The 144,179-nt window shown below is 43.5% G+C and overlaps 3 protein-coding genes across 7 annotated transcripts; all 3 read right to left on the reverse strand.

Moving 5' to 3' along the window:
• Positions 1-16,852: 16,852 nt before the first annotated feature.
• Positions 16,853-49,244, reverse strand: FKBP1A (FKBP prolyl isomerase 1A). 2 transcript variants are annotated; one of them, XM_036245520.1, is made up of 5 exons: positions 49,093-49,244; positions 48,965-49,012; positions 23,640-23,752; positions 20,152-20,316; positions 16,853-17,936 (listed from the first exon to the last, which is right to left on the reverse strand). In XM_036245520.1, exons 1-4 carry the CDS (start codon positions 49,127-49,129, stop codon positions 20,188-20,190), a joined length of 327 nt encoding a protein of 108 aa, XP_036101413.1. In that variant the 5' UTR covers positions 49,130-49,244; the 3' UTR covers positions 16,853-17,936; positions 20,152-20,187. The 2 variants fall into 2 exon arrangements, with proteins under 2 accessions (XP_036101413.1, XP_036101414.1); XM_036245521.1 differs by lacking the exons at positions 48,965-49,012; positions 49,093-49,244 and adding an exon at positions 45,557-45,580 and having other exon boundaries at positions 16,866-17,936.
• Positions 49,245-58,003: 8,759 nt separating this feature from the next.
• Positions 58,004-83,229, reverse strand: NSFL1C (NSFL1 cofactor). Of its 4 annotated transcripts, none has more exons than XM_036245329.1 (10): positions 80,355-80,454; positions 75,760-75,884; positions 73,519-73,593; positions 70,821-70,826; positions 70,054-70,219; positions 69,095-69,187; positions 67,676-67,785; positions 67,138-67,275; positions 61,437-61,601; positions 58,004-59,779 (listed from the first exon to the last, which is right to left on the reverse strand). In XM_036245329.1, exons 2-10 carry the CDS (start codon positions 75,762-75,764, stop codon positions 59,617-59,619), a joined length of 921 nt encoding a protein of 306 aa, XP_036101222.1. In that variant the 5' UTR covers positions 75,765-75,884; positions 80,355-80,454; the 3' UTR covers positions 58,004-59,616. The 4 variants fall into 4 exon arrangements, with proteins under 4 accessions (XP_036101222.1, XP_036101223.1, XP_036101220.1 ...); XM_036245327.1 differs by lacking the exon at positions 75,760-75,884 and adding an exon at positions 83,058-83,180 and having other exon boundaries at positions 59,364-59,779; positions 80,355-80,452; XM_036245330.1 differs by lacking the exon at positions 70,821-70,826.
• A 10,766-nt stretch (positions 83,230-93,995) lies between these two features.
• Positions 93,996-103,235, reverse strand: SIRPB2 (signal regulatory protein beta 2). The gene is made up of 5 exons (XM_036244904.1): positions 103,051-103,235; positions 97,991-98,356; positions 96,357-96,698; positions 95,746-95,811; positions 93,996-94,538 (listed from the first exon to the last, which is right to left on the reverse strand). The coding sequence occupies exons 1-5, from the start codon at positions 103,226-103,228 to the stop codon at positions 94,408-94,410; spliced, it is 1,083 nt and encodes a 360-aa protein (XP_036100797.1). The 5' UTR covers positions 103,229-103,235; the 3' UTR covers positions 93,996-94,407.
• Between the last annotated feature and the right edge of the window lie 40,944 nt (positions 103,236-144,179).

The following is a 144,179-nucleotide window of genomic DNA, read 5'->3' on the forward strand; positions in this document are numbered from 1 at the left end:
AGAGGACCCAGAGTCTTAGGCTGGGCCCAAAATAACATCTTCCAATCCTGTCACCCAGCCCTCTCCTTTCTGCGGGACTGTGCCGCAGCTGAGGCTGGTTAAAAGACGTCTCCATTCCCTGCCTGGAACCTCTGCGCTCTCCTGCAGGACTGTGGGGACGCCAGATTGCCAGATGCAAACAGTGTCGCACTGATTTAGCCAGTGCTACAGGGCTAGCCTTGCGTGGTGGCCACAGGGCTGGAGCAGAGGCAGCAGGCCGTGGCCCCACCTCCTTTCCCCCAGGTTCCCCCTGGGACCTCACAGGTGCTACTTCTCCAAGTAGGTGCCCCTTTCACAGCAGAGAAGAAGGCCAAGTTAGTGCTATGCCACAAAGTCTTTTACTCATTTACTTTAAAATTGAGATATAATTGGCATATATTAATTTCCAGTACTCAGCCTAATGATTCGATATTTGAATATAATGCAAAATAATCACCACAAGATCTAGTAACATCTATCACAATACATACTTACCAAATTTTTTCCTTGTGGTGAGAACTTCTAAGATCTACTCTTAGTAACTTTCAAATATACAATGTGGTATTATAAACTATATTGCTGTACATTAGAGTCCCAGGACTTAATTTATAGCTGGAAGTTTGTGATTTTTAACCTCCTTCACACTTTGCATGCCTCCTCTCCACTTGTGGCAACCTCCAATCTGTTCTCTGTACCCATGAGCGTGGTTTTTATTTAGATTCCACATATAAGTGAGATTACGTATTTGTCCTCCTCTGTCTAGGAGGTAACCCACATGTCTTATTTCACTTAGCATAATGTCCTCAATGTCCATCTACTATGTTGTCACAAATGGAAAGATTTCACTCTTTTTTATGGGTGAATAATATTTCATTGTGTGTGTGACATTTTCTTTATCCATTCATCTATTGATGGACACTCAGGTTGCTGCCATAGCTTGGTTATTGTAAATAATGCTGCAACAAACAGGAGGGTGCATATATTTTTTTGAGTTAGTATTTTTTTTTTCCCTTCAGATAAATACCCAAAAGTGGAACTGCTGGATCATATGATAAATCTATTTTTAATTTTTTGAGGAACCTCCATCCCATTCTCCATAGCGACTACACCAATTTACATTCCCACGAACAATGCACAAGAGTTTCCTTTTCTCTGAATCCTCTTTGAACACCTGTTATTTGTCTTTTTGATACTAGCCATTCGAAGAGGTGTGAGGTATATCATATTATGGTTTTGATTTGCATTTCCCTGATGATTAATGATGTTGAGTACCTTTTCATGTCCCCGTCGGCCATCTGTATGTCTCCTTTGGAAAAATGTCTCTTCAGACCCTCTGCCCACTTTTTAATCAGATAGTTTGGTTATTTTGTTATTGAACTGTATGAGTTCTTTATAAATTTCAGATATTAATTCCTTATCAGATAAATGATTAGAAAATATTTTCTCCCATTCTGGAGATTGCATTTTCATTTTGTTAATGGTTTCCTTTGCTGTACAGAAACTTTTCAGTTTGATCTAGTACCACTTGTTAATTTTTGCTTTTGCTTTTGTTATCAAATTTTTTAAAATCATCATTAAGATCAATGTTTTCATCTAGGAATTTTATGGTTTCAGGTCTTATGTTCAAATCTTTAATCCATTTTGAGTTAATTTTTGTGTGTGGTGTAAGAGAGTGGTCCAGTTTTCCCAACACTATTTATTGAATAGACTGTCCTTCCCCACTGTATACCATGGCTCCTCTGTCTTCTTTTCTTATATATCTGTTTAATGCTACACATTTCTCTCTAAGCACTGGGTTTGTCATCTCCAGCAAATTTTGATAAATTGTATTTTCATTTTCATTTAGCTAAAAATATTTTAAAATTTCTTTTGAGACTTCTTTGACTCATGTAATTTAGAAATGTGTTGTTTAATCTCCAAATATGTTGATATTTTTCCAACTATCTTTCTTTTATTGATTTCTAGTTTAACTCCATTGTGTTCTAAAAGCAAACTTTGTATGATTTTCATTCTTTCACATTTGTTCAGGTGAGTTTTATGGCCTATCTTGGTGAATGTCCCACATTCCTCTTTATCTTTGATGATTTTCCTAATTCTGAAGTTTGTTTAGTCTGAAACCAATAAAGCCACTCCAGATTTACTATAAAATGAAGATATATTCCTTTACATTTTTATCTGTATTTAGAATTAAAGTGGGTTTCTTGCAGATAACATACCGTTGGGCCTTTTTTAAAATCCACTCTGACAACGAATTTTTGTTGTTGTTAATCTTCATCTGAGGATTTTTAAAAAAACTTTTCTTTATTGATTTGAGAGAGAGAGAGAGAGAGAGAGAGAGAGAGAGACATCAATGAGAGAGAACATCAATTGGCTGCCCCCTACACGCCCCACACTGGAAATAAGGCCCACAACCTGGGCATGTGCCCTGACTGGGACTCGAACCGGCGACCTCTTGGTGCATGGGTCGATGCTTAACCAGTGAGCTACACCGGCTGGGCATCTGAGGATATTTTTTCCATTGATAGTTTTTAGAGAGAGTGGAAGGGAGAGAGGAAGGAGGAGAGAGGGAGAGAGAAACATCAATACAAGAGAGACACATCAATTGGTTGCCTTCCACACGCGCCCTGACTGGGGCTGGAGATTGAACCCGTGACCCTTCTGTCCTCAGGCCAATGCTCTAACCACTGAATGAAACTGGCCATGGCTGACAATGAATTTTAATTGGTCTTTTAATTGTTGTATTTAGACCATTCACATTTAAAGTAATTATTCATATAATTGGATTAATGCCATGTTTGGAGCTGTTTTGTATTATTCCACTTTTTCTTTTTACTTTTTTATTCTCACCCAAGGATATTTTTCCATTTTTGTTCAGATAGAGTGGGAGGGAGAGAGAGAGAAACATCGACGTAAAAGGGAAACATCGAGTGTCTGCCTTCCGGACAACCCCTTGTAACCGAGGTACATGCACTTGACTGGAATCGAACCTACGACTCATTGGTCCGTGGGCCAATGCTCCAATTGCTGAGCCAAACTGGCCAGGACTGTTTTGTTTTTTATTTTATTTTATCTCCCCCCGTTTTCTTACTTCTCTGGTTTTAATTTTAAATGATTTCATTTTCTCTCCTCTCAGCATATTATTTACTCCTTTTTAAGAAAACAGCTACTGGTTTCCCTAGTGTACAATGTATGTTTGCAATTAATCTAAGTCCACTATCAAATAACACTATTCCACTTCATGGGTAGTGCAGGTACATTATAAGAGTATTACCAATTCCTCCCTTCTAGCCCTTATAATATTGCTGCCATTTATTTCACTTATCATATGCTATAATCATCCAGTTCATGTTTGCTATTGTTACTTTAAATATAGAGCACAGAGTTATCTATATGATTAGGTAGCTTTACAAACAACAGAGATATTGTTTTACGTTCATTTCTTCCTTCTCTGATACTCTTGCTTTCTTTATATACATCTGAGTTTCCAACCTATTTCATTTTCCTTCTTTCTAAAGAACTTTTAACATTTCTTGAAAGGCAGGTCTGCTGGCCACAAACTCCTTCAGTTTTTGTTTGACAGAAAAATACTTTATTTCTCCTTCATTTTTAAATAGGACTTTTACTGGATATAAAATTCAAGGTTGGTGGGTTTTTTTCTTTCAATATTTTACATATTTCACTCCACTCTCTTTTTGTTGCATGATTTCTGATGTGAAGTCCAGTGTAATTTTCACCCTTGTTCCTCTGCAGGTGTTGTTCCCTCCTCTTTGGTTTCTTTCAAGATTTACTTTTGTCTGGTTTCCTGTGGTTTGAATGTGATATGCTGAAGTGTAGATTTCTTGGTATTTATCCTGCTTGGTATTTTCAGAGCTTCCTGGATTTGTGGTCTGGTGTCCATCACACATTTTGGAAAATTGTCAGCCACTACTATTTCAAATATTTCTTCTGCTTCTTTCTCTTTCTTTTTTCCTTCTAGTTTTCTCTTCATGTATATGATACATCTTCTGTAAATGTTCCACAATTGCTAGGCATTCTGTTCCAGTTTTGTTCTTTTTTTTCACTTTGCATTTTTTCCCCAGCTTTATTGAGATGTAACTGACAGATAACATTGTGTTTAAGTAGTTTAAACACACTATCGGCATTTTACACATGGAGAAACTAAGTCTCAGAGGTAAGGGGCCTGCCTGGAGTCACAGAGCCTCTACATGGCAGACCCAGCCGCATTCAGACCCCGGTCTGACTGCCTGACTCCACAGTCTGTCCTGCTGCGAGGCTTCTCCTGCTGGGTCACCAGTTAAGGGGACAGGTTTGGCAGGGCATTCATTTAGGGAATATCCATTTTTCTCGTGGCAATTATATAAGATTTTTAATTTTATTTTATTTTTAAATATTTAAGTATAAGGTAGACAATGTGATTTGGTATCAATTGCAAAATAATTACCATAATAGGGTTAGTTAACACCTCCATTACTTTTACCACTTCTTTTTTTTTGTGGTAAGAACATTTAAGATTTATTTTCTTGCCCTGGCTGATATGGCTCAGTTGGTTGGGTGTTGTCCTGTGCACTGAAGGGTTGCTGGTTCGATTCCTAGTCAGAGTGCAAGTCCAGGTTGCAGGCTTGATTTCCGATAGGGGGCATGTTTCACTCTCACATTAATGTTTCTCTCTCCCCCTCCCTCTCTGTTTAAAGATCAATAAAACTATTTTTAAATTTACTTTTTTAGTAACTTTCCCATATAGTACTGTTACCTATAGTCATGCTGTCTATTAGATCCTCAAAGCTTATTCATCTTATAACGGGAAATTTGTACCCTGTGACTACTCTTCCCCAGTTTCCTCCACCCAGCCCCTGAAAACCACCATTCTACTTTCTGTTTCATGAGTTTGTCTTTTAGTGCATACTATTTTAGGATTTTAATGTCCTCCTGGTTTGGGGTTCACTCAGTTTCTTAAATATGTAGGTTTGTCTTTTGCTAAACATGCGTTAAGTTTTCAGCTATTATTTTTTAAATATATTTTTGCACTCCACTCTTTCTCCTCTCCTTCTGGGACTCCAGTGACATTATTTTGGTTCTTTCCCACAGACTCTGAAGTTCTGTTCATTTGTATAAATCCTTTACCTGTTCAAGTTGTATAAATTTTGTTGGTCTATCTTCAAATTCCCTGCTCCTTTCCTCTGGCATCTCCATTCTGCCACTGTGCCCATCTAGTAAGGTTGTTATTTGTTATTGTATTTTTTAGTTCTACAACTTCCATATTTTCTTTATATCTTCTATTTCTTTGCTGAAACTTTCTATTCTGTGTTAAGAATATTTATAGCCCAGCCAGTGTGGCTCAGTTGTTGAGCACTGACCCATGCCACCAAGAGGTCACCAGTTCGATTCCTGGTCAGGGCACATGCCCAGGTTGTGGGCCAAATCCCCAGTGGGGGGCGTGCAGAAGGCGGCCAATTGATGTTCTCTCTCATTGATGTTGCTATCTCTCTTTCCCTCTCTCTTCCTCTCTAAAATCAATAAAGAAATAAAAGGGTATTTATAGTGGCTTGTTGAAGCTTTTAAAATTTTATTTTTATTTTTATTATGATAGCTGCTTTAAAATCCTTGTCAGATAATCTCAACATCTGTGTCATCTTGATGTTGGCATCCAATGATGGTCCTGTCTTATTTCAGTTGAGACTTTCTGGTTTTTGGTATGACAAATAATAGTTCATTTTTATTCTGGACTTTTTGGGTATTATGTGAATCTGGTTCCTTTTTAAATTCATTTTAGCAGATTTAAGTTCAGAATGCACACATCATGGATCACTTCTGTGCTCTATAAGTTTCAATGATACTTTCGTTTCAAATTCAGTGCTATTTTGGTCCACCCTGCTTGTGTGAATCCAGAGGCTGATCTGAAACCACACAGTATTCCACATCATAGTTCATTCTCAAAGCTTTTGCTATGTTAATTCTGGGGGTTTCATACTTAGGTCACTTGCGGTTGTGCCCTCGTCTCCATATACAAATTGAAAGAATCTCCTTCTGCAGCTCTCTCTTCTCTGTAACCCTCCCCACACCCTCCAGCCGTGAGGGGATGGGTGCTGCCTCTTTGTTACCTTTGCTTGGTGCAGGTGAGGACAGTGGCAGGACTCCACTCTTCAGTCTCCACAGCACTCTGTGGGGAGGCGAGGGGAGGAGTGTCCCCTCTGATCACATCAGTGCAAAGTGGAGCTGATGGAGCTCAGTCATCTCTGGCCGGAGGGGACAGCTGCCACACATTGGTGCACAGCGGGGATGGCCGACCAGCTTCACACCCTGGTCTCTGCAGAGCCTCCCGGGAGAGGGAGGCCATGGCTTCTTTCATGGTGTTTGCCTGGAGAGGGGCGAGTATTGGAAAAAGTCTGTCCTTAATTGTTGCCTTCTTCCCAGTCCTCTGATGCAAGAAGGGAGGCTTTCCTTGGGACGTTGTGCCTGGTGGTGGTTTGGGGTCATGGCTTTCTCTAGTGCCCAGGACGGGATACAGGAAGAAGTAATGCTCCCGAAGACTCCTGGCTAGGTCATCCCTTGAGACCCGTGTTGCCTCTACAGTCCACCTCCTTTTTTTCACTATCAGAGTATCCTGATAGTTGCTTTATATATTCTATCAAATTTTTAGTTGTAATAAGTAGAAGGGATAGGGTAAAGCCCATTTACTCCATCTTGTCTGAAAATGGAAACCACATATATATATATATTTAAATTAACTTTTTAAGGTACAACTTATGCAATAAACGTATTCACAGTTAGAGTTTCGACAAATATATACACCCATGTAACCACAGCCAAGATAAAGAACATTTCCATCACCCCAAAGGCCCCCTTGTGCCCCTTCCCAGCCAATTGTCCCACCACAGGCTTCACAAGCACTGATCTGATTTCTATCACTGTGGATTGGACTCGTCTTTTCTAGACTTTCAGATAAAGAAAACCACACAGAATGTACCCTTTGAAAAGTCTGCCTTCCTTTATTCAGTATATTTGTGAGATTCATCGGTATCGTTGATGTACTGGCAGCTTATTCCTTTATGTTGCTGAGTAGTCTTCCATTATATTTCCGTCTGTGCTTTCCTTTGGATCGTCACTATCCTCTGCTCTCGCTCGACAGACACCAAGAACCAATGGCCCACAGCTGCTCCTGCCATGACCCTTGCTATGGTTCTGCTCTCAAAGCTCCTGTTCTTTGATCCAAGGGAGGAAAATTGTGATCCGTTACTTAGTACTTATTTCAAGGCATGGTAGGACAAGATTTTGGAGTAAAAGGATGGTTTCTGTTGGACTTCTGAATCGATATGTTCCATCATATACTTATTAATCACTTGCTCAGACCAAAGTACACAAAAATGGTCATTCTCCTGCCAGAAAATTTTAGGAGTCTGTAACCTTAGTCTTACATTGCTGCCTATGTTCTATGAGTTAGTAACAGGAATATCAACAGCTTCCTTCATCATATGCAACTATCACCAACCTTTCATGCTGAATACCTGGTGGCTTGTGATGAGTTGAGTACCTCACTGAACAGCCTTATCCACATTCTCTGGGTCTCTAAGACATGTCTTCTGTCCACACCACACACTCAAATCCCTGATGGAAGAAGGTTGTTACTCTGGGCAGCTGATTCACTTTGTGATGGCAGACCAGCTAGGGGGTTATCTGGCCTTGTCGATTCTCTTGGCCAGTTATATTTACCTAGTGGATCCGTGATTTCCCTGACAACTCTCTTCACAAAATTGTTCATTCAGACTTCCAAATGAAGTGCTAAGTAGTGTTTATACAGGGAGACAACATCAGTTTTATTTTCTACCAATACAAGGTTGGATATATTCTTAAAAGATGCCTGAATATTTCCCATTTAGCCAAGCCCTAAGATAAATAGGTGGTTGCCAGGTTTCTAGTTATACTGGTTTCTGTACTATCTGTTCAGACACAAGCTCCTTTTCAAATGTGCCTCCTGGAACTTCTTCATATACTTCAACCAAACCAACACACTGCAGCAGATGAATCCAGAAGTAGATGAGAATCATCTTCTATTAAGCCAAGCATTAAAGAGATTTGCAACAATGTAAAATGACACCACTCTTCTAATATAGTTTATGAGAAAATATGTTTATGAAAAACACAGCTATCAAATAAATAACATAACAAAAAATTCCAAACTAAAGGACACGTTTCCAGATAAAAATGACTTTCCAAAGGCCCAGCAGAGTAAATGGAAAACAGAAGGAAACGGAAGAGCCAGAGGAAAAGGAAAAGAGACCCACACAAGGCCGTAGTATGAAATGTCATCAAACATTAAATAAGCAGATCCTGACAGATTCCTGAGAGGAATAAAAGAGATCACATATAAAGAAATAGAAATAAAAATGGCATCACCCTTCTCAACGCTGGAAACTACAAAACAATGCAGCAATGACTTTAGGAAAATAATAACCTATCTAGAATAACAGTCCCAGCCAAACTATCAACCGTTTGTGAGGGTGGAAGCCAGTTTTAGACATTGTGTGCCGGGGTGTTATAATGTCCCCAAGGGTCCCTCCCTGTAGCCATGTCACCTTGTGATGTAACTTTCTTGGTCCTTCCAGTGAGAGAGGTCATTTATTTTTTCACTCCCTTGAATCTGGGCTGGCCCTGTCATTTGCTTTGACCAACAGAATATGGCAGAAGTGACAGTGTGAGTTCTGCAGCCAAGGCTTTAATTTTTTTTTCTTTTCTTTTAGAGAGAGAGGCATGCAGGAGGCGGCCAATCAGTGTTCTCCCTCATTGATGTTTCTCTCTCTCTCTCCCTGTCCCTTCCTTTCTCTCTAAAATCAATAAATAAAATATTTAAAAACAAACAAACAGAAAACAGTTCTCTCTACAGAGTGGCCTGGAATGAGGAGGGCCAGGCAAGGAAGCGCTGCTTTTCTATCATGACTCTTCCCTTCCGTCCAGCCTGAAAGTTACATTCGTACAGTGTGTCCTGGGTCTGACCACTCACTACCCTCACTCTACCGTCCGGTCAAAGCCTTCATCATTTCTTGCCTCACTGACCCCAGTGGCCAGCTCACTGGTGTCCTGCTTTGTCCCCTACCTGTTTCAGTTATCCACTGCTATGAAATAAACCACTTCAAAACCAAGTTATTAAATCTCAATTCATGTAATACTGCTGGGGCTGTGGACATCTGTGGGCTCAGCTGGGCAGAATGTCCAGGTGGCTCACTCAACCTGGCTGGCAGCTGGTGCTGGGAGTTGGCTGGGTCCTTGGCTGGGGCTGTGGGCCGTGGGTCCCAATTCTCCTCTGTGCAGCTTGGGCTCAAGAGCGAGTGTCCCAAGAGGAAGGAAGCAGAAGCTGGCAGTCCTCTGAAGACCTGGGCTCGGAGGTTCCAGAGCATCCCTTCCACTGCCCGCTAATGGTCGAGGCAGGCACGAGGCCAGCCAGGACTCAAGGGGAGTGCAGGAATCATTGGGGCCATCTTTGGAAACTATCATGAGCCCCCCCTTCAGGCAATTTTCCAGTTTCCAGACATCTTTTAAAAACAAATAGAGCCCTGGCCAGTGTCCGCCCACAGACGGAAGAGTTGCAGGTTTGATTCCCAGTCAAGGGCATGTACCTGGGTTGCAGGTTCGACCCCCAGCCCTGGTCAGAGTTGTGCAGGAGGCAACCAATTGATGTTGTCTCTCAATCAATGTTTCTCTCTCCCGCCCTCCTTTCTATGCTATCTAAAAATCAATGGAACAATATCCTCAGCTGAGGATTAACAAAAAATAAAAAAATTAAAACAAATAGACATCACTCCCCTGATGACATCCACCAATAGCATCATTATGCTCACCATATCTGTAAGATAAAGCCCTGCCTTATCTGGCCCCTGCCCAAGTCTGTCCTTCACACCTCTGCTCTCCCCGTACTGGTCTTGGTGTTTCCCAGCACCCCTACCTCACCACCCCTCAAAGTGGGTTGGAAAACCTCTGCACCTGCTGTTCCATAGCCCAGAACAGTTTCCCTCCAAGCCCTCACTTGCTGCTCCACTCACCTCGCGGCTTTCACACTCTGGATGTCTGACATTATTTATTTCCTCATATTTTGGGTTTCCACCAGAATGCAAGGTCCTTGCAGGCAGCACCCCTGTCTGTCCTATGCTGGATTTACTCCTAGCGCCGACAACAGTATTGATCACAGGGATGGCATCTCATAAATATATTCTACAGTTAACTGAATTTATTTCCCTAAGTCTTGGGCATGCACTGCATTGAGAAATAGATGAACTAATTCTCAAATAGGAAAAACTACAGTGGTAATCAGCAGACATCCAATAATACACCAGTCCTGCAGACCCGCTGGCAAGTATTTCTACCTCCCTAATAAAAGCTGCAGCTGCTTTCCTGCGTGCCCTCTGGGGCAGCTGCTGCAGCAAGCCCAGCCTCCGCCGGGCCCTAGCTCGTCTGCCCCGTGCACGCATGGAACTCGGGGAACTTGGAGGAACGCACAGGCACACTCTGGGCAGAAGCCAGGGGAGTGCTGCCCTTGACATTTTAATTTTAATCCATTTTTGGTGTCAGCTGTCCCTCATTAACTCACAGGACGTAATTAGAGGTCTGAGCGAGAATCCCTAAACTATGATTTCTCCATGGTTCCTGAGAAGCCAGTGCAGCCGAGGTTGTCAACCAAACCCACATTTATCCAGGAAGCAGGTGCATGTTAAGGGCAGAATTCTCAGATGCACATCCCACATGTATCAGATAAATCTAAGCCCAAGACAAAATTAATGCAGCCTGTCCATACACCTGACACAAGAACACCCTTCTGCCATCACCTTGGTTTCAGCAAGGGGTTCAAAGGTGTTAGGGAGTATGTTTTACTAAGTAAAAAGAAAAGACTGACACAGTGTCTCAGTAGGAAAAGTCCTATTAGGGAAGGATTTGTGGAGTAAGGAAGAGAGCAGGTGGTATTCAAGTACATTTGGCCATCACAGCTGCAAGGGGCAACATAGCAGTTTGGGGACATTTCAAAAAAGGAAGGTGTGGTGGGTTTTCTGTGGCCAGCCATTTCCGGGAACAAGAGGGGGTCCATGGGATGCCTTTTTGTAGTCAAACTGTCATCACGGTTACACTGGGGGGAGGATATATGTGGCTGTCATTGCAGAGTTTCTCACGCCATTACAATTTTAGAGTTGGAAATTATCTTAAGTTCATCTGGTCACTCTGACCCACCATTCACGCCTCTGCCCCTACCCCAAGTCCATTCAACAAATGGAAAAACTCAGAAACGGGAATTTGGTGTCTAAGCCTCAGCAGAAGTCAGAAGCAAAATTAGAACGTTTTCCTGAATCCTAGGACTGACTGTAACCATCATGCTTCTCAGAAATAAAAACACAGGAAAAAAGAAAGTCAGTAGCAACATAAGCTAGTTCTAGCCTGGCTCACTGATGCCTCCGCTTTACTAGTAACAGAATCCTGTTCGGGGGCCCATGGCTTCGGGGAGCCTGAGCCCTTCCTCATCGCTAGTGTATGTGGGGGTCCTCAGTTGGTCCAGAACAGTCAGATCTTCAGACTTAATTGTGGCCAATGAACAAGAGGAAAAAGTGGGTGTCAAGAAACACTGAGACTTTGAAGTAGGTTCTGCACCTACCCGATTACTGGGTGTTCCATTTAGCCCAACTTGAATGTCTCCACCTGTCCCGCTCTTTAGGTTACTTTATTTAAAATTTTTTTTTCTTCCCTTTATTGATTTTAGAGAGAGAGGAAGTGAGAGGGGGAGATAGAAACATCTATGAGAGAACATCAATTGGCCGCCTCCTGCATGCCCCCCACTGGGGATCGGGCCTACAACCTGGGCATGTGCCCTGACGGTAATTGAACTGGCAACCTCTTGGTGCATGGGTTGACGCTCAACCACTGAACCACACCAGCTGGACTCTTTAAGTTAGTTTAATGTAAATAGAGGGAAACTGATAATGCAGGTAACTCTTGTCCACAGAAATGTGTCTAGTGGAACTTTAGCAATGAATGCTCTGTTGATATTGGCTACTTCTACCAGGTTAATATCTATCAAGCAAATTCATTTTAGTGTTCCTACTAGGCTTATTATATAGCAGGTCCTCAAAAACATTGTTTCGTTATAAGGTTGATAAAAAGACCAATCCAACTGGGGCCACCGTCTGTGTGGAGTGAGCACATTCTTCCCATGTCTGTGTGTGTGTCTGTGTGTGTGTGTGTGTGTGTATCTTCTCTGGGGATTCTGATTTTATTATTATTATTGGAGAATTTCATGGATTGCCCTTCTCCATTGCTAATGAGAGTGGGGTTCTTGGGCTGCCACTGGAATAAGCATTTCCAAGAGACCCGCCCCGGGAGGATGAGATGTGGTGAACAGCTTTATTTCCATGGAGTTATATTCCTATTTGCAAAGTCCCATTTCCCTTAAATCAGTCCTGGAAGATATGCAGCTGGGGAGCCAGTAGAGCTAACAGCAAAGCCAGTGTCCAAAGTTTCCATTCCATGGTCAAGTTCAGTCCGATGTAGCATTAGGATAGTCACAGTCCATTAGTCCACTGTGTGTGGGGGTCCACATGGCTGTGGGCCATGTGGGCCAGTGCAGAGCATGAGAGTCCCACAAGCCAGGAGTCAGGTGTGAGTAGCAAGAGAGAGAACCAAGAGGGCCAAGAGAACCAGGAGGGTGGAACTCCTTTGTTCAAGAGCTTAAATATCAAATCTCCTTGGGCTTGCAGTGGCCACGCCCATTCCGGCCAATGATTGTTTTCAGGTGTGACTGATAGGCAAGCATCTTCCCACCTCTCCATGCCTTACTGGGCATGCATCTAAACTGCCTCTGTCCAGTCCCTTCCCCTATGGATCTGTGGGGAGCAGACCTGGAGAGTGTCAAACTGCAGCTTCCCAGCAAGGCTGTGCAAATGGCATGCCTGTATTATCTGGCCTTCCCTTGCTCTTTTCCTGTTCATTAATAACCAGGTTATTACAATGGCTATTACCATTACAATGGTACCACTTTCGTATCCCAAAGATGTGCATGCTAGGGTGAACTGGTGTCTAAACTGCCCCAGTCTGAGTGTGGATGTATGTGTGAGTGTGCCCTGCTATGGAAGGGTGTCCTGTCCAAGGTGGGAACCCACCTTGTGCCCTGAGCTGCCAGGAGAGAGAGGCTCTAGCTACACTCGACCCTGAACTGGAATAAGCGAGTTGCAAAATAATTATTTTACTTTTTCTTAAATGTAAGTATAGCTCACATTTATTTCAATGTTTAATATTAGAAGTGTTTTGGGTCTTTATTTAGAAGTTTGATGATGATTTTGAGACCAAAAATATGCCGTAGGAACTTAACTCCTATTTACATCAACAAGCCTAGGATAAAATTAGTTTCATAATACATCATTTTGTGTCAAGTCACTTTCCCAGAATCAACAGACAACGTGAAATGAGGTCTTTCTGTAATAGTGGAACCTCGGTTCTCAAACTTAATTCATTCTGGAAGGCTGTTCAAAAACTGAATTATTTTTTTCCCATTAGAAATAATGTAAATTGAATTCATCTGTCCCAGACACCCAAATGATCCTGTTTTAACCTTTCTTATATACAGTACATGTTTAACGTACCATTTAATCTATAAAAACTTTAAAAACAAAAAGGACATGAAGTATAAATATTTAATGAAAAGAATAGGTACAGTAAAAAATGAAAACTTAGCCCTGGCCGGTTTGACTCAGCGGTTAGAGCGTCGGCCTGCGGTCCAGAGACCCAGGTTCGGTTCCCGCGAAGGGTGCGTACCTCGGTTGCAGTTTGTCCCCAGCCCTGGTTAGTCGTGCGGGTGGCAACCACTCGATGTGTCCCTTTCACGTTGATGTTTCTCTCTCTCTCTCTCTCTTTCTCTCTCTCCCTCCCACTCTACCTGAACAAAAAACGGAAGAACGTCCTCAGGTGAGGATAAAAAAAGAAAAGAAAAAAGAAAAAGAAAACTTAGCCCAGCCAGTGTGGCTCAGTGGATGTCGCCTCATGGACTGAGAGGTCCCGGTTCGATTCCCAGTGGGGGCATGCAGGAGGCAGCCAATTGGTGTTTCTCACTCACATGTTTCTATGTCTCTCTCCCTTCCTCTCTTTCTAAATAATAAGCAGTAAAAGCCCTGGCAGGTTTGGCTCACTGAATAGAGTACTGGCCCACAGACCGAAGGGTCACAGGTTCCATTTCCAGTCAAGGGCATGTACCTGGGTGGCAGGTTCAATCCCTGGCCCCAGTTGGAATGGTGCAGAAGGCAACCAATCTATGTGTCTCTCTCATATCAATGTTTCTCTTTCTTTCTCCCTCCTTCCCCCTTCCAGTCTTTCTAAAAATCAATGAAAAAAATATCTTCAGGTGAGGATTAACAACAAAATAAGCAGCAAAAAACACAAAAGCACTCACAGCACAATTTCCTGAGCTGTTAACATAAGGTTTAGCAGTAAACTGACTCACACTCGCGCATTCTCTCCCTTGTTTGACTAATCATACAGATATCAGCATGAAAGGGTTGTTGGGTTAAGCGAATTGTTTAAGATGAGAGACGTTTGAGAATCAAGGTATACCTGTATTTCTCTGCTCTTTGAATTCTCCTTTGAACCAAATAAAACATCTTGCTGCTTCTCTCATTAACAAATTAAATAAGATCTTTAATATGTTCATTTTGTATTTGAATCATTTTACTTTCTAAAAAATTTTATCCTTTAACATTTGATGGTAAAATAAATTTAGTATGGTAATTTGATTTTAATTACAGTCCTCTTAGTTATAAAGATCATACAGGAACCTGGACAAATACTTTTTAAGAAAAAATAATTTTTTACTAATTTATTTTTGTTACAGATGTTTCTCCTTTTTTTTCCCCATTGACACCCTCCTCCCCACCCCCACCCCCACCCCATTCCCGGCTTTGTTGTCCGTGTCCATCGGTAATGCGTACATGTATATAAGTTCTGTGGTTTACCTCTTCCCTTCCCCCACCACCCCCTCTTCTGAGGGTTGTCAGTCTGTACCCTACGACCATGTCTCTGGGTCTACCCAATTCCTCAGACTGTTATGTTCATTATATTCCACAAATAAGTGAGATCATGTGATAGACAAATACTCTTGATAAAATATTAAGAGGGGAAAATACAATATTTGTACTAGCCTGTGATTAAAACTAAAAACTTTTAAGTGTCTAAGGCAAGAATTGGAAGGAAAGGGGGGAAAAAAAACTGAAGTCTGATTTATTAGGGTGGTAGGATACTGGAGAATTTTTTAAAAGTCTGGTTTGTTATTATTCTGATACACATTAAACCTAAAAGAAACAAAGGCCCTGTATTAGTTTCCTATTGTTATTGTAACAAATTACCACAAATTTAGTGGCTTAAACAACATATATTTATCATCTTATAGTTCTGGAAGTCAGAAGTTCAAAATGAGTCTCACTGGGCTAAAACCAGAGTGGGTGGGCTGGGTTCTTCAGGAGACCCTAGAATTCATTTCCTTGCCGTTTCCAGCTTTTAGGGGCCACCAGCATTCCTTGGCTCAGTCTCTTCCTCAACCTTGAGATTACAATGAACCCACCCACATAATCCATCATAATCTCGCCACCCCAGGGCCCTTAACATATTCATATCTGCAAACTCCCTTTAGCCATGTAAGGTAACATATTCACGGGTTATAAAAATTAGGATGTGGGCATTTTTGAGGGCCATGGTTCTGTCTGTCACAGACCCTGTTCTGATCCTGAGGATTTCTCTGAACTTTCAATCCAATGAGAACAAACAGCTTCCCTATATGTCTGAGTTAGGGCACCACACTGAGGGCTACGTGTAAAAGGACACAATGTAGGATCTCATTTAAATTAAATTCTATAACAGGCAACATTATGGTAGAAGTTAAAATAATTTTTGCCTCTGGGTGTAGGTGGGGACTGACTGGGAAAAGGGCATAAAGAAACTTTGAGATGGTGATATTCTATCTTTGTAAGGTTTTAGGATACAAAAGCATAACAAATACTGAATTCTAATGATACATATTTAGGGGGAACTGTACTGACATCTGCCATTTATTCTGAAATGTGACATAAAAAGATGAATTTACAGAGGGATGGATACAATGTTTATTATGGTAAAAGCTAGGTGGCAGGTATATGTGTGTCACTGTAAAAGTCATGTTGTTCGACAATTTTTATAAGAGTTTTGGGGAAAATAAGATATGGCCCTAAAATTTTACTCTGGTGACTTAAATTAATAAAGGGATGGATTTGGAAAACCATTAAGCGAGTCACTGAACAACTTATTTAAAATCAAATGCTCTTCACTAGGGCAACTGTGGAAAATGTCTATACAGGTGTGGGAGCATTTCTGGCCGTCTCTGTAATGAGGAAGGAGGGGAGCATGTACAGGGAAGGGGCCAGGAAGGTACTGCAACCATCCAGCCTGTCCACATAACAAAACCTCTACACCAAAGGTTACTGAGGAGCACCAGTCTAAAACCCCGTCTTCCCTTTGCAGTTCTTCACCAATTTGCTGGTAGCGCATCAGCTTCTTGGTGACCCCAGATAACCTAGCATTGTGCTCTACCCAGAACATGTATTTAATAAACATTTGATGATGGGTGAGGGGTTCCCCCTGATGACCCCAGCCTGACCTCCAGGCAGTTCCCCCCTCCACTGGTGAAGAGATAAACCTACCTCACCCCCACCACCGCCACCACCCAGAGACCAGTGCTTCTGCCAGGACACAACGTCTCACACTACACCCCACTGTCACACCTCTAATCCCATCCTGCTACACCAATGGCAGGCGGAGGTACCTAAAAGTAACCACCATCACACAGGGCTGAGAAAAGCCAGCATAAAGCACTTTTATTGCAATAATAAAACTTGAAACTCATATGTAGTGCAGGGAAGGGGTAGGCAGCAATAATTTCTCTCACCAAATCACTACACAGGACAGCAAAGGAGTGAGAGGAGGGAAGAAAAGCCAGGAAACTCTGAGATCCGCAGGGGGAGTTGAGCATCAAAAAACAGGAGATGCTGAAGCTGTGATGACCAGCATCATTTTCTTAAGACAACACTCAAGGATTTGTCATGATGGCTGGGCTTTCATTGGGTTTTAAGTGTCTACAAACAGCACCTTCAATTTAAACTTTCGATTAAAGTTCTTAAAATTTAGGGAGTGGAGCCTGGATAGCTATGACATTATAAAAGTCCTGACTATCTTATTAGAAAAAAACCACAGGATTGGAGGGGGAGGGGGGGAGCCAGGCCATGAAGAAGGCTTCAGAAGTCCCTGCTGGCCCGGGGACAGATACCTGTAGTGTCCAACATCGCAGTGAAAATGATTTGCTTTTAAAAGGCAGAGGGTTTAAGGGGAGGGTGGGACGGGGCAGTGGAGGCAAGGGCTCTCCCACTCCCCACTTTAGTTTTGGGTAGGGCTCTTAATTCAACCCAAAGACATCTCTCAACTTGGAGATAATTCGGCCCTCAACAGCGCCTCAAATCTGCTATGGCTTTGCAGCGCAGCAGCAAGAATGTTTAATATATAATAGATAAAAATTTCATCCAAAAAAATAAAATAAAATAAAGATTCTTGCATCCCCCCCCACACCAATTCCTAATCTAAAGTTAACTCATTACTTGTGCTGTTAATACTTGACTAATACTTAATTGAAAACCTAGATCCAAAAGACTGAAACTGAATCTTCACCCCAAAACTAAAACAAAGTAAAAAGAGTAACTTGAGGTTTATGGCATGTAGTTTAGGTCAACACACATACGAGGAGGAAGGGGAAGAGCAAAGCTGGGTGACAGAACACATTCAGTCAGGGCAGATGTTTATACAAAGTGTGGTGGAACATCAGGAAAAGCTCCGTACGGATTCGCGTGTGCACGTCGGGGGCGCCAGATCCCTCCATGGCACATCTGTTGGGGACAGAAAATTTGTGAGTTCCAGCAACTCAGTGATATTTGTGGGGACAGCCACAAGGTCGGCTGCCATACCAGTCCCTTCCCCAACAGCTGTGAGGTCTTAGACCATGCCACTTCTGCTCCAGCTGGGGAGAGCCAGCTGGGCTGGAGCTGGATTCCCAGTGAACAACCTACTTCCTGCTTAAGTAGGTTGTGTGTTTTTAAAACCTAAGGTTAAGTTTATCTTGGTGAGAACTGGAGGGGCAATCCACCAAGCCCACTAACAATACAAGTCCCTATTATCATTGGCTGCATATGGGAATTGCCTAGAGCTTTAAAAAATCTTAATGCACCCTACCCAGTGTGGCTCAGCAGTGAGAGCATTGGTCCACAGACCAGAGAGTCTCGGATTTGATTCCGGTCAAGGGCACGTACCTTAATTGCGGTTCAGTCCCCAGCCCCGGTCAGGGTCTTGTGGGAGGCAACCAATCAATGTATGTCTCTCCCTCCCTCCCTCCCACTCTGTCTGAAGATAAATGGAAATATATCCTCAGGTGAGGATTTAAAAAATAAAAAATCTTAATGCCTTGATCTCATGGCCCAGTGATTGTGGTTAACTGTGGCCTGGGCATCAGGGGAGTCTTAAAAGATTCCCAGGTGCCTTCAATGTGAAAAGCCCCAAGGTGATATTCCCTATGCTGAACATACTTAGAAAATGTCTACAGTCTTCATTCAATCACCCAAACCTGTAACTTTCTGGGTTTTCTCTTGCAAGAAGCTCTGAGATATTCTTTGGCAGTGAATGAGGAGGCTTAGACCAGGGCGACTCTTAGGCCTTCACTTCCCTCTCCTTTCCTTCCCCACCCTCCATCCTACCAGATTTACAGAAAGCCTGTTCCCAAATCAGAATAACTCCAAGTACATTTACGTTCAAAGGACTTAGCTCTCAAAAAACAGGAAAGAAGGTTTGGAATAGGTGTACACCTTTGGGCAGAGGGAGGCTCTAATTTTATTTATTTATTTTTTTGAGAGTGGAAGTGAGAAAGGGGAGGGAGGGAAAAAGAGGGAGAGCAAGAGGGGTGCTCAGGCCGATGCTCTAAACACGGACCCACACTGGCCAGGGCCAGGGAGGTCTCTAAAGTGTCAGGAGTTCCCTGCTGGTAGGAATGACAAATGGAAAAACCAGAGCCAACAAAACTGACCAGGACTGTATGACCCAGGTGTGTAGGGCTCAAACCACTAAGAGAGAAAATATCTATTAATAAAATAAGCCCCTCTCCTTAAAGAAGCCCACAACAGGACAAGGTTACACACCACAACACATCTGGCAGCCACTTATTGTATGCAGCTTTCAAACAAAAGCATTCTTCCCAGCTGATGCCTGTGGCCCTCTGGTTCCAGAAGCAGGAGGGGAGCAAACACAGAGGTCTGGGGCCAGCTAGAAAGATGATGACCACATGCATGTGTTTTATGGTTCTAATACCCACATTAAAAAGTATGTGTCATTAGGATATGGAATTTGGGTTTCACAAAAATGAAGGTAATGGGAAGACAAAAAAGTCCAGGAAGAAAAACCTAAAAGGGATTCTGGTCTTAGTTTGCCACTGACTGAATGTGCCATTGTAAGGCCTTTTTCTTTGGGCCTTAGTTTCCTCACTTGTTTCACAGAAAGGCTGACTCAGGTCCCTGAGATTCCTTCTTAGGACTATCTGAGAGCACTCTTTACACTTCAATAATATCCTCTAGCCTCATTTTCAACCCTCTGATAATAAGCTGGCCTCAACGATCCTGGGCTTGCTCCCCAAGGCAGGTAGCCATAAACTATGGATGAGGGAGGTGTACAAACCAGGACGGGGCAAGCAAAATCATCAACAACCTTACTTCTAAAGAACAAAAATATTGGCACTAAAAATCGGCCTATATTTCCAATTCCTAACTAAGGTTTAGTTTGTAAGATACATATAAAAATACTTCACTTAACAGCTATTATCAGCTGCTTCATCCCTGTGAGCACATTTGAGGACATATGCCATCCCTTTCCATGGGTGAGCAATCTTTACACTCAAGGTGGACTCTGACAACTAAAACTGAACGGAAACCCGAGAGAGGACGAATATACAGGAGGGAAAAGCCCGTGGCATTTTTGGTTCTCTCTACAACCCATCAAATGCTGAGCACAACATGGGAAGGGCAAAGGGAGTTTAAGGCATATCAGCATTAAGTTTCTTACCCAAGCACAGGGAGCTCAGGGAGTAGGCCATTCCTGTCATTCCAGTTTTAGAAGTTCCACATCAAAGACAAGAGTGGCATTTGGTGGGATGATGCCTGGGTGCCCAGTGGCACCGTAGGCATAGTCTGGGGAGATAGTCAGTTTGGCTCTCTGACCCACACTCATCTGTGAAAAGAAGAAGAAAAAAAAATCAGGTGGACGCACTCCTCAACTGTCTCCAAAAGAAGCCTGGGTGTCCCTTGCCCAGGACAATGTGAGTAGGGCATTCAGTGACTGTGCAACTGCCTGGGCATCGGGCACCTCCTGTGCATGTGTGGAGGTTGGTAGCCAGGTGGAATGACCCCTGCATCTGGCTCCAAGGGGCCCAATGGCAGATAAAAACCTCTCAGATTTCCAGAACAGTCAGGCCCTCAACCTTTCTGTCCAGATGTTACTGACCTGACTCTGGGCAGCCAACACTCTGGAAGTGTCACCACCTAGTCCTGCAGTGGCCTGTCAAAGGACATGTTAAGTGGCACCTATGCTCTTGAAAAGTGATCAAAATTTTGCTTTAAAAAGCACAGAGAGAATGTAATATCTGTGGGGTAGTCTACTTTTCTGCACTTCTATATTTATACTCATACTTCAGAAATAAAGAAACTTTTATTTTTTTATTTTTTGTTTTAATCCTTACCCGAGGACATTTTTTGCATTTATCTTCAGATAGAGCGGGAGGGAGAGAGAGAGAGAGGGAGAGAAACATCGATGTGAGAGAAATACATCGACTGGTTGCCACCTACACGACCCCAACCGGGGCCGGGGACAAACTGCCACCAAGGTACGTGCCCTTATCGGGAACCAAACCTGGGACTCTGGTCCGCAGGCCGATACTCTAACTGCTGAGCCAAATCAGCCAGGGCAGAGAAAAAAACTTTTTAAAAAGACAGTATAATTTTTCTGGAGTACCAAGTAGGACGTTACAAAATCTACCACTTTTGTGAAAAAGAGGAAAATGTTGATATATCTGTACCTGCCTATACAAACCAGCATTTTCCTATGGGGAGAAGAGAGTATATAGTGGCCAAAGTGGAAGGAAATTTTTCATTTCTAAAAATTTATTTGCCCTGGATGGTGTGGCTCAGTTTGCTGGAGCATCGTCCTGTGCACCAGAAGGAGATCGAGGGTTCAATTCCCAGTCAGGGCACATACCTGGGCTGTGGGTTCGATCCCCAGCCACCTAACGGATATATCTCTCTCATATCAATGTTTCTCTCTCTCTCTCTTTCCTCCTTCTCTAAAATAAAATATATATACATATATATATAATTTGTACTTTTTTCATTTTCTAATCAAATATACAAATAAGTTTAAATATCTATTTTCTGAAGAGTGAGCAGGTTCTCTGCTGTATTTCCATCCTTTAACTATCTCTTTTAAGTCTCCATGTGTGCATTCCTGGCTCTCTGACCCAGCCCTAGAAATGGCAACTGAAGAGGAAGCAGCATGCTGCAATGAAATTTCTAATGCAACTCAGATGTCTTGCTTCCTATAGCTCCTGTCAGAAACAGGGACATGTCAGACCAAGGTGGTAAGTACAGTTAAAAGCATATGGCTTAATTTAATAAAATTCAAAACAATCATATCCTTTTACCCAGCAATTTTACTTCCAGAATCTTCTAAAACCAAAATGCCCATTAGAAGGGGAGTCATGTCAAAGACACATCTACACCATGGATTAGCCGCTAGAAAGAACACAGTGACTTTAAATGTACTAACATGGAAAGATGCCCAAGATACATTGTTAAATGAAAACAGCAAGGTGCCAAAATAGTACTTGTGGTAGGATTGTGTACCTGTGAACACTTAAAACCAAAACAACATCAAAAGAAGGGGAAAGGGGCACAAAACATTCCTCTACCTTTCTGTGCTTTTAATTCACTTGCTGAAGAAATAGTCTGTAGAGGAGTTTAAAAGATGCCCTGCGGAGGTCTCAGAGCACCCAGACTTCTCACAAGTGAGAGCTGTGATTGACCCCAAAGCATACTGGGTCCAGGGGGAGACTGGGCATCTCCCCAACACTGCCGTCATGCCTTGCCAAGCCTGGGATGTGAAACAGGCTGATAACGCTATCTCGGTGGCAGTTACAGCTCTTGGAACAAACACACAACACAATTATTGTTCCAGTGCTGGAGCAGCCACAGAAGATGAGTTGTGGTGTGGACAATGAAGGTGGGGGATGGGCTAAAGACCAAGAGTTGGCCAGACGTGGTGGGTGGGGACAGGATGAGACAGAACGGTACAGCTGGCGGGGTTTCCAAAGGGAAGTAAACTACAAAGATCCTCTCCTCCTTATACTGCCAACCCTCAGCCCTGCAGAAACAAAATCTAGACACCTAGGAGTTAAACAATGTATTTTGAGATTAAATCAGTGATATTTTATAGAGGAAGTGGAGCAATGTCTATTCTAGAAAAGAGAAAGAGAGAAATCTTTCTCTCCACTTTGGTTAAATTCTCTTTGGTGAGAGGAAAATAGACTGATTATCATCATGCAGGGCCTAATTACAAAGCCCACTGGGTCTCACACCACTGTAAACATCCCTTTACCTGGTAGGGCCAAGAAAAAATTCCCGGGCTCCATGGAAGGACAGAATCCAACTGAAATCTGGCAACCCTGGGTCCCCTATTGTCTACTGGGAACTTTGTAGTGTTGGCAGAATAAAAGCTGTTTACACAATGGGGAAAGGAGAGGTGAAGAAACAGATTCAAGACAAACAAAATGACTTTATCCATGAGCATGACCTCTCAGAAGTGGTCTGACACAACATGGTCCATAATAAGACAAACACAAATTAAAACTACCCCAAGATATCATTTGTCACTCATTAAATTGCCCTGGAACCAAAAGTCTAACACACTGCTGGCGGGGCTGAGAGGAGACAGGCAGCTTCAGAGGCCGCTGGTGGCAGTCCACAGTGTGATCCCTACAGATGGCAACTTAGCAGTATGTCAAAGACAATGCACACAGCCACTGAACCACTCACTCCACTACTGAGAATGAGCCTATGGCAACACTTGATAAATGTAAAATAAAATCCATACAAGATTAGTCACTGCAGCACGGTTTATGATAGCACACTGGAAATGACCCAAATGGCCGCCAATATGGTACCGGTCAAGTAAATTAGAGTGCACCCACCTACGGAAATGCAACTGTAATAAAGCTTGCTGGCCTCCCCCCAATCCTGCCCTAGTATATAAAGTGTTTTAAAGATAGATTAAGTAAAAAGGCACAGTGCAGAACAATGTGCTGTCTAAAAGCAAAAAAAAAAAGGTGTATGCTGTTGTATATGCTTAAAGAAACTCTATGAAGAACATGAGTAAGTTACTTGCGGGGAGACTGGAAAGATAGGGTGTATGGGATTAAATTTTTCACTTGTACCCTTCCATAAATAGAGTTTAAAAGGTAGACACTCGGAAACAAAACAAAACAAAACAAAACGAGAGCATACCTGGGCAACCCCTTCTTCCCAGCCTCGGATCACCTCCTGCTTGCCTAGCATAAACTTAAAGGGCTTGTTTCTGTCCCGGGAAGAATCAAATTTCTTTCCATCTTCAAGCATCCCTGTGAAAAAGGGCAGTTGTAATATGAGCAACAAGGAGTAATGACATGAAGCCAGTCAGAAGCCATCAGCAGAGTGCAAATCCCAGATGCCAGCACTGAAGGGCCTGGCAGAGTATCTAGACCTAAGAAGGAACTTCGGCGTCCAGGGAGGATTTCCTGTGTCCTCAGTGGGTCTCTAAAGAGTTGGGGTAGTCCCTCTACCCCAGGCTTGTGAATGCTCTTCCCCCACTCAAAGTAGTAAGTTGACCACCAGAGGCAGGAGCAGTCTACCTTGGTCCGGAGAAGAGGGAAGTATACACACGTCTTGCATGAACTTCCAGTACCCCGTGGACTTCCTTTTAGACACACACAACAGCTGAAAGTCACATACAGTGTAAGAAACAATATTCCTTCCTTAATTCACCCATCATCTTTTACAGAAATGCGGGTAGTATCAGAACTGACTGAATTGTAGGACACCAGCTGGTGTCAGAGAATCAGAAAAGTGGTGTTGGAAAAGACACAGAAAACCTCTCACGAGTGAACTGCTAACACCACCAGTTGAACAACAGGCAGTGCTTCTACCCTAAGTCAGGGACTGAGCTAGGCACTTTCCATATATAAATTTATTCACTTTCCCATGGCACTGTCCCCATTTCCCAGATGAAGGAACTGAGGCAGACAGAAGTGAAGTAACTTGCTGAAGTAGTAAAGCTAGACTATAAATCCCAAAACCATGTTCATTTTACTATGCCAGTTTCCCAGAAGCCAGACAAACTACAACGGCACCTTCAACTAAAAGGGGGAATTCCAGGGTTGGAGATGCCAGAGGGCAAGTAGCCTGAGAAAAGAGGAACAGATATCTGCTACTCCTTGTACGAAAAAGACTGTCAGCATTGGTTTCTCCGGAAGCCAGTGTTATCCAGTTGTGATCACTGTCACTAAGATCCTGAAAACTCTCACACCAGGATCCCAGACTGAAAGGGGTCAGCCAGTTGTTGTCAAATAATTAACACAAAGCTAATTCCATTGGAGGCTGAGGGTAGGCATATACTATGGTTCTTAGCATCACTCAGAAGACCCAATAAAATACAGAATTATTTTGTTTGTATTTTTGAGGGAATCCCAACCTAAAAATGTCAACACTTGTAAGTGACATGGGAAAGCAGAGATCTGAGTAAGAGCTTTATCACAGACACCAGACTATCTGTACTTCGACAAAATAGGAAACAGGGAGGGAGGGAGGGAAGGACGGGAACTGCTGTCCTCACAGAGCAGGAGGGGAGATGGATGTCCTGCAAGCAGAGTGTATGCTGACACTGCGTGAAGCCTGGAGCTGGGAGCTAAGGCCTGAGAGGGACACAGGAGGACATGGATTCACGCCTGCCAAGTCAGTCCAGGGCAGGAACTGGCATCCCAGAAAGAGCAAGTTGGGTTGTACCTTGAAACTCATCTCTTTGCCAGAACACAATCACTACCTGGTTAAAAAAAAAAAAAAAAAAAAAAAGACAAATGGCAGGATGTGAAGTTTTCTATATATGAATAACAGGGAGAACAACAGGTCTCCACTCTCTACAAAACTCACTGCAGACATCCCTTTTAGTCCACTTTGGGCTCTGCTTCATACACTGAACCAGCCAGGATTCTCAGATTCTCTCTCTGGCTAGGAAGGAGCCCTTCCATCCACCGTCCTAAGACTGCTTGTAAGAGAAATAAGGGAACCAACTCCCAGGCTCAGAAACCTGCTCAAGGTCAGAGCCAGTGAGCAGTGGGGTCTGGCTCTAGCAAAGGGCTTTATTTAGCCCAATGGGGACTGTGAGATACAAAGGAGATTAAACACCAGAAATAGCCTCTTCCTGGACTGTGAGTTATAGAGCAGAACTTGAGCAGAGCCCTGGGGCTTCCCAAGCCGCCATGGTAGATAAGCCACTAAGTGAGAAACCCCTCTGGGAAAGAGCCAAGGGTGGAAGGGTGATCCCTGGCCCCTGAGCCCTTAACTGTCTGCAAAGGCTAGCTGGACAAAACCCACAGAGAAACACCTGCCAGAGAGACACCTGGAACCCAGGCTGTGACACCCCTCCCCTCCTTTTTAACTGAATATTAACTTTCCAGGAGCAACAAAAGCCTGGTCCAGTATATGAAATAGAATCAATCTGAGCCTTTCTCCTATATCAGGGTTGGGATGGGTGGGGCATATGGGTCAGTTTGGACACTCAGACCAACTGCGAAGTCTCTTAGAATCTTGTAGGAAAAGACCTGTCTCCTTGATAAAAAAAAAGAAAAAAAGAAAAAGAAAAACACACTCAGGGAGAAAGCTCCTGCCCTCCCTCCCTGTTGAATGAATGCTGTTGTGTGAGGATGTGATGTCTGGAACCATGGCAGACACCTGTAACCATGAAAAGGTCAGGAGCACCACAGAGTAGCTGCCCCATTGATCTGAACCAGACCCAAACCACCTCCCTCAAGACTTGTGTTCTAAGGTGATTAAAAGTCTGCTTTCCCTTAAGTCAGGTTTTAGTTACTGGATGCTAAAAGTAACCTAATTGGTATGAGATACTTCTTTACTTGACATTTACTTAGTACACTCCACTGTAGTGCTCCAAAAAAAAGGGGGAGCAACAGAGAAATGGAACTCAACAACACACATCACCAAGAGCTATCACTGACTATGACATTATTTACATGTAATAGTTACTACACAGGACACACTTCTCATCATTAAAGAGCATACTGACTGTGACCCCTAAATTTATTTCATGATATACTAATGGTTTGCAACTCAGTTTTAAAAATATAGTGCACCTGCCCTGGCCGGTTTGGCTCAGCGGTTAGAGCGTCGGCCTGTGGTCTGGAGAGACCCGGGTTCGGTTCCCGCTAAGGGCACGTACTTCGGTTGCAGTTTGTCCCCGGCCCTGGTTGGTCGTGCAGGTGGCAGCCACTCGATGTGTCCCTTCACGTCGATGTTTCTCTCTCTCTCTCCCTCCCACTCTATCTGTACAAAAAATGGAAAAATATCCTCGGGCAAGGATAAAAAATAAATAAATAAATAAATAAATAAAAAAAATATAGTGCACCTATGAAAGAATTCTCCTATTTCCTGCCAATTTTGAACATGCCCTGAACTAGGACAAGATTCCATTTGATTGCAATGAAAAACCACAGGATACTGAGACAGACTCCCAACACTTTCCATTTATTCCTGAGCAAATGCATTGCCAAGCATGTTCCAGATGTTACAGGCATCCACGCCACTTTGCCTAAAGGTGAAATGTTTCAATGTCTGACTGGTACTAAGCTGGGAACACAAGGTGGGACCCAGCTTCTACCTGCTGCTGAGCCAGCCTGAAGAACCAGATGCTCTTCAGCAAAGAGACTGTACATCTGGGAGGATGTCTTGTTTAATCCCAGCTTTCTTAAGCTCTTCTGGAACATTGAGGGGCAAAGCCTCTTCCTATTAAGAAACCATAATTGCCAAGAAGTAGTACTTCTGAGTAGAGGGACGTTAGAGCAGGAGCTTTGCCAAGGATCTTAGTCCCCCCATCTACCTCATTTCAGATGGGATCTTGTCCCTGGGAAGAGGATGTGAGCCTTGCTTACCAACGTCAATCTTATCTACTTTCCTGGAGAAGAAATCTTCACAAGGAAGGGCTGAGTGGTGGTGGTAATGGTGGGGGTCTCTTGGGCCTCAGGAGGGGATTTCCTATACTCTAAGTCTACAAGGTAAACAATATCCCCAGAGCTGAGCAGATGTCACACAACTGGCAGAGGCTCTAGAGGCAAGGAAGTGCTAGAAGGGCTTCCCTGCAATGGGAGCAGATCACTTTATATATGGCTGCAAATTGTCAGACTTGGGGAGAAGATGATGCATGAGAGGAAGCAGTGTCTATTAAGAAGCAGGAATGAATGTGAAAACAATATTTTCTGAAGTGAGAATCAGGCTGGTTAATGTTGAAGGCAAAATGCAAGAGAAGCTGTGACATTAAAACAGGTCACAGTTTTGGCAAGATGGAGGAAGAGGGGTCAGATTTATCCTCCCATTTAAAAAACGAAAACTAAAAACCAAATTAAAAAAATGAAACAAACAACCCCACACACAAATAAGGAGCGAAACAATCACAACATCACAATGAAGGACAGTGACTCCCGAGGAACGGGAAACTAACGAGGTGAGCCCTATGACTGCCCCAGCTTACATCCGTGGGAGTCTCCAGGGAGAGGGAACTGGGATAGAGCTCAAGGCAGCTCAAGTCCATAGGACATATACCAGGAAGGAGAGAGTTATAGAGAGATGCCCCAGAGATTTACAAAGGGTCCTCCCACTTAAGTATTCAGAGAGTACTAATCAATACATGTGCTTGAGGTTAACTACTCAAGATCAGAAAAAGAAACCAACAACAACAACATCCAAAACTTTTAGAAGGGTCGGTGCCTATTCCCACTAGCCAGACAGGAGAAAGTTGTGGTTCATGAGGCACTGGGTAGGATACCCAGGAAGATCTGAGGTGAGATCTTCAAGTAACTTAAGTGCTTCCCAGTAGAAAGCTCAGAATGATTTACAGGAATAAAAACAGCCAGTACTCCAAAAAGGTAAAATTCATTATGCCTATCATCCAAAAATGCCAAGAGGCATGAAAACATGACCCACAATGCAAAGATTAATCAATCAATTGAAACTAACCCAGAACTGACACAGATGTTAGAATCAGTAGAGATGGATAGTAAGATTCAAATCAATCTTTCAGAGATGAAAACTATGTCGTCTGAGATGAAAAATACACTGGGCTGCCCTGGCTGGTTTGGCTCAGTGGTTGGAGCGTCGGTCCGAGGATGGATTCCAGTCAAGGACACGAACCTGGGTTGAAGGTTCAATCCCTGGCCCCGGACGGGGTTGTGCGGGAGGCAATCAATCGATGTGTCTCTCTCATATTGATGTTTCTCCCTCCCTCACTCTCTCTCTAAAAATCAATGGAAAAATTTCCTTGGGTGAGGATTAACCAAAAACAAAACAAAACACTGGGCTATCCACAAGCAAAAAGTAAAAATCTAAATCTGCACTTCACCTCATAATCGATATCAACTCAAAATTGGTAAAATCTAAATATAAACAAGAAACCTATAAAACTTCAAAAAGAAAATAGGGAAATAATCACTGTGACTATGGTTTAGGCCAAGATTTCTTAGATATGAAACCAAAAATCATAATCCATAAAAGGATAAATGTAACTTCATTAAAACTAAACTGCACTTTAAGAGATACTTTTAAGAGAATGCAGTTAAGTCACAGACTGGGAGAAAAACCTTTGCAAAACATATAGCATATATCTCATAAAGAACTTGTGTCCAGAATACAAAAAGAGCTCTCAAAACTCAACAATAAGAAAACTAAAAAAAGGGCAAAAATTTTGAACAGATACTTCACTGAAAAAGATACACAGATGAGAAATAAACACATGAAAAGATGTTCAACATTAATACCACTAGGAGGCATGACTACTACCGATTAGAATGAGTACAACTAGAAAGACTGATCAGTCCTGCTGGTGTGGCTCAGTGGCTGAGCGTCAACCCATGCATCAAGAGGTCGCCAGTTCAATTCCTGGTCAGGGCACATGCCCAGGTGGTGGGCCCAATCTCCACTGGGGGGCATGCAGGAGGTGATCAATCGATGTTCTCTCTCACTGATGTCTCTCTCTCTCTCTCTAAAATCAAGAAAGAAAGAAAAAAAGACTGATCGTATCATGTATTGGTAAAGATGTGGAGGAACTGGAATTTTCACACATTGACAGTGGGAACAGACAATGGAATAACCACTGTGGAAAAGAACTTGGTAGTTTAAGTAAAACACACTCCTCACACATGACCCAGCCATTCTACTCCTGATATTTATACAGGAGAAATGACAGCCTATGTCCATACAAAAAGACATACAAACATTCATAGCAGATTTACTTGTAATAGCCAAAAACTGGAACAACCCAATCATCTGCCAACTGGTGAATGGATAAGCAAGTATATCCACACAACAGAAAACTATTCAGTAATAAAAAGGAATGAACTAATACATAAAATAACACAATAATCTCAAAATAATTATGCCAAGTGAAAAAAGCCTGACAAAAAGAATACATGTACATTCTGACACCTGAGACTACTATAATATTTAATGTCAACTGTAATAGAAAAATTTAAAAAAAGAGTACACACACTGTACAATTCCATTTATATAAAGATTTACAAAATACAAAACAATCTATGGTGACAGAAAAGCTAATCAGTGGTTGTTGAAGATAGGAGGAAGGGTGAGATTCCAAAGGATAAAAAGAAACACATCAAAACTTATGAAACTGTATACGTTAAATATGATCAGTTCATTAGATGGCAATTATACCTCTATAAAACATTTATTTATTTATTTAATCCTCACCCGAGGGCATTTTTCCAATTTTTGTTCAGATAGAGTGGGAGGGAGAGAGAGTGAGAAACATTGACGTAAAAGGGACACATCGAGTGGCTGCCACCCGCACTACCCAATCAGGGCCGGGGACAAACTGCAACCGAGGCACATGCCCTTAGCGGGAACCGAACCCAGGCCTCTCTGGACCGCAGGCTGACGCTCTACCGCTGAGCCAAACCAGCCAGGGCTATAAAACATTTTTTAAAAAGGAAAAAGAAAACTGAGATTTACCCAAATCCTACGTATGTTTACCTACTACACCCAACCTGGCAGTAGACAGTAAGGTGCTTTCTCTGGGGAAGGAGCAGGTAAAGCAGGCAGCAAGTCAAGTCTCAGCAGCTGCTCCTATTTTAACTCTGGACACCTCCATGCCAGGACCTGGAGCCATTCAAAACTGAAACCACCTGCCAAGTTACTGCCATAATTTCCTAGAGAAAGCATGCTCTGCTGAGCAAAGGCAACTAAGATTACAGTTCAGATATTACAGCTCACATTCTTTAAGTTCCAAAGGCCACTCTTAGCGAAAATCATTGCCAGCATGACCGATTTCATTTCTGACTACATACAAACCTATATACCTCATGATCTAGATTCTGCCTGGGATAGCTCCATATTCTCGAATTGTCTTGAGGTCACAGACCTGGACTCAGAGTTCTATGTCCTTGTGGCACTCACAACGCTGGCATTCATGAGCACTTTTGAATTTGCTTCACTTGCACCATTTTTTTTTTTTATCCTCACCCGAGGACATTTTTCCATTTTTTGTTCAGGTAGAGTGGGAGGGAGAGAGAGGAACAGAGAGAGAGAGAGAGAAACATCGACGTGAAAGGAACACACCAAGTGGCTGCCACCCGCACGACCGACCAGGGCCGGGGACAAACTGCAACCGAGGTACGCGCCCTTAGCGGGAACCGAACCCGGGTCTCTCGGGACCGCAGGCCGACGCTCTAACCGCTGAGCCAAACCGGCCAGGGCCACTTGCACCATTTTTAAGAACTAGCAGGAAAAGCATGAGGCTTCCACATTTAGACCTCTTCACTATATGGCAGGAAGAACCTGACTGGTAGTTTTACGTTCAGTACCTTTAATTACTGATCAGTGATAAAAATATGAAAATTTGGGAGTCTCCTGTTAAAAATCACGGAGGCCATTAAAGGAGTGAAAGGTACAGTTGCATGAAGGGCTGTTAAAGCAGCATCTGGCTGCAAGGCAGTTGATGTCGCCTTTGTCTGGGTTTCTTCCCAAACTGTTCAGCTGTTCTTTTGGGGGCGAACCAGACTCAAATCCTTGGAGAGGGAGCAGATGGGCTTTAACAACAACAACAACAACAAAAACAAAAGGCATCAGGAGGAGTCTTGAGTTTATCTCCCCCTTGGCAGGCCGCTCTTTCCTGCTGCTCATGTGTTTGCGACTGCTATTGCTCAGATGGAACAAGCAGAGGCAGACCTGGCTAGCAGCTCTTGAGCAAAGTGCCCCAGGACTGTGTTCCCGGGGTTTGGCCCAACTCATAGAAGCAATGGTTAAAACCCAAGGCCAGAATTTGGAGATTCAAGAGGACCACTGGGTTATTATTTTGCTAACAATCCAACAGAAACAGAGCTACTTCCAGTGTGTTCTGTTTTGTGGATGGTAGAGTCACCACATGCCCTCAACTGGATAAGGGAAGGCCAATGAAGAAGGCATCTATATAGTTACCACTTTAGCACTTATAGTTATAGCTCATAACTTACAATGTGATTTTCAGTTTCTGATGAATCTTTGCAGGTGACTTTCATAGGCAGCATTTTACAGGGGACAAATATAGAAAGTTTTAAGATTAAAAAACAAAAAACTCAAATCTCATCAAACAATGGCAATAACAAAAGAGAACATTTCAAACCCCGTTCTTTCAAAACAAAATAAAGTCCTTGCCATTTACAGCTGGGAGCGTGAGAACGGATTTCTATTTTCAACTCAAAAGGTAGTTTCTTAAGTACAAAAAGTGCAATGGTTGAATGGAGATAGGGAAACCAAATTCAAAGTTGCTAGTTTTTCTGCAGATTTGCCTTTGAAGCCACCTGGAACATTTCTGATATAAATGGATGTACTGACCCAGGTACAAATGGGTATATTGACTTACTAGGCTTAGCTGTTTCTCTCTTCCTTCTTATTATATACAGAAGCTCTCTCAACACCTTTTACTTAACTGCCTTGCCACAGATTCTTATAAGAACCATAGCCTGCACAGCCCTGGCCCAGTGGAAGCTCCTTCCTGCCCTAGTCTCCAGCTCCTCCTCTCTCCTTTCCCAACTGAGTTCTATGCTTACCAAGTGCTGGTCAGCGATGTTTATTCCCAAATCCATTGATGTCAGTTTTACTTACTGAATATTAATAACATAAATAGTATGTAAATAAATGATATATGAGTGTGAATCGAAAAAGAGAGCCCTAGATAAATGTTTGGAAAGACTCAATAAATGCATGTCACTAAAAAATATTGCTGCTGCCCTGGCTAGGTGGCTCAGTTGGTTGGAGCATTGTCCCCCACACCAAAAGGTCGTGGGTTTGATCTCTGGTCACGGCACATACGGAAGGCAATCAATCGATGTTTCCCTTTCACACTGATGCCTTCCCCCCGTCTCTAAATATATCCTCAGGTGAGCATTAAAACACACACACATTGCTTGTGAATAATTGTGTGTGGGTGAGACCAACGTACGTTTGGAGAAAGAAATCTCAAAAATCTAGAAAGGGTGGCATTAAAATGACTTTACAACAACCCTTGCTCAACTTTTTTTCTTTTATCGATTTTTTTTTCTCTCAGATGGATTAGGAGGGAGAGAGAGAGTGAGAAACATCGATGTGAAAGGGACACATCGAGTAGCTGCCACCCACACAACCCAACCAGGGCCAGGGACAAACTGCAACCGTGGTACATGCCCTTAGTGGGAACTGAACCCGGGTCTCTCTGGACTGCAGGTCGACGCTCTAACCACTGAGAAAACCGGCCAGGTCTTGCTCTACTTTAAAAAAAGCCAAAATTAGGTCCTGCAAGAACCTTGATGGCAAACTCCGAGCCATTCTAAAAGGAATACGTGATTTATGCTTGGATTTGAAATTTTTACAAGTCATGTCTCTCTTATGACTAATGTATCAACTATCCACTTGTCCCAACCATGATGGGCGAAAAGAGATTCTACACACTCAGGCAGCTAAGAGGTATTCGTTCAAAATTCATGTCTTTGTCCTATTTCCAGGTCTCAGAGGTTGCATTCACAGGGCAACCTTCCTGAATCTGAGGACCCACTTGTGGTATGATCAAAGGTCAAATGCCTACTCAAAGACAGAACCAGCTTCCTTCTCCCAATCACACAAACTGAGTGTAAGAATATTTATCATCTGGAAATGCTTCTAACCTTTGGCTAAATGCCTCTACATTCTATGGCTAAAAGGTATTTTCAAAGGAGTGTCCATGAGGGAAAGAACACGCAGGATCCCAGAACACAAACCAGAATGCATATCCTCGAGGACATACTTTCCATTTTCCATTTCATCACAAGATAAATAAGAAGACTGCCCCATTATGTCTCACGGGTCGCGGGGGTTAGAGGGGGATACATAGAGGAAACATACTGGAAATGGCAGAAATATGAATGACCTTTAGCTTTCTTTTCTGTTTTCCAGAAAACACAGAGGCAGGAGGCTATAGGGTACAATCCCACAGTTTAAACTTGACACAGCAGCCAGAGGGACATTCTTTTAAACTACAAGTCAGACCCTATTACTACTCTTCTGCTCCAAACCTTTCTAGGGCTCTCCATCTAACTCAGGATAGAAGCCAAAGTCTTTAATATGGCCCACAGGGCCATGAGAGAGCTGCCACCCAACATGGCCATCTCTCTGACTTCATCTGATTATGCTCAAACTTCTCCACTCCAAGAAAACTGTTTCCTTCTGTTCTGTATACACACCAGGTATATGTCTCGCTGGGGCCTTTGTCCTTGCTGTTGCCTCTGGGTAATACTCTTACCCAGATAGTCTCATGGATTACTCCCTTACCTCCTTCAGGTTTCTATTGAAACGTCACTTTCTCATTGAGGCCTTCACTGTCTGTCTAAAATCTCAACCTCCTATTGTTCCCTCATTAGCACTTACTAGCCAATGTTCAATATATTTTTGCTTATTAATCATTTCTGTTATCTGTCTCCCCTACTACAGTGTAAGTATATGATGGCAGAGGCTGTGTCTTCTTCATTTCCATATTCTTGGTATCCAGAACAGTACCTTGTACATAATATATGGCCAATAAGTACAGGAAAATCAAAGGCATCTTCCCCTCACTTCAGGTCTTTGTACACAACTTGGGAAGCCCTTTCCTCTTGCCTGACTGAGCCATACACATCCAAGACTGCAGCGCTCCTAGCCCCAGGTGTCTGCTGCTGAAGGCACTTCTCTTGAAACAGATAGCACAAAGGAATGCACTCCCTACAAGGCAAGCATCTCGAGGGCAAGGCTAAGGCTTTCTCTTAATTCCTAACACATTTATTGAATGACAGAGATGGGTTTGGTGTGCTGACCTGTGTGCAGTGAATGTGAGAGGAAGAAGTAGTCACAATTTTATTAATCCATAAGGACTGGGCAAAGTCCAAAATGTTGTAAGTATTCTTTCTTATTCTCACTTAAAGAAAACAGGAATGTTATATCAATCATTACAGGAACGTGGGCTTTTCTCACTGCAGCACGAGTCTATGCCAGATCCTAACTGACCACTCATTCAAACAGTTACTGAGTACCTAACTCCATACCAGGCACGGATGGGGAGACCCTGGAGAACACACCAGTGTGGATCTCGCTTCCTGGAGCCTGCAGTCCACTGGAGAAAGAGTAGATGTTAACTACACACAGCCTGACTGTGAGGAAGGCTAAGAAGGAAATAGAGAGGTGCCTTGTTGGAGAATCAGAGAGAGTGTGTGTGCAGAACCACTTTAGTCAAGGGTCATAGGAGACCCACTGAGAGGGTATCATTTAAGCTGCGATAAAAGCCTGCCTTTTGGTGAGGAGTGGGGGCAGTGCAGTGGCACGTAAGCATGGGGCAGAGACCTTCCTGGAAGGGGAGGCTTGGTGTGTTTGAGGAAATAAATGCAGGGCAGGATGGTTTGAGCTCCTGGGAGGGAAGTGTAAAGGCAATGAGAGCAGAGACAACAGCCTCTAGGAACTGATTATTTCTCCTGCACTCTTCCTTTCCCCTCATGCTTCTTTCTGAACTGCTAGAATTTATCTGATCCAAGTTAAAGTAGGCTGGTGGTGGAAGGAATGCAAGGACCCAGTTCAGTTCCTTAGTAGGTAAAAACAACAAAAAACTAGAACAGGAGAAACAAATAAAAACAAACATAATCAGTAGCACCAAAGGGAGAACTGGATAGTACATGGCTAAGTTATCCAAAATACCGCTGGCCTTTTCCACGGGGAACAGCAGGTGACAATATTATTTTTAGAGAAAATTCCAAGGCAGACAAATGATTCCTCATTTTGTGGATATAGTGAACCCATTAGCACTCCACAAAAAAAATCTGTTTTTAACCACCAAAAACATTTAAGTTAAAAAGCCTGTGGGTAAATTGGTGAATTTTATGGTACATAAATTATACCCAATAAAGCCGTTAATGAAAACAAAAGTCTGAGACCACTAAAAGGAACCAGAACTCTTTAGAGAGATGACTGCTACCAAGGCCAGAGCAGTAATTAAGGAATTAAGGTAGTAATAAAGGAATAATGGGAGCATGCCAAAAAGGTCCTGGAGCCAGCTTGAAGGGACTACTACTGGCAAAATTTGAGACTTTGTGAGTATAAAAAAAAAAAAAAGTATCAATGATTTTATGGTCCTGAGTAAAATTTATGAGTTCACAGTATACTAAAAACAAACAGACTGGGGGGGAGGGGGGTCACTTGCGACCACTGGGGATGACTATAAAACCAACTCCTCACTTTAAAAACTGGTAATTAAAGAAAAAGAATTAAGCTTTACCCTATTTTATAGAATGGCAACTAACAGATATAGAAGGTATAAAAGAATTTAAAAAATTGCCACAATGTAAATGCCAATGAAATAATTTCTTCAGGTACAAATGATCATTGGTGTGAATACCAGTAGGGAGAAGGCTGATGAAGAGCAGGACATTTACAGGATGTGCAAGTACCGCACAGACTGCCTCTTGTAAAGGGGAAAATGTACTTTTACAAAAAAGATCACATTTAGCATCACAAATAGTGATATTCCCCATGGGTTGCAGAGTATGATATATGCAGCATCATGAAAGAAGTCTTCACACTCAAATGTTTAATCAGAAACCATTTAGACAAAGTCTCAGGAGGCAGCAGCTCTGAGAAGATTCTTGTGAAATTCCAGTGAAAACAGCACCTATACAGCAGCTTGTACACCATGGTTGGGGATGAGCCTCAAAGTCAGCCAGCCTGAGGGTCAATCCCACCCACAAATGGGCCAACATCAATCAAGACCCAATTACAACAGGCAGGCCCACATAACTATCCACACGAGGGACATTCCTAGAGCACTCAGCTCAGGGTATCAAGGAGACTGCACCAATGGGTCCCACAGGACACCTACTACATTAGGTCACCCCACAAAGACTGGAAGTCATAGCAGTTCTATCTATTACATAAAAACCAACAAATGGGGAGACAAACAGACTCTAAATGAAAGAACAGGATTTATCAGATACAGAGTTCAAAGTAATAGTAATAAGGATGCTCAAGGAACTTAGTGACAACTACAACAGTATAAAAAAGGACATAGAAACTATGAAAAAGAACTAGTTGGAAATGAAGAATAGCATATCTGACATCAAGAATACACGGGAAGGAATAAAAAGTAGGTTGGATAAAGCAGAGGATCAAATCAGAGATTTGGAAGACAAGGTAGAAATAAACACCCAATCAGAGCAGCACAAAGAAATAAGAATGAAAAAGAATGAGGACAGTTTAAGGGAACTTTGGGACAACATGAAATGTAACAACATGCACAACATCCCTAATCTGGTGAAGGAAAAATACACACAAGTCCAGGAAGTGCAGAGTCCCAAACAAGATGAACCCAAAGAGGGCCACACCAAGACACATTATAATGAAAATGCCAAAAAGTTAACAAGAAAGAAAAAATCTTAAAAGCAGCAATTAAATATAAGGGAGAAAACCAGGCAATTAAATACAAAGGAGATTCCATAGAGTCAGCCCTCGTTTATCGTGGTTAATCAGTTCCAGACTCTACCGTGATAAATGAATTTCTATGAAGTAGGATTCTTTATATACAGTCGTCCCTCGCCACTTGGTGCTTCGACTTTCGGGGCTTCACTCTATCGCGGTAAATAGTTTAAATGCTCCAATCAAAAGACATAGAGGGTAGTATGGCCGGTGTGGCTCAGTGGTTGAGCACTGATCCATGCACCAAGAGGTTGCCAGTTCAATTCCCGGTCAGGACACATGTCCAGGTTGCGGGCTGGATCCCCAGTGGGAGCATGCAGGAGGTAGCTGATAGTGTTCTTTTTCATTGATGTTTCTGTCTCTCTCTCTCCCTCTCACTTCCTCTTTCTCTAAAATCAATAAAGGAAAAAAAAAGACACACACACAAAAAAGACATAAAGTAGGCTGCTGAATGGATAAGAAAGCAAGACCCATATAAATACTGTCTACAAGAGTGGGTACCCACCCAGAATAAAAGATACACACAGACTAAAAGTAAACGAATAGAAAAAGATATTTCATGCAAAGGGAAGTGGAAAAAACAAATAAACAAAAAAACCTGGGGTAGCAATACTTGTATCTGACAAAACAGACTTTTAAACAGAGACAAAGGGGGACACTGCATAATGATAAAAGGAGCAATCCAACAAGAGGATATAACTCTGGTAAAATTTAGACATAGAAACACCTAAATATATAAAGCAAATCTTGATGGACATAAAGGAAGAGACTGACAGCAATACAGTCATAGCAGGGGTTTTAACACCCCCCCACACCCCATATCAACATCAACCGAAATATCTTCCAGACAGAAAATCAACAAAGAAATAGTGGCCTTAAATGACACACTAGATCAGATGAATTTAATTGATATCTTCAGAGTACTTCACCCCAAAGCAGCAAAATACACCTTCTTTTCAAGTGTACATGGAACATTTTCTAGGATAGATCACATATAAGGACACAAAACAAGTCTCAATAAATTTAAGAGGACTGAAATTATATCAACCTCTTCTCTGACCATAGTGGTATGAAATTAGAAATCAATGACAAGAAAAAGACAAAGTCATGGAGAATAAATAGCATGTTACTAAAAATGAATGGGTTGACAATGAGATCAGGGGAAAAATGAAGATACCCTGAAACAAATGAGAATGAGAACACAACAACTCAAGATCTGTGGGACACAGGGAAAGCAGTCCTAAGAGGGAAATTCATACCATTACAGGCCTACTTCAGGAAACAGGAAAAACGCAAACAATCCAACTTTACACTTAAAGGAACTGGTGTAAACAGCAACAAACAAAGCCCAAAGTGAGTAGAAAGAAGGAAATAATAAGGATTAGAGCAAAAATAAGCAAAATCAAGTCTTAAAAAAAACAAAAATACAAAAGATCAATGAAACCAAGAGCTGGTCCTTTGAAAAGATAAACAAGACTGACAAACCTTTAACCAGACTCACCAAGAAAAAAAAGACAGAGGACCGAAATAAAATAAGAAATGAAAGAGGAGAAATAATAACACCAAAGAAATACAAAGCATTGAAGAAAAATATTATGAACAATTATATGCTAACAAATTGGACAATCTGCAAGAAATTAGTAAATTCCTAGCCCTGGCCAGTTTGGCTCAGCGGTTGAGCGTCGGCCTGTGGACCAGAGTACCGGGTTCAGTTCCTACTAGGGGCACGTACCACAAAAAAAAGAAGAAGAAGATTTATTAAGAAATCAGTAAATTCCTAGAAATATAAAATCTTCCAAAACTGAACCAAAAATAGACAGATTACAACCAGTGAAAACGAAGCAGTAATAATAATAAAAAAAAAACTTCAACAAATAAAAGTCCTGAACCGATGGTTTTACAGATGAATTTTACCCAACACTCAAAGAACTAACACCTGTTCTCAAACTATTCCAAAACATTCCAGAGAAGAAAAAACTCCCAAGCTCATTTTACCAGGCCAGCATTATCCTAATTCCAAAACCAGATAAAGATATTACAAAGAAAGACAATTATAGGCCAATATCTCTGATGAACATAGATGCTAAACTCCTCAATAAAATATTAGCTAACAGGATCTGGCAATGCATTCAGAAAGGTCATACACCACGATCGAGCGAGATTTATGCCAGGGATGCAAGGTTGGTACAATATCTGCAAATTAATAAATGTGATATACCACATAAACAAAATAAAGGCTAAAAACCACACGATCATATCAATAGATGCAGAAAAAGCACTTGATAAAATCCAGCACCCACTTATGATAAAAATGCTCAACAAAGTGGGAATAGAGGGAACATACCTCAACATAATAAAGGCCATGTATGACAAACCCACAGCCAACATTATACTCAATGGGCAAAAACTAAAAGCGTTTCCCTTAAGATCAGGAACAAGACAATGATGTCCACTTTTACCACTGATTCAACATAGTACTGGAAGTCCTAGCCACAGCAATCAGACAAGAAAGAAAAGGCATTGGAAAGGAGGAAACAAAACTGTCATTATTCACAGATGACAATGATATTGTACATAGAAAAGCCTAAATACTCCACTAGTAAGCTACTAGATCTGATGAATAAATTTACCAGAGTAGCAGGATACAAGATTAATATCCAGAAATTGATAGCATTTCTATACACCAACAATGAGCTACCAGAAAAAGAAACTAAAGAAACAACCTCATTTACTATTGCAACACAAAAAAATACAAAGTACCTAAAAATAAATTTAACCAAGGATGTAAAAGACCTGTACTTGGAAAACTATAGAACACTGAAGAAAGAAACTAAGGAAGATACAAGTGGAAGCATATATCGTGTTCATGTACTGGAAGAATTAACAACATTTAAATGTATGAACCCAAAGCAATATACAGATGCAAAACAATTCCTATTAAAATACCACTGGCATATTTCACAGATCTAGAACAAATACTCCAAAATGATATAGAACCAAAAAAACCCAAGATAGCCTCAGCAATCTTTTTGTTGTTGTTGTTCAGATAGAGTGGGAGGGAGAGGGAGAGAGAGAGAAACATCGACATGAAAGAGGCACATCGAGTGGTTACCACCCGCACAACTCAACCAGGGCTGGGGACAAACTGCAACCAAGGTACGTGCCCTTAGTGGAAACCGAACCCAGGTCTCTCTGGACCATAGGCTGACGCTCTAACTGCTGAGCCAAACTGGTCAGGGCAGCCTCAGCAATTTTAAGAAAGAATAACAAAGTTGGATACAATACCTGATATCAAACTATACCACAAGGCCATTGGAATCAAAACAGCCTGATATTGGCATAAGAACAGGCATACAGACCAATGGAACAGATAGAGAGCCCAGAAATCAACCCATGCCTATACAGGCAATTAATATTTGACAAAGGAACCTACCAGTGTGGCTCAGTGGATTGAATGTCATCCCATGGACTGAGAGGTCCCTGTTAGGTTCCTGGTCAGGGCACATGCCCAGGTTGTGGGCTCTATCACCAATAGGGGGCGTGCAGAAGATAGCCAATTGATGTTTCTATCTCTCCCTTCCTCTCTCTCTAAAAAAATTAATGAAAACATATATATATATATTTTTAATCCTCACCCGAGGATATTTTTCCATTTTTTGTACAGATAGAGTGGAAGGGAGAGAGAGGAAGGGAGAGAGAGAGAGAAACATCGACGTGAAGGGACACATCGAGTGGCTGCCACCCGCACGACCAACCAGGGCCGGGGACAAACTGCAACCGAGGTACGCGCCCTTAGCGGGAACCGAACCCGGGTCTCTCCGGACCGCAGGCTGACGCTCTAACCGCTGAGCCAAACTGGCCAGGGCTGAAAACATATTTTTAAAAAAATATCTGACAAAGGTGGCAAGAACATACAATGAAATAAAGTATCCTCAATAAATGATTTTGGAAAAATTGAACGGGTACATGCAAAAAAATGAAACTAGATCACCAACTTACACCATACAGAAAAATAAACCCAAAATGGATAAAAGACTTAAAATCATAAAAATCCTAGAAGAAAACACAGGCAGTAAAATCTCAGACATCTCTTGCAGTAATATTTTTGTTGCTATGTCTCCTAGGGCAAGGGAAATAAAGGAAAAAATAAACAATGGGATTACATCAAAATAAAAAGTGTCTGCACAGTAAAAGAAAGAACCAAAAAAATAAATAAATAAATAAAATTAAAAGGGAACCCACTGTATGGGAGAACATATTCACCAATGATACATCTGATAAGGGGTTAATATCCACAATATATAAACACTTATACAACTCAACACCAAGAAGACAAACAATCCAGCCCTGGCTGGTTTGGCTCATCGGTTAGAGCGTCGGCCTGCGGTCCAGAGAGATCCGGATTCGGTTTCCGCTAAGGGCACATACCTCGGTTGCAGTTTGTCCCCGACCCTGGTTGGGTCGTGCGGGTGGCAGCCACTCGATGTTTCTCTCTCTCTCTCTTCCTCTCTCTCCTTCCTGCTCTATCTGAACAAAAATGAAAAAATGTCCTTGGGTGAGGATTAAATCTGTAATACATTTTACATCCAACAATAAAGATTTAAAAAAAATAAAAATAAAAAAATAAAAAGAAGACAAACAATCCAATTTAAAAATGGGCAAAGGATATGAATAGACACTTCTCCAAAGAGGACATACAAATGACCAACAGACATAAGAAAAAAGGTTCAACGTTACTAATCATCAGAGAGATATAAATTAAAACCACAATGAAGTATCACCTCACACATGCCAGAATAGCTACCATCAATAAATCAACAAACAACAAGGATATTGAGAAAAGGGAACCCTAGGTACACTGCTGGTGGGAATGCAGACTGGTACAGCCACTATGGAAAACAGCATGGAGTTTCCTCAAAAAATCAAAAAATGGATCTACCTTTTGACCCAGCAATCCTACTCTGGAAATATATCCTAAGAATTCTGAAACACTAATTTGAAAGAATATATGCATCCCTATGTTCATAGCAGCATTATTTACAACAGCCAAGATCTGGAAACAGTCCAAGTGCCCAACAGTATATAAGTGGATACAAAAGCTGTGGTATATTCACACAATGGAATACTATATGCCATAAAAAAATAAGGAAATCTCCAGCCCTGGCCAGTGTGGCTCAGCGGTTAGAGCATCGGCCTGCGGTCCGGAGAGACCCGAGTTCGGTTCCCGCTAAGGGCATGTACCTCGGTTGCAGTTTGTCCCCGGCCCTGGTTGGTCGTGCGGGTGGCAGCCACTCGATGTGTCCCTTCACGTCGATGTTTCTCTCTCTCTCTCCCTTCCTCTCTCTCCCTCCCACTCTATCTGTATAAAAAATGGAAAAATATCCTCGGGTGAGGATAAAAAAAAAAAAATAATAAGGAAATCTCATCTTTCACTACAGTGATGGACCTGGAGATTATTATGTTAAGTGAAATAAGCCAGTAAGAGAAAGACAAATACCATATGATCTTATTTACATGTGGAATCTAATGAACAAAATAAACCAACGAGAAAGAAACAGGGGCGTGGATATATAGAACAGTTGGACAGCTGTCATGGGGGTGGGGGGGGGCTAGATGAAAGGTGAAGGGATTAGTCAAAGAAAATATGTGCATAACCCATAGACACAGACAACAGTGTGCTGATCTCCAGAGGAAAAGAGAAAAAATGGGGGCCTCTGTAATAATGTCAAAAAATTTTACTGAATTCTCACACAAGGTCATATTCATTGATTTTCTAGAGAGAGGGGTGGGGAGAGAGAGAGATGTAAAAGCAAAACATTGATAGGTTGCCTCCCGCCAGTATTCCAGTGGGGCCTGGGGATAAAACCTGCAACCTAGGTGCCCTTACTGGGAATTGAACCTGTGATCTTTCGGTGCACAGGACGCTCTAACCAACTGAGCCAAGCCACACTGGCCAGAGCAAAAACAAAATTATTTTTAATTAAAAAAAAAGAAACCATTCAGGCATTTCAATTTCCAATGTACAGGAAATTAAGGCAGTGGAGAGTTAGACAACACCAGGAGAAAACAATGATATCTGATTAAGATAATGAGCCTGCTGTTTTTGAAACACCTAGACAAAATCAATTTGAGGACTCTTCTAGGTCGATACTACAGACATAATACCCAACTACAATGAGTAAACTGCAACTGAATTCTAGTTTGTTTGTTTCTTTAAAAAAGCTATTAAAAACACTTTGAAGATAACTGGGGCAGTTTCAATATGAATTTGGTTTGATACTACTGAATCATTTTTTCTTAGATGTGACGAGTAGGTTAAGGAGATTATTTTCATTTTTAGAGAATCCTCAAGTATTTGGAGGTAAAGTGTTATGATGTCTGCAATTTAATGGCTCAGCAAAACAAAACAAAAACCCATAGAATATAGTTATACGTATATATATGTATGTGTGTATATATATGTATGTGTATGTGTACGTGTGTGTATATATATACATACTCTAAGAACTGGCCAGCGTGACAAAATGTCAACCATCATGGAAGTAAGCACATGGGTATTTACTGTTCTACTTGGATTTTTCTCTCTGTCTGAGAAAACTTCACAAATAAGAGTTGCACATACACACAGGAATGCCGTGGGGCCTTTGGTTAATTTAAGACAAGCAAGCCTTCTGCTCTCACCTGTGTGGAGGAAGAGAACAACAGCATCTGCAGGATTCTGTATTTGATCACAATCCCAAAGAAAAGTGCTCTGGCCAGTTTGGCTCAGTGGTTAGAGCATTGGCCTGCGGTCCAGAGAGACCCGGGTTCGGTTCCCGCTAAGGGCATGTGCCTCGGTTGCAGTTTGTCCCCGGCCCTGGTTGGGTTGTGTGGGTGGCAACCACTCGATGTGTCCCTTTCATGTCGATGTTTCTCTCTCTTTCTCTCCCTCCCACACTATCTGAACAAAAAAATGTCCTCGGGTGAGGATTAAAAGAAAAAAAGAAAATAATGTGTCCGTAGCAAGATCTACTTTCAAAATGTTAAAATCTCATGTTAAGAAAACTTGAGTAGAAAAAATACAGGTATTTTAACTTAACAGAGCCAAGTGGGTATAGCCCAACCCTGTCCTTCTCATACCCGCCAAAAACAACAAACAGTAAAAACCTCCCTTGATCCTCAAATTTAAGAGAATGGCTGCAGCTTTCTTAGCCATTATATTCTGTAAGCAACATGTACACCTGTTTTAACATGAACCCTAGCTCAGATTCATCTTTTTTATAGATGCCTATTTCCCCATCTCGGTCCATCCAACCCTACTGACCCTAAACTGCATGTACATTTGGGCCACCCCTGGAACTGCAGTGCTAGGACCAGGCGTTGTCATTTCCATTTTTCAGATGGCACATGGAAGCTGAGAAAAGTGGGACAATTTTCCCAAAGCATGTATCACACATGGCAGTCAAGATGTGAACCCAACGAAGGACCCACATCCTTTTCAGGATCACATTCACTTGGCACCACCTCTGCTCACCTGCTTGGGCTGGCACTCTACACACCCAGGATACAACCAAGGCCCTGTTTCTGCCTTAGCCTCAACAGTTCAATGTCCACATGTAGCCAGAAAGAAGTAGCCCTATTAAAACCCAAGTCGGCTCATGACCCTCCAATGATCCCACCTTACTCAAAGAGAAAGCCAATGTTCCTATAACAATCCACAAGGCTCCACCATCACCTCATCTTCCACCACTTTCCCCTCTTACACAATCCATTCCAGCCACACTGGTTTCCTTGCTATTCCCCTAAAACACACCAAGTATGCTCCCAACCTCAGGCCTCTGTACTAACTCTTCCCCTAGACAGACATGCCACTTACTCCCTAACTTCCTTTCGGTAAATATTAAATTGTCATTTTCCCAGAGGCCTTTTCCAACCACCCTCACTAAAAGCAGCAAATCCCCCCCCCCCCATGACCTCACCCTACTTTAATCTCTTGACAGTGCTTCTTGCCACCTCATGTCACACCTTCATTCTATTACGTCTGGTCACCCAGGTAAGCCCCACCAGATCAGGTCTTTGTTTAGTTCACTGGCCATGCCCCTATTGTCTGGCTTGTTGCTGTTGCTCACTAAACATCTGCTATAGGAAAGAAAGGTCCTGATGCAGCCCAGCCCAAACAGTTACAGCCTGTTTACCTGAAGGGAGTACGGGTGAGGCCACCTGAGGAGTCTCTGCTGGGGGTGTGCCTTCCTCCAGACATCAGATCATCGGCCAAGAAACACCCAGCCGGAAAGTGGGTGGAATAAAAGAGAGAGAGGGGAGACAGAAGCTAAAAAAAAAGCAAGGGGCTGGAGAAGGAGCTACAGGCAAGTGGCCACACCTACCCTGGGAGCTCAGTTAACCTCTAAGTGGACCTCTTGAGGAAATGGGGCTGAGTGACCCTTGGTTTTTCTCCGTCAGAAACCAGGCTACTGACAAACCCAATTCCAAGGACAAGATGTCAACTACTATTTAAGAGGACAAAAAAAGAATGCCTCAATCCACTTGAGGTTGCTCTGACAATGGCAGGCACGTGGCCTGCTGATGTGAGTAAAAGGGACATAAGCCTAGCTCTGTGTCAGGACAAGCTCAACAATCAAGATGATAAAGCTACTGGAGGCAAGGAAGGAACCGTAAGAATCTGCTTGATCCTCAAGGGACATATGCGGCAGGTTATCTTTCCACCTCCTCCTTCCCACCTTCATACCTGTCATGCTATTAGGAGGTGCTTGGCTATGATAGTCAAGTTTTCATTTTCCCTTCTGGCACCACAAAAAGGTGGCACCAGCCTTTCTTTGAGGCCATGCTTATGCTGTGCTCTGCAGAGGCCACACAGAAGGCACCAGAGGGAGCCTTGAGAGTGACATCAAGGCTACTACTGACAGTCCCAGTAGCATTTAAACTGTCCCTGTGGTAAAAGTCAAGCATGTGTTATGTACATCTCTAGTGGCCGAGGGAAGATTTTGGCAAGTACCTTATTCCCACTGCTATTTTTCTGGACCTGCCCCCAAATAGCAGTAGTGAACACCTGGCCAGAGTGGACTAACTCAGGAGTGTTCACCTGACCTGACCCTGGGTCGATTACTCTCCCTCCTAGAACTGTAATCATTGGAGTTACACAGCCAAGCAAAATAAGCTAGATACTCAGAAGAAGATGCAGAAACTGGGTAGGGGCCTGGGGTGCAGGGGGAGGGGCACATAGGGGATGTCCACCATCCACCACTTGGGAGCAGAAAAACAGAAATCTGTAATAGAAAACTACTGCTGCAGCTGGGCAGAGAAAAGGAGAGATGAAAACTAGGGGTATCATGAGAAATCCTTCTCCCTTCTTAAGGCCCAGTAGGCTTCCTGCCTTGAAGAACCTTGGATTTTTATGATAATCTCACTGCCTCCTTCCTCACCAATCATGTTCCCTCAGGATGGATTCTGTTCCCAGTGGTTAAAAGCCTTAACTACTACAGATGAAATCTCAAAGCGCCTACCCATTCCTCTCACGCCCCCACAGGTCTTAAACAGGTTCTTCATGGGAGGGTGGTGACAAAGACCCATAGGAACAAAACCAACCCCTGAGAACAACCTATTCTGAGAGCATGAGACAGAGCTGACTTCTAAGGTGTCTTTGTAGGGCTTATCAAAAATGAAATAATGCCTGCCAGGGTCCCACTGCTGTTCTGGGAACATGTGGGTGGGTGCCACCCTCAAGGAAAAACACAGACTCGGAGAAGAAGCACTAGGAGCCCTGATGGTGTTCTGGGTCCCACAAGCATCTGTTCTCTTAGAGAACGGCTCCAGACATGCTGTGTGGGGACAATTCATCAAGAAGCACAGTGAAATGTGGTTCTGCCTACATGCTGGTGTCCAGTCCTGCCATCAGCACAAGCTGATGGGTAAGCCAAGAACAAGGAACACACACCTGGGAGTGGGACTGATATGGTAGCCAATTATCTGAATGTAGCTACGGACAAACTGGGGGACAAGGGAGGAGGTGGAGAAGTCACCTCATCACCTGAGTTCCAGCCTCTGTGCAGTTGGCTGTGGGAACTGAACGAACTGCCCACTCACCCCAGCACTGTAAAAGGCAATGGTTACTCTCCTTATCCCACTGATCAGAAACAACCAAACTGACAAGCTTTCTTCCACTAGACGCCTCCCGAGGTTCAGGTGCTGACCGTGGCTTACAAAGACAGTCATTTAAAATGTCAAAACCACTTTCCAGTTTCATTCACTGGCATGAGACTGTTCCCTACAAAGATGGGTTTCAATACCTTGTCCCTTGTAGCCTTTTAAAAGGTTCTAGTTCTTAACTCCTTCCACCCCCTACCACCATTTCTACCCATAGAGAAGGGCCAGAGAAATAAAAGGGCACTGGAGGGGAATGTTAGTTGCCTTTTTTCCTTCCCAATGAAAGTCATTTCCCTCAACAGAGGGCTCCTCAGCAGAAGTAAAGCTTAGAAGGGGGAAGACCTGAGCAACTCAGTCAGAACTGCCTCCAGCCTACTACCCAGGAGGACAAGAGAAAGGAGAGGAGAAGAAACAGAGGAAGAAGGAGGAACAGAGGAACGGGTGGGAAGGGGGAGAAAGGGGAAGGAGGGAGGGGAGGGAAAATTACTCATATCAGCAACTGTAGCTACACCAATATCCCCCCCCTTCCTCCACCCACAGCCTTGGGAGTTTCCGCCTGCTGCCTCCCCACCCCCTCCTCAATACAACCCGGGAGGACCTTGTAAGGGCATGGAGCAAAAGATGGTCTCAAGGCACTGACTCTGATGTCTGAATTCTGGCCGAGGGTCTACAATTTCCTCTGGCTTACATTACTGTTTGTGACCCTAACTGGGCCTCAGTCTCCTTATCTTTAAAATGGAGATGAGGAGTCTACTCCTAGGAGGGCTGGGGGACTAAATGACACGTTCTGTCAGCCGGGGCATCAGTGCCACTGAAGCCGGGATGCCTAAGTGTCTCTAAAGTAACGAGAGGTAAAAGACGGTCCAGATCTGGTTTCGCCAGGGCCAGACTGGGCCGCAGCAATGACTGAGGAACTGGGACGTGCCTCCCCCCGCGGCGGAGGGACTGAAGCCGAGCACCGGTGGGGGCGGGGGGCAGCTCCACAGATTGGGAAGTACCTCGCCCTTCTTATCTCAGCCGAAGCGCGGGGAGGGACGGGGCGGGGGCGGGGAGCAGGGTGTCAACCAGGGCGCAGAAATGGTACAAATCCTTTCCGATGGTCCCTGGCTGGGGCTCTGCCAATTCCCGGGCGTGACCTTGGGAAAGTGACTGCGCTTCCCCAAGCCTCAGTTTCCTCATCTGTGCAGTGGGCATAAGGGCAGCATCCGAGGCACAAAACTGCCTGTGAAGGGCGAGATAATACCCGGTCCGAGGTCGGCGCTCCTAAGCGCCAGCTCAGACGGTCGCGGGTTCCGCAGGCCAGAGGCTGCCCCTCGGGGCCGCTGCCACCGCCCAGGCCTCAGCCGCGGGCCACGCGGGCCTCGCCGCCGCCGCCACGCCCCGGGCCCTGGCCCCTAGGCCGCCCCGGGGCAGGACCCCCACCCGCGGGCCCGCCGACTCACCGGTGTAGTGCACCACGCAGGTCTGGCCGCGCTTCGGGAAGGTGCGCCCTGAGGAGACAGACAGACGGGTGCGGTGAGCGGATGCGCACGGCGCGGGGGCCCCAGGACCGTCGGATGCGCCTACTCACCGTCTCCGGGGGAGATGGTCTCCACCTGCACTCCCATGGCGGCGGCGGCGGCGGCGGAAGCGGGGCGGGCGGGCGGGCGGCGCGATGGACGGCGTGGACCAAGACCGGACCGGGCGGTTGCGCGGCTCTGCCTCGTCCCTCCGCGCGACGCCTGCGCACGCGCGCGCCCCCGCACGCCCCGCCCTGCGTGCGCGCCCCACACGGCGCGCACGTCCCCGAGCCCGGGCCTCGTTGCCCGGGAACCGGGAACCGGAAGCCCGGAAGCCCCGAGGCTGCGGATGCTGCCATTTGGATAGCAGTCCTGCCTGCCCCTCTCCTTTCGCGTGAGATCCAGCCAGGCCGGCATCTCTTTAACCCAGTTTCCGCATCTGAGAAATGGGAGGAATATTTGGGGTTCCGCCGCTGACTGAGTGGGTGACTTTCAGCAGATTTATGCTTCTAAGGACACACTGATAGTGTAAAAAGGATGGTTGTCAGAGGTCAGCGCAGATGGGCGTTCATGTTGGCGTTCCATATATGGTTCAAGATAACGAGCTCTGCTTTTCTGTGTTGGAGGAGGAGTCATTATGTACACTGGATTCATTCACAGCTTATATCTATTTTTATTGAGCATATGCTATATGCCATGCATTGTGCTAGGTGCTGGGGTAACAGCTGTGAAGGAAACTAACTGAGTGCCTGACCTAACAGAACTTGCATTCTGGTGAGAGAGACAACAAATTACCACACAGATAAATGTCAAGTTTCAAATCTGTAAGTACTGTGAGAGAGGATCCATGGCATTATGCTCTGAGAGATATAACAGAGATACCTATCGTAGGCTGGAGTGTAGTGAAATGCTTCCCTGAGGTAGCTAGGTTTAGCCAAGGTCTGAAGGAGCTGACCAGCTGTGTGTGTTGGGCTGGGAAAGGCAGAAGGAACACGCAGAGGGATTGGGCGGAAGGGAGCATTGTGACACAGTCTAGGACCTGAGGGAGGCAGATGTGAACTAATCCTTCTCTGGGTCTCCCTGCATGTGCTCCTCAGGTGTTTTAAACATGACTTCAAAGTTCTTTGACATTCTTCCCATCATCTGTGTTCTTTTCCCTAGAATCTCAGAGACCTTGTGACTGAAGTTGCTGTCTCTCTCTTTTTAATAGTCCAGAGGCAGGTAGGACAGCCTGGCTTCACAGGCTCTCCAGAGACTTGTGTTTCTTTTACTAATGTCTCTCCATCCTTAGGATCCTACCATCCTCTGCATGGTCCAAGCTGACTCCAATATATTTGCATTACAACCAGTGGAAAGGGAAAATTGGGGGTAAAAAGTGAAAGTGTATTTCTATCCCTTTTAGTGCATGACCTAGTCGTTGCATACATCTCTTCTCCTCATGCCTCATTGGCTACAGACTATTTTTATGGCCAACTTTAACTGCATGGGAGACTGGGAAATATAGTCTTCATTCTGGATGGCCATATGCCCAATGGAAAATAGGAGTTCTGTGCAAGGGAAAAACAGATCATTAGAGCCAAAACAAAGTGGGGGGGTCTGCGAGGAGAGCCCAGCACACTGCCCCGCCCCCCCATACACACATACCACTGCCACCACCACCTATAGAAAGTCAGACTGCAGAGAGCCCTGGGTCCAGTCTTCCCTGAAGCCCAGCAGCATTTGGCTTCCCTCACTTTCATTCTGTGATCTGGTTGCTCTTTCATGGCTCTGAATTGGGCATTAGTTCAAAATACATACCTGCCTTTGGGACAGTATCCATCCCAGCCCACAGATATAAGACTTCAGCTACTTTTTCCTATGAGGATTCACCAAGAACCTCATGTTTGCACTGCCTCTTCTTCACTGCTTTGAGGGAAGAAAACATGTGACTACCAGTAGTGATATGTAGGTAATATGAATTGGACCCCAGGACTGATATGTGCTGTACAACACAAGGGACACTCTTTAAACATTTGTTAGATTGTAACAGAGTTCCTTTCCAAATTGGTTTTGATTCTATGTTCATATACAGCCTAGTCATCAGATTTAATTAATTTAAACCTAGATACTAATTAACTAAAATGTTAAGTGTTTAAATCTTTTAAAATTACCATTTAGCAACCAGAAGAACTTAAAACAAAAATAGTGAGTGGCTCTAAGAGGTGGGACTGAGAGAAAGGGCAGGAGATTTGACTTTCTATAAAATATCATTCTGAACTGATTTAAATTATTTTTACTCTCTCTGTGTATTATTTTTATGGTTTAGAAAAGAGACCGAGAGTTATTTGTGTCTCAAGGTTTAAGCATCCCTGATGACAGGGGCAGTGATTCCTTCCTTGCAGCTCTGAATTTCAAAAATAGAGCTTAGAGCCTTGGCCAGTTTGGCTCAGCGGTTGGAACATCGGTCTGTGGACCAGAGAGTCCCGGTTCTGTTCCCGCTAAGGGCACGTACCAAAAAAAAAAAAAAAAATAGAGCTTAGAGTTCTTTGGTTTAATCCTGTTTGCAGTTCATTCAGTTCCTGGAACACGTAGGTTTATATCTTTCACCAAGTATGGGAAATATTTAGCCCTTATTTCTTCATATACTTTTTTTCTGCATTACTCTATATTTCCTCTTCTCAGATTTTGATGACATAAACATTAGCTCAGGTCCCTGAAGTTCTGGTCATTACCTCCATTTTTTTTCTCTCTGTTGTTCAGATTTGATCATGTCTAGTTTTCTATCTTCAAGATAACGGACCTATTTCTCTGCCATCTCCAGTTTTTGTACTTATCCAAAGAGTTTAAAATTTTTTGGTTACTTTATTTTTCAGTTCTAAGAGTTCCATTTTGTTCTTTGTATATTCTATCAATTTGCTTAAAAGTTCTGTCTTTCCATTTGTTTCTAGATGGTTTGCCCTTACTTGCTGGAGCATTTTTATAGTAGTTACTTTAGAGTCATTGTCAGATAATTCCAAGAGTGGTGTAATCTCAGCATCTGTTGATTGTCTTTCCCTACATGAGTTGAGATTTTCATGTTTCTTCATATATCAAGTAATATTAGACTAGATCCTGAACATTTTGAATGTCATGACACAATACTCAGTCTTTAAAATCCTATGGAGAATAATGATATTTTTGTTTTAGTAGGCAATTAACCAGATTGGGCTTAGGCTGTGAGTTCCAAGCAGATTTCTGTTGGTTGTGACTTCAATGTCATTTCTATTTTCAGAGCCTTTCCAATGCCATTGGGAACTGTCCCATGTGTGCACCACTCAGTGGGCTATCTGGTACCTGGGCAGTAGTCTGTCCTGTAGTAAGTTCTCAACGTTTATATAAGCTGTTCAGTGTTTAATTCACACATGCCAAACGGGATGAGCCCAGAAATTAAAAAAAAAAAAACTTTACTAGGTTGCTTACTTGAGTTCTTTCCTCTCTATGATTGCCTCCATAAATGTTTGGCTTGCTGGGGCTCCTCTTTTGGGCCCTCCAGTCAGAAATCTGGGACCTTATTTACCGTTATGTCAGTCACTTCTATTTGCTGCACCTGTGTTTGGGACCAGGCAGTGAGTGAACAGAGAGAAAGAAAAAGCAACAGGAGTTTGCTCTCCTCTCTTGGAACCATAGCTCCTCTGATTGAAAGGGAAGGTTCCCATCTCTCAGAGTTTTAGCCATCATTGCTGTTGCTGCCACTCTCAACCTCTTGGGGGCTAGGGTACAAGTGAGTGGGAAAAAAAAAAAAAAAGCTGGGAAATTTACCAAAGAAATTCAGTCCTACTCCTTGGAACCTATAAATGTTACCTTATATGGAAACTGGACCTTTGCAGATGTGATTAAATGAATGATCTTGAGATGGGAGACTATCCTGTGTTATCACGGTGGGCCCTAAATGTAATTGTATGTATATAAGAAGGAAGCAGAGGGAGATTACATGTGTGCGCACGCACACACACACACACACACACAGAAAAAAGGTGATAGGTGGTGTGATCACAGAGCTGAGAGATTTGAAAATGGCTGGTCTTGAACACTGGAGTGATGCGGCCACAAGCCAAGGAATAACAGTCACCAGAAGCTGCAATACTCAGGGAACAGATTCTCCCCTTGAGCCTCTGGAAGGAGAGTGGCCTTGTCAACACTTTGATTTTAGCCCAGCAATACTGATTTTGGACCTTTGGCTTCCAGAACTGTGAGAGAATAGATTTCTGTTGTTTTAAGCCACTCAGTCAGTCTGTGATCATTTACTACAACAGCCTCAGGAAACAAATGCACCACATAAAGCCAGAAACGTGCCCAGGTCTGTCTGGCCCCAATGGCTCAGTTGTGTCCTCAGTACTGTGGAGCCACAGGGGAGAAAACAAAGGTAACTCCCATGGTCTGCACAAATGGAGGTGGAGTGGGTATGGAGAGTCCACGTGGGTCAATACATTTGGCTTTGGGAACAAAGTGTGCTTTTTTTTTTTAATCCTCACTCGAGGACATTTTTCTGTTTTTTGTTCAGCTAGAGTGGGAGGGAGAGAACTATCGACGTGAAAGGGACACATCGAGTGGTTGCCCCCCGACCCAACCAGGGCCGGGGACAAACTGCAACCAAGGTATGTGCCCTTAGCGGGAACTGAACCTGGGTCTCTCTGGACCGTAGGCTGACGCTCTAACCACTGAGCAACCGACCAGGGCAAAGCGTGCTTTTAAAAAATTAACATTATGAAGATTGATTTTGCTACATGTGGTAGTCTGAAAATGCTCCTTGGTTCAGGCTTCTGAATAACTGAGGATCCCAGTGGCTGGACGCTGAGGAGCAGTGGTGGCACAACCCAGGATGAGGGATGCTTGACAGATGCTCCCGAGAGGGGACAACCCTGCTGACGTGAAAGTAACATCGTCAGACAGGCTAATAGATCACAAGTGTCAGAAGCTGCTAGGTTAGAATGTCACTCTGTCAAAGATTTAACAGGTGGGAACACATCATGCCCAAATGGATTGAGACGGTTCAGTAGTTACATGGACAGCAGAAGCAAAATCAGCAATGGTGTTAGTGTCCCTTGTCCACAAGATGACACTGAAACAAAAGGGGCTAGGTGACATTAGACAGGAATGATGGGGCCCCAATTCCACACTGCAGCAAAGCCGTTTGACAGCCCAAAGCTGGAAGGAGGGCAAGGTGGGATGGGGATGGAAGCCCCACCTCATCAGAACAAGGAGGCAGATGAGAAACAGCCTATGGCTGTAGCCTCACTGAAGATAGAAATGGCCTCGTGGCAGCTCCTCTCATGACCACCTGACTTCTCATGTTCCAGGAGGATCCTAGGGTATTCCACCAAGGTGCAGGTCAGCTGTGGTTAGGCCTTGCCTACATGGCCTAGGTGGATATGGGCAAGGTTGTCAGGGCACCAGCACGGAACAGTTCCCCTAGAGAGATGAGCTCCTTACAGAGAAGAATAAATATAAGAGACCCTATAAAAGTGTCCACGGTGAGGTGTGTGGTACAGCGGGAAGAACTGTGGGCAGGGAGGGAGGAGTCCGCTGGTGCTGACATTGTTCTAGGCTCAGGGATGGTGCAGCAATTGAAGAAGACATGATTCCTGCCTCCATGGAGCATCTGGAGAGATATAAAATAAACACAGATACACACACATATACATATATACAATCAGTGATAAGTCTAGGAAGAAAAATAAGACCAGGTAAAGGAGAGCAAGGAGTGAAAGGTATTAGTTTAGCTGGGGTGGGTCAGGGAAGGCCTCAAGATGACATTTGAGCAGCCTCTTGAATGAAGTCAAGGGAGGCTGTCATGCAGTCGTCTCATGGAAAACCATTTGTGGCAGAGGGAACAGCAGATGCAAATGTCCCAAGTTGTGAGCTTGCTGGGTCAGTCCCAAGGGCATTGGGAAGACCAATGTGGCTGGAGAGTGCATGCAGGGGAGGGAGAGGTGGTTGAGGTATTGTGGCGAGGCCTTGGTTTGCTGTATTTTTAATTTTTAAAAAATTTAAAATTAGTTTATATTCAATATTACTTTGTATGAGTTTCAGGTATACAGCATAGGGGTTAGCCAGTCACATACTTTACAAAGTGTTCCCCCTTGCCTGGCTGGTGTGGCTCAGTGGATTGAGCATCATCCCATGGACTGAGAGGTCCCTGGTTAGGGCACATACCTGGATTGTGGGCTCAATCCTCGGGTAGGGGGTGTGCAGGAGGCAGCTGATACATGTTTCCCTTTCATTGCTACTTCTTTCTCTCTCTCTCCCTCTCCCTGAAATCAATTAAAAAATGTTTAAAAAAGAAAGAGAACATTTTAAAAAGGGGGGGCATGTTTGCAGTTTTGTAGTGAGAGTATATTGAGTTTCTTTGTGAATCATTCATTTCCTTGTATTCAACCCCTTGATTGTGGTACAGACAGGCCCTCATTGAAACCACCTGGCAGAGGTTACTATAACTTGGCTATTACTTAACTCCTCCTAAAGCCAATGGCTCAGGTAGTTGGGGATTCAAATCTTGGTTCCGTCTTTTACTTGTTCTGTGACTTCAGTTAAGTCCCATCACCACGCTAAGCCTGTGTCTTCTTCTGTACAATGAGCTAACCATGGTACCTTTGGGTTATTGTCAAACTACATGAGACGAGGTATATACAGGGCCTAGCACAAAGCTGTGCTCACATAATGGCAGCTGCTGCCATCGTTAGTAGTGGTTGAAGACCTGGTCCTGGCATCGAGGGTCTCAGGTGCTCAAGATGGAGGGTGATTAGCCCTTAATAAGCTTCTGAATCCAGTCCTGGCAGGGTGGGGAAAGTGCTGGGGGCATGGCCTGCACACACTCCTCCCCCACCCCACACGCCTGCTTTTAGCTCCACCTTCTCTTAGTGTCTTTGCTGGAAGAACCTGGAACCCTTTGCTGGAAGACACAGGTGCTCTTTAGAATGATGCCCCCCTGTGGCTGAATGAGAACTTGCTCTGCTGGAAGACACACGTGCCCTTTAGAATGATGCCCCCCTGTGGCTGAATGAGAACTGCTTTGCTGGAAGATACAGGTGCCCTTTAGAACGATGCCCCCCTGTGGCTAAATGAGAACCTGCTTTGGGAGGAAAGGAGGGATTGCAGTTACCCTTTAAGATAGAGGTCTTATCTCCATTTCGCAGGTTCATCCAACGTCATTTGTTAAGGACCTACTATGTGTCAGGCACTGTCCCATGTGCTCAGAGTACAAGAGTGAAGAACACAAAACCCCTGCTTTCATGGAGTTTAAAAAGAAACAAACATATAGAGAGTATATAATGCATTAGATGGAGATGAGGAGGAAAATAAAGCAGGACAAATGGATAGCAAGTGTTGGGCAGGGGCCAGGTCCTGCAGGGTTCTTCAGGGACCAACCAGGTCACTGCAGTTGTTGTCAGAGATAATGGAAGCTGGACCCGGGAGATTGCAGAGGAGGAATGATGAGAGACGATTTGAGATGCATTTGCAGCAGAACCTTGAGAACTTGCTGATGGACTGGACGTGGGGTGAGAAGAGATGTGGTCACACAGCACAGGAGCTTGCCCAGCCAGGGCCAGACTGGACACTAGAAGTCACAATGTGCTTCCCTGTCCTCGCCTGAGAAGAGTGGACCTAGGAGTGTGTGCGCACATGCGTAAGGGAATGGGAGGCCACAGCTACTGCCCATGACAAAGGAGCAAATCCATTTTAAAGACAAAAAAGATCTTCCTTTATTTGGCCCGGGAGGAAGAAGTCCTGACAGCAGTTCCAAAAATCCTAGTGACTGGGCTAGAGAAGCAGGGAGCCCACACTTCTGCACCAGTTGCTTCCATGGAAATGAGCTCAGCTTTAAGGAGTTCCTGGTAGGGACTAGCACGCTTTGTATCGCTGGTGGGCACACAAAAGGGTTTTACTGCTTTGGAGAGCACTTTGGCAATGCCATCATCCAAAGCCACAAAGACATGTTCAGCTCTTGCCACGAATGCCTGCTTCCTTCAGTGGCCATCTTTTTTTTTTGGGTACGTGCCCCTAGCGGGAACCGAACCCGGGACTCTCTGGTCCACAGGCTGATGCTCCAACCGCTGAGCCAAACCGGCCAGGGCTCAGTGGCCATCTTTTGAGGAAGCAACCAGATGTGCCCCAAACTGTACCTACAGGTTGTTTGGCATGGTGTGGTTTACAAGATCAAACAGAAACACCACATATGCCCCACAGTAGACTAGTTTAAACTGAACTTGTTAGAAAGAGTATCATCACAACAAATTTGCCTTTTTTAGTGAATTTTTATCTTTCCATTAGGACATGTCCCATGCATTGCGATATTCTTGGCTTGGCCGATTTAACTCCAGGTCTCCTTACTTGCCAACCAATTTTGGGATGATTCAAAATGCCCTACCAATTAACAAAATGCCTTGGTTGAGAATGAGTGCCCTGAATTCAGAAGCCCCGGCACCAGTGGCTGAGTTAAAACCTGTGAAGCCTGTCTGGGTGGTTGAACCTTTCCTTCTGGACTACCCAGAGGACTAGGATGAAAACAGCCCTAGCCAGCCTGGATCCGGACCAGTGTGCTCCTGCATTCTGTGGCTGGCAAGCCCTCTGACCTTGGGCTGGCCTGAGCTGTGGTGGCTGAATTATATTACTTCCCAGGACTGGGTGGGAATCCCAACAGGCCCTTGTGCTTGTCTAGATGATGCAGGTTTTAAGTAGTGTCTTTGTGATCTCTTTTGGTGTGTAATAATGAACTTAAGCAGAAACTTTCAAGCAGGGTGAGAGAAGGGAGTCCAGGGCTGGGGACGGAATAAATGTCCATGGGGCACGGAGATAAAAGCACGAGCTTTGGAAGCAGGCAGACCTTACCACTTACCAGCTGTGGGATTTAGGTTTTGCACTGTAAAATGGGACCATTGAGGCACTGAAGTACTTACAACTGCGGCTGTTATTACACAACTTCTTCAAAGCAACCCATTAGAAAGTACCAAACTCCACTGTCCTCATTCTGGTTTTTAATGGTCAAGGTGACAATAATTTACAAAGCTTTTCCAGACCTGCGTTGTTTCCACAGTTGCCACCACCTGCTGGAGGACACGCTGTGGCAGATGCTGCAGCTCCGCAGGCCCCTGCCAGTTTGGGATCAGAAGCACCAAGCTGTGTCCCTTTCTCAGGATGGGTCTTGGCTGAAATCCAAGCCGTTCCCCAGCTCTGGGTGTAAGTAGTGTTGGTTCTTGGCTTGTCGCAGAGTGTGAAGCAGGAGTGATTGGTGATGACTGCTTGGAAAGAGGACTGAGGCACATTATATTCAAAACCAGGAGATTCTGAGTCAGCGTTGATTCTAAGTCTGTGGTTCACTTAATAGGGAGGTGGAAAGGTTTCCAAAACCCCAGTGATCCTCTTCTCCCAAACTTGCACAGAAAAAAAGCACATTTATTCATACAGGAGGTCTTTACCAGACTGCCTAAGTTGCTGCAAGCTCGAACTCAGCAGGCCAGAGAAACCATGAGGCAGAACCTGCACACTAAAGCCAGGCACTGACTCAAAATGTACTCAGCACAGGCTCCCGCAAACGCAGAGTAAAAGGTACTGGTAGCACAGGTACGCCCCACCCTCAACATCTGATTTGCCACGTACATCATTATCAAATAGCTCAGTGGTATTTTGATTCTAACTAAGATACCCCAACTCTGAACTCACGTGGGCACGAGCTGTTTCCCAATGAAAAGATACCCCTACTACTCCCCAGGTACACACTTCTGCACATGGAGTAAAGCAATGACAGGGCAGCTGAGAATCACCAGGGTGACAGCAGCCCAGATGATGGGGGAGGCAAGGGCGGGGGCAGGCAGGTGTAATTAGAATCTCAACTGGCCCAGGTCTGGGAGCTCGAATTTCCCAGGGTTTGAGTGAAAGGAGCACAGGGAAGTTATTTATTTTCATCTGAAGGAGTCATGTGCATCTAGATCTGACCTCACACTCAGGGGCCTCTTGCTCCTGCCTGGTTTAATCTGGGCAAGAGATTTGTTCTTGGAATAAGTGGCTGCAAAGCCTCTCTCTACAAGTCCCCCATTGCCTTCCTTACAAAGGGGGAAATCCTCCACTAGTCATCATGGGAATGGCAGGTGGACACACAAGTAGATGGGCATTGTACACCGCAAGCAATTTTTATGCAGGAAGGTTCTTCTCACACGCCCTGGAGAGAAATGATTTTTTTTTTGGTATGTGCCCCTAGCAGGAACCGAACCCAGGACTCTCTGGTCTGCAGGCCAACACTCCAACCGCTGAGCCAAACTGGCCAGGGCGAGAGAAATGATTTTAAAGCAATCAAAGCCTACTTCACTGGTAGAGGTTCCATATAACATGCTGGTGATATTTCTTCAATTTTTTTGTTTGTTTTTATTTTTTTCTTTAAAGTCCATTGATCGTCACAAAAACCCAGGAAATGCAACTAAGGAGAAAACAAATGTCCAACTGAGATCTAAGAACCCAGAGCTACGGAGGAGACGTGGCACTGGACCGCTGGGTGTTCAGAAGGGGGCGGGAGGGGCAGTCCCCATGGGGCAGCTGGCCGTGGGAAACACAGGAAGAAGGTGAGGCCGCCCAGCAGGGCCAGGTGGTTATGTTAACCGCTGCACGATGACCGCATTGAGCAGGTTGGCTTCTTTAAGGGTCTGGTTCTCATCAGCCAGCTCTTTGTTCGGGAAGGTAGTCATGAGGACGAAGCTGGTGGCGGCCATGGCCGGCCGAGCATCCACGATGAAGAGTCGGATGTCACTGATCCTGGTGGGCAGGGGTGAGTGAGGAGGTGGGTGAGCAGTGCCCTTCTCTTTCTGCCCACAAACCCCACCCTGCAGAAGGCTGCTCCACATTCCCCAGGTTCCCTACCCTGACCCTGTCCTTCTCCAGAGTGGCCAAAGCCCTCCTTTGGAAGCACATTAGATCAGGTCACTCCCCTGCCTCAAACCCTTCAGGGTTGCTCCCATTTTCTTTGTGAGATGTTTCTTACTGTGGTCTGAAGGTCAGACTAATTTTACACCACCCTCCTTCCCCTTGTTCTCTTTCTAGTTCTTTATCACACCACGCTCCCTGCCTATATTTGATGTCCCTCTTTCTAGAGGCTCCTCTGACTTTTCCTGTAATCCTAACCAAGCCTCAGGCCTCAGCTCAAAAGCTGCCTCTTCAACAAAGCCTTCCACCCAAGCTCCATTCCCTGATCTGCTTCCATGGTACTGATTGATCGAGTTTGTAATCAAACAATTTTGGGATATGATTGTGGTCTGTCTCCTCCTGTAGACCATGAATTCCACAAGAATATCAAATATTATGTCTCTTTTCTGAGTCACTAAAGGTATTAGAAGAATTACTGAAGGTCAACAACTCGAGTACCAGGAATCCCTACTCTAGACACCGCTTGTGTCCTGGACCTGGTGATCAGAAGAATGGAGTCATCTAAAATAGACAGTCTTTTACCCTACAGCACTTACACAAACTTCTTTCTGTCCTCCAACACTTAAAGTTTATGCAACCCAAATTTGGCACATCTAAGGGCCTGGAGATCCATGATACAGTCTGAGACTTTTAGCAAACAGTCCTCTCACCCACCAGCTGGTAAGCACTTGGGATGGGCTGTCTACCCTAGGGAGTGAGCAACACTCATGCTGAAAGGCTGGAGTTACTGAGTGAAATGAAACTGAAGCAAAGAACTCAGATTAGTGACATAAACTAATTCCCTTAAACACCAAGCACCTGAAAATGCAGTGAACAGTTCCTACTTGAACGAAGTCTCCATGTGCTCCCGGGGCTTGTTTCACAGCTTACCCGACATGTGAACCTTGTCAACATACAACAATTGTCAAGCCATTCACTGAGTCCCACATGCAGGTTCTGGATCACCCTGTGCCTCAGTTTCCCCATCTTTAAAATGAGGGAGGCACAGTTTGCTTTGAACCAGGCCAGATAGTCTGAGATAGTAGAGCAGGTATTCTAGAATTCTCAATACCAGATCTGGAAGAGACCTTAATAGCCTGGTTTTCAGAGGCCCCTTGTAGGAGAGAGGTGGAGGAAGCCATGGGTGGGATGCTGGTACTGTGTCTCCTTTCCCCTATATCTTTAAATTATTATCATTCTATACTTGGGCTTCAGCATGAGATTTCCTTTGAACAGAGTTTGATGCCTAAAAAATCCCTACAGAATCCAATCCCTAATTTTACAGATGAGGAATGAGATGCACAGGAGGGAAGTGAGCAGTCACTGGTCACATTTAACGGAAGTAGGAACTAAAGGCTTCAGACCTGCATGTCTTCCATCCCATTGCTTTCTTTGTGAGAAGCAGAGTGCTTGCTGGGGTCAGAAGAAAGATGAGTTCCCTGCTTCCCCCTGATCTGTGGGTATCTCTGGGACCCTCTTAGAATAAATTAGGTCAGATAACATAAAGTACCTGTGGCTGTGGTTGAATTTCTGCACCAGCCTCCCACCGTCAGCAAGCCGTATTTGGATGTTTGTGGTAGGCTGTGACTCGTCGATTGATATGGAAGAGCTGGCTTTGGCTTCGTTTTCTGCTTGCTGGGCTGGAGAGCTGGTATTCAATACCTGGGGTGCAGTGCTAAGGAGACAGGAGACAGATGTTGCCAGGAGAGTAACAGAAACAAGGCCACTAGCAGGAGGGAAATGTTGTCTTGGCTTTTTACTAAGCATTTGCTCCTTCTGGTATTGTGTTTAGTGTTGCTGAAACGAGGAGTGACTAAGACAGGGTGCCTGCCCTCATAGAACTTACAGGCCCAGCAGAATTCGCCTCAAATTCTGAGTTACTGCTAGCTCCTGCTCACTCCTAGAAACTTTGGACAAGTTATTCAACCCCTCTTCCTTGGTGTCCTCACCTGAACAAGGGCTTAAAGGGAGGAAAGCTAGATGCATGACAGCCTGGGATGAGAATGACCAGGACCTGAAGCTGGAGGGCCCAACAGACCAGGATGAATTTTAGCCTCAATGAGAGAGGGGAGAGGGGCACTGCAAGTCTGCAGTGGAGGCAGGTTTGACACAGCGTGGCAGCGGTGATGGGATATAAAGGATGAGTCTAGAATCTTCCACTGTGATGGAATTTTCAGGCCTGTATTCCCTACTGAAACCTCATTCAGGGGTATATTTCACACTCCTGTCACCTATGAGAAAGGGCAGGGAAGAGGCGGGGATTTCCCCGAAGGTCAACTAAGTGCCTGATACCATAAAAATTATTATACATTATGAATAAGACATGGTGTCTGCTGTAGTGTTTGGAACTCAGATCTTACAAGCAGATGGACCAGGGCTGGAATTCATCCACTAGCTATGTGGTGCTGAGCAAGTTACTTTAGTTCCCTTAGTTTCAACAAGGGTAGTAACAAGGATCTTTAACAAGGGTTAAAACTACCAGCCTTGCTCAGTTTTTGTGGAGATTTAAGGGAAAAATCAAGTAAAGCACTTAGGGTGGCTGACAAACACTAAATGTATATAGAACTCCCAATTCTCCACAACCATTTAGAGCCTTTGTCTCTCTTCTGTAAACCAGCATACCTCTCGCTCTTGGCCTCAATAAAAAGAAAAAAATAAGCTTCAGAATCCTTATTTGTAGAATAGGGATCAAAAAAGGATTAAAGGCTGTAATGTATATGAAATGTTTACTATAGTGCTTAGTTAACTGTAGAAAAAAGTCAAATAGCTGATTACTATCATTCTTCAATGTCCTGTTCCACTTATATTTGCCTCAATTGTGGACCCAAATCACTCAGAGATGCTTCTGCCTATCCATGGGCTGTAAACAGAAGGTTACCCAAGAGGCACTCCCAGCCTATACTGCCCTCAGGCAGGGTAGGGAGTGGAGGAGAAACCTCAACACCAGGACTTAATTCTAATTGGGAACAAACACTCAAAGTACATTAGTTCCAAATTGCTCTAATCAGCGAGTAGGACAGCCATGTGCATCAGTTCAAAGAATGACCAGCTGTGTTTGGTGCTTGAGAACTGCTTTCACCCGAGCCACCCCTCTCCAGCAGGGGCTGGGCCATCTGTAGCAGTGAGGGTACTTCACCCATGGGCAAGAATGGTCAGATCAGACACCTATAAAAGGAGGAGTTTCTTAACTTTCTCCCCGAAAATATCATATAATGAGTCACAGGGAAATTGAGTCTCATTCAGATCAAGATCCTCAATCATCTGACTGTTCATTTCCTTTGTAGTGGGAAGAAAGTAGATACTAATGGTACTTTGTTTCCACAATTTTAAGTCCTGAGACTCTGCCATCAACATTGACTACTACAGAAAGCACAGTGAGCAGCCAAACCTCATCCCCTCACTATAAGGACCTTGTCTCACTCAAGTGCAACTCTTGGTGTTTGTCACTCAAACTCAAATAAAAGCAGTCTGTCCAAATCTTCAAATTAGTTCCCATGCAAACAACTGCAATAGTTAAAACAACAAAAAAAGTGTAATATAACTGAAAAAAAAATTTTTTTAATTTGTTTTTTTCTTTATTGATTTTAGAGAGAAAGAGGAAAGGAGAGGGAGAGAGACAGAAACATTGATGAGCGAGAACATTGATTGGCCATCTCCTGCATGCCCCCCACTGGGGATATGGCCCACATCCTAGGCATGTGCCCTGACTGGGAAGTGAACTGGTGACCTCTTGGTGCATGGGTCACGCTCAAGAACGAAGTCACACCAGCTGGGCTGAAAAAAATCTTTTCAACTGAGAACAATCTATTCATTCCTTTCAAAGTATTTCTCCAGATAATCGGAGAAAAACCTAGGACTGACTGATTTTTAAGGCAAACCTGAAAAATTCTTCTTTTTCTTAATCCTCACCTGAAGATATTTTTCCATTTATCTTCAGATAGAAGGGGAGGGAGGAAGAGAAAGGGAGAGAGAGAGACAGAAACACTGACGTGAGAGGGACACATCGACTGGTTGTCTCCCTCACGACCCTGACCAGGGCCAGGGATGATGAACTGTGACCAAGGTACATGCCCTTGACCGGAATCAAACCTGATACTCTTTGGCCCATGAGCTGAGGCTCTAACCGCTTAGCAACCCGGCCAGGGCTGAAAAATGTTTCTTAAACTGTTGGCTCTTGATGATTTTCATTGATATGACAATGGAAAACACAGTAAAATTTATAGGAAAAACTAAAACAAAACAAAACAAATGGTCCATCAGGTTTAGACTAAAAACCTAAAATCCCATCTTGCTTAGCTGTATAAAACTTTTTTAAAGCCCCGGCTGGTGTGACTCAGTTGGTTGAGCGCTGTCCCATGCACAGAAAGGTTGCCAGTTCGGTTGATTCCCCAAAAGGGCACATGCCTGCGTTGTGTGCTAGATCCCTAGTAGAGGCTGTGCAGGAAACGGCAGATCGCTGTTTCTCACATCAACGTTTCTCTCTCTCTCTTAGACAAAATCAAATAAAATCAATAAAAACATACTTTAAAAAACCAAAAAAGACTTTTTTTTTAAAACCAAGAACTGAAATAAAATGAAAATGGAACTGGCAATGAACATTTATTTAGCTGACAAACAGCACACCTGATTATCAAGCTCTGTTACGACTTGTAGGTTCATCCCCCACACTAATAAAGTATGTCTTCCCATCCTGCTAAAATAGACTTCCTTAAGAATATTTTCACTTTTTGAGCCCTGGCCAGTTTGGCTCAGCGGTTAGAGCATCGGCCTGCGGTCTGGAGAGACCTGGGTTCGGGTCCCGCTAAGGGCACGTACTTCGGTTGCAGTTTGTCCCCGGCCCTGGTTGGTCGTGCGGGTGGCAGCCACTCGATGTGTCCCTTCACGTCGATGTTTCTCACTCTCGTTTCTCACTCTCTCTCCCTTCCTCTCTCTCCCTCCCACTCTATCTGTACAAAAAATGGAAAAATATCCTCAGGTGAGGATAAAAAAAAAAAAAAAAGGATATTTTCACTTTTTGAGATGTGGAGTTTTGCATATAGTTGGGCCTTCTAATAGTAAAAGCATTTCCTGCTAGTAATATGAACCCAAGCAAACCCAAACTGCATGGAGTAAGGAGTCCTGAGTCTGAGCCTTTCTTTATGATTGCTGGTGGGTAAAAAACTGATACCTCATTTTTGGAGGTCAATTTGACAACATCTTAAAAATGTGAAGACCTTTGGAGTCAGCAATTTTAGTTCTAGCCCAAGATTAAGGGGCATACAAAGATTTAATCAGAGATATTGCAATATTATTCCTAATACTGGCAGCTGCCTAAATGTTTATCAGCAGGGACTGGTTCAATTATAGCACATACACAGGACAGAAAATTATATTAGTATTAGAAATAATATTATAGACATATATCTGCCACACTATATGGATTAGGCAAAATAGCAGGTGACAAACAGCTATACATATAAAACTAGTGTCTATACCTAGACACTAATAGGATATGTATACCTGGGAGTTAGGTTTAGGAATAGTTTTTACTCTTTATGTACACTTACTATTTAAAAAAAAAAAAGAAACACATTTTATTTTCATAATAAAAGGAAAAAAAATTATCTGGTGCTCTACAAAGCTTACCATAGCTGACAGGAAAGTTGCAGATGGACCATCCTGAGAACAGCTGTCCTGGACTAAACCCAGGGACCCCAATGTGGTCAGTGAAATGATGAGAACAGGGTGGACTTAACTATGTTGGTTCTGGTAAATTACAATCTGTTAGTCTCTAAGGTCCTGAGCTATGACTCTTGACCCTGATGAGGCACAATGGCCAAAAGGGAGGTAGGAGATTCTAGGAGAGGGCCAGCCAGCACCTGAAAAAGCACAGCTGCTGACAGACCACACTCTGTTCCTTGCAGATGAAGGTGAGATGAGCAAGGGCAGTGGCTAGTTCAAGAGCTGCCAGATCTAGGTCAGAGAGGGTATCTTGTTATGCAAGAGGAGTGTGGGAAGGAATGCCAGTCAGAAGGACTGGGTTCCAGTCCCAGCTCCAACACATACCAGTTATGTACCCAGGGGTTACCCTAAAGTACAAGAGTCTCAGCTTTCCCTTTGTAAAATAAGGACCATACTATGCTCCAAGTGCCTCTCATGTGCACTCAGTTCCCCCTGAAGAATACTAGTCAAGTGACTCCATGACCACGGCCAAAAGTGAGTGGGCCCCTGAGAGAAGACAGCCTGCCTATGGGTTGGTCAAGAATCTGGTGGGAGAACTCTGCTTATCAGAGGTAACAGTGGCTATCAATTAATCAGATTCTATCAGAGGTCTGAATGCACAACCGGGCTGTGGCAAACGGCACAAGGCAGAAAAAGTCACAGGAAGGGACAGAGTGAGTATCAGGAAGGGCCACAGAGAGAACTACCATAATGGTGGACCTGCAGCCTGCACTGGGCAACAGTATCCTTGAGCTTCTTTGGATCCCAAACAATGCTGCTACAGGGCTTGCTGCGAGGGAAAAGTCCAGGATTCCTTTTTCCCTCTGAATCCCCATTTCAGGTGACCTGAATGTGTGTGTTTGTTTTAGCCTTAAGCCATCAAGGTTACCCCTGCCCTGAACACCCTGAATTACCAAGTCAAAGTAGCAATGTGTTACCCTTACTGCCTACACCGCCTGCTGTGGGGCAGTGCTCTATGTGCTCTTCGCAACAATAATCAAAGAGCTGAGGACTCTCATTAGCCCCTTTTTATAACTGGGCAAAATAAGGCTATATACTCCAAGGTCATGTGGCTAGAAAGCAAAGATTTAAACAGGTCTAGTAATGTCAAAGCCACACTATACTATCTTCCTCACATAAAAATAAAATGAGAAGTACTTTATAAAGAGTAAAAAATGCCCTGGCTGCTTTTGCTCAGTGGTTAGAGCATCGGCCTGCAGAACAGAGTTGTGAGTTCGATTCCTTTTGGGCACGTACCTCAGTTGCAGTTTCAACCCCAGCCCTGGTCGGGGTGGTGCAGGAGGCAGCCAGTCGATGTGTCCCTCTCACATTGATGTTTCTCTCTCTTTCTCTCTCCCTCCCTACCTCCCACTCTATCTGAAGATAAATGGAAAAATATCCTTGGGTGAGGATTAAAATAAATAAATAGTAAAGATTTACATAAAGTGAACAATACAAAGGATCTGCTGAGTCTGACAAGCAGTTCTGCTCCCACCTGTGCTACTCCTTACCTGCCCAGTTTCTGACCCTCGCCCGTGAAGGCTTTGAAGGTTCCTTTGGGCTTCACGAAGTCCTCGTCTCGATGGTCCTCCATGTCCAAATTCACTTGCCCACCATGAGCTAACCTCCGCAGCTCTGCTGGCACCTCCCTGAAGGAGAAAAGGCAATGCTGGGATCCACAGAGACCAGGATGGGAATGACAGTGATGGGTACAAGAGTAAACTTTTCAGTTCCAACTGTGAAAATCGCTGGGCCTCCACAGAAAGCTGGCTACTCTAGTGGCTACCTGTTTGCCTCCCCTTCTTTCTTGTCTGCTCAAAGACACAGTAGAAACCTGTATTTGTTTGGTAACTTGGCTCTGCTTGAAGTCCAAAAGGGACAAACAGGCACAGAGGATTTTGGTGCAGATCTGTGGATCTGTACCTCAACTGTGTAAAACCTGCTTACAAATGTTTACTTCTTAAATAGTAAACATTCGGATCAGCCTTTTCTTTCCATCTGCCATCTCATTCACTGACATGGAACTTGAAGAAGGGTTTTTCTGCTTACCCTCTGCGGATGGACTCCAGAAACTGGGCATTAGATGGGTCTTGGTAGCTTCTGAGTTCGCCATTGTCCAGGCTAAATCCACTCTTCCAGAGCTTCAACACTATATGAACCTGTAACAACAGCAGGTAAGCAGTCCATACACTCAGGAATCTGGCAAACACACCGTTTTGAACCTGCAAGTTATTAGGTTTTTACTTTTACTGTGCCATTATTAAAACACAAATACAAACACATGCCTGAGGATTTCAACCAACCAACCAAGTATGTATTAACCTAAAAGAAGATAATACGGCACAGATTAAGAGAATGGGCTCTGATTTAAGCAGACCTGGGTTTGTGCCTTTGTTTTTCCAACTGCTAGCTCAGTGGCTCTGAGCAGGTGACTCAATCGAAGCTGTGGCTTCCTCATTAGTAGGGTTGCCAGTGTGCTTGGCATGTAGCTTGTGCTCAATTAAACTACCTATGGACTATTTTGCAGTCATTAAAAATATCTACAACTCCCTATACATAGTCACAGAAAACAGTCCTAAAAACCACCTAGCAGCTGCTGCCTCAGGTGGATAATTTCTACTTTCTTCTTTGACTTTTATTTTGGAATAAAACCCAAAATGATTAAAAAAACAAATACATTATGGAAACCAATGGTGACAAGGCTATATAAAAAAGTTTATGGCAGCCCTGGCCGGTTTGGTTCAGCGGTTAGAGCGTTGGCCTGCGGTCCTGAGAGACCCGGGTTCGGTTCCCACTAGGGGTGCGTGCTTCGGTTGCAGTTTGTCCCCCGCCCTGGTCGGTTGTGCGGGTGGCAGCCACTCGATGTGTTCCTTTCGCATCGATGTTTCTCTCTCTCTCTGGTCCTCTCTCTCCCTCCCACTCTACCTGAACAAAAAATGGAAAAATGTCCTCGGGTGAGGATAAAAAACAAAAAAAATCAAAACAAAAAAGTTTATGGCATAAATATTAAATTAAAACTACTTCAAAATCGTTTATATAGTATGATTACTCTTGCTGTAGGGGGAACTCTTATGCACAGAGACAAGCAGACTAGATAATTAATAGTAAGAAAACTTTTTTCAAGTTGCATTTCAGGCCTCTTCAGGTGGTCTGGAGACCGATTCTTTAGCTGTGCTTGTATCACCAGACAACCCTGAATATACTGCCCCTCTGCCTACGATCCATGGAGTGCTAGTCAACTCCTTTATTTGTCCATCCCATCTGCCTACCCTTCTCACAAGCCCCCTGCCCAGCCAGATGAAAACTAAACCACTGATTCTAAGGTAAGCCTATGTTCATGGGCCACAGCAAGAGCACTGTCTCTTTCCTTTCAGAGACTGCTGGTTCACGCATAACATGTGACCAATTCCGAAAAATGGCAGAACAGCTCACAGGCATCCCCCCTAAGGAAGACAGATGCATACTCACATCTTGACCGGAATGCCGTCTCCTTTCTCCTGCCACATAGGCAGACTCTTCCTCTGGTGCTGCCCCAAGGCGGTAGCCACCCCCAGCAAATGGCTATAAAAGACAAATTCATCAATGCTTGAGTGGGTCAGTGGTGGTGGGGTTACTCAGATACAATGATGTACTGAAAGCTTGTTAACTACTAGATCCACTTTATCTGGGTATCAAACTCAGAGAGAGCTACAGGCCCAGGCAGAGATGCAGGGCCACATACATGCCACTTAATGGCCATGGTTAGGTGAGAACTGGAAATGGGGAATGCTGCTTGACTCAAGGGAAAAGTTACTCCTAGCTCTAGTTAATTATAATTATGGCCAAGTAGGAATTTGTGTACAGGACAACAATGAAGAATTTTTTATTTCCCCGAAGAGATAGAAATCCAGATTTTATATAAATAGGTGGCTACTAATTCAATTAAAACAAAGCAAAACACTGAGTAAGTCAAATTAGATAGGCCACATAAAATGTGTGCAGAACCCAACCTAGACCACAGGCCACAAGTTTGAAAACATCGTCACAAATCTTGATTTCATGTTAAAGGGTGGGAGAAACTGTCCTGCTCTTCTGTATATGAGAGTAAGTGAGCAAATAAAAAACAAAAATTTAGTCCCTACTGGGGTGAGGAGGATCTCCTTCTTCTGCTCTGGAACCTGAGTCCTGTGGACAGAGAAAATGACCCTCTATGCCAGCGGTTCTCAACCTGTGGGTCGCAACCCCTTTGGGGGTCGAAAGACCCTTTCACAGGAGTCGCCTAAGACCATTGGAAAACACATATTTCTGATGGTGATTTGTAACAGAAGCAAAATTAGTTATAAAGTAGCAATGAAAATAATTTTATGGTTGGGGGTCACCACAACATGAGGAACTGTATTAAAGGGTCGCGGCATTAGAAAGGTTGAGAACCACTGCTCTATGCTCACTCTCGGTTTACTGGTCTCTCCAGGGCTCTTGGTCACTCGCTCCACAGCTACGGCTCCATGTTCCTTGGCACCTTTAAATAGATCATCCACCAGCTCATTGGGACTTTTCTTCCTGGGAGGGCCAACAATCTGTTGTCCACTTCTCTCTGAGCCTCCGGCATAAAACCTGTGTAGAAAATAAACATCTGACACCAAACACTCTTGGAAAACACGAGTATAGCATGTACCAAGCTCTGGGCTAGGTGCTGGGCACACTGAGGCAAAGGGTACTATGCCCATCTTTAAGGAACTGACTGTCTAGTTGGGGACAAGTGTAAGGAGGCAGGCAGGCATAATGCAGTGTGAGCAGCAACAGAGGTCAGTATAAGGGTTGCTCTGGGAACACTGAGCTGGGAGGACAGTCAAGACTTCCTAAGAAGGGTGTCTTCTGAATTGAGTCTTGAGGATGAGGATGAATTTATCAGGTAAAGAAATCAGGGAAGGGCATTCCAGGCATGCATGACAGCACGTCAGCTCCGGAGAGTCCCAACTGGCAACTATCCATCTGGTGGCCAGCACCTCTCCAGAACATAGCAACTATGGTCACAGTCAGAAGCAGCTACCACTAGCAGCTCTGGGTTAATAGTGACAGTGGCATGGTTAGTACAGGCAGCGAGGCTCCAGTGTTGGCTCTGCTGCTGAGGGACCCTGGGCAAGCCAGTGCATTGCCCTGTATCTTACTTTCTTTGTCTCTGAAATGGGAGGGAAGAACCACATGCCCTACCTACCTGCTCCTTAGGTCAGGGCCATGAGGTTCAAATCAGCAGATGTATGCAAAAGAACAAGCACAGAGTAATGCACACATGTAAGGTGGTGTGACACAGCACCAAGAGCTCACCCAAGCCTCACTTCACCTTGCTATTCTTGTAACATACACTGGAGGCACTGAAATGAGGTACTGGAAAAGGTCAGCGATGCTCAAAGACAAGCTCAAGATACCCATATTGGGCTTTGCAATGGGCCAAACATGGCTTGAGATTAAGTTAGCACTTTTTTACCTGGGTCTGAAAACCAGGAGTCACATAGCCTGGCTAGCTCCTTCCTTATCACTTCTATTCACAGCTAAGTCAATAGCATGTCCCTGGGTAGGGGGACTTAAGAACCTATAAAAATTAGTCTCAGCCTTTTATTTCCTGACATTCCCTAGGGAATGCAAGAAAAAGCCACAGGCTATGGCAAGACCACCACCACCAGTGTCATCAGGTCTGAAACGCTGAGGGGCCAAGAAAGTAATCAGGATGTGAAATAAAGAAAAGTAAATGTATGGAAGATGTGACAGAATGGAGGAAGAGGTCATTTAGGAGCTGGGCATTCACATACTTGATGACACTGCCTGTCATTCAAGGAGTGCAAAACCCTGAAATTGACATTTGTTTCTTTCTTTTCTTTTTTTTTTTTTTTTTAATCCTCACCCGAGGATATTTTTCCATTTTTTGTACAGATAGAGTGGGAGGGAGAGAGAGGAAGAGAGAGAGAGTGAGAGAAACATCGATGTGAAGGGACACATCGAGTGGCTGCCACCCGCACGACCAACCAGGGCCGGGGACAAACTGCAACCGAAATACGTGCCCTTAGCGGGAACTGAACCCGGGTCTCTCCGGACCGCAGGCCGACGCTCTAACCGCTGAGCCAAACCGGCCAGGGCAACATTTGTTTCTAAACCTTGAGCATATCTAAGAAGGCTCTGAGGCAGTGCAAAGTGTATACAGATGAAGTCAGAGAATAGAACACATGTAATTTCTCAGCTCACTTCTTAAAGTGTGACCATAATGAGCTAAGTGCATTTCCATAGTGATTACACAATGCTCCTTAGGAATGGTTGACAGACCGAGGCAGAGTCCATGGAGAAGCAAAATCTGTGAAATGAGGCTGCAGCCAGTTCATTCTTGCTCATTCCAGGTAGATAAAATTCTGCTCAATGGACTGTAAGGTCTTTATTAAAGGATCTCCTAGCCTTGCCTTGAAAACTAGGGGCCTAAGATCAAGTACCTTAAAAACATTCATGCCCATGACCTAGTATTTTCATTTCTAGAAACTATTTTAAGAAAATAATCTGAAATGTAGTCAAATAATCTGAAATGTATGTTCATAGCACTGACATTTACAGTCGTCAGTGGTAAAAAAAAAAAAAAAAAATGAAACAATCTAAATGTCAGACATCCTGCATAATGGATTATTATTATAGTCATTGGAAACATATATGAAGAGTTTTCATGACATGAAGTGTTTAAGATGTAGCAGTAACCCAACAATAGCAAAAAACATTATCTGACTATCACCATGTAAAATACAAAATAAAACAAAGTATATTTTATACACAGAACCAAGACTGAGTAGAAACACACCAAAATATTAACATAGTTACCAACACAGTGGATGAGTGTTATATTTTTTTCATTACACTATTCCGTATTTCCTACAATAAACACTAATCTCATTATAACATTCCTAAAAGTTAAAAACAAACAGTATAGCCCTGGCCGATTTGGCTCAGCGTTTAGAGCACTGGCCCTCAGACCAATGACAGGGTTCATTCCGGTCAAGGGCACATACCTCAGTTGCGGTTTGTCTCCAGTCCTGGTCGGGTCGTGCAGAAGGCAACCTGTCAATGTGGCTCTATCACATTGGTGTTTCTCTCTGCCTCTCTCCCTCCCTCCCACTCTACCTAATAATAAGTGGAGGAATATCCTCAGGTGAGGAATAAAAAAAAACAAACAGTATGTATATACATACAGTGGGGGAATATACATTTAGGTATAAGTCCTTTATTCTGTTTATTATGTGATGTATTGCTTTTCATTTATTTTTAATTCTTATTGGTTTTTTGAGAGAGGAAAGGAAAGAGAGAGGAAGAGAGAAAGAGAAACACTGATGTGAGAACAGAACATGGATCGGTTGCCTCCTGCACACCCCCTACCGGGGATTGAGCCTGCAACCCAGGCATGTGCCCTGACTAGGAATCAAACCAGCAACCTTTTAGTGCACTGGACAACACCCAACCAGGTGAGCCACACTGGCCAGGGCTGTGATGTATTGCTTTTAATTAAAAAGAAAATGCTGGAAAGAAACACAGCAAAAATACTGATACCTGGTTACCTCTGGGTCACAGTATTATGACTTTTTTCTTTCTTATTGATTTGTTTCCCTTCCCATAATCTTCTTCAATAAATACATATTACTTTAACAATTAAAAACAAAATAAAGCCAGAATACACCAAAATAAAAGTAGTGACAGGGAACAGAGATTAGTTCTACTCTCTGGGAGGAGGGGGGAGGACTGTTTCTAGTATGTGTGTGACTAGTCCACAGTAGGAATGGCTAATGATAACCAAACATGTTTATCCTTCTAGATGATTTACACATTACCATGATTTACACATTATCAAGGACTTTTCTGTGGTCTGTGCTCCCCCATGAAAGACTCACCTCTGGCCCTCCTCCTCTTCTTCCTCCTCATCTTGGTCATGAATGAGGTCTTTGAAGGATGTTACCCTGTTATCGCTGGAGATGCAGAAAAGAGCAAAATAATCTCAGGGTATTCAAGAAAGGTAACCCCCATTACCAGCTGTTAAGGAGTTGAGGACACTGGGATTAGATATTTTTTGGTAGGGCAGGAAGAGGATCTTTGTGGAAGAGGGATAACCTCTCTAAATTTATATGTAAAATAATGTGGCATTTATTTCTTCAAGGTCACACAGGACGGAGAATAAGTTAGAAGGGGGGGAATGAGATTGGGCTCTGTACTATTTTAAAAACTTACTAATAAATAGCTACCTTCATCATTTAATTTTTAAATACTGAGGAAATACCTGTGCTAGGCACTGAACTAGATGACAGGTCTATAAAGATGAACACACATGGTTCTTACTGTTGAGCTGCTTATCAGCTAGTAGCACTTTGGCCAGGAAACCATCACTAAATACTGTTCACTAGGGGTATGACAGAGGGAAGCACGTGGGGCACATGAGCAGAGAGCGATGTTCTGAGGGGGAATGAGGGAACATCAAGAAAGATTTCCCAGAAAAACGCAACATTTGGACTGAGTGCTAAAGAACTGACGGACTGCCAGCCAGTTGGATAAAGGGTGGTGGGGCTGGCAGGGAAAGGGAACCAGCAGGGCACTACAGGAAAGCAGCATATGCACACGCACAGACACTAGCAGGAGTAACTCATTAGAAGGAGGACAAGCTGTCAAGATGTAGAAATGAAAAAAATATGCAGGCAAGGAGGCCTTGGTAGGGAACCAGCAGGGCACTACAGGAAAGCAGCATATGCACACGCACAGACACTAACAGGAGTAACACATTAGAGGAAGGACAAGCTGTCAAGATGTAAAAATGAAAAAAATATGCAGGCAAGGAGGCCTCAGTCTGCTTCTACTGTAGGTCAGTCAAGAAGTATTTGTTAGTGTTCAGAAAAAAAAGCAGAGTTGTCTGGGGTATGGTAGAGAGGTACACTAAAAATGGGTGTGAAGAAGGTTAACTCCCTCCTCTGACACTGTCTTACACTGCCACTTTTTTCTTTTTTTTGTTTGTTTGTTTTTATCCTCACCCGAGGACATTTTTCCATTTTTTGTTCAGGTAGAGTGGGAGGGAGAAAGAGGAACAGAGAGAGAGAGAGAAACATCGATGTGAAAGGAACACATCGAGTGGCTGCCACCCGCACAACCGACCAGGGCCGGGGACAAACTGCAACCGAGGTACATGCCCTTAGCGGGAACCGAACCCGGGTCTCTCAGGACCGCAGGCCGACGCTCTAACCGCTGAACCAAACTGGCCAGGGCCACTGCCACTTTTTTTTCTAGTTTAGATTTGTCCTCAAGGAACAATCTTAGTTGGTTTTTTTTTCCATTTTTTTGTACAGACAGAGTGGGAGGGAGAGAGAGGAAGAGAGAGAGAGGGAAACATCGATGTGAAAGGGACACATCGAGTGGCTGCCACCCGCACGACCAACCAGGGCCGGGGACAAACTGCAACCGAGGTACATGCCCTTAGCGGGAACGGAACCCGGGTCTCTCTGGACCGCAGGCGGACGCTCTAACCGCTGAGCCAAACTGGCCAGGGCACAATCTTAGTTTTTAATGGATCACAGAACACACATTTTATAAAAACATTTTCTGTATTTCTTAGGAGAAAATAGCAGCGTTCCTAAAATATGGTGGCAAGAGGGTAACACAGATTTAGTGAGACTAGACAGAGAAGGAAGAGTTGTTTACTAGGAAGAAAGCTCCAGTTCAGTCTTAAAGATTTATTTCAAGGAGACAAACAGGGGACAGAACATGCTTTGAGGTTCCATCAATTAGAAATGGGAGGACAAAGACCAATTGATGAGGCAAACACATTCCCTGCTAGAGTTAGCTGAGAGCTACCTCCCGGATGCTCTGTATGACATGGTTCAAAAGAAAAATCCTGTCTCTCTGTTGTTAAACACCTTCAGATACACATGTGTACACTTGCTTGAGCAAACCATTTGCTTTAGCTATGGGTTTGAGTCTTTCCCCAAAGTTCTTATACCTAGACTGCGACAGTACCTAACACAGACTCTGGTGTCTACATATCTGGGTCCCATCTCAACTTAGCCTCCTACACCCTGGGATCTTGGGCATACTAATAAAGTTTCTAAGCCTTCATTTTCTCATGTGAAAATGGAGACAATCACAGCACCAACCTCATAGGTTTTCTGTGAACAGCCGGGGTACTGATGCATGGTGTAGCACATGTCAAGTACTACTCTTGAGCAGTGGTTCTCAAAGTGTTGGTTCTTGGACTGGATCATCTGTATTACCTGTGAAACTGTGAGAAATGCATATCCTCAGGCCCCACCTTAGATCTCTTAAAACAGAAGCTATGGAGGAGTGTCTAGCAATCTGCTTTTAAGGACCCCCAACCCCCCCAAGAAATTCTGATGCATGCTCAAGTTTGAGAACCACTGCTCTGAGTTACCTTAATGGCATGGATGTCTTAGAGACACTGCCAATTTCAGAATATTTTGTCTGTGTCCTCCACAAACTGGCAAAATGTCTCAGAAATCTCATTTTTTTCAGCATCAAAATTCTTATCTCCCGGGCTACTCTGGCACCCTGAAGTGGCACAAAAGTCTTCTGTCAGATCACATTTTCTGCAGTGCAGACTGTCCAATATGGAAACCACTAGTCACATGTGGCTATGGAGCATTTGAAATGTGGTTAAGTACAAATATTTAATTTTAATTAATTTAAACAGCCACATGAGGCTAGCAGCTACCATACTGGACAGTATAGTTTTAGATTAGATAATGGCAATCCCTGAAATTCTCAAAAAGTATGGTTTTGTTAGATGAAAGAAAAAAAAGGAATTAACTGCTACCTCTCGGTTGACCCTATGCTAGGTATAGGGGTAGGAGATGCTGAACAGGCAGGTAGAAGTAGCTCTGGATTTAGACACACTTGGGCTTGAAAGGGGCATAACAGCAACTATAAGGTATTCAACCTAAGACTCAGCATCTTGACCTACTCGCACAGCTATTGAGATATAAGAACAAAACATAGGCGAGAATATCTGGCAGAGCTAGACAGACATGGGTGCTCCTGAAATACTAGCCCTACCACTTCTAGGAACTTATAATTTACTTAGGGAGAAAAAGTTAAGTTAAATGTCAGGAGAAGAGTTCACGACAACACAGTAGAGATGTCACCGAGCAGAACAAAGAGGATATGAGTCAAAGGAGTGAATGATTATAGTTGTGACTGGAGTTCTGAGGAATAGGATTGCAGTGTGCTTGTTGACTATGGGTTGGGGATAACATGCTCAATAGGGCAGGTGGGGATGGAGCTAAACCTGGAAAGAAGCATGATCTGGACAGGCAGAAAGTAAAAGAGTGGGCATGCCCAACCAGGTGAGAGGCTCAAACAAAAGCAGATCCAAAAATAAGGCAAAATTGAGACACCGAAGAAATCAGTCTGGTAAATGAGAAAAAGGGGTTAAGGTTAGGATGGAAGGCTCATGGCAAACTCTGGAGGACCCTGAATGTCCACAAGGAGAGGTAGTACAACATTCTGGCTGAACACTGAATGCTGGAACCAGAAACAGATCTGCATTTAAATCCTTGTTTATTAGCTGTATGATCTTGGGAAGATGCCCAGCTTCAGTGTCTTCATCTGTAAAATGAGAATAATAACAGTACCCACCTCATAGGGTTGTAGTGAGGAAAAAAAAAAAAAAAAATATATATATATATATATACACACACACACTTAGCCCAGTGCCTGGTACTTGGTAAGTGCTCAATAAATGACAGCTGTTACTACAGAGGAATTTAGGCTTTCTCCTATAGCAAAGACTAATCTTTTTATGTCCCGTAGATCTTTGAGAATCTGACAAACACTATCAATTTCCTTACCAGGAGAGATACAACATACAAATTTTTGCCTACAATTGCAGGTAATTTATGAACCTTCTCACATTCACTCCTTGGATTTCTCCAAAGGGTTCAGAGCCTCCCACTAAGAACGCTTGTTCTAGAGTCAAAGGAGTAATTTACTAATTGTTGTTGATGGCAGCAGTGACGACATGGACGATATCTGCGAAGATCACAGTGGGGCATGGGGAGAGCCCAGAGGAAGGCTAAGTGTCCTGCAGTAGTCAGGTCAAACAGGATTGGGGTGGGGCAGAAGAAGGCCCCACACAGAATTCCTTTAAGGTATTTGCACAAGCTTGGCTTCTGAGAATGTAGTCAGTATTTTCCTTCTGGGCAAGGTCAACAATGCAACAAACTGTGCCCTCCCTCTCCCTCAATGCCAAGTCTGAGGCTTAACCAAAGCAATAAAGCAAGGCCTTTAGGTATGCACGTGTTCAGTTTTTTACTCCCCTCAGTCTTAACATTACACTTTCTTTGATTCTTTTACTTTTATGTCTATTTTTAAATATGTGTACTTGCTGTGAAATGACAGGGTACACACACCAAAAAAATGGGGACAGTGAGAATAGATGCTAATGATAATAAAATGACAATAACAGCAGCTAATATTTACTGTGTTCAAAGTGCTTTGTAAGTATTAACTCATTTAATCTCCTGGTTGGTAGGCACTAACTACCATTCGCATTTGACAAGTGAAAAAAACTGAGGGACTAAGATGTTAAGTGACCTGCCCGAGGTCACAAATCTCCACAGTGAAAGAGCCAGGATTTGACCCTAGGCAGTTAGGCTCCTAGGCTCATGCTCTATTAAACCACTCCCTTGATAGGACTTTGGGATTAGTAGAGATGAGAAGTGTGAATACGTGACTGGCATCATAGGCTAAGTTTCAACTTTTCTTGCTCTGTATTTGACGTGCCAACATCCCAACAGTAACCTGGGGTGACTATGAAAGACTCACACTCCAGGAAATCATCTGTCTCTACCAGTACCTGCAAGAAGAGCCCTAATACTAATAAACATATCCCAGGCAGTAATACCCTGATGTGCCATTAAGGACATCTCCCAGGATAACACCTATGAATAATAAAAAGATCAGCTGCCTACAACCTCTTTCCTCTGGAAATGGGAGGTGGGGAAAGAAGTTAAGGAAGCAATGAGATCTGGGGTTAGTGTTCTTTAAAGGGAGGAAATGTGGCTCTGTGGTTCGGGCATTGGCCCATGCATTGAAGGGCTGTGGGTTTGATTCCCAGTCAAGGGCATGTACCTGGGGTGCAGGTTTATCCCCAGTCCCAGTCGGGATACATGCAGGAGGCAACCAATGTGTTTCTCTCATGCTGATGTCTCTCTCTCTCTCTCTCACACACACATCAATGTCTGTCTCTGTCGCTCTTCCTGTCCCCTCCCTTACACTCTCTAAAAAATCAATGGAAAAATACTCTTGGGTGACGATGAACAAAAACAAACAAACAAAGGAGATGTAATTTAAGGCTCAGAAACACAAATAGCAACTTCACTGGCAAAGAAACACCATACCTATATTCCAGGGTTAAAGTTAAACCCAAATAAGTTTTTCTGGTAAAAACATATGCCAGAGAATTGAAGCAAATCAAGTTAAAGCAGAGAGGAAAGTTGCAGTTCAGACACTTTTTTTTTTTTAAATCCTCACCTGAGGACATTTTTGCATTTACCTTCAGATAGAGCGGGAGGGAGAAAGGGGGGAAGAGAGAGAGAGAAACGTCTATGTCAGAGAGACACATGGACTGGCTGCCACCCATACAACCCCAACCGGGGCTGGGGACAAACCGCAACCAAGGTACATGCCCTTAGCAGAAACCGAACCTGGGACTATCTGGTCTGCAGGCCAGGGCGCTCTAACCGCTGAGCCAAACTGGCCAGGGCCAGTTCAGACACTTTTGTTGGGAGAGGCCTTACCAGTTTCCTGGAAGACCAGGACTGTCTCACTCTACAGGTCACAAAAGAGGTCTGCCCTAGTAATCTTGGAACCAAGGTGGCTGGGACAGGGGATGCAAATAGGATTATAAAGATTAGCCGCAGTTCACCTAATAAGATAAGGTCTCTGTAATCTATTTGGGAAAGGATGGGTTACACAAGTTTATTTTCTCTGACTTCTTAATCGAGTAATGGGCATCCTAAAGTGTCAAAAACAAAACCCTTTTTAAAGTCTAATCTTTTACATCTACAGCTCTGCTGGAAAGAAGTCCTTCAGTTTCTATTAAAAAACTCCAGAGATGGAGAAGCCACTCCTCACTTTTCATAAATAAAAGACCCTCAGACATCTTCTATTTTTTAAAAAATATTTTTTGTTTATTGATTTTAGAGAGGGGGCGCAGAAACAACGATGAGAGAGAAAGATCGACTGGCCATCTCCTGTATGCTCCCTACTGGGGACCGAGCCTGCAACCTGGGCATGTGCCCTGACCAGGAACTGTATCAGTGACCTCTTGTTGCATGGGTCAATGCTCAACCACTCAGTTATACTGGCCGGGCAAGATCCTTAAACATCTTAAAAGTAGATTCTGTGATTTCCCTCAGGACTGGATCATAAATCCCCACCTGAGTGTGTTATGCCTAACTCTATGGGAAAGGAACAGTCAGGTCAAACAGGGTTGGACTGGGGGAAAGCAGGCTCCATACAGAATTCCTCTAAGGTGCTAGCACAAACTTGGCTTCTGAGAACACCGTCAGCATTTTCCTCTGGACAAGTAACGACGACCCACCAGTCCAGTTTTCTCACTCAAACCCACTGGTCCATATCCCCAGGCCTGAACCCTCTGTCAAGTTAGGAAACAGTCCCTCATCAATGCTGGAAGTACACCCATATAACAATAATTGAAATTGGCCCTTACCTGGGGGCTGTGCCTCTGGACACTGAGCTGGGGGTTGCCTGCGAAATGGTCACAATGTCTTCATCCCCTCCATCCTCATAAAAGCTTGCTAGGGCGATCTGAAACAGAGAGGTAATAACTTGTGACCCTTAAACAGGCTTTCATCTAACACATATCTCCTTTGAGTACAAAGAAGCAAAGACACAAAGATATGGCCCACACTTACAAGTAGGTCTGCATCTGGGGGCCATAGAAAATTAGACAAACTGTTAGTCTTCACACTACTTGAAACAAATTCCACCTCATATGAGATAGAGGCTGGGGGGAAGGCAAGAAGGAAGGCTCGCATGGAGACACTCCTCGTTTTCATTTGACTAAAAAATGTGGCCCTGGCCGGTTTGGCTCAGCGGTTAGAGCGTCCGCCTGCGGTCCGGAGAGACCCGGGTTCGGTTTCCGCTAAGGGCATGTACCTTGGTTGCAGTTTGTCCCCGGCCCTGGTTGGGTGCGGGTGGCAGCCACTCGATGTGTCGCTTTCACGTCAATGTTTCTCTCTCTCTCTCCCTCCCACTCTATCTGAACAAAATATCGAAAAATGTCCTCGGGTGAGGAAAAAAAAAAAAAAAATGCGATCTAGTAAAAACAATGTTCATTTATTGAGCATTTATTTATGTGCTGCACTGATTATAACTGTACATGTATTAACTCATTTCATCCTCAAAGAACCCTATGTAATCAGTTATCATCCTTTCATTTTATAGTTGATACAGAAGTACTGAGAAATTAAGAAAACTGCCAAGGTCACACAGTTGTTAAGGAGCAGAGCCAGGTTCCATCCCAGGCAGTGTGCTTAGGCCTTTATTCTCAGCTCTTACGTAAGGAGTCAGGAACTGTGAGGCCAATTCAGGTTGCTACTTCTACTTTCTCTCTGAGGCCCGGTTTCCTAATATGTGCAATGGGGCCACCTATCCCATCAAACCTGCACAATGGATGAGAGGACCTTTTAATACTTATGCATAGTCAAGTCTTAGCTTTATAGACAAGAAATATGGAAGTCTTTTGGCCATTTGTGATTGTTTCTCTCGACTCAAAGGGCAGGTATTTACTAATCACTTTGCACAAAGAAATAAAGAGTTCTGAGGTCTACAGAGATGAAAAAGAAATGGCTCCTGTCCTCAAGGTCACCAGCCTTATAGGAGGCAGTGAACTGTTATGGGACATAAATCTGCCGACTAGGAATAGTGTGCCTTCATGGGATATAATATAACCTACCCACTGTAGGCAGTGTGCCTTTGCAGGACATAACAGGCCTGCCAGGAGAAAGTGTACTGTCATGGGATATGCACCAGATTGGCACTGAGAGGTGCCTACATTCAAGTCCTGGCCCAGCCAGGCAGGTCATGTCATATGCAAGGCCTCAATTTCCCCACCTATAGTGTGAAGAGACTGGGACTGATGACTTGCCAATTTTAACACAGTGAGCTTCTAGGTCTTTTGGGCGTAGGCTGCATTTTGCATTTCTGCCCTGTACAAGGGCTTCATTCACACTGTGTGTCTGCAGAGGTGTGATGCTTTATCTCTTTGGGGAAGCAATTCAAATGGTGAAGTCAGCAGACCCAGTTCAAATCCCAACCTCACTACTTACTGACTGTAGCCTTGGGCATATCACTTACCCTCTGAGCTTCCAATTCCTCATCTATACAATAAGACTAGTTGTCTTTACTTCAGTGTTGCCACGATTAAACAAATTATCACATGTAAACTGCCAGGTGTATACGGTGGTTAAGAGTTTGGGCTTTGGAACCAGACATTACTGAGTTCTAATGGTCTCTCTTCCACCTGGTAGTGCTGAGGCCTTGATTGAGTTACTTAACCTCCCTAAACCCTGGCTGCAAAATGCAAAGTTTAAATGACTTAAGATCCATAAAGCTGTTAGCACATCGTCTGGCTCATGATAGGTAGTCAATAAATATTTATCATCCTCAACCTAAGATGTATGCTGGCCAGAAACATTTACACAATTCTTTCTACAATTACTGAATACCTATTAAGTGCCAGGAATTGTTCTAGGCACGGGTGATTAAACAGTTTACAAAAATCCCTGCCTTGTGCGGCTCATCTTAATGTCTTATTCAATAAGTATTTGTGAATATTTAATACGTGCCAGTTAACTAGACAATAATCTCCAAGAGACCCCCATTTTAAGTAACCAAGAAAGATACACTACAACCCTGCGCCACCACCCACGAGGTAGTTTCTCCCAACAATTAGGTAGGAGGGGGCGTGGGCCAAATCCTTGACCCGGCTGCTCGCTCGAGCTGCGGAAATGGAAACAAACCACCACGTCGTCCCCGGCGCGGCTCCACTCCGGAGCTGGTCACTCCAGCCCGGCCTCCATCCGAGATTCGGCGCGGCCGCCACGCCCCCAGGCTCCCCGTCTCTACGCGGGTTGCTGCAGTGCCCAAAGTCTCACTGGCCCAGCGAACCGCCCAGGCAGAAGGGGAAACTGAGGCCAGACAGAGCAGGTGGGGGCCGGGCCTGCCCGCATTTTACCACGACCAAGCCGAGGTGGCAACGCTGGGCAAGCGGCCACGGGCCCCTGAGGCCTGTGTCGGGCCGCGGCCCGGCGGGATGACTGTGCGCTTCGGCCACCACGGGCTTGACGTGCTAGGCGCCCGCGCCCCGCAGCCCCCGGCCTGCCCGACGCAGCCTGCCTCGCGGCGCTACCTGCAGATCCCAGCCGGCCGATTCAAGGAAGAAGCGAGCCCGGTCCTCCTCAGTGCCCGTCACCGCCACAAACTCCCTCAGTGCCTCCTGCCTCTCCGCCATCTTCGCCCCGTGTGCCGCCGAAACCACTCCGGTCGTCGCTGCACTGCCTCAGCCGTGCTGCCGCGTTCCGTCCGCAGGTGGACCCGGTCCAGCCCAGCGGCGCCCGCCTTCAGGCCCCGCCCCACGTGGTGCCTCACGCAAAGCCCTCCGTGCGGGAAATTCCGCCGCTCCGCGCCCTCTAGCGGGCTCAGCGCAGATCCGCAGCCCAACGGCGCGCGGTCGGAGCGGCGCGGAGAATGAGAGGCGGAGCGGGTCCTAAACACAAGGATAGATAGAATGCAGGATCACTGAAGGAGCCAGAACCGCAGTTATCCGTGGACTCATCCGTCTTTTCATTAGTTTATTCATTCGTTCACTCACTTGTCAAATATTTACTGAGTGTTATCAAGGGCCCGGTGCTCTTGCAGGGCTGGGGTTCAGCAACAAGCAAATCAAAATTCCTGCCTTCTTTTTTGCTTACATTCTAGGGAACAAAAGCAAACCTTGAATACCAGGTCACTCCTCCCTTCCAGCCCTTCCGTGGCTCCCCATCTTACTCCGCGTGAGTCTTAGGGCCCATGCGACGTGCACCAGCCCTTCCACCTCCTCTCTTAGCTTCTCATTAGCTTCCTCTGCTCCAGGCACACTGCCCTTCTTGATGTTTTTCAATGTGCCAGACATGCATTTGCATGAGTCTTCGCATTTGCTGTTCTTGCCGGGAACACAGGAACACCTTTCCCTTGCTGGTGGGCTAGGTACTGCCTTACTTTCTTCAGGCCTCTGCTCCAAGAGCACCTTATCAGACATGGTCCTGTCTTTTTAGGTCCTGAGTTTCTTTGCCCTTTTGCCTCTTGCCACCTGCCTGTATGTGCTTCTTTTTCTCTTCTTTGCCAGATCCTGCTCATCCATCTGGGGTCAGTTTAGGTATCCCCTCTTCAAGGAGGCCTTTCTGTTAACCTTAGGCAGTCAGTTGGAGTGCAAGGGAGTCTCTCCCATTGGTCAAGATGGAACAGGGAAGGTTCTTACACCAAGCAGCCAAAAGGTAGAAAGATGAATGTTCAAAACCCCAGCCACCAAAAGCTAGCAAAATAATTGGATATAAAAAAAGCCTTCCCCTCTCTATTCCCATAAGAACCCTGGGCTTGAACAGGAAGGGGAGATGGTCTTTGAGGCAGGAGCCCACCATTCTTCCAGGTCACAGGGCACTTGAATAAATCTCTTTCCTTTGGCACCAGCACCTGTCTCATGATTTTGGCTTTTGTTGAGGCAGGCGGCTGAATCTGTGTTTTCAGTTACATTTCTACATCCCCAGGCTCCATCAGACAATCTGCTGTGCATGCCCATTAAGTTTCCACCTTCCTCAAGGGCCACAATTCCTGTGCCAGCAGGGTCTGTGGCTGTCTCCAGCATAAGACAGCTAAGAGCACCTACTCTGGACTCAGACAGCCTGGTATTGAAACCCAGTTATTACAGTTTATATGATCTTGGACAGATTATCTTTCTAAGCTTCAGTTTCCTGATGTGTAAAATGGAGCTCCTAACAGTACCTATCTCAGAGGGATGTGTGACAATTAAATGAGAAGTTTTGAGAGTAATGTCTGATACTTATTAAGCCCTTAGCAAATATTAGCTGTCATTTTATCTCCCCTGACCTGCAATTGCTGACATTAAATAGCACTTACGGACTCTTTGCTGAATTAATGAAGAAGTGAATGATGGAAACCTTGACTTTCTGAACATTCTGGTGAGAAATGCAGAAGTCAGAATCTGAGGACAGAGATGTATGGCAGGTACCTGGACCCCTGAAGAATATTGAGCTGACTGTGAGATGTGACCTAATTTCAATACATAAAACTTTTCATTTTCCATAAAACAGATGACTTGTGTCAAGGAGAAATGGCCTGGGTCGGCTCACAGATCTGTAAACGCGCTGTCCTAAAGCGAAGTGGCTGCAAAGCCCTACCCTATGTTCACTGTGGTTGTAGGCTGGGCTCTCCCTGGACAAGGTGGGTGATATGAGGAGCCCCTTTCTTTCTCTAAGCTTCAGGGTCTACATTTGAGGAAGGTGGGATGTGGGCCAGCCCAGTATTCACAGTATTCTCAGACCCAGATCCCTTTTTTCATAACAAACATTTTGCATCACCCCATTACTACTTTAAATGGAATTCAGAGATAATAAAACTAACCCACATTCATTGAAAAAAATCAACATTGTGCCCAAAATGGATAAATAAAGGGAAAAGTAATTTGGAATTAAATAATCTGTATTTCAGTCCTCTGGTATAAATACAATACAAGACAAAATGAAGCAGTTAGGTGCTTGCCTCTATATACAGGGCTGTTTTATGAGTGATTAAAATACTGTAAGTGAATTACTGTGGGTGACATAATTTTTCAAAATGGTCAAAAAAAGAAGCCTCTTGCACTGGCCAGTTTGGCTCAGCAGTAAAGCGTCTGCCCGCGGACCAATGAGTCACAGGTTCAATTACGGCCAAGGCCACATACCTTGATTGCAATTTGTCCCTAGCCCTGGCTGGGTAGTGTGGGAGGCAACCAGTCGATGTGTTCCTCTCACATCATGTTTCTTTCTCTCTCCCTTTCTCTCACTCTCTCTCCCTCCCACTCTAACCGCTGAGCCAAACCGGCCAGGGCTCCCTCCCACTCTAAATGAAGATAAATAGAAAAATATCCTTGGGTGAGGATTTTTAAAAAAGCCTCTTAATAAAGTTACAGATAACACAAACTTTGTCTTTCCTCAATTGACACAGTAGTTGCATTCCTGGAAAATTTGGTGCATATTAAAACTGGGCAACAAATACTTTCAGTTTATATGTCAATTGAATTAGGATGTAGGTTCAGGTTTTTTAGAAGCAGCTTTTCAGCTGTAGTAGGTCCTGGCTGGACACGTGTGAGGACAACCTCTGTGGTTCAAGTCTCCTCTTTCTGTTGCAAAGGCACCCAGCACCAGTTCTGGTTCCAGTCCCTGTCCCAGTCCCTGCCCCCTTCATATCTATGTCAACCCAAAATGTCCCCCAACTTCCCAGAAAGTTTAGAAGCCTGGATTGTTCTCATGCTCAGCTGCCTGCAAGGCTTTTCACCCAGGAAACTGATGACAACTTGCCCCAGCTTAAAGATCTGTGTGTGATTGGCTCCCCAAGATCCAGCTCCTTGGCTGGGATTCAAGTCCCTGAACCCAGATGTTTCTCCCTCTTTGATTTTGTGCCACTAGAGAAAGCCTTTTCTTTGGCTTCCTCTAGAAGCCTCAGGGCATCTTTCCCCTGGACACCATCTGACAGCTATGTTCACTGAGTAGTACTTACTATGTGTCAATCTTAAAAGAGCCTTATTTTTTTTTAAGTTTTTTATTTTTATTTTTTTCTTTATTGATTTTAGAGAGAGAGAAAGGGAGATGGAGAGAGAGATAGAAACATCGATGAGAGAGAGAGAGGCTGCCTCCTGCATGCCCCCACTGGGGATTTGGCCCACAACCTGAGCATGTGCCCTGACCGGGATTCGAACCAGTGAGCTCTTGGTGCATGGATCAACACTCAACCACTGAGCCACACCAGCCAGGCTTAAAAGAGCTTTAAATATACTACCTCATTCATCCTCATGACAACTGAATGAAGTGAATTCTATTATCATTTCCATTTACAGATACAAAATCCTAGACTCCTAAATGAGTTTGAACCTGGGTGTTGTGTTCCTAATCACTGTCTCTCATTGGCCCACAGGACTGTGCTGGTCAATTATCTTGTCTAGTTTCTGGAGGCAGCTCCAGATGATCTGACTGGAGGCATTTGGGGGCCCTTTGATTGGAATGAAATGTGAGGGAGTCAATTTGTAACTACATTTTCATAACACTTATCTAAATATTTTAACAAAACTGGATAGGGAAGGGGTGCTGAAGGCCCTGCTTCAGTCCTCTCTTCCTACCTCCAGCTCTACTCCTATCTTCATCCCTATACTCAAATCTCAACACCACTGCCACCTCCAGCTTCACACCGACCTTAAAGACCTGCTGCCACCACCTCCTGACCCATCCAGTCCCACTTTCACCTCTACTACTACATACCCATCCCTACTACTACATACACCCACCCTCCAAGGCCCACTTCCACCCCAGGTTTCATTCCTAGTCCCCCCCCTAGTCTCATCCCCACCTTGGTTCCCACCCTAACCTTACCTAGTCCCACCCCACCCTTTGGTCCCACCCTCCATCACCTTCCCACCCACCACCTTCCTTTGGCACTACCCCTGCTATCTCCCAACTAGTGACTATGTGGGTAGGATCTGTACATCTCCAGGACCAGTGTCTCCCCTAACTGCCTCTTGCCACCCCCAATCCCACAAGCACTAGACTCCTCTATAGCTTAGCTGTCCAGGGAGAACTGTTAGGTGGAATAATCTATTGATTCTCAACTTGTAGTCAGATCTTCCAGAGGCTTCCATACATAGAAACACCTGACACCCCTCCCTAACACCACTAGCTCAGCAAAGTTGGGACTATTTCTGTCTTTTCATGACTTCACCGAACCAACTACCACTACTACTAATACTATGACAATACTGCCAACCTGTGTATGGAAGGATGCTTAGCTGCACTAATCAGCAGTGAGATCTCAATAACATACCCTTTGGCCCTATCCAACAGGCAAAACATTTTACAAGTCTGACCACATCAAGTATTGGCATGGACATGAGGCAACAAAAATTGTCCTGTGTTTCCCAGCCGGTGTGGCTCAGTGGATGAGTGCTGATCCATGGACCAAGAGGTTGCCGGTTTGATTCCCGGTCAGGGCATCAGTGTTTCTATCTCTTTCTCCCTCTCCATTCCTCTCTCTCTAAAAAAATCAACAAAACATATTTTTAAAAATATTGCCTGTGTCTGGTGGAAGTGTATGTGGGCTCAAAGGCACTGGAATACAATTAGGCAAACTAGTAGAGTTGAAGAAGCATGAAACCTATATAACTTCAAGCTCTATGTGTGGCATATACCCAAGGTAAATACTGGCATGCATGTCCCAAGAGACACAGTAAAATTATCTGTGTTTGAGAGTGAGAAACTGCAACAACTTAGGTCTCCAGTCATCAACAGAATTTGCAAATAGGATATATTGATGCAGTGGAATATTATACATCTGTGAAGATGGATGAATTAAAACTTCAGGTAACCAACCTGGATAAATCTGAAATGTTGAGGCCAAAGAACAGAGTTGGGAATGATATGTATGTGTATAAATTGCCACTGTTTAGTGTTAATTTTTAAAATTTATTTGTATTTTTATTGATTTTAGAGAGAGAGGGAGAGAGAGATAGAAACATCAATGAGAGAGAACATCAGCTGGCTGCCTCCTTCATGCACCCCACTGGGGATTTGGTCCACAACCTGGGCATGTGCCCTGACTGGGAATCGAACTGGCAGCCTCTTGGTGCATGAGTCGACACTCAACCACTGAGCCATACCGGCTGGTCTGTATAGTGCTATTTAAATAGGATTTAGAAACATGTAATGCCATGATTCAGCAGGTCTGGCACTTCTTTATCCCCACTCTAACCCAAGGACACACAGTCGCGCTCTGAGTTCTACATGTGTTTTGTGGATGGCAGTGGAGTTTACTTGAGCAAGCTGGGTACCACCCTTAACTCCACCCCAACACTGAACTTTCAGAGCCCTCATCCTCTGGATTTCGGGATACAGGAGGCCTTTGTGAAGTGGTGTCTGTCCCCAATCTTCCTCTAGCTCTAGACCTTATCTGCAGGAGAAAGTGAGGGCCCTTGAAGGGAAAGAGAGGGACAAGAGCTATGGAGGGGGAGGAAAGAGATAAAGAAGAGCAGCAGGAAACAAGAAGACAGAAAAAGAAGAGGGACAAAATGGATAAAAGACTTAAATGTGACTCATGAATCCATAAAAATCCCAGAAGAAACTGTAGGCAACAAAATTTCAGACATCATACGCAGCAGAATTTTCACTGATACATCACCTAAGGCAATAGAAACAAAGGAGAAAATGAACACATGGGACTACATCAAACTTAAAAGCTTCTGCACAGCGAAAGAAACAACCATCAAAAGGGAAAAGAAACCCACTGTATGGGAGAACATCATTGCCAATGATACATCAGATAAGGGGTTAATTTCCAATATATAGAGAGTGCTCATACAACTCCACAACAGAAAGACAAAGAAGCCAATTAAAAAATGGGCAGAGGAACTAAATAGACACCTCTCCAAACAGAACATACACATGGCTAAGAGACATATGAAGAAATGCTCAACATCACTAATCATCAGAGAGATGCAAATTAAAACAACAATGAGGTATCACCTCACACCTGTCAGAATGGCGGCCATCAACAAATCATCAAACAACAAGTGTTGGTGAGGGTGTGGAGAAAAAGGGACTCTAGTACCCTGCTGATGGGAATGCAGACTGGTGCAGCCACTATGGAAAACAATATGGTGCTACCTCAAAAAATTAAAAATTGAACTTCCATTTGACCCAGTGATCCCACTTCTAGGAATATACCCTAAGAAGCCTGAAACACCAATCAGAAAGAATTTAAGTACCCCCATGTTTGTAGCACCACTATTTACAATAGCTAAGATCTGGAAACAGCCCAAGTGTCCATCAGTAGACGAATGGATAAAAAGGCAGTGGTACATATACACAATGGAGTACTATGCAGCTGTAAGAAAGAAAGATCTCTTATCCTTTGAGACTACATGGAGGGACCTGGAAAGTATCATCCTAAGTGAAACAAGCCAAACAGAGAAAGACAAGTATCATATGATCTCACTTATTTGTGGAATATAATGAACATAACAGTCTGAGGAATGGGGTAGTGCCAGAGACGTGGAAGTGGGGTACAGACTGACAATCCCCAGAAGAGGGAGTGGTGGGGGAGAGATAAACCACAGAACTTATATGCATGTGTGCATGAACAATGGACATGGACAGCAAAGCTGGGGACAGGGCAGGGAGGGAGGGGGAGGAGGAATCATTGGGGGGGAAGGAGAAACATCTGTAACAAAAATTAATTAATAAAATAAATAAATAAATAAATTTAAAAAAAAAGAAAAAGAAGAGGGAGAGATACACACAGGCCTGGAGTACAGTCACTGACCTCCCACAGTTCAGATCCTGAGGCCAAAGCAGGATGAGCAAGAGTGGCTGTTGGCCCCTGGTGGGAGCTGCTGCCCCGGCCTCTCACCCCAATCTGGGCTGTGCAAGGCCCCAGGCTGCAAAGCAGGGGGGCAGCGGGACTGAGGAACTTTGATTTCAGGTTATTCCCCAGTTTTTCAATCTGTCAACAGCAGGTTTTTCCTGAGTGCCCACCGAGGGCCCTGAATTACCCATGTTTGTTTTATTTGCCAGTGCTCTCTCTGCATCTTTTGGGGACACACTTGCCTTGCAATGTCCCTATAAGTCACATCAGTGTTTTTCCCAAGCTTTCAAAACGGAATCTGATAAAGAGTCAGGGCCCTCTGGTGGCTGCAGTCACAAGATGAGGGGCAGGCACTGTGGACTGTCACACTCCCTGCCACCTGTGGGATGGTGACTCCCGTTTGTTCTGTCAACACCTAATAGCAGTTATTTAGTGCTTTCCACATGCCAGGCACCAATGCATTTAAGCCTCAAAACTACTTCAGAAGGGAGGTACTGATGTTATTACTGATTTATATGTAAGGAAACCAAAACACACTGGGACAAACAAACAAATTTACCCCACAGATGAATAGAATTGGCATTTGAATCTGCACCATCAGATTCCCAAGAGCGTGAACCTCACTTCTACCCTGCATACCCCTCAGATTCTTACAGGGGTTTACAGGTGCCAAACAATTCTACTTGGTGCTTGCAGATCCTATGCCATGTTAAGCATGCTCTTGTCTCAGGGCCTTTGCACTTGCTGTTCCTTGTGCTTATTAAGTTTTTACCCCACATATCTGCAAGATTCTCTCCCTCACTCCCTTTGAGTCTTAGGCAAATGGCACTTTATCATTGAGGCCTCTTCTACCACCCTAAATAAAATACCCTCAACTCTGGCTATCTCTAGCACCTGCTATCTCCACAACTCTGCCTTATTATTCCCTCACCCTCACTACCATGTGACATTTTATTCATCTATCCATAAGACATATAACTTATCTATATTTGTTTGCTCTTTGTCTGTCTTCCCCCACTAGGAAGGAAAATCTGAGAGAGCTAACTGTCCCGTTTTATTCTCAGCACACTGATTACTGCCTGGCACATTGTCAGCCTTCAGCCACTTTTATGACTGAATGAAAGAACTTACAGTGAAAAATTAGGTTCTTACCCTCAGTGAGCTCCAGTCTAGTGGGGACAATTAACAATCATCAAGGAAACACACACACACACACACACACACACACACACACACACACACACATTTATTTCCCAAGTGCTACGAAGAAAACTTAAACTGCATGGAGGAAATGAGAGTGAAGGAGATGTCATGGTAGAGATAATTGTCTGGGAGGCTTCTTGAAGGGAACAGTTAAGCAGAGACTTGGAGGAATTAGGGAACATGGTGTGGTCAAGACCCAGGTGGCTGCCAGATCGAAGTCATTTTAATGGGTGGTGGTGGGAGAAGCAACAGGGACCAGATCATGCAGGACCCTTCAAGGTGAGGAGGTTTTCAAGGGCAGAGCAGGGAACCACGTCCAGTTTTCTGGAGGCCCAGTTTCATGCTTCCCTGCTGTTAGTTTCCCATGCTGCTGTAACAAATTCTTGCAAAGCTGGTGGTTTAAAACAACAGACATTCTGCACAGCTGGTGTGGGTCAGTGGATTGTCCAATGACCTTGGAGCATTGTCCAGGTCAGGGCATATGGCCGGGCTGCAGGCTCTATCCCCAGTAGGAGACATGCAGGAGACAGCCAATCAGTGTTTTTCTCTCATCGATGTTTCTATCTTTCTTTCCCTTCCTCTCTCTCTCGAAAAACAAACAAACAAACAAACAAACAAACAATCAATAAAAACATATTTAGAAAAACAAACAAAAAACAAAACAGAAATTTATTCTCTCATAGATCTGGAGACAAAAGTCCAAGATGCAGGTGTCCGCGGGCCATGCTTCCCCCGCCCCGGAGGCGTGGGGGAATTTGTTCCTTATTTCTTCCAGTCTCTGGTGGCTGCCGGCATTCTTGGGGCCTGCTGTCTCTGCCTGTGAGGTCACGTTGCTTCCTTTGCTTTTTGTCAGATCTCCCTCTGACTCTGCCTCATCAGGACTCTTGCGACTGCATTCAGGGCCTACCTGGGTAATCCAGGATAACTTCCCCACCTCAAGATCCCTATCACATCTGCAAAGTCCTTTTTTGCCACGTAAGGTAGCATTCGCAGATTCCAGGAATTAGGAAGTGGATATCTTTGCAGGGCGGGGGCTTGGTGTGTGTGTGTGTGTGTGTGTGTGTGTGTGTGTGTGTGTGTGTGTGTGAAGACATTATTCAGCCCACCATATCTGTGTTTCTGGATGTCTGGTAATTCAGTGATTTTTAGACTAAATTAATGTCCCCATTGTCTTGGACTCGTCCAACCTGTTTTTCTGTTGTTATGATGAAAAACATCTAGACGAATTCACTTCCCTACCTCGTGGGGGCTAATAAATATTTGTATGGAAAGCAAGAAGGGGGTTCCCATGTCCTTAGCATACACAGTGCACACAGCACACAGTAAGTCCCCAGCAAATGCTGAATTAAATCGGTTCTTTTTTTTTCTTTATTGATTTTAGAGAGAGAGAGGAAGGGAGAGGGGGAGAGACAGAGAGATAGAAACATCGATTGGCTGCCTCCTTCATGCCCCACACTGGGGATCTGACCCACAATCTGGGCATGTTTCCTGACTGGGAATCGAACCAGTGACCTCTTGGTGCATGGGTTGACACTCAACCACTGAGCCACACCGGCTGGGCTAAATTGATTCTTATACAATGCAGGTAAGTCCAGATTATTATTCTCCATGTTCTAAGAGGTGAAGTGACTGAGTAATCACTGAAGTCACACAGGAAGGAAGTGGGGCTTCAGGATTAGAAGTGAGGTGTGTTTGACTCCTGGGAACTGCTGATACTTTGGGCCAGATAGCTCTTTGTTGTAGAGGCTGCCCTGTGCATTATAGGATATTTAGCAGCATCCCTGACTTCTAACTACCCCCAACTCATGGCAACCCACAATGTCTATAGATATTGCCAAATGCCCCTGGGTGGCAAAATCTCCTTTTCTTGAGAATAACTGCCTTCCATTATGCTTTCCTATCGCAGGTGGTGACAACGAGGTGCTGTTTCAGCTAGGAATTGAACTCAGGTGTCACGCAGAGCAAGGAAGAGGCTGCACCTGTGTCATTAGGGTACTGAGGTGGAAAGTACTGGTTACAGTATCTACTGGTATTTACACCCTGTTTCCCTAGTGAAAATTTCCACCTGGGGATATTGTCGCCAGAATAAAGACTATGTTTCCAAGCCTCCCTTGCAGCTAGGTGTGGTCATGTGACACATTCCAGCCAATTAGAGGTGATGTGGGCAAATTCCTAGCTGTATCCTTGAAGGAGAGAGTCATGCTCCCCTTCATGGCCTTTTCCTGGTCTTGCTGCCTGGGATGTGGACCCGATGGCAACATGATCCAGGAATCCTGGATCTCCATACCAGGGAGTGGCTGTTTTGCCTGGTCTGCCTATGCTCAGATATTGCTAGAGAAACCAACTTTTTTTGGTTTAAACCACTGTTATTTATGACTGTGGTTAAACTTGCCAAACCTACATTCGAACTGTTACAGCCACCCAAGCTTGTCACAGTGGGGACCGAAAAAAAAAAAAAAAAAGGAGAGAACGAGAAATACAGGCAGCGTGGCTGGGTGAGCTCAGAAATGCTCAGGGATGCCTACCGGGAAGTCTCTGAGTCAGATTTTGGAGGTTGTGGAAATGTGGAGCGGGGAAGGTAGGGGGAGGGCACTTCAGGAGGGACTGCAGCAGGAACAGGAGCCTTGAGGAGAGACCTGGACAAGGCCTTGAAGGACCAAGAGGCCCGAACAGGTTGAGGAGAGAGAGAAAGGCACATAAGAGGGGAGCCCAGAGCCTGAGAGGATTTCACCAAGTGAACCGAACCCTGGTGCAGGGATCCTGGAATTGTCTTGAGTCCTGGGGGACATCTGAAGGCTGGAAATGACTGGGGGCCCCTAACCCCTCTCTGACTCGGAGGACTACTCTAAAGTTGATCCCTTACCCATGCCCCATGGCCCATGCTAAGATGAGCACAGCTATGCTGGGCCTGGGGTTTTGACGTTTTCTTGCCCAGTGCTTCTCCGGCAGGCAGCCAGGGCCAGCAGGAGTGCAGCCAAGGTCACTGCCTTCAGTCCCAGGACCACGATTGTGAGCACAGACAGGAAGCCTGAGGGACGCAAAAGAGAGTTCAGGAAGGACTCCAGGTGAGCCTCAACAGCCCACACATCAGGGCTCCCTGTAGGCGAGGTGGGGCTCAGCGGCCCCATAACCTCTGGGGCCACACTCTTTCTATACTGGAAGAGGAGATCCAAGTCCTCCCTTCCCTTTGTCCCAGGCCCGAAAAGGCTTTGCTCAATATCTTACTTGTACCTTTAATCATCTTGATAGCATCCCTGACCTCTGACAATACAGTAAGTCCTCACTTAACATCATTGATGAGTTCTGTGACTTAAAGCAAAACATAAGTGTAATGAAACCAATTTTATCATAGGCTAATTGATATAAACAAGAGTGAAGTTCCTACGGTATCTTATTAATGTTATAATGAAATGATGGAAACGACGTCATTCAAGGACCTGTTATGATAGAAAACTGCTTTCATTTATTGGCTGCTTGACTCCTCTGCCCCAGGCCCTGAGCTAAGCACTTCCTAACTGCCTAATATAATCTTTGAACTAATCTTGCAAGGTAGGATAGCAATGCAATTTGTAAGAAAAGACAGACCCAGGGTGGGGAAGTATTTGCTCAGGGCCACATGTTTCAAAGAAGTCATGAACTCCCAAGAATGGCAGGAACAGGGCTGAGCATCAGGGAGGGCAACCTAGAAACCTCTATTCCCAGTTTCTCCAGTCACTGAGTGTCCCTGGGTACTAACAGGTGATGTGACAGACACAGTTCTGGGCACTCAGCACATGACTCATTGGATGCACACACAGCACTGTGAGGTAGTCTCTGATCCTCTTTCCCCCACCCCAGTGCACAGAGCAGGACATCAGAGATTCAAGGAGTGAGGCAATCTGCCCACATTCTCACAGAGGGAAAGGGGCTCCATTCAGGAAACCTGGCTACAGAGCCACATGCTTCAGCACTGTTCTGCACAGTTTTATAGTGTAATGTTACAAGGAATCATGGGGAGCTCACTACCTCTCAAGCAAGACTGCCCACAAAATAGTTAGCACTAGCTATTTCTCTGATTGAACTTTAACAAGGTTCTCTGGGTTCCTGGTTCTACAGTTGAGGTAGAGTCCTAGGAGCTTTCTTGGTGGCAAATGGGCCCTAAAAGGGACCATTCCCTTCCCATGACTAAGCCATCTTTGCCCCCACCCTTTGTGTGTGGGGTACTGGTTAACTCCATTAGAGGGAGGAACACTCACCTGAAAGAAATCTCCCGGCTACATGTTGATTGATGACTTCTGTCTCTTGAGGAGAAGAGGGCATTGCTGCAAGAGAGGGAGATGGTCTCAAATTCCCCTTTTCTTTCTGTCCCACCACTTTCTGAGTCCTGTACTTGGAGCTCGGGTCACCAAAATGAGCCTGACAGTTTCTACCTGGGATGGGGGCTAGAAGTCAAGCCTAGTACCTATGAAGGACTAGTTAGACCTATTTGAACATCTCTAGAGTAGAAACAATGTCTGATTTATTGCAGTATCTATAACACCGAGTACAGTGCAGAGCAGTTAACAGGCATGCACTAAATGTTTGTTGAATCATTAACTATACAAAGTTCTAAGAAACTCAGAATGGGAAGAAATGAACTTTGCCTAGTAAAAGGAGAAAGCTTCACAGAGGAAGGACTATTTATGCTGGGCTCTGATGGATGAGTAGGAGTTTGACATAGAAAATGAGAAAACATTCCAGGCAAGGGAAAAGCTTATGTAAAAGCATGGAAACTGAGAAAAGCTGGCTTGTTTGGGACATGGTAAAAGTGTCTTGTGGATAACCCCCCCTCCCGTCCCCCTAGCGCCTCCTAGACCACCTGTCTTACCTTTCACACTCAGCCTGGTGCCCTGTCCAGACAGGTATTGCTTGTTTAATTTCCTGTGAAATTTTACACAGTAGTAGATGCCTGTGTACTCAGTAGAGACATCTTTCAGAAGAATGCTGAAATCACTGTTGGAGGCCTGGACCGCTGTCACATTGGGCTGGGAGATGCCTTCAAAGTTGTAAATGGCTTCCCGACTCATACCAGCTCCCCGAAACCACCTGATGGGTCCAGGAGGACCATCTCCAAACACTGTGCAGTTCAGGAAGACAGTGTCTCCAGTGGTTGCCAACACCAACTGCTGGGGTTGGATGATCCAGAGGTTTGGCTTTAGATCACCAGCTCCTGAAGCCAAAGAGAGGTCCTTGTTTTATTCTTTGTCTTCTTCTATTGTCCACTCATTTCCTCCCTCATATCTTCCCTCCCTTCCCCATCCCTGATTTCTTCACTCAGCCAATCCCTCCTATGTTCCCTTATTACTCAGTAGTCAAAAAGAGGAAGGGAGAGAGAGAGAGAAACATCAATGTGAGAGTGAAACATTGATAGGTTGCCTCCTGCATGCACCATAACTGGGGATCGAACCCAAAACTTGGGCATGTGCCCTGACCAGGAATGGAACCTGCAACCTTTTGGTATATGGGACCATGCTCCAACCAACTGAGCCACAATGGCCAGGGCAATAAGGAATTTCCCAGTACAGGCTTTGTGCTAATGCTAGGACTGGGGAAAATGAAGCTCAGAAAGACACACAAATGTCCTGCCCTGAAGAAGATCTCAGTCTGGTGGTAGAGATGGTCCAGAAAATCTCCCTGAGTTTGGAAACCCAGAGGACTGCAGGACCAATAGAAGCACCAGCCACAGCTTGGAAGGAGTTAGAGAAGCTTCCTGAAATGTTTGCATCAAGTTAAAATGAACCCCTTCCCCCCACATACACCACACTCACCACACTCACAGATACTCTCCAATGTCAGCAGTTTACAGAGTGGTTTCTGTAACAGAACAGACATCTGTTCTTCTGTTTCAACACCCGAATGATTCTTGAAGGCGGAATTACGTTGCCTATTTTTCAAGTTAGAGACTTGAAGTACATAAAGCTGAAGTGACTGATTTAAGAATACACTTCTATTGAATGACTCACCCAGAATTTGGGTATACAGATCATCAATGGTGAAATTATAGATAACATGACTGATTCCTTGGGGAGTGAGGTAAATTAAATGCACAGCCCCAGTTTTTTACTCTCCTCTGGTGCATCCATACTCCTGCTATGGCCTCATGATGGCAGGGTGCACTTCTCTTGTCTATGGAATTTGAGCTGAGTCATGTGACTTGCTTTAACCAATGGGCTGTTAGCAGACATTATGCCAGTAGAAGCTTGAAATATAGTGGGAATGTTGGGACTTGCCTTCTTGTTCTTCTGCCATCTCCGTGAGAAAATGCACTCTGGTCATTTTGGGCCCTGGAATGAGACATGTGGAATAGAACCACCCCAGCTGCCTATAAATGTGTGAGTGAGGTATACTAATTGTTATGTGCCACTGAGGTTTTCTGTGTACAGCCTGATTGTGGATAACAGTGACCAATGTAGAGAAATAGATTACAGCAGGATGTTATGACCTGTAGGGCCTGATACTCACCCTTCACAAGCACTGAGGTGCCCTCATCCAGTTGCATTTCTGAGTGCTCACTCAAGCCATCAAACCTCACACAGTGGTAGGTTCCTTCCTGCTCCCTGGTGACATTATGGATATAGATGGAATAGTCACAATTAAGTGGCTCCAGTGGCTGCTGGGTCATAGGTGTCACCCCAGGGAAGAAGCCATGTTTGAAGTTATAAATGTCCTGCTGGTCCTGTTTGCTCACCTTGACCCATTTTATCATGGCATCAGTGCAGGAGCCAATCACTGTGCACCTCAGTAGGAGTGTCTCACCTTCTGCCACCCACATGGGACCCTCGGGTTGCAGCACTTGCCATTCATTCCCATTACTTTGCTCAGAGGCTTCTACAATAGAGAAAGAAAGGTCTTGAGTTGGGCAGGAAAGACTTGGAGACCTAAGAGGCAAGCTGAACAGAAATTAGTTATTAGCTGGTGAAAAACAATTGCTCAGTACACTTCAGGGGTGTTGTTGGAGGCGGAAGTGAAAGAGGAGATGAAGCAACTGGCTGGAGACAACAGAGCTATTGAATGGAGAACTTACAAACAATAGATGTCACTTGAGTGCTCACCATGTGCCAGGCACTGCGTGGATTATTGCATTTATTCCTTCCAACACTCCCATGAGGTGGGCAGCATTACCCCCATTTTAGAACGGAAGACACTGAGTGCCCAGAAAGGTTAGGTAACTTTCCCAGGATCACCGTTTATGGGCTGAATGGTGTCCCCTGCCCCCACAATTCATATGTTGAAGTCCTAACTCCGGCACTTCAGAATGTGACTGTATTTGGAGAAAAAGTCTGTAAATAGGTAATTAAGTTAAAATGAAGTCACATGGGTGGGTCTTAATCCAACATGACTGGTTTCCTTATAGGAACAGTAGATTAGGACACACACACACACACACACACACACACACACACAGAGAGAGAGAGAGAGAGAGAGAGAGAGAGAGAGAGAGAGAAGACCACATGAAGACATGGGAGAAGACAGCCATCTACAAGCCAAGGAGACAGGCCGCAAGAGAAAGCAACCTTGTAGACACCTTTATCTTAGACTTCTGGCCTGTAGAATTGTGAAAAAATAAATTTCTGTTGCTTAAGCCTGTGGTACTTTGTTATGGCATCCTTAGCAAACTAATTTATCACCCCCCAAAATGTGACAGAGCCTCAATCCAAACACTTAACGTCTGTTTCTGGAGCCCCTGCCCTTCACCCTCAAGTGCAGCACACAGAGTTTATGTGCCGTGGTACTCGCCGTGAGTACACTCCCTGCCTCCTGCGACTCCTTCAGCAGTGCTGTTGATGCACTGTGAAGTGGGGGATAGGTTGAACTTTGAGTTTGGCCTCAGACTAGGCTCAGAGAAAAAGGATGGATGCCACCTATGGAAGTTCTTCTACACCCAGGTTATGAACATAATTGATACTAGCACTCTATGAGGAGGGTGCTATTTTATTAACTCTATTTCTTAATTTAATTTAATTTATTTATTTTTGTTACAGATGTTTCTCCCCCCCCCCCCACTGACACCCTCTTCCCATTCCCCCCTTCCCCCTCAGCATTGTTGTCTATGTCCATTGGTTATGCTTATATGCATAAGTCCTTTGGTTTATCTCTTCCCTCCTCCCTACCCCCTCCTCTGAAGTTTGTCAATCTGAACCCTACTTTTATATCTCTTGGTCTATTTTGTTCATTATATTCCACAAATAAGTGAGATCCCGTGATACTTGTCTTTTTATGATCTCTATTTTTTTTTTGGTGGTACGTGCCCCTAGCAGGAACCGAACCCGGGACTCTCTGGTCCGCAGGCTGACACTCAACCGCTGAGCCAAACTGGCCAGGACGATGATCTCTATTTTTGAGATGAGAAAACAAATGCTCAGAGATTTGAAGAAACCTGAGGTAAACCGTACATTTATTAGGTGTCATAGCCAGGATTTGAAGCAGATCAGATGACTTAGGGTTCTGCTCCTCACTAGGTCATCAGCTCTGTGCCCGGAATTTCCCTTGATTTGTGCTCCTATCAGGCCCTGGGAAGAACTCGGTCTTACTTCAAAACATAAGCGTGCAGTATATCATGGTGTTTCTCAGTTGTGAGGGAGGTGAGGTAGGGAGGTGAGGCAGCATTCCCTTCTAAGAGGGTGTGAGGAAGGGCCGTGGAATTCTAAATTCTTTTTCTGCCTGTCTTCAGCTAGACATGTGCTATTAACCACTAAAGACTACCTCACAGTTGTGACCAAGTGACACCCCATATTCATCCTAGGGATACCTTTTGTCTTTGGTATCCTTAGTTCCAAGAAGTTCAGCAACACCCACCCCGAACACCATTATCTGAGCTAGTCATATTTGTTCTCTCTAATCCATTCTGGCGGGTCTTTTCCTGGCCTCAGGTAGTTTTCTCACACGTATGCACAGAACAGTGTCCATCCCTCAGAACAGGGCTGACGATAGTGCCTGTTCCACCAGTGAGACTGGAAAACCTTATGATCGACAGGGGCAATGGGTAGACTACATAGGACAAGAGTACTCTACCCAGAGAGAAGTGCTCTAGTCCACTTACCAAATCTGAAAAGCATGGCTCCAAAATTTTCTTTCTTTCTTCCTTCCTTTCTTTCTTTCTTTCTTTCTTTCTTTCTTTCTTTCTTTCTTTCTTTCTTTCTTTCTTTCTTTCTTTCTTTCTTTCTTTCTCTTTCTTTCTATCTATCTATCTATCTATCTATCTATCTATCTATCTATCTATCTATCTATCTATCTATCTTTTTTTATCCTCACCCGAGGACATTTTTCCATTTTTGTTCAGATAGAGTGGGACGGAGAGAGAGGAAGAGAGAGAGAGAGAGAGAGAGAGAGAGAGAGAGAGAGAGAGACATCAACGTGAAAGGGACACATCCAGTGGCTGCCTCCAGCACAACCCCAAGTGGGGCCAGGGACAAACCGAAACCAAGGTACGCGCCCCTAGTGGGAACTGAACCTGGGTCTCTCTGGACCGCGGGCCGATGCTCTAACTGCTGAGCCAACCGGGCCAGGGCACGGCCCCAAAATTATAAAAAGTAATAACATTCTATTGTGAGGCTTATAACACTTGTATTCGCAAAGTTAAGATAAAAATAGAATAAAGACAGAGATGGGGAAAATGTTAGTGTACCATTGTGAGGTTCTTATACTACAGTCATGCATCACATAATGATGTTTTTTTCCAACAATGGTCCATGTATACTTCGGGTCCCATAAGATTATAGAGGAGTTGAAAAATTCCTATTGCCTAGTGTCTTTGTAGCCATGGTAAGGTCATAGAGCAACATATTCCTCATGTGTTGGTGGTGACGCTGGTGTAAACAAATCTAATGCACTGCCAGTTGCCTACAAGTATAATATATATAAGTATGTACAGTACATAACACTTGATGATAATAATAAATGACTATGTTGCTGATTTATATATTTACTATACTATGCTTTTTATCATTATTTTAGAGTGTACTTTTTCTACTTATAAAATAGAAGTTTGCTCTAAAATAGTGTGCTATATTATGCTGGCAGCAGCCTAACACATCTCATAATTATTGTGTCTCTTGATTGCATTGTTTTCTCTTGTGTGTGATTTAATCTCATGTTGCTTTGTTCATCGTGGCCCCTACATGTTCACACGATGACAGTTCGCCTTGATGTAGTTCTCAGTCCCTGTATATGTGAAATGGTATGATAAAAGGTAGACAGTGATAAATTAAAGATGTATGATTAAACCCTAAAGCAAACACTAAAATACAAAATAAAGAGTTACAGCTAACAGCCAATAAGATTTTAGAGTGAGGAGGAACGGGGTGGGGGGGGGGAGAGAAACATCACTTGGCTGCCTCCTACATTCCCCCTACTGGGAATCGAGCCCACAGTGCATGGGCCGACACTTAACCAACTGAGCCACACAGACCAGGGCTATGATTTCTTAACATTTTCTTTTCTTTAGCTTACTTTATTGTAAGTATACAGTGTATAGTATATATAACACAAATATGTGTTAAATGTTTATAAGTAAGGTTTCTGGTCAACAGTAGACTATTACTGGTTAAATTTTTGAAGAATCGGAAGTTGTATATGGATTTTAATTGCATGGGGTGTCAGAACCCCTAACCACTGCATTGTTCAAGGGTCAACTATACTTATAGGTATTATCTCATTGAAACCTCCTAACAAAGTCTAGAGGTGGGTCCTGTAGTTAGCCCTGTTTTACAGAGCAGGAAGCCTGAGGCTCGGAGAGAAGTTACTTAAAGCAATCGGTGGTGAGATTGGAGCCAACTTTGTCTCGGACTGGGCCCGTGCTGGCTCCATGGCTGTTCAATGTGAATAGTCACGTGGGGCCCCATGCTTGAGTTAATGCTCTGCTGTTGCTTCCTTAAAATTATTATTATTTTTTAAATCCTCATCGGAGGATATTTTTACATTTATCTTCAGACAGAGTGTGAGGGAGAGAGAGAAACATCGATGTGAGAGAGACACATAGATTGGTTGCCACCCACAAGACCCCAATTAGGGCCAGGGACAAACTGCAACCGATGTATGTACCCATGGCTGGACTTGAACCTGGGACTCTTTGGTCTGTGGGCTGATGCTCTAACCCTTGAGCCAAACCAGCCAGGGCATTAAAACTCTTAATACTTCTTGAACAAAGGACTTTCATTTTCATTTTGCACCGGGCCCTGCAAATGACATCAATGGTCCTGGACCGTGCTTCATTTGTATGTTTAGTACTCCCAACATTTCTAGAGAAAGGTCCCATTAGCGGTCCTGCTTTGTAGAAGAGCCATGCTGTCTGACATGGGCACACAAGTGTCTAAGCCAGAACTCATCTGGCATGAGCTCAGAGCCTGGGAGCTTAACTTCACTGTGCTCTGGGCTCCGTGCTCTGCTGGAGTCAGGAAAGTTCTCAATGCCTTCTTCCTACTCCATCTGGTGGGGTTGAGCCCCACCAGGCATGCCAGAGCAGCTAATCCCCCTCTCTGGGACCAGCCAGGGGTAAATTCTGTTCTGTCCCAGATCCCACTCACCTGAGAGGACAAGGAGCAGCACCAGTAGCCAGGAGGGAGGCAAGTGGGCCAGATGGGAAGGGGTAGGCATAATAACTTGGTGCCTCCCGTGGTCCCTGAGAATGGCGATCTCTTTGCTCTCTGATGCGTGTCGGAGTCTGAAGTGGGGCCTGTGGGCGAGGCTGTGTCTGCTTCTCATGGCCAAGGCTTCTTGGGGAAGTGTTTTGAACACAGTAAGATAAGGCTGCTGATGCAAGAGGAAGGAGCCTGGTGAAGGAGTTTCCGGCTTTTGTGACTGGGCAGGATTGTAATAATGATCCCTTGCCACAGTCTCTGTCCTCAGCACCTTGGGAGGGAGATGAGCATGGCTGTGGTAGTGTGTGATCAAGTCAGCCAGACTTGGGATCAAGTATTGGGTTTGCCTCTTCCTGGCTGTGCGACCTTTCACACTCACTTACCATCTCAGAGTCTTTGTTTCTGAGCCAATTGAAGCAATCCCAAGCTCTTCCACTACTTTTGCAGTGATAGCCCAACACCTACCTTGAAAGTGTGTAAGGAGAGGCTGGGTGATGGCTCATGTAAGACATTAGAGTGAGGATTTCTTTAGAGCATGGATTGTGGAAATGCTTAAGGGAGGGAAGAGGAGTTTAAACCCACCTCAAGCTGACGAAGGGTTTAAGAGTACCCTCAACAAGCTTGACATATATCCCCTGGAATTTTCACTGTCTTACACTCAGACAAGTGTGGGGTGAGGGCTGGCTGGCTGTTCGGAACTGTAGTCTGAAATTCCCTGGGGGACATCCCTGAGTAATTTGCAAAAGTGAAGCTTGAAAAAATTACATTTGAACTTCTCCACCCACCAATTAGCACTGTGTTACTAAGGGGAGAAGAAGGGGAGGAAAATGAGTAGGAATCCCCCCTTTCTCTTTCCCAAACTTGGGAGAAGCCAGAGGCAGCAGTGAGAGAGAGAATGAGTGGAAGAACAAGGTGGAACATGGCCAAGAAGCCCATCTATCACTCAGTCTCATGCAGGCTTCCCGACCTGACCCTGGTCCCAGCTGGGGGAGAGAAAACCACTGATTGAGAGATTGCAATTTCTATTACCCTAATAATAGGTACATTATTACCTATTAGGAGGGATGACTTGGTAGAGCTTATTTGAAAGGCAGTGTGAAGAATAAAGCAACTTGCCCTGGCCAGTTTGGCTCAGCGGTTAGAGCGACGGCCTGCGGTCCAGAAAGACCAGGGTTCGGTTCCCGCTAAGGGCGCGTACCTCCGTTGCAGTTTGTCCCCGGCCCTGGTTGGTCGTGTGGGTGGCAGCCACTCGATGTGTCCCTTCACATTGATGTTTCTCTCTCTCTCTCTCTCCCTTCCACTTTATCTGAACAACAACAACAACAACAACAACAAAAAAAAGAGAATGAAGCAACTTTCTCCTTGAACTCTACTAAGTCCAATGCATCCAACCAACTGGTTTTAGGGACAGAAACACAAAAGGTGTTGGTTTAAGAGGGTTGGGTGAACTTCACTTGGATAGAAGTTGGGAAAGGTCATGTTCCTGTGTGTAGACACACTTTGTCTCCCTCTTGTCTTAGTCTGCAGTGTGAGGGGCCTCTGGGTTCCGACCCCCATTGCTCCTGTTCTGCCCCACATATCACACAGATGGGGGAGTCCTGGGAGTATTATCGCTAGTAGAGGTGGCCAGGGCATTAGTGTGGGTGGGTTGGATGAGGTGAACCATGGTGACGTGGGCCCATGCTTTGATAACCGGAAGATCTACGTTAAGAAGGTTGGGGCAGGGGGAGGAGAGTGCCTGGGACCAGAGAGGAGACAAGAAAAGATTTAAGGCCCCTTCTTCAGAGGAGATGAAGTAAAGAGCTGCTTCTTCCTCCTTCCCTGGAACCTGGTGATGGTGTATGACAATGTCCCATATCAGAGATTGTATCTTTCAGTAGTCAGGGGAATGACAGATATTGATGAGCCCTGGAGCTGAGCCCAGAATTATCTCACAAACCCCTCCTTACTATTCAGTACTTATTGCTGCCTTCCCCAAAGAATGCTTTTTCTAAATATGATGGCTTCTAGAAACATCTAACCACAGGTCATGGGACAAGATGTTAGAGCTGGCAGGACCAGGAAATTTTCTCTGCAGATCATGGACCTTAAAACACCTCCTTCTTTTCTTCCCCTTCTGCCTCCTGCCATCCATTCGCCCTTCTCTCCATTACTTCTTTCATCTATTCAACACTGGAGATTGTATGATGTAGTCATTCAACAAATATTGAGCACCCACTAAGCACAAAACACTGTTCTCGGCTATATCAGTGAAGAAAACAGACAAAAACTGCTACCCTTTTAGAACTTACAATGCAGGGGGTGGGGGTAAGACAGGCAATACATAACAAATATAAAGAAAAAAGTAAATCATGTAGTGTGTTAGAAAATGGTAAATCCTATGGAAAAAGCATAGAGCGAGAAAAAGGGGATGAGGTGAGGAGGTTGTAAGGGCCCATGGGATCAAGGTCAGGACTTAGGTTTTTATTCTCAGTGATATGAGCAGCTGTTGCAAGGTTTTGCGCAGAAGAGGACTGTCTCTGATTGCTTTAAAACGAACCTCTGCTGGCTGTATTGAGAATGGATGAGAGAGGCAAAGATAGAAGCCCGGAGACCAGTGAGGGGCTAATTATAGCAACCCAGGAAAGACACGGTGGGTGGGTGAATCTAGGCAGTGGAGATAGAAGTGATTAGACTCTGGATTTATTTGAGGAAGAGTTAACAGAATTTTCTGATAAAAAGGATGTGGGGTGAAAGAGGAGACGAGTCAGGATGCTTCCTAGATTTTTAGCTGAATTACCTGGATTAATGGAGTTCCCATCAACTGAAGTGGGGAAGTCTTGGAGTAGAACAGGTTTTGGGAGGATGAGAGGAAAGTCGGTTTTTGAAACGTTATTGGGTGTTCAAGTAGAGCTACTGAGAAGGCAGTTAGACATAGTATTCAAGGGAGAGAAGTTAGAAGAAATACATATAGGAATCCTTGGGCTATCAATGATGCTTAAGGTCACTGGACTGGACAAGATCATCAAAGGAGAGTATGTAGTTAAGAGCAAGGGAGCTGGAACAGACGGCCTGGGTTCAAATCTCAGCTAGCCACTTACCAGCTGACCTCAGGCAAGTTGCTGAACCTTTCTGTGCCTCATTTCCCTCATATGTGAAATGAAGGTAATTATAGGCGATACCTCATTGTGAAGATAAACGCGTTCATACACATAAAGTACTCAGAACAGAGTGTGGCACACTAAGTTCTCAGTAGCTGGTTATTCTTTTTGAAATACATATGAATGTCTTCATGACACCAGAATGTCACCATTTTTAAAAATTGAAATAATTTAAATCTTAAAGAAAATTTGCTAGTAGAGGACATTTTTTTTTTTTTTTTTATCCTCACCCGAGGACATTTTTTGTTCAGACAGAGTGGGAGGGAGAGAGAGAGAGAGAGACATCAATGTGAAAGGGACACATCGAGTGGCTGCCACCCGTACAACCCAACCAGGGCTGGGGACAAACTGCAATCGAGGTACATGCCCTTAGCGGGAAATGAACCCAGGTTTCTCTGGACTGCAGGCCCACGCTCTAACCGCTGAACCAAACTGGCCAGGGCAGTAGAGGACATTTTTTTCAGAAACATTTGTGAATAAATCGTTTACATGTCTTATCATTCCTAATATTTACATGCATTTTCTCCAAATAAGGATATTCTCCTACATGGCCACAATGCCCTTCAAGTCCGGAAATTAACATGAACACATTTGACACATTGCTACCACCTTATTATCTTCAGATCCCTTACAAGTTTTGCCAATTGTCCCCAAAATGTCTCATAGAAAAGGACTGAGTTTCATTTAGTCGTCATGTATCTTTAGGTTCCTTTAATATGGGACAATTCTTCTTTCTTTTACTTTATGACCCTGACCCTTTTGAAAAGCATAGGCTATTGTACACTATCTCTCATTTGGGATTTTTCTGACACGTCTTCATGATCAGAGTCAGGTGTTGCATCATTGGAGGGCATATCCAGAAGTGATACTGTGTTCTCCCCATTGCAGCCAATCAGGAAGCACTGCTATTGCAATTTGTCTCAACTGGTGACGTTCACGTTGATAGCTTGGGTCACATGAGGTCTGTCAAACATTTCCAATGTAAAGTTATTCCTTTTCCCCTTTGTAATGAATAAGTATGTCACTTAGGTTTTTTTTCCTCTAACTTTGATTAGGTCCAGTTTGAGCAGTTGCCCCACCAAGGTTGGAGAGATTAATAGTAGCTATTTTCCCTGGCTCTCCACCCACCCTTGGACTGTATAAGTGCTCTTGTTCTTGAACTCAAACCTTCCCTTGCATATGCCAGCACCTGACTACCAGTTCTGGATGCCTCCAGGGTATTGCATTCTAGCAGGGCGCAGTTTTCCACAGCTCACTGGACTCATCACTTACTCTGTGTAAGATGCCCTTGTTTAAAATGCATGTGTATGTACACTTGTTTGTGTGTGCTCCACAGCCATATCCCCCTCTTGCCTTGCTAACAGAACCCCTCAATTCTGTCCAGCAGTGGGTCAGTGGTGGACGTACCTATTCACTTCCCCAGCCTCAGGAGATGAATTTTCATTGGTCCACGTAAGTTACGACAGTCCTACCTCCTGGCCAGTGGTTGGATGAGTAATTGATTGAGGCTGGGGAAAAATTGAAAAATTTTGAAAAATTCTGACCAATCAGATGTGAAGGGAAGTCAGCTGGAGGTTTCTTGGTAAGTATTTCATTATGGACATCCTCTGGGCACAGATATTGGACTTGGTGGAAAACCTTCTAAGTGGAAAAGTCTTAATGTTATTAAAGCATCATAGAAAATTTCAACAGCAGATTCAGAGCTTAAGGTTCTAAGAAGCAGGTAATATCCCTGTTGTCTGAACTTGCCCTCCACTTGATGTTTTTGCTCCCCAACCCTACTCAGCCAAGCCCGAGATCAATTCCATTAGGGAATCTGGGGAGAAATGAGGCTTCCAAATGGTTTTCACACAATTCATCATTTTCTCTTCTCACATTTTAATAATGGAGAGGGTTGGAGATTTGTAGAGATAAGGCACATAAAGAATTGGTTTTGTAAGGTTGGATGTGTTAGTCTCCTCCACCCCCCCCCCCCACACACATCAAAGTCAAATTGGTGTCATTAAAGAAAAAAGAACTAAATGCTTTATATAGTAGCCCTCCATTGCTACTACATTGTGATTTCATCTTTTTTTTAATAACTGTATTGACATAATTCACCTAGCATAAAATTCACTCTTATGCAGTGTACACTTCAATGGTTTTGACTATATTTGCAGAGGTGAGATGGTGTTGGAGTTTAGAGTGTGTAGACTTCTGACACATAGTTCTAAAACACGCCGTTGCTGTCACTGCAGAGCTCTGCAGTCTAGTTTTTATAAATGGCTTCTCCTCGATGTTGTGTGTTTTATTGTAACCAAATTAGGCAGCAGATAAATGTAATGCATTGGTCTCAAGGGAGACTGTCACTATAGAAATAGAGAATAACTACACCTTTGAGCTTCAAAATTGGAGCTTCAGATGAAAGATGCAGAAGTTTGGAAAAACACAGTCTCTTGTAGAGGCAGTCCCTCCCTGCCTGTTGTCCCCCTCAGCACATGCACACTCCAGTTACCTTCTGTGACTAGACAAAATTGCCTGATTTGTGGGAGGGAGGAGGGGAATTGGAGGAAGCCAACACTGGTGCAGTTCTGAGAAGGATCCTGTAACATGTTCCCCAAACCACAGGTCCAATGTGGAGGGACTGGAGACTCAGGACTTGTGCCTCCTTATCTGGTGACATGGCTTATGGAGTTCCTGCCCTGTCTTGCCCGGCAACAGAAGAGCAGAGCTAGGTGTGTGCTCTGCTTAAGTGGACAGGACCTGAGACCACCTTGCAGAGTGTCCTGGGGTACCAGAGTGGACAGGTTTTCTTTCTTTCTTTTTTTAAAAATTATTATTATTTTTTTATCCTCATCCGAGGATACTTTTTGATATTTTGTTCAGATAGAGTGAGAGGGAGAGGGAGAGAGAGAAACATCGATGTGAAAGGGACACATCAAGTGGTTGCCACCCACGCAACCCAACCCAACCAGGGCCGGGGACAAACTGCAACCGAGGCATGTGCCCTTAGCGGGAACCAAACCCGGGTCTCTCCAGACCGCAGGCCAAAGCTCCAACTGCTGAGTCAAACCGGCCAGGACAAGACAGGTTTTCTAATGTGCTGAAGAGGATTATGGAAAGAGCTGAAAGTAAGTGGATGTAGATAAACCCTAAGATTAGGAAAAAGTTAATTCTAGGGGCACCTGCGTGGATCTCTAGTTAAGGGCAATACAGGATAATGGACATGTTAGTAGATGCATGCATGGACCAAAGTCATGAAGACACCTTAGACACCACTGGGGTTGGAGAGGGTGGGAAGACTCTGATTTGACTAAGGAGATTTTGAATTGGCCAAGGTTAAGTCTATGGAAAAATGCTTAATATAAAAATTATGTTAAATCATGGAAAATTAAAAAATGTAATACTTTTTGAGCACTTGGAATGGTGGTTTGAGAGTTGCATTGTTTTATCTTGATCATGTCACTCAATTTTTCCAAGAAACAACTTCCTCACCTATAAACTAGGGTTGGGGAGGAGGGGTTGGACTAGCTCGGATTAACCAGGATGCTGAAGTCTCAGCATCTCTTCAGATGTCTCACTGCTCACTTGTGAGTGTTTTCCTTATACATATGCTCTTTGCTGTCCTTTCCTGTGTCCAGTGAGACTACTGACAATCATCAGGTTAGTCCATGATAACAGGGACAGGAGACATTCTCAAATCCTGCAGATATCATATGAAAATGCAAAATAAAAATATATATGCAATCATGACATCATGATAAATGGAAATATTTGTTCTGCTTTCCCTTTCAATCTATGTCTACATACATACCCCTTTTGTACCAGAGTCTGGAGACTGTGTTGTATCCAAGGGCTTTTGGGAGGTAAGAAGAATAGGAAAGGAAAATATAGCTATTTTAGCCCTGCTGATGGGCTGCCCTGGCAACCAGTTTCACAGACCCAGTAACTCTAAAAATATCTCTCCAGCTCTGATCACTCTCATGAACTTCAGACGTATGTGTCCATCTGCCTACTCAATATCTGTACTTGGATGATGGACAAAAATTATATTTAACATGTTAAAAACTGAACCCATCACCAAACCTACTTCCCACCTGTTTTTCCTATTTCATCCATTGCTCAGCCTACCCAGGAAGCCATCCCAATTCCTCCTTCTCCATTACCTTTCACGTTAAGTCCCCATCATTTATATATTTAAATACACCTCAGTTAATTTCTCTTCATCTCCATTGGCTTCACCATAGCTCAAGACAGCCGCATGGCCCCCTAGTTGGCTACAGCAACCTCACATCTGAATTTTCTAATTACTTGCTTTCCTCTAATTTAGTTACCCCCCAGGAGTCACGGTGACTATTAAAATGTAAATCAGAACTTGTAATTTACTCTGTGGTTTAAAACTCTACAATGCCTTTCCATTCTTCTTAAAATAAAAGTCAAACTCCTTACCGTGGCCAATAGCCGTGTGTGATTTGGCTCCTGCCCATTTCCTCAGCACCATTCCACGCCCCATTATTCTCAAACTCCAGCTTCACTGGCCGTTCCTCTTGCTTGAACATTACAAATTCCTTCATACCTTACGTCTTGGCATAATGGGTTCCTGTAACCAGAGTGTGTTTCCCCAGGCTTTTGCAACCGTCAGATATCAGCTCACAAATTCCCTTTTCAAAAATGCTTTCTCTACTATTCTTTCTAGATAGTAGCCACTAATTCTTGATTCCTGGGAATATCTCTGTCATTGAAATCTGCATTATTTTATGTACCCTTTTCTTTCTTCAGATCACTCATTATATTCTTATTTCTCCCATATTCCGTCCTCCCTCTACTCCTCCTTCCTTCCCTCAATTCCTTCCTCCCTCTCTTCTATCTTTTTTATCTGTCCTCATCAGACTGTAAACTCCACAAGGGCAGGGACCATCTGTGTCAGTGTTCACCAATGTTTCCTCTGTGTCTAACACAGTACCTTCTGTCACATAGTATAAGCTCTATCATACTTGTGGAATAAATGAAGGTATAACTTCCTTTGTGATGAATGGTAATTTGTGTGGAAGCTCTGGACTGGGCTTGCTTGGAACATGAGCTATTTCCTTAAAATAATGAAAAAGTGTTCATGTCCAAGTTGTGACTTTTCTGGCTGCTCCATTTTTCCTCTGGTTTCAAGCTATGGGACACTTGGAACATTTCCTAGCACCTTCTTGAGGTATGATTTAGGGAATGAGGAAATATCTCAAGTCTTTGAGCCAATGTTTTAAAAAGACCATCCTGATGACTGTGTAGTGAATGGATTGGAGGCTCCAAAGTGAGACTTGTGAAGAGCTACTGAAGTGATTTAGGAAAGTGCTGATGAGGGTCTGAGCAACCATGAAGATGAGTGGGAGGAAATGGAATTCTGTATATTTGGAGACTTAGGGTGTCTAGGACACAAAATATGAGATGGGTGCCCAACCCAGATAAAGAGAGCCTCTTTAAATTTTGCTCCTTATAGGCACTTTGCTTGCTTCATCCTCGTCCTGGCCCTACTTCTAGTTGGAGGTGAGGGGGTTTGGCCAAGACATCCCCCGGGCTCCCAGTATTGGCAGCTGGGGATGGGCTGTTGAAGCTGAAGTGGCTCTACTATGAGTAGAAAATGTTGAAGGAGAGATTCATGTCTAAGGGGTAATGGAAGTTGGGTTCAGCTCCTTCATCTCTGTGACATTCTTTTTTTTTTTTAATATATTTTTATTGATTTGAGGGAGAGGGAGAGAGAGAAAGAGAAAGATACATTGATGTGAGAGAGAAACATCAATCACTTGCCTTCGTACCCACCCTGACTGGGGATGGAACCCGAAACACAGGCATGTGCCTTAATTGGGAATTGAACCGGTGACCTTTTGGTGCATGGGATGATGTTCAACCAACTGAGCCACACAGGTCAGGTTGTAACATTCTTGAACAAAGGTTCAAGGCCACAGTGAAACAAATATAGTAAGATACCTCTTTCCCCTGGGCATATAAATATATATGTCTCTCTTTTACCAGAGAGACTTTCTCCAGAACTTGGACTACATGACCTCCCCTTGATCTTTGCCAGGCCATTGTGGGGTTCAGGACTATCCCTAAATATACTCCAGGACCACCTTTAAAACCTGGATAAGTGCATGTGTTCTTCTCTTTTCCTCCCCACTCAGTGGCATGGGGTGGGCTTTTGTGTAGAATAGCAAGCCTAAGAAACCAGGAAGCAGTAGAATGAGGATGGGTCAAGATCTCCCCACCTGTCTCTAGAACTGTAGGCAGTGTGAACTCCTTGGAGAGCAATGAGCAGCGCTGGGTTTGAATCTGGGTTTCTTGTTCCCCTCTTGTTATCTGAGTAATACTAAATAGGGTTCTTCTGGCCCCTCACCTGCAAAATGGGGAATAGCGCCCACATTGTGAGATTGGTATGAGGATGAAATGAGATACTGCGCATGAAATACCAAACCCATGAACTCTGTTTTTCTTCTTATGTGAAATCATCAAATGTCATAATAGGAAGACAACTTGGGTTTTAAAAAAAAATCCTCACCTGAAGATATGTTTTTATTGATTTTTAGAGAGAGAGGAAGAGAGAGACATCGATGTGAGAAACATCTATTAGCTGCCTCCCACACGAGCCCTGACTGGGGATCGAACCCACAACCTAGGTATGTGCCCTGACCAGAATTAAACCTGCAGCCTCTATGGTGTGTGGAATGATGCTCCAACCAACCTAGCCATCTGGCCAGGGTGGAAACTTGGGGCTTTGAAGGTATTGTCCTTTCCTTTCCTTTTTCTTTGAATCTCAAGTGGAAAGGATGGTACCTATCACAAATCTTGCTTCATGACACCCATATCATTGATTAATGCATGACATTTTCTTATTAATCTAATTATCCACCTATCCATCCTTCCACTTATTCTCTCTCTATCCCTTCTTCCCTTCCAATAATTCATCTATCTATCTATCTATCTATCTATCTATCTATCTATCTATCTATCTATCTACTTACCTATTTACATACATATCTATTAATCTTATATTGTTATTTTATTTTTTGTATACAAAACTATGTAATCATTCATGAAACCACCACCAAGCACTGAAGCTAGAATTCTGATGTTAACTTCCATCTACCCTGTGTGGGTACATACCTCTGCCTTCCCCTACCGTAGAAATTACTACTTTTTAAAGATATTTTATTTTTCAATTACACTTAAATTCAACATTATTTTGTTAGAAATTACTATTTTAAATATTGAGTTCATTCTTCCTTTTAAAAGGCAAACATGGTTTTATCACATTTATATGTATTCCTAAAAAATAATCTGTTAGTTGTTTATAGCTTTATAAACAAGAATATAATGTTGCATGAAATCTTGTGCAGTTTACTCCCTCTAATTATTTTGCTCAGATTTAGTCATATTACTGTGTGTAGCCATAGTTGATTTTTTTTTTTTTTTTTTTTTTTTTTACTGCTGTGTAACATTCCATTCTGTGACTGGACTGAGTTATTTGCCAATCATCCTGTAGATTCACATTTAGATCGTTCTCAGGCTTTTCTAATTTTAAACCATGCCACCATGTATAGATTTGTACATATTTCATGGTGCACATGTGCAAGAATCTCTTTTGGGTCTAATCCAAGAGTGGAAATGCCAAGTTATTGGGTGTGTGAATGTTCAATGTAAAATTTTGTAAAGTAATTGTGCCAATTTATATGCTCACCAGCAGTGTAGGAAAGAGCCATTGTTTCTTTATTTTTACTATTTCAATGGGGGGGAAAATGGCATCTCACTGTTGTTTTGTTTGGCTTTTGCTGATTACTAATGAGATTGGATGTCTCTTCATATGCTTTTCAGCCCTAATTGTTTTCTTTTTTTTAATCCTTACCTGAGGACATTTTTCCATTTTTTTTTTTTTCAGATAGAGTGGGAGGGAGAGAGAGGAAGAGAGAGAGAGAGACATCGATGTGAAAGAGACACATCGAGTGGCTGCCACCCACACAATCTAACAAGGGCCGGGGACAAACTGTAACCGAGGTATGTGCCCTTAGTGGGAACCGAACCCGGGTCCCTCTGGATGGCAGGCTGATGCTCCAACCACTGAGCCGAACTGGCCAGAGCGCAATCCTATCCTTTTGAGATGTCCACCTTGAAGCCCTTATTCCTTCTTTCTGGGTAGGCTCAGTGGCCATTCTTATGCTTCCTTCACGGCTGTTATTGTGGGGTCTGCAATCTCCTATTTCCAGTTCCCATTCTTACTTTTTATTTGTTTAACCCCTATTTTTGTAAAGCAAAAAGAATGCATGAAAGGTAGTTCTCAATGATTTTGCAAACTTGACAGATTGACCAGGCATAGAATTTTAGATTGAAAATAATTTTCCTTAAGAATGTGAAGGAGCCCTGGCCAGTGTTGCTCAGTAGTTAGAGTGTTGGGCCTCGGACAGAAGGGTCTCAGGTTCTATTCCCAGTCAAGGACATGTACCTAGGTTGCAGGTTTGATCCCTAGCCCTGGTTGGGGTGCATGCAGGAAGCAACCAATCTGTGTGTCTCTCTCACATCGATGTTTCTCTCTCTCCCTCCTTCTCTCCCTCCCTCATTTCCACTCTCTCTAAAAATCAATGGAAAAAATATCCTCAGGTCTCAGGTGAGGATTAACAACAAAAACAACAGAATGTGAAGGCATATTCCTTATCTTCTAGTGGCCAATGTTGCCCTTAGACATCTCATGCTGACCTCATTACAATGCTACACATACAACGTGCCTTTCATTTTCAGTTCTTAAAAATCATGACTGTCTCTTTGTCTCCAAAGTCTGCCTACCATTCTCTTGGTTTACTTATAGCCCTGTGGTGATAAACTATTAAGGATCAAGATATATATTTATATGGTTTCTGTCAGAGTAAATTATCATACTCCTTTTTTACAGAAAAAAACATTAAAATCATTAATTCATTAATACAAATAGGCCTGAACTAGCTGCTCTGTTTCCCAGGCTTTCCTCTTACAGGTGCTGTTAATAGTTTTGCAGGATTTGTCTTCAGCTGCGATTCTATCCGCCAGGACCACATCCAACAATATAAAGGTCATATAGGAATCAAGGTCAAAATTAAGCAACATGAAGATTGCATATTTCACACAAAAAATGTGATTTTAATAATTTTCTGCCCCAATAATTCCATCATTCTTTGTTTCCATGACTCTGTGGTTCCATGCTTTTTTTTTTTTTTTTTGTCTTTCAGAACGTGCCCCTAGCAGGAACCAAACCCGGGACTATCTGGTCCACAGGCCGACGCTCCAACTCCCGAGCTAAACCGGCCAGGGCTGTGGTTCCATGCTTTTAAGATTGATTATGTTTTCAATTCTCATTGATTTTAATACCCTGGATACTGACAATAGACACAAATATAATAATTGCTATGTTAAAGACACTCTTTTAAGTATGTTACACTTATAAATTCATTTATATTTATCATCCTCACAACAAATCTATGAGGTGAGTACTAATGTTATCTCTATCTTACAGAAGGGGAAACTGAGGCACAAAGAACTTAGAATCTCACGAAGGTCCCGTAGCTTGCAAATGGCAGTTGAACCCAGACCATTTAACCCTGGACTCTGTACTTTTTACCTGCTCCGCCTGCCAGTCTATGTTGTGGGCCTTTGGAGGCTATAAAATTCTAGAGCAGCGGTTCTCAACCTGTGGGTTGCAACTCCTTTGGGGATCGAATGACCCTTTCACAGGAGTTGCCTAAGACATAACAGTAGCAAAATTACAGCTTTGAAGTAGCAACAAAAATAATTTTATGGTTGGGGGTCACCACAACATGAGGAATTGTATTAAAGGGTCACAGCATTAGGAAGATTGAGAACTACTGTTCTAGAGGGTTAGGATTCTACCCATATGTGGCCCTGGGATTACATTTCACTCTGTTCCTTTACTGTCACTTCTTACTATTCCCATCTTCTATCAGCAATCTAGACACAAGGGCTAAAATGTGGGAGCCTTGGGCTGACAGCCTGAGGTGATTGTCTTAGAACAGCAGGGTGGATTTGCAGGGATCTGGACTTACCATGCACGAATATCCTGGTGCCTGGGTCAGACCTAACCTCCACTTCAAGGCTTCCTCTCCAGAACTTCACCCAGTAGTAGATACCGGCATCTGCTGGGGTGATGGTACTGATACGGATGAAAAAGTCTGTGTTGTTCCTCTTTGAGGTGTTGGAAACACTTATTACTCAGGGGAAGTGGCCTCCTCTGGAACTGTAGGTTAACTTCTGGCCTGGCCCTGCCCCCCAGAACCACTGGACAGGTCCCACAGGGAGCCTGGAGGTCATGGTGCAGTGCAGAGTGATTGTCTGCAGTGGCTGCAGTGAACACTGACTTCTCAGTTTGAATTATCTGTAGGTCCTCCACTGCCTCTCCTGGAGGGAAGCACAAGTCAGCTCCAAGTCCCATACCCTGGTCCTGCTGGGGCTGAAGCTGAGGTCCAGGGACCTGGGTCCAGATTAAAGTTGACATCCCATTAACTCTTTCTTTCCACATCATGTATTAGCTACTGGGATGGACAAATTGCTGGACTAGGGGCTGAGAGGAATACAGAGACAAGACAGACAGACAGCTTTACAAAGGCCACAGACAGAGAATTCATGGGAGAAGAAACAAATCTATGAAAAGACATTCCAAAACTCCAGTAAACCTGTGCAATACACATTTAAACCTGAAGGCAAATGCTAATGTTCATAATAAAATAGCTGGCAAGATTTTTTAAAAAATGAACACAAGTCTCAACATATTCAATGTTAAAAAGTACATTTTGAGGTTGCAGTAACAGAGACTGGTGGGTACCAAGGCAGGTGGAGGGGTCAATGAAGCAGAAGAGAGAGCCTAGAATTGGACCCAAGAAAATATTCGGAATGGCTTCATGATCAAAGCAACATTTTATGGCGGTGGCGGAAAGCTCAAGAAAACAAACTAAATCCTTAAAAGGGGTGGGATGGGAATATAGACTTCTATTATTTACTTGCACATTTCTTCCTTTGTAGGATTATTTGATGACCAGTTTGTAATGTGATAAAAATAATATAAAATGAAACATTAGTCCCTTTTGTAAGCAAAAACAGAAGCAATTTAAAAAATATTAGCTTGGCAAAAAATGAAAAAGCTCACCAATTTGATAGTGTTGCCAGGGTGTAGCTGAGAAGGCACTCCCATGTGCTGCTGGTGGGAATAGAACTGATACCTCCCCAGATGGCAATATAGCATCAATCATTATCATGACCCTGTGATATGTATACACTGGACAGACACATGGTTTAGCAAGCAGAGGGAAAGACTTTACCCAAATCTGTTCTAGTCACAAATATTCAAAAGTTCTCTATTCATTGCTGCTCCTGTGTTATTATGGTTGATACAATGTGTTACTAACACTGAGACACCATAGTTTATCAGGAAATTCTATATTTCAAAAGCCTTTGAAATCATACCCTTTGACCTAGAAACTCCTCTTCTTGGGACTTATTAATAAGAAACCATCACAGAAGGTGAACACGTTCTATAAAGGAATGGGAATCATAGCATATTTACAATATAGAAGAGTTTGATGAGCAGCTCATGTCCAAGAATAGGGAACTGAATAAGCGAAGACACACCCACACAATGGAAAAGAATGTAGCTACTAAAATAATTCTGTGGAAATATATATCGGGATATGTTGATGATAACACTGACACATATATCAGCATAAAAAGTTCTCTAATTTATTATTAATGAAAGAGGAAATAACAGAATACAACATTTAATGGAATACTACTTTGTTAAAAATTCAAGATAGATGGAAAGAGTACAATAAAGCAAGGGCTGTGGGTCCCTTTGTCCTGAGTTCAAATGCCTCCTCCAGGAGTTGCTTGATGTTCGACCTTGAGAAAATGACTTCCTCTCTGAGCCTCTATTTTCCTATCTATGCAACATATACAACAGAAAAATAAGAATTCTGCCGTTTTGTTGTGAGACTAAAATGGAAAACCTTTAGACTCAGGACTATGTCTAATGGATGGGCCTTTGTCTGTTGACCTGGAATTCAGTGGGAGGGGCCTGGGTTGGGCATCAAACTGATCAGAGCTCAAGGCCCATCTCCAGCACTGACAGCCTGGAGATTCTAGCTGCTCCCTTTCTCTGTTTTCAGTTTCCTCTTCTATGAAAAATGATGGATCATTCCTGTCTTCTATGTCTGCTGTGAGTTTTAAATGAAGACACTGGCTTGTCAAGGACACAGTGCATGCTGGAATGGCCAACTCAGTGGGATCATTTATATGCATTTACATTTGCATTTGCTAAACCCTGGAAGGATGTGATAGAGCTTCCATAGGAACTTCTCCGTGCAACACATCACTCTAAACACTTAGATACATTAACTAAGTCGTTTAATTTTCACCACAACCCTATTAGAAAGGCATTATTATTTATCCTTGTTTTACAGACCAGAAAACAGAGGCACAAAGAAGTTTAGTAACTTGTCCAAAGTCAAACAGGCTATTTGTGATAAAATTTGGATTTGAACCCTGGCAGTGAAGAAGCCTTGGAACAGAGATCCATCCACCCCATTGCACTGTCAAACTCAGGTGAGTATCTCTGCACAGTGGTTGGTATCCAAGGGCATGGTGCCTACTTGTGAGTCCCAGCAGCAGAGGCAGCAGCAGGCATGGCAGAGGTAGCAAGGGCAAGAAGTTAAGGACAGGCATGGTGGTGGCCTCTGAAGCCTGCTCTTCTGAATGTGGTCCCGGAGGGGCCTGGAATCTGTGCTGTGCAGTGAGAGAGGAAGTCTTGTCTCCCTGATAGAAGAGGGAGTAGTTACAATGGGAGGAAAGAACAGTTCCTGCTTTTAGATTGTGAAACAAGAACCAGACACAAGCTAAGAAATTACTGATACAAGGATCCTGAGATGCCTGGAGAGGCCCTGGTAGACTCCTTAGTATGTAGGTTCTATTCCCTGATTAACTCCATCTCAGAGGTTCTGGTGGCCCTTCCTCATCCACAAGCCCCAGGAACATAGTATGTCCCAGTGGAGGGTGTGTTCAGTCTTCTGTAGCAGTTCAACAGCTGGGTTCGGATGAACTGCGCAGCTGCTCTGGAGGAGGGCTCCCGGGAATGGGGTCCTGTTCTCCCCACTCCAGTTGTCAGTGGTAAGAGTGAACCATGTCTGATGGGCACCCCAGCTTTGAGAGTGTACTTTTTGGGGGACTGGCTTTGCATGAGCAAGGAGTTAGTTCTTTGCAGGGGAAGGATGGCTTCTGTTTTAGAGGATGGAGGAGGCCTGTGGAGGGGGAGGGTCCTTAGCATGTTCATCTTACAGGGAGAGCAGCATACCCAGAAACACAGCTGGGAGGAGCAGGGGTGCCTTTTTTGTCTGCCCTGGTCCAGGGCCAGCTCTGGGAAGAAGGGAGTAGACCAGCAGAAGAAAGTTTCACATCACAATGTGCTTATTCTTTTCTTTTGAGCAGACACAGTCAGCAGACAAGATTGTGTCCAGAGTCTCTCAGCTGTGAGCTCTTCCCTTCTATGGGGCCCCATGCCAGACACTGCCTTCTGTGACTCAGCTTCCCCGCTGCTCCCCACCCAATGGACTACTATATGTTGGTGATGAGAAGGGGCAAAACAGAAGAGGAAGTCAGAGATGGAGTTAGACTGTCTGTTAAACAAGTCCCCACTTCCCTAGAAACTTTATTCCAGAGGCAGATTAATAACTGGCCAGAGATTTCCCTTTAGCATCCATCCCTTCAACACACTCTTCTTTCCAATGGTGACAGGTTCTCTTTTCCAGAGCTTAGTGCAGCAATATCCCCCTCTCTTAGGCCTTCCACGGAGAAGTGGGTAAATCTTCTCTCTCCCCAAATCTGGGTTGGCTTGGGATGAAAACACAGGTATGTGATGTGACTTTGGAGGCTGGACCATAAAACTTCCCTGTACTTGTCCCTTGCTCCCATAGGATGCTCATTTCTGGACTCTCGCTACCATGCTTTGGGGAAGCCCAAACTAACACATACATATGGCAAGGACACATGTCACATGTAGGACGTATAGCTGAAAGTCCTGCTAACGTGACAGTGATAGTCAGCATCAATCATTACATGTACAGATGAAGACATTTTAAGGTGATTTCAGCTCCCAAAAGTTGTCACCCCTAGCTCAGACAACATACAGAGAGAAAAGCCATTCTTGTGCCCTGTCTGAATATCTGACCCACAGCATCAGTGATCACAATGAAGTGGTGGTTTACTGCTCCTAAGACTTGGGTGTTTTGTTATGCAGCAACAGTAACTAGAAACCACCCTTGGCAACCTGTTTCTCCATCCTCACTCATTAGAGTCTCCCTACTTCACTGGGATTGGTGCTGTTGCTAGCAGGGACTATTGAACACAGCATTAGGAGACAAGCTTTGGGGCTAGAAGGACATTTGTTGAAATCCTGGACCCACCTGTTATATGCATGACAGTAGGCAAGTCATCCACATACCTGATCCTACTGTCTACTTAGCATTTACAAACTGTACTCATCACTCTCCTGCTCCATCAGGCTTTTTGGCTGTGTCTTTATCTTACTGTCTGACATCCGCACTAACTCAATTAGTCAAGCTGGAGAACCTTAATGCTATTTTCAGTAAGTCTTCTCATTCCTCCAAATACATGCATCTAAATACACCTTAAGTCCTGTGTGTGTCTCTCTCTCCACTATGATCTTCGGCTTGGACAGTCTATAAATTTGCCTCACTTACTCGCTCCCATTTTCAGTCATTTCCTCACACTGTAGCCAGAGTGGTAAATTTAAAAAAGAAATCTGAGGGTGTCACTCTCTCTAAGTGGCTTTTCACTGCTCTTGGATAAAATGAGATTCTTCTCCTGTGACCGATGATCTGACTTGAATGCTTTGCTAGCCCCAGCTAGAAGCCCTTTCCCTAATGTTTGGTTCAGCTACACTGGCCTTTCTGCAGTGACTCAAACTGCCCATACTCCCTCCTTTCGTCCTTGTACTGGGATGTTCATCCCGTGTCCCCCTTGTTACAGATAAATCTAGAGCACTTTAATGACCTCATCAGAATTTGTAATCATAAATTTATGTTCAATGTTTGCCTTGCCCACTAGAGCATATGCCTCAATGGCAACAGAAGGTGCTTTACCTCCCACTGAGAATGTTCAACAGGTGTTCTGAACTAGGAGGGGCCTGTCTAATGGATTCGTGGTGTGTGGGCAGTGACCCAGGTGTCATCCTCCTGTGATCTCCCCAGAAGAGTTAGAGCCCCAGGATCCCTACCTTTTTTGGATCCCATCGTTGCCCTCTCCTCCCTTCCTTGGGCTCCTCCACTTCTTGGTGTCCCAGGAGCCTGATGCTCATGAACTAAACCACAGCGCTGGCCTCATAGCCACCTCATTCGTGACCACCACTTGGTTGTGGCTGGGCTGTGCTTCAATATTGAAAGCTCCCCTGATGAGTGTTATTGGGGACAAAGAGGAAGACTTCTTTGTGTCACTATTGCTGGTGCTTGGCTCTTGGGTGAAGTTTGGTAGGTCTCACAGAAAGGACAGGGGAGAATGCCTCATGCCTGTGGGGTGGGTTATGGTTTGGGGATATATAAGTATCTCCATGGATGGTATATACAGACCATTCCCTTAAACTCCCATTAGAATTAGATCTTGAGGCTTAAGCAGCATTACTAAGGGTGAATAGATAGAGCTGAGACAAAGAGTTGGTTGAGTTTTGGAGTGGGTCTTTTAGGCTCAAAGCCAAAGCAATAGACTATAGAACTAAGGCTTTGTATGCCAGAGTCAGGTGATTTTTGGAGAAGAGTTTTTGAATTCCAAATGCTTTACATTGAAAATGGTAACCAAAGTTCTGAACGAAGCATCTAGTCATTCACTCAGCAAGTTTTTATTAAGTATCTGGTTGGTTCCAGCCACTGTTCTAAATGCTGGGGATATAACAGTAAGAAAAAAGAGAGAGAGAGAGAGAGAGAAAACATCCTTGTCTCCAAGGAGCTATAACATGCATGTGAGTGGGCCATGTAATAAAGGAGATGAGGGTGCTAGGGTTGGGGGGTACTGTTTTATATAGGACAGCTGGGAGTGTTTTACAAATAACATGATGTTTGGGTAGAAACTTGAAAAGAAAAGTGAAAAAGTGAGCTATGCACACATCTAGAGAAGAGGGTTCTAGGGAGAGCGACCAGTAAGGCAAAGTTCCCGAAGGAGGATTGTGAAGGTCAAGGGCCCACTGTGGCTGGAGCCCAGTGTGAAAATAGAAAGGTGGCAGGAGATGAAGTCAGAGAGGTTGAGAGCAACTCGGCTTAGATTTCCTATGTTATCACAAACTCTCTTTGACTTCATTTGGAGATATGAAGGCACTGGCAGGTTTGAAGGGTGATGGGATCCCTTTTGCTACTTTAAGAAGAATAACCTGAGTTATATAAGGGCAGAAACAGGGATGCCAGAGTTAGGAGACTGTTGCAATAATCCAGGTGAGTGATAGTTATGACTTAGACTAAGGTTGTAACATTGGAAGTGCTGGGAAGTGACCAGATTCTGGGTCTATTTTAATGTAGAGATATAAGATCTGGGATATTACTTGACTGTGGAGTATGAGGGAAGAGAGAATCAAGGATCATATCAACAGTTTTGGCATATGTAGTAGACAGTCTTCAAGATGGCTCCCAATGATCCTGCCTCCTGGAATTTGCATCCTTGTGCAGTTTTTCTCCCTTATGTGTGGGCTGCACCTAGTGACTCATTTCTAATGACTAGAATGCAGCAAAAGTCATAGGATGTCAATTCCAAAATTAGGTCTCAAAAAGCGTGTGATTCTTGTCTTGTTCATTCTCTTCCATTATTCTGAGCGAAATCAGCTGCCATGTTGTGAGTTGCCCTATGGAGAGATCCATGAGGTAGGGGACTGGTGTCTTGGGTCAATAACCAGCAAGGATCTAAGTCCTGTCAACATCTATTGAAGTGAGCTGATGTTATGGCTTAGGCTGAAGGGAGATGCACAGAGCTCATGAGAACTTAGACATGAAAATGGTATTCAGGCCCCCTTATTGTCTAATCTAGGGAGGTAGGAGGAGACCCCCAAGTTCTCTTGTTAGTTGCTCGAGGTCTTGTCCTGAGACCCCTCCTTGGGAGCTCTTTTGAGTAGAAAGGAGTGTGGCAGGCAGGTGGTCAGTGACTGGAGGTATGTGGAAGTCCCCATACCTCCATTTCTCCTTCTCTCAGGCTGCACTCTTCTGGAAGAAAGGAGGTAGCAAAGACTGAAGTCACTACAGTGCGTGGAAGGGAGTGGCTGTAAGGAAACATGTCCTTGGGTCTACTCAGTGGGTCAGTGCAGGTTTCCTGAATGTCTACACATGCTAGAGTCTGTGCTCAGCCTGGGGAGGTATAGGGAATTGATGTTCAGTTCTTTCAGATCAGACATGGCCCCCTCTCTGGGCCCTAATCCCCTATACTGTCTCTCACACATTTTTGCAAACCTTTGATTAAGTCCCATTTCTCCCATTATCACACCTGAAATTGACCTTCTTAGAAGATTCTAAGAAATTCCTGGGAAAGTAAGAGTTATGTGTCCCTCTCTTACCTTCAGATGACCTTTGACACCATGTGACCTGGTGGGTCCTTATTAGACTAACTCCTCACCCCCTTGTTTACCTTTCTGAGCCTCTATTCAATTTACAGTCAGGCAGTTTGCTTCTTGCAGAATGAAGGGTTGAGATCTCCTTCACAGCACCACCTTGTGGCCTAAGAGGAGAGTCACTAAAGGAAAGGAGGCAAAAAGCCATCAGAGGATGTGAGAGTCCATACTCCAGACTTTTCACTTTCTCATCATTGGTAACACCTGTTTCTGCTGCCCTGTGCCTGTCTGGCATGGAAACCTTCAGGCAGGAACCGGGGTAAACACACAGACATCGGACACTGCTGGGGTGGGCTTAGCTAGAAAAAGGAGGGGCAGGCTCAGTTATTTAATTATCTCACACGACCTTGTTCGTACCTCAGCAGAGTCTTAGATGGGTATTATCTCCATGTTGGTGAGAAAATTGAGGTTCAGAGATTTTGGGAAACTTTCCAGGGCCACAAAGTAGTGCAAGTCAAACCTATGTTGTGAAATACTATGCTCATCATTGCTTCTCCTCTAGATCAAGAAAGAATAGGACATCCAGACATTCAGAGGGGCACTAGAATAACAACACATCATGGCACCTCAGTGTTTGTCTACACTGATGGTAAGTAGAGTATAGACATGTTCCTGTTGGGAGAATTTCAAGTCTGCCCTGCTCAGCAAGGAACTCAATAGGAACTGAAGAAATACCAAAAAACTTTCTTGCAAAAAACCATTAAGGTCTATCAAGGGAATATTGATGCCTGGCTTGGCAGGGATCTCTGACATCATCTCATCCTTCCACTACCCAGTACCTGAAGTCCACTTGTGGATAAATAAACTCTAAAAATATGTGCAGTAAATTATAAGTAGAACAACTCTCTGGGGAATTGGATTGGGTATACTTGATTTCTACCAGATATATTCAAAATTTTGGATTGTTTGCATTGTGTGTGTGTGTGTATGTGTGTGTGTGTGTGTGTGTGTGTGTGTGAGAGAGAGAGAGAGAGAGAGAGAGAGAGAGAGAAAAGAGAAGAGAGAGTAGACTTTGACTTTATAATTTAAAATTTTATAATTTTGAAGAAAAAGTTACTTAAAAATTATGGTACCTCCTTAAGTCATGGAGGCCTTGCCAATGGCTACTTCTTAGACATATCCAGATGAGTGGAAACAAAAAATGTTATTTTTACTGGGACCTCACGCCACCCATCTTGTTCTACCACCCATCTTGTTCTACCTGGCAGGTGAGCTCAGTGTCCTCTGTGTGGTCAGTTCTGTTCACCAGGATGAAGCTCTGCATTGTGGGATTAAGAAGACATTTCCATTCTTCAGCTAGGTCAGCTGTATGCCACGGGAGTAGAACTTTTTCACCTTGCAGGTGACATTGATCTTTTTCTTTGAAATGGGTTGTTCAAAAATAGACTTGGTGGGTCAAACTGAAATAACATAGGACAAAGGCTCAGGCTCCATGAAACAATTAGATCCATCTTACTTATTACTTGGTTGCCATTTACTTGATGCCTGCCTAGCATGTGGAGATTTTGTAGGCATTGTTATGCTTTGTCTGGTCCACATGGGTCTGGAGAAATGATTTATTCTTATATTTTAACCAGTTCAGGATGATATTTTGGGGGAAGAAGCTGAAGGACATGCAGCTGAAGTTCACAGACTGCCCGATTAGGGCCCTCTCCAAGGGCCTATTATCACATGCAGAGAGGGTGGAGATACAAGAAGAAAGAATAATAAACAATATTGGTAAGTCAGGTAGTATTGTATATGCTTTATATAATTTTAATTCTGACAACTCTGTGATTAAGTATTATAAATGTTCATTTTATAAATAAGGAAATGAAGGCTGATAGAGGCAAGGAACATATTAGCAATTAGCAGAGCCAGACTAGAATACAGTTTTCTCTGATCACATAGCATGTGCTCTTTTCTTAGATCACAATGTTTCTCTGTTCAGGAGCCACGTTCATATATCTTTCTCATATTTGGTATTGGTTGCCCCTACTACTCATTCTCATTTAATAAAATTAGGCAACTAGGAATAAAAGAAAGCTTTCTTAACCTGACACTTATCTATCAAAATCCTAAAACAGCCTGTCATCTTTAATGTGTAACTTTATGAAAATGTGCTTTAAAATCAGCAAAATGGAACACACATTCTACTACATCCATTCAACAATGTACTGGCAATCCTGGCCAATGCAATAAGAGAAGAAAAAGTAAGGGATAAATAATAATTTGGAAGGAAAAATATATTATGAATTTACACAGAAAATCCAAGTAAATCTATTGACTAAAAGACTAATAATGAATTAGAAAACACACATAACACATGAACATTTGGGGTTCAGTGACAAAAGTGGGCCAGAAAACATATGGTGTTGGGGACAATTATCTTTTCATAAATATTATTGAACACAGAAATAAATCCCAAACAGATTAAATTCCTAAATCTAAAACTCAATAAAACTATAGAAGAAAAAATTGAAGAACATATTTATGTCTTTGGGATGGGAAAGAACTTTAAGAGAAGATCTTAAAAACACAACTCATTGAGATTTATAAAGTTGACTTTAAAGACTTATAAAGGTAAGTATAACAACAATAAATATTATATATGATGAGAAACACCATACACAAAATTCAAAAGCAAACAACAAATAGGTAAGAGAAAGAAAATAATAAATATAAGTGTAAAAGTTAATGTAACAGAAAAGAAGCATAAAAGGGAGAGGTTTAATAAAACTAAAAGTTAATTCTTTGAAAGTGTACAATGAGGGAAAGGCTATCAATATCAGGAATATAAGAAGGGCTTTACTATAGATGTTGCAGATGTTAAAATGTTAAAAAGAGGATACTATAAACAGCTTTGCCAATATAAAATATAAAATTTAGAAGAAAAGAAAACTACTTGGAAAAATATAATTTATTAAAACTGAAGAAGAAGAAATAGTAGACATGAGAAGTCCCTGAACCACTAAGGAAACTAAAGCAGTAATTTAAAAAAACTCTTACAATATTATATTCTCCTTCTAAATAACTTTCATGCTCTCCCACACCTCTACTCTAAGTAGAATGTTATTAAGAAGGAGGCAAAGCCATAAACACAGGACTCTGAGAGTAAATGATGTGGGTTCTAGAATCTGTAGCCTGCAAAACTTTAGGCAAGCCCAATCTCTGGGTCTCACTTTCTTCATATGTTAAACTAAGGGTTTGGGCTTTGTGGTGGACATGTGTTGTTTTCAGTCTGCTTAGCATTTGTTTCACTGGGTTGATGGATTCCCTACCTAACACTCATCTCCCTTGAAATAATGAATAAGAAGCACAAAAAAGGTAAATTCAAATGATTTCCTGGGACTCATTTGTGAAAGTTGGGAGGAAGAAGCTCTCTTTTCATCTTGGTTGCTGAACTGGGGGAATGAATGGCAACCTTTACTACATTTATCTTTGCCACTATATGGAAAAGATCCATGTGTATCAGGAGAGGACAAATCCAGGCCAAGATGAATAGAAAAGAGAGAATTTCAAAGAATAAGATTCTTGGAGGCCTTGGACCCAAAGCCAGACCTTTAGTCATTGATTTCTAAATCTCTGCCTTAGATGCTGTGAAGAAGCCAGATCAGCTATAGGATTACTCAACTCCTATTTTTGCTTTAAACTAATGTATTAGGTTCTAGACCCTTGTAAGAACATTCTTCATAATATAGAGCATACTGCACAGAGCCCAGACCAACTCCACCTCTATTTTCTACTATATGTACCTCTGAATCTCCTTGATCATAGTTTCCTCAGCTGTACAATGAGGACAAGCATCCTTACACTCAAGTTGCTATGCAGGTAAATATAATAGTATAGGAAAAGTACTTGGGATATAGCAGATGCTCATTAAATAATACACATAGTATCATCAATTCAATCATTTTTTGGGCTGGTTATTGCTCAGAGTTCAAGGGCATCACAAGTATCATAACACTAAGAAAAATTAAGGCATTGGGAGCAGAAAAATTGACTTGTAATTGTATTTCAATATTCTGTGTATGTGGGACCTTTATCACCTGGAATCCCTTGGGACAGTGCTGACTTTAAGCAAACTGGAAACAAAATATTTTCTATCCCATAACTGGAGTCCAGAGGTGGAGGTGGAACCAGTACAACATGGCCATGCAATGTTGTCAACCCATACTCTTTACATTTCTGCAGTAATCTAGAGCAGATTTTTCAACTGATTTCTTTTATGATAAAACAATGTCTGTATTGAGAACATGGACAATACAATGTCTTATTCCCATTTAATAGGAAAGAGAATTAATCAGTTCCCATGATTTCTCTGTAAGCCTATCCTAATCTCTTCTAGACCCACATTGGCTTAAGGAAGTCCCCTATTTGAGTTGACCGCTGGAAGGGGTCATGAAATTGCTTTAATTGGTTTAGTCTAGCTATGAGAGGTGGGTTGAATGTTAAGATGTCAATCAAAATCATTCTTATTACTGTATTAACATTTCTAAGTCTCAGTTTCTCTTCTTGTAAAATACTTTACTCACAGGCTGCTGAGAGAATTAAGATCAAATATATATAGTACTCTCAATAATATTTGACATATTGCAGTTGTTCAACGTTTGGAAGATATTACTGAGATGATAATCATAGACCAAGGAATAAAGGAGACATGCCAATAACAGACGAATATAATCATGTGACTGCCCATCACCTTTGCCATATTTTATTGATTAGACCGTGTCACAGATCCTACCCATACTCAAGTGAGGATTATGCAGAGATGTGAACACAAGAATGCACAGATTGGTGGGGGTCCCTTATAGGTCTGTGTGCCACACTCAACAAGTAAAGTTATGAAATCAAGTAAGTTTTAATAGTTTTAAATGTTAACTTTTACCTTAAAATTTTAATTTAGTGACTCTTAACCCTGCATTGAATAAAAGGAGCAATCTGTATACCTTCTCTTACTGCATATAGAGTGCATGTGTGTGTGTGTGTGTGTGTGTGTGTGTGTGTGTATGCGTGCACATATAGCACAAAAGCAGAAATACATATATCTAAGTTATTAAAATTTCAAAGGCGGTTCATTATGGATTGAATTGTTTCTCCCCCAAAACATGTTGAAGTTTTCACCTTAGGTATCTCAGAATGTAAACTTACTTGGAAATAGAATCTTTACAGACTTCCGGTCAAGATGGCGGCGTAGGTAAACGCGGTATCGCGTCCTCCCACAACCACATCAAAGTTACAACTAAACTACAGAACAACCATCATCCAAAACCGCCTGAAATCAAGCTGAATGGAAGTCCTACAACTATGGAATTAAAAAAAAAAAAAAAAAGCAGCTACATCCAGACTGGTAGGAGGGGCGGTGGCGCGAGGGGTGGCGGCGGCAGCGCGACTGGCTGGTCCCACACCCACGTGTGGCGGATAAAAATCAGGAGGCTCCCGCGGCTGGGAAGGTCCTTCCTGAGGACTGAGGGGTCCCCGTCCCATACCAGGTGCCCCGCTCAGGGTTCCAGTGACAGGAAGAGAAGTCCCCATAACTTCTGGCTGGAAAAACCAGTGGGAACTGAGGCTCAGGGAGGCTGAAGCGGCTAGAGCCCCAGGCAGCTCCCTAAAGGGCCCGCGCACGGACTTATCGGACTCTCTCCCTCTAAGCTTGGAGGGGAGGCAGCTCCAGTGGCGCCAGAGACATACAGGGAAGAACTGAGCTGTTTGGCATTGGAGTGAGGGCTGGAGAGGGGGCTTCCTCGGGGACAACGTGCTATAAGAGGCCTTTGTTCCTTTGGTGAGCTCTTCCTGGGAGCGACAAACAGAAGCCATATCTGGGACTCCAGCAACCTGGCTCACACTGGTAGCCCCGCCCTGATGACTCCCTGAGGCCCTGCCCCGCCCCACACCACTTTCAAGCCCACCCAAGCTGTTGCCACTTGCTTAACTATAGGATTGGCCGGTCTTGGATCCTGCTTCAGGTTTTTCCTAAATTCTTTCAAACGAGCAGCATCGGGTCTCAGCGAGCCCCATACCTCTCATTAAGTAATACACTGAGACAAACACAGGGAGGCAGCCAAAATGAGGAGACAAAGAAACAGGTCCCAAATGAAAGAACAGAACAAAACCCCAAGAAAAGAACTAAGCGAAATGGAGATAAGCAACCTAACAGATGCTGAGTTCAAAATACTGCTTATAAGGATGCTCAGTGAACTCAGTGAGGGCCTCAAGAGCATAAAAAAGGACCAGTCAGAAATGATCGATGCACAGTTAGAAACGAAGGAGGCTTTAACTGAAATAAAGAATAATTTACACAGCTTCAATAATAGAGTACGGAAATCCAAGGAGCAAACCATTGATTTGGAATATAAGGAAGCAAAAAACGCCCAATCAGAACAGCAGAAAGAAAAAAGAATCCAAAAAAATGAGGATAATGTAAGGAGCCTCTGGGACAACCTCAAGCGTGCCAACATTCGCATCTTGGGGGTGCCGGAAGGAGAAGAGAGAGAACAAGAAATCGAAAACCTGTTTGAAACAATAATGGCAGAAAACTTTCCAAACTTGGTGAAGGAAACAGACATACAAGTCCAGGAAGCACAGAGAGTCCCAAACAAGATGAACCCCAAGAGGCCCACACCAAGACACATCATCATCAAAATGCAAAAGGTTCAAGACAAAGAGAGAATCTTAAAAGCAGCAAGAGAAAGGCAGCTAGTTACCTACAAGGGAGTTCCCATTAGGCTGTCAGCTGATTTCTCAAAAGAAACTTTGCAGGCCAGAAGGGAGTGGCAAGAAATATTCAGAGTGATGAAAACCAAGAACCTACAACCAAAATTACTCTATCCTGCAAAGCTGTCATTTAGAATCGATGGACATATAAAAACTTTCCCAGACAAGAAAAAGTTAAAGGAGTTCATCACTACCAAACCGTTATTATATGAAATGATGAAGGGTCTTTTTGAAGAAAAAGATAAAATATATGAACAAACAAAATGGCAATGAATACATATCTATCAACAATGGAACCTACAAACAAAATGAACAGGAAGAACAGAAACATTCTCATAGATACAGAGAACATTTTGTTGGTTGCCAGTTGGGAAGGGGGTTGGGGGAATGGGTGAAAAAGGTGAAGGGATTAAGAAGCACAAATTCATTGCTAGACTGACAAACCTCAAAGGGAAAGTGGTTGGGGGGGTGGGAAGAGATAAACCAAAGATCTTATATGCATAACCAATGGACACGGACAATAGGTTGGGAAAAGGTGGGAGGGGGATGGGAGTGGGGAGGAGGGGGTCAATGGGGGAAAAATGTGGAACATATGTAATACAGTTTACATCCAACAATAAAGATGTGAAAAAAAAAAAAAAGAATCTTTGCAGAGGTATTCAAATGAGGTTGGCCTTAGTCTTACATGACTGATGTTCTCATAAAACGGTAAAACTGGACAGAAATATAGACATGCACAGAGGTAAAATAATGTGAATACACAAGGAGAATGTCATTTGCAATCTAAGGAATGCTTGAGACTACCAGGAGCTAGGAGAGAGGCCTGGGACAGATTCTCCCTTACAGCCCTGAGAAGGAACAAGTCCTGGTGACACCTTGATTTTGAACTTCTGGCCTCCAGAACTGTGAGACAATATATTTTTCTTGTTTACACAAGCCAGTTTGCAGTACTTTGTTATGACAGGCAAAGGAAATTAATACAGGAGCAATTATGAAAAACAATCTAGCCCTGGCCAGTTTCGCTCAGTGGTTAGAGCATCAGCCTGTGGACCAGAGTCCCGGTTTCAGTTCCTGCTAAGGGCATGTACCTCGGTTGCGGTTTGTCCCTGTCCCGGTTGGGGTCGTGTGGGTGGCAACCAGTCGATGTATCTCTCTCACATCGATGTTTTTCTCTCTCTACCCCCCTCTCTCCCTCCTGCTCTATCTGAAGATAAAGGCAAAAATGTCCTTGGATGAGGATAAAAAAACAAAAAAATACAAAACAAACAAACAAACAAACAAAAACAATCTAAAATAAATTCTTAGGAGAGAAATTAAAAATAACAATTTGAGAAACACTGAAATAAGGGAAGGCCAGGAAGTGAGGAGGCCAGCATAAAGGGAGGATAGGGTTCATGGAGAGAATATTCCCTTCATTTATTTTTTGGGGGGGCTGACAAACAGTCATGCCTACTGGGTTGGAAATTGGTCTTCTTTTCTTCCCTAAGAGTAGGCAAACCATGAAGCGTGCAGACAGCTAGGACAGAGAGAAAGCGACAAATGGTACTAGGACCAAGCCACGACCAGGGTAGCAGTGACAGCCTGCCTGCCTTAGTTTGGCCCTAATAGGAATCATGAATTATCCATAGGGTAGTGGATAGCAGGGAAGGTGGCTGGATGTGAAGCATTACTTGGGAAGCTTAGCTTTCCTGATAGATCTCTGAATTCTCACTGTGTTTTCTAAAATTAGTTCAGAAGGAAGGTAATAGAGAGGTCTGCTCGAAGAACAAAGACAACTACATTGTTAGTTCTCAGTTTAGACCTCCCCAGACACTGGAGAATGTGGAGTTACTGTGAGTGGAACTTAGCTTCCTTTGGATGGGTTTCAACAAACAAGGTAATAAACAAGTCTGCCCCTTTTGGTTTAGAATTCACAAAAGCAGCTTAAGGCTATGATAGGAGACCCTCCCCATTCATTGACCTCTAGTGTGGGTAATATGGTCCCAGACTGGATTGTGTGGCTGCTCAGGTCCCTCCTTGCAAGGCTAGTCATACTGCATTCCATGATGGGAGGTTAGAGAACTGTGCATCCCTGGAGAGATGCAGGTTGCTTGGGACTCTAGAGGGCACACTGATCAGCTTTATGTTGAGATAAAGGGCATCTGGGGACAAACCTCATCATTGTTGAGATTCTGTTTTCTGGCTCAGCCAGAAGCTAAGACTTTCGCTGCCAGAGTCAGCAAATAGGAGTTGATTTTAGGCACCATAGACACCCTTACCCTTCACATTGCTTGAGTCAGAACCTCCATGGAGGGGTTTCTAGGGCAGGGACCCTCAGGGTAATTAATTTCCTCAGAGTAAGGGAGGCGAATCTTTGGAAATCACACCTGTGCAGATTAACATTGAATTTTTAAAAAGCGTGGGTTTGCCCTGACCGGTGTGGCTCAGTTGGTTGGGCATCATCCCGAGCACCAAAGGGTTGCTGGTGGATTCCAGGTCAGGGCACATTGCCATGGTTGCGGACTTGTTTCCTGGTAGGGGTGTACAGGAGATAGCTGATCGATGTATCGCTCTCACATAGATGTTTCTCTCTCTCTCTCTAAAAATCAATTAACAAATCTTTTTTAAAAAAGAGTGAGTTAAAGTGCTGAATCATCTCTGAAAATGTCATACTTCCCCAAATATTTCTGCTGTTCATTCTCTGGCTTTGTGGAGTGTCCCACTTCTGGACCATTGTGGGGTGGGACCATAAGACCTTTTGAGATCACTGAGTTGTGAAGAGAGGAGATCAATATATTTTGTAGAATATGCATTTAACTGCAAGAACCTCTATGGATCAACTTCCTTCTTCCACAGAGGTCCTTAAGTTATGTTGGGGTCTGCTCTATCAGCCTAGGTACTTGAGTGACAATGATATGCAGAGCTCCCAATACAAAGTGGACATGTCATTTAAATAAGAAGTAAAACAATGTTTCACGTTCCTGAGATATTTTCCAATAGCATAATCATGTTATATTAGTTTCCTAGACTGATTTAAGAAAATGCCAAAATTTCAGTGGCTTAAAACAACAAAAATTAATTGTTTTATAGTTCTAGAGGTCAGAATTCAAAGTTGGCATTACTGGATTAAATTCAAGGTGTCAGCCGAGTTACATTTCTTCTGGAGGCTCTGTCCCCTGCTTTTCCAAGTTCTAGAGTCCCACAGCCTTTCCTCAGGGTTCCCATCTTCCTGTCATGGCAACCCCTCGCTTCCCTTCTTACTTGCTCTTCTCTAACTTCGACTTTTTTTTTTTTTTTTACCACCTTTTTGTAAGGGTCCTTGTGATTATATTTTGTCCATCTGATAATCTAGGATAATATTTCTATATCAAGAGTCTTCATTTAATCACTTGTCCAAAATATCTTTTACCACAAGAAGTAAAATATTCACAGATTCTGGGTACTAAAATGTAAACCTCTTTTGGGGTGCCATTGCTCTGTCTACCACACACATCTCTTCTGGCTGTTAAAGAAGCCAGTTGCTATAGATAAAAACACCTATGTATGTGGCATTGTCACACAGCATAAATGACAAGGTCATTACTGGAATCTACATAAGAACTATTCAAGCAGTGGACTGGTGAAACAGTTTGAAAAATAAAACTAGAAAGCAATCACAGAAGAAAAATGAAATACTCACAAATAAAGAGAAATCAAGCAACACATCCAAAAAAAAAACAAAAAACAAACAAACAAACAAAACAATAGGTTAAAGCATAAATTGCAAGAGAGAGTAAAGAATACCTTGAAAAAAATGAGAATGCCCTGGCCAGTTTGGCTCAGTGGTGGAGCGTCAGCCTGCGGTCCAGAGAGACTCGGGTTCGGTTCCCGCTAAGGGCATGTACCTTGGTTGCAGTTTGTCCCCGGCCCTGGTTGGGTCGTGAGGGTGGCAACCAGTTGATGTGTCCCTTTCACGTCGATGTTTCTCTCTCTCTCTCTCTCTCTCTCTCCCTCCACTCTATCTGAACAAAAAATGGACAAATGTCCTCGGGTGAGAATAAAAAGAAAAAAATGAGAACAAAAACACAACACACCAAAACATATGATGCAGACAAAGCAGTGCTAGAGGGAAATTTATAGCTGTAAATGTATACATTTAAAAAGAGAAAGGGTCATAAAGCAATGACTTCACTATACACGTAAAGAAATTTGAAAAAGAAAAGTAAACCCTAAACCTAAAGTAGCAGAAGGAATAAATAATAAAAATTAGTGTAGAGATAAATAAAATGTGAATTTAAAAAAACACACAGAGAAATTCAACAAAACCAAGAGTTGTTCTTCAAAAACATCAACACAATTAATAAAACTTTGGTTATATTAACTAAGAACAAAAAGAGAAAAGATCCAAATAACTAAAATCAGAAAAGAAAAGAAGGACATTTCTAACAATTAAACAGAAATGAAACTCAGTTATACTTCTATACAGTGGACATTTCAAAAATGAAATTAAGCAAGCAATTCCCTTTTCAATAGCAACAACAAGTATAAAATACTTAGGAGTAAATTTAACCATTGAGATGAAAAACTTGTACATTGAAAGTACAAAATATTTCTGAAACAAATTCCAACAAACTTAAATGGAAAAATATCTGTGGTCGTGGACTGGAAGACTTAATATTGTTAAGATGCTCACAGTACCTAAAGACAAATACCATATGATCTCACGTATATGTGGAGTCTAATGAACAAAATAAACCGGTGAATGAAATAGGACCAGAGGCATGGATACATGGAACAGACGGACAGATCTCAGAAAGAAGGTGGATGGAAGGGACTGAAAGAGATGAACCGAAGACCATATATGTATATATGCATAGCCCATGGACACAGACAATAATGTGGTGAAGGCCTGGGGTGGGGGCTGGTTGCAAGGGGGCAAAGTAGGGGGAGGGAAATTGGGGACATCCGTAATATTGTCAAAATAAAATAAATTTGAGGTTTAAAGGAATTGGTAGAATCTCAAGATTACATTAAGAAAAATATCTCAAGAGATGCCCTGGCCGGTTAGGCTCAGTGGTTAGAGCATTGGCCTGTGGTCCAGAGAGACTTGGGTTTGGTTTCCACTAAGGGCACGTACCTCAGTTGCAGTTTGTCCCTGGCCCTGGCTGGGTTGTGTGGGTGGCAACCACTCGATGTGTCCCTTTCACGTTGATGTTTCCCTCTCTCCCTCCCACTCTATCTGAACAAAAAATGAAAAAATGTCCTCAGGTGAGGATAAAAAAAAAAAAAAATCTCAAGAGACCCCAAATAATGAAACAATCTTGAAACAAAAGAACATAGTTGGAGAACTCACACTTTCTGATTTAAAGTAAAAAATGACAGTAATCAAAGTAGTGTTTCTCTGTCATTAGAATAGGTAGATAGACCAATAAAATAGAATAGAAAATATAGAAATAAACCCTCACATATATGGTCAAATAATTTTTCAGAAGGACACCAAGACCATTTAATGAAGCAAGGACAGTGTTCCGACACATGGTGCTGGGAAACCAGATATCCGCATGCAAAAGAATGAAGTTGTACCCTTATCTTACAACATAAGAATAAAGACATGAATCAGAAACCTAAATATAAGTGCTAAAACTTAAAAATTCTTAGGAAAAAAAAAACCACCGGTGAAACTTCTTGTGACTTTGCATGTGACAATGATTTCTTGGATATGACAGAAAAAAAGCACAGGCTACAAAGAAAAAAAGTTACTCAGAGGGGGAGGTAGCTGTGGCACCACAGATGAGCCCTGTGTTCTCCATTTCTTAGCTTCTCCTCTCAGGGAAAAGATGGGGGTCGCCTTTGCAGAGTGTGAGCTGGTGGAACCCCCCGCTTAGCACTGTCTGTAGCCACACAAGCCTCTAAGGAGGCCACGTGCTGTCACCGGGCAGGTCCTTTGGTACCAAGAACATCAGTGGTTTGGGTTTTAAGTCTGGAGAACTCAGGGTGGGGGGAGCTGAACAGCTGAGACAAAAGTGTGTAAAACAGGAATGGATCTTGGAGGCAGACGTGGCGGGAAGAGAGGAGGGACGAGAGAGGAGGGGTCAGAGCGTGGAGAGGAGCAGAGAATGACCAAAGCTCTGCCGTCTGTGCGTCTATAAATCTCACGTCTTCATCTCTGTCCAGGCCTCTCCCCTGAACTCTGTCTGTCCAACTGTCACTCGACATGTTCCTTGGATGGAAATAAACATCTCACAGGAAAGAAGTCCAATCTGAACTCCGAACCTTCCCCGGACTCCCAGGCCTCTGTGTCTCCCCCGAGGCACCTTGATTGCTCCAGATGCTCAGGTTCCAAACACGTGGCGTCTTTCTCTCCCACCCCGAATCCTGTGCATCAGAAATCCTGTGGCTCCCCTTCAGCGCGCACCCAGTTTCCCCATCTTTCCCGTCTCTCCTGGCTACTGTCTGGTACAAGCCACTGCTTCCTGTGCGCAAGAATGCTCTACTTGCTTCTCTCCATGCACAGTTGTAGTCTACACTCAATAAAATGCTATGATTTAAGAGTTATGTCACATTATGTCACTTCTTTCTTCAAAACTTTGTGACAGCATGGATGGACCTGGAGATTATTATGCTAAGCAAAATAAGTCAGTCAGAGAAAGACAAATATCACATGACCTCACTTATATGTGAAATCTAATGAGCAAAATAAGTTGACAGACAAAGTAGGACCAGAGACATGGATACTTGGAACAGTTTGACAGATCTCAGAGGGGAGTGGGGTGGAGGGGATGGGAAGAGATGAACCAAAGAACATGTATGCATATATGCATAGCCCATGGACACAGACAATAGTGTGATGAAGGCCTAGGGTGGGGTGGGGACTAGGTGAACGGGGTCAATGGGGGGATGGGAGACATCTGTAATATTGTGAACAATTTTCTTTCTTTATTTATATTTTTTATTAATTTATTTTTGTTACAGATGTTTCTCCTTTTTTTCCCCATTGACACTCTACTCCCCATCCCCTCACTCCATCCCCAGCTTTGTTGTACGTGTCCATCGGTTATGCGTACATGCATATAAGTTCTGTGGTTTATTTCTTCCCTCCTCCCCACCTCCTCTTCTGAGCATTGTCAGTCTGTACCCTACTTCCATGTCTCTGGGTCTACCCTGTCCCTCAGACTGTTATGTTTATTATATTCTACAAATAAGTGAGATCATGTGATATTTGTCTCTCTCTGCTTGGCTTGTTTCACTTAGCATAATACTCTCCAGGTCCCTCCATATCGTCTCAAAGGATAAGAGATCTTTCTTTCTTACAGCTGCATAGTACCCATTGTGTATATGTACCACTGCTTTTTTATCCATTTGTCTACTAATGGACACTTGGGCTGTTTCCAGATCTTAGCTATTGTAAATAGTGCTGCTATGGACATGGGGGCATGTATATGCTTTCTGATTGGTGTTTCAGGCTTCTTAGGGTATATTCCTAGAAGTAGGATCACTGGATCAAATGGCAATTCAATTTTTATTTTTTGAGGTAACACCATAGTGTTTTTCATAGTGGCTGCACCAGTCTGCATTACCACCAGCAGTGTACTAAAGTCCCCTTTTCTCCACACCCTTGCCAACACTTGTTTACTGATTTGTTGATGTCCACCATTCTGGCAGGTGTGAGGTGATACCTCATTGTTGTTTTAATTTGCATCTCTCTGATGATGTGATGTTGAGCATTTCTTCATATGTCTCTTAGCCATTTGCATGTCCTATTTGGAGAGGTGTCTATTTAGTTCCTCTGCCCATTTTTTAATTGGGTTCTTTGTCTTTCTTTTGTTGAGTTGTATGAGCACTCTATATATTTTGGAAATTAACCCCTTATCTGTTGTTTCATTGACAATTGTGCTCTCCCATACAGTGGGTTTCTTTTCCCCTTTGATGGTTGTTTCTTTTGCTGTGCAGAAGCTTTTTAGTTTGATGTCGTCCCATGTGTTCATTTTTTCCTTTGTTTCTGTTGCCTTAGGTGATATATCAGTGAAAATTTTGCTGCATAGGATGTCTGAAATTTTGTTGCCTACATTTTCTTCTAGGATTTTTATGGATTCACGAGTCACGTTTAAGTCTTTTATCTATTTTGAGTTTATTCTTGTGTAGGGTGTAAGTTGATGGTCTGGTTTCATTTTGTTTCATGTACCTGTCCAATTTTCCCAACACCATTTATTAAAGAGGCTGTCTTTACTCCATTGTATGCTCTTGCCACCTTTGTGAAATATTAATTGAGCATAATGTTTTGGGTCAATTTCTGTTTTCTCTGTTCTGTTCCACTGATCTATATGCCTGTTCTTGTGCCAGTACCAGGCTGTTTTGATTACAGTCACTTTGTAGTATAACCTGATATCTGGTATTGTGATCCCACCTACTTTGTCCTTCTTTTTCAAGATTGCTGTGGCTATTCGGGGTCTTTTTTTGATTCCATATGAACTTTTGAAGTATTTGTTCTAGTTCTGTGAAATATGTCTTTGGTATTTTGATGAGGATTGCAGTGAATTTATAGATTGCTTTGGGTAATATGGACATTTTAATGATGTTAATTCTTCTAATCCACGAACAAGGTATGTGATTCCACTTTTTTTATATCTTTCTCTAGTTCTTTTTTCAGTGTCCTGTAGTTTTCTGCAAATAGGTCCTTTACTTCTTTGGTTAAGTTTATTCCTAGGTATCTTAATTTTTTTGCCACGATGGTAAATGGGATTGTTTTTTTAGTTTCTCTTTCTGTGAGTTCATCATTGGTGTATAAGAATGCCGTTGATTTCTTGACATTAATTTTGTATCCTGCTACTTTGCTACTATTTGGCAATACTTTAATTTTTCTTCTAACACTTATCATTTTCTAATATTCTGTATTATTTACTTATTTATTATGGCTATTGTTTATTATATCTATTGTCATTTCCCTGCTAGGATACAAGCTCTAGGGGGGCAAGTTGCTTTGTCTTTTTTATTCACCTCTGCACTCCAAGTTCCTATAACCCTCCTGGTACATTGTAGGTATCTAATAAATATTTGGACTATATGTGTGAATTGCCCAGTCAGACTCCTTGAAACCCTGAAGCCTATTTTAAGTGGGCAAGTCTGTAGAAATGATGTCAGAAAAAGGGTTTCTCAACCAGATGACTTGGAGAAAAACAGAAGCATCTTGTGCATATGCAGGAAATGCAAGAACCCAGGAGCAGAAAACCACAGACTCTCTCCCGCACACCTACCCTTCCCTATACCTATTGGCACAAGGGGTAGAAACCTAATGGGATGGATGGGAGGTAATGGTGATTTATGAGCTCTAGAATCAGACTGTTTCAGTTCAAATAATAGTTCTAGCACTTACCATTGAGTGATTTTGACCTCTCTGTGCTTTTTTCTCTTCTGTAATTAGACTCTTATCTTAGGTATAATGATGACATGAGATAACGTAAGAATTTCCAACAGTATCTGCACATGTTGAGGGTTCAAGAATTTGAAAAGTTATTACTCATTGTATTTCCTGGAGTTTTGATGCTTTAACTGACATTAAAGGAGATACATATGGACATATGTAGATGCAGCTACAGATGGAGATATAGGTATAGATATGGATATGGATATAGATATAGATATAGATATAGATATAGATATAGATATAGATATAGATATAGATATATGTAGATCATACAGGCAGGAATCTCTGTATGTTTTATTCCCTTTTTTCCTACTCACCCCTTCCCATCATGAAAGAGGGATACCACATTATAATGCACAAAATTCTACTCACTTATCAACAGAGAAGCTTGCTTGTCTTAACAGTTTGGGGAGTGTAAGAGGTAAGTTTAGAGAAGTAAAAAGAAGGGAGGGTGTCTGAGAGACAGAAAGAACTAAACATCTGTTCATATGCAGTTCATGTAGACTGAAAAGGATTTGAAGAGAACAAAAAGAAAAGGCTTTTCAAAAATCCCGTGTGTGTGTGTGTGCACTCCCTCACACTGACTTGTACACACACACACACACACACACACACACACACACAGATACATTCATCACAAATATACAGACAGGATGGCCTCACATGCTAGGACACAGGTTGTTTTGAGGGTTAAATGAAATTATAATGCATGTTAAATGCTCAGTAACATACTTGGCACATAGTAACCATTCAACACATCATTAACAAACGTTCCTGAGTAAACAGCAGAATCTGAACTCTGGGTCTCTGGTGACCTGCTGGGTGGTGACTGTTCTTTGGTTTACTTTTCTGTGTTTGCTGATTTTTCCACAATCAGCCTCCACTGTGATGTCATATATCATGGTTAAAAGAATGAGTTCTGGAGCTGCTCAACCTGGATTTGAATCCCAGCTGAACCACAGCCTTACATAGGTGACATTGAACATGTTACTCACTCTGCCTCAATTTCCTCATCTGTAAATCAGGGATAATGGTCATGGCTCTCACACAGGGATGTGATGATTAGAGGATTTCATGTGCACAAAGTTCCCTGTTACGGTTTGAAGCATCATCTGTTTTGATGCCTCTGATAACCAGGTGCAGGCGATGGAGCCACAGAAAAAATGCTCAGATCTCTGATTTCATGCTCTCAGATATTGCCCTGTTTTGGCCTGACAACACTTATGATGCACCCTGGTTCCCTGGAGGCTTTAAAATTCTAGGGGCAGGAAGAGGTCCAGGGATAGAGAGAGGGGATGCTACCCCAAGGGGTGCTCATCTGGGAGGCCCAGCAGCAGAGTCAGCAGCAGAGTCAGCAGCAGGCAAGGAGGAGGGCGGGGCTAGGAGGTGGGAACGGGCATCCTGGAGGCCTGAGGAGCTGCTCTGTCCAAATGTGTGCTGGGCAGCCCGGATCTGCTCTGTGCGGGGAGAGAAGCCACACCTCACAGGATATAAGAAGATGCACCTAGGATGGGTGATAGGACAGTGACACTGTGTTCAATTCTAAATAAGAGAAAGTTTCTGCTTCTAGGTTGTGAAATCAAATCAGGCAGAGAAGGCAAATATAGGGTGAGTAGTTACTCATGTTAGTTTACAGAGAGACTTGGACAGGCCTATAGAAAATAGTGCATCCCCCCTGCCTGGGGCCTCAGCTCTCCACTGGGCCCTTTAGCCAATCTGAAGTGTTCATGGTGATGTCTTACTTGGGGGCCCAGGACAAGAAGGGTCTATGATGTGGGCTGTGTCCCAAACTTCCAAACCCAGGACCCTAGGATGTTGCTGGCTTATGGCCTTATCTCCTTTAACCTCACTAAGAGCTACTCAGCTGGAGAAAGGTTCACCAGAGCCTGGTCAATGTTGGAATGGAACCAGGTCTGCTCCTCAATGATTCCCTATTCCAACTCTTTACTGATGTAACTGGTATAATTTAGCCCAAACGCACAGTGTAATGTGGACCTCACCACTTGTGTGTGCCTCCATGGAACCAAATGTCCAATAATAAGCAAATGACTAAATAAACTGTGGTGTATCTGCACAAGGAAACACTACTCAGCAATAAAATGAAATGACTTATTTACAATTTTAAGTTTTAAGTGCAACAATTTTAAGTTTCTCAAAAACATGCTGAGTGAACAAAGGCAATCTCAAAATGTCACATACTTTGTGATTCCACTTATATAATATCCTTGAAACTATTCAATGGAGAGCATATGGGCACTTGAGAAGTTTGGTACAGTGGGGATGGGGGTCACTATAAAGGGCCAGCACAGGGAGACCTCTGGGGTTATGGGATTGTTTTTCATCCTGGTCATGGTGGTAGGTACACAAACATATTCATGAGGGATCGACATGACCAAAGTCTGGTAATATAGCAAGATTCAGTATAAATACCAATCTCATGGCCATAACATAGACAGTGACTATTCAGTCATTCAAAATTACAATAAATGATAGTAGGGTGATGGGGATAGAAAGTGTGCATATGTGGCATGAGGTCAGGAGTAACAGAACCTTATATGCCCATCTTTCCATCTTCGTTAGTGGAAAGTCCGTAAATAATGACTGAATGTGAAATATCAAGAAATAGCAATATAAGCTATATGAGATTGGCAAAACCAAAACAAAACAAAACAAAAAACCCCTAAAATAATCAGCAAAAAGAGTTACACGTGGTTGCCTCTAAGAGGTGGAAAATGGTGGGAGGTTAGGGAGACTTCAACTTTCATATGTAGAAGTTCTAGAACTATTTGACTCCTGAAATGTGTGCATGTATAACTTTGATAAAGGTAGAAACCAATACCAGATAATTCGTGTTGTAAGTGTTGCAAATAAAAGAATGTGCACACTATTAACAGCACTAATAAGGAATTCATAAGCTTGGTGGATATAGAGTGATGATCAAAACAGTTACCATCTTAAACAGTAGTAAAAACCTACTGTAAATAGTAATAATAACTTTTAAAGATTCCATGAACTAGAAAGTGCAAAGATAACTTCAATTAGAGATACATAAGATGATTATGGGGGAAAAACATGTAAAATTATGAACTGAAAGTCATAAAACAAATCTTAAAATGTAATTGTCATATCCATGAATGGGAAAACTTAATATTAAATATATATCAATTTGCCTAAATTAATATATAAATTAAATGCAATCAAATAATAATCCTAATATGGTTTTTCATGAAACAAGACAAAATGATTCTGAAACGCTTTTGGGCCAAGAATAGCACACCATTTTGAACAACAAGAAAAAGTGGGATGATTTGTCCAAAAGAGGCGTGAAAATGGATTCTATAGCTATCCTAACTAAGACAGGCTCGTTCTGACAGAGAGAGAGACAAGTAGCTCAATGGAACAGAGAGCTCATAAAAAGAACCAGGTATTTATGGAGACTTGACATATGGCAAAGGTGGCAGTGTGGGGCATTGAGTGCTGGGCAATTTATCCTGTGGAAGAAAAGATTCTCCCCACCTGTCACACACACACACACACACACAAACACACACACACACACACACCCCAGGAAAACATAGCTAGGTGAAAGACATAAATGGAAAAGCAAAACCTGATCAATAATTCAAAGCAGTTTTTGGTATAACCTAAGCTCCCAAATGACAGCAATACTGCTGCTTCTGGCCCACACAAGAGCAACAAGAGGAGCTCTCCATATGTGCCAAGGAAGCAAAGATCAGAATGTTTGTGCTAAAGATGCATCAGAAAAACATTAGATAAGGCTTCGCTATCTATCCTGAGAAGAATCAATGAATTGTAGCATATTCTTACAATAGAAAACAATAGAACAAATAGAAAATTAATAAAACAAAGCTGCGTTTATTAACCTGAAAAAAAATCACACAGAGTTAAGCATAAAAAAGAAAGTTTTAAAATGCTCTATAAAGTATGATAGTATTTATATAAAAATTAAAACATGCAAAGTAATATCAAATATTTCTTAAAGATTTATTCATATAAGAGTAAAATGTTAATATTTTGTAAAGAGAAGTCCATGGATTTTTTAATATTATTGCTCATATATTTTACACTAGAACAATGTTTATTAGACTAGGTGATTTCAAATATCTATGTGTTAAAATGAAATACTTGCAAAAGCTCTGGATAAGGATACATCTGCTCTGATTATTAAGGGTTGTTAATGATTGAGAGCCAGTTGGAAACA

The sequence above is a fragment of the Molossus molossus genome, unplaced genomic scaffold (genome assembly GCF_014108415.1).
Source record: "Molossus molossus isolate mMolMol1 unplaced genomic scaffold, mMolMol1.p scaffold_m16_p_6, whole genome shotgun sequence".
Lineage (NCBI taxonomy): Eukaryota > Metazoa > Chordata > Mammalia > Chiroptera > Molossidae > Molossus > Molossus molossus.

What these genes read in the sequence shown, in the direction of transcription:
- SIRPB2 (XM_036244904.1), bottom strand. Translation starts at nt 103,228, where the DNA reads ATGAGAAGCAGACACAGCCTCGCCCACAGGCCCCACTTCAGACTCCGA. An exon ending in CACCTCAGTGCTTGTGAAGG is followed by an intron (nt 96,699 to 97,990) that starts GTGAGTATCAGG and finishes CTTTGGCTTCAG; the next exon opens with GAGCTGGTGATCTAAAGCCA. An exon ending in CACCAGGCTGAGTGTGAAAG is followed by an intron (nt 95,812 to 96,356) that starts GTAAGACAGGTG and finishes CCTCTCTTGCAG; the next exon opens with CAATGCCCTCTTCTCCTCAA.
- FKBP1A (XM_036245520.1), bottom strand. Translation starts at nt 49,129, where the DNA reads ATGGGAGTGCAGGTGGAGACCATCTCCCCCGGAGACG. An exon ending in GACCATCTCCCCCGGAGACG is followed by an intron (nt 49,013 to 49,092) that starts GTGAGTAGGCGC and finishes CTGTCTCCTCAG; the next exon opens with GGCGCACCTTCCCGAAGCGC. An exon ending in GGGAAGAAGGGGTTGCCCAG is followed by an intron (nt 20,317 to 23,639) that starts GTATGCTCTCGT and finishes TTCTTTTCACAG; the next exon opens with ATGAGTGTGGGTCAGAGAGC.
- NSFL1C (XM_036245327.1), bottom strand. Translation starts at nt 83,159, where the DNA reads ATGGCGGAGAGGCAGGAGGCACTGAGGGAGTTTGTGGCGGTGACGGGC. An exon ending in TCCAGAGGCACAGCCCCCAG is followed by an intron (nt 73,594 to 80,354) that starts GTAAGGGCCAAT and finishes CTGCATCTCCAG; the next exon opens with CGATAACAGGGTAACATCCT. An exon ending in GACGGCATTCCGGTCAAGAT is followed by an intron (nt 67,786 to 69,094) that starts GTGAGTATGCAT and finishes CTGTTGTTACAG; the next exon opens with GTTCATATAGTGTTGAAGCT.